Source organism: Aythya fuligula, chromosome 4 (genome assembly GCF_009819795.1).
Source record: "Aythya fuligula isolate bAytFul2 chromosome 4, bAytFul2.pri, whole genome shotgun sequence".
NCBI classification, from domain to species: Eukaryota; Metazoa; Chordata; class Aves; order Anseriformes; family Anatidae; genus Aythya; species Aythya fuligula.
Window position 1 is genome coordinate 17555748 of NC_045562.1, and position 126443 is coordinate 17682190.

The following is a 126443-nucleotide window of genomic DNA, read 5'->3' on the forward strand; positions in this document are numbered from 1 at the left end:
ATGATAGTATTTTCTTCATGGATATTTATCAAAGGAACATTTTCTGCAGGTTCTTCTCATTGCTGAAAGGAAGAACCTGAGAAACTTAAGTGGGGACCCTATAAAATCATCAGAATCCGATTTCTGTCATTCATAGGACTTCTCAATAGTGGGGTAAATGGAGGAAGAAAAAAATAAGCTGCCTTTGTCAGATTATAATTCTTCCATGGGTACACAGTCATTAAGATTTTTCTTAAATCAATACTGACAAAATAACATCAGAAACATAAAGAAGAAATCATTCTAAATGTCTATGAAAAGACAAACAATATTAAAGAACCAGGAAAAATCAGAGGGAAATCGGAGCAATTATGCTATGCTGTTTTCCTCTGACATCAAAAAAAAATGTTCCTAATAAATGTGATAGTTTACAAATGATCATAATATTCACATTTATATTCTAATTTAGCCTTGTTATTTTGCAGATTAAAAAGACTGAAACAGTAGAACGTCAGAAAGTAAGGTTTCTCTAGAAGCATGAATTCATCATCCAGTATTATGCTTAGAGATTATTATCTGATTGCATGATTCAAGGCAAAAGTTGATCTATTTGCCCTGTAAAATGAATTTTACCTGAAATCAACTAATTTAATTTGAGGCAAAACTAAGAGACAAGACCCCTATATTGGCCTCTGAAGTCCATACTGCTGGACTCATACAGCTGGAGGCTGTAGAGACATCCCACCTGATGTGTTGAGGTGGCCAGGAAAGTGACATTTGCCCCTGTAGCACCTGATCATTGAACTTTGAGGTCTTCAGTGCTGGTCCTATTTTGCTGATCCCATCTCTTAGTCTTTGAGGTGCCTTTTTATCCTTTCAAATCACCGTGACCTGTGGCCTTTTGTACTCTCTCATTCTATCCAGGCAGACCATTCAGTTTTCCTGGTGAGTCTACTCAGAGATAACTGCTCATTTTGTCCTTGCTCTGCAGCTGTCTGAACTTCAATGTTACATTATTTACCCTATGGCCTGCTAAATGTTAAATCAGCAATTCACTAAATATGCTTATGTTAAACCCATATAACTATAAGGCAGCAACCAAAGTGATGATTTAGCAGCTCAGCTAGTCTCTGTCTTGCCACTAGAAATGCTAAATATATCTGTGCTAAGTTGGCAGTTCAGTTATTGGCCCATCTCAGCTTAAGAGTTACTTTCTCTTAGCATTGATCCACAAGTTTTGCATTGATGGGGACGAAATGTCTGTAACTCTTAGATCAGGATTATAGACAAGAGCACGTAATAAATGTATATGCAGTCATTTTAATTCTTCTGAATATGAACAGAAAAAAAAAAAAAAAAAAAGGGCATCCAGCAGGAAGAGCAGGACCATTGGCAGCAATATCTGCAGGAAGACTAGCTACAAGTAACAGAGCAGGAGAAGCAAAGGGGATGGGAAGGGACTGGGAGTTCTGGGAGAAGAGAAGAGTGAGTATGCATGGATAAGTTTCCCAAAAGGCCACTTAGGAGTATATGTGGCAAATATTGAGGCCAACATATTAATTCAAGGTTTATCCTGTAAATAACCAGCAAGTCGTTTTCTAAAGTCTTTTTGAAGGGGGAAAAAAAATGGAAGGAAGAAAAAACTGAGAGTCTTAAATTTAAATAGTACAGAACTGTTTTGTCTGGTAGATTATTTAAAGCAATGACAGAGAATACATGGGAGTGAAGTCAGGAGGCAAGAAATGTTTTAAATGATGCTGGTTATCACCATATTTCACAACTCTGCTTCCATAATTAGAATTATTTTATGCTGATGCTGTATCCACAATTACTTCAGAATCTTATCTTTCCAGCGTGTCTGCATTTATTTTGCTTGCAGGATATGGACTCCAAAGGTGCAAACTTTACAGTTCAAAGTAGTCAAAATATGCTTGGATACTGTAATTATTAACAATAACTAGGTTGTTGCAACAGGCCATTTCTTAAGATGATTTAACACACCACATTGTGATATGAGCTGCCAGATCTGAAGGCGGTTAGTTCTCTATAAACTATTATGGTCTGTTTTATTAGTAGTACATTAAATCTTTTTCTTTGTTTGCCACTCTGAAAATAATGTGCCCACCAAGAAAAAAACCTGCCAAGGAATGTGGTGGGTGTATCTGGCAGGGCTTAGACAGCTGGGGGCTGCAGGGTGCTGTGTGTGAGAGGAGGCCATGCCCTACCCACTGCTGGTCCCAACATTTCCACACAGCTCTGGAACAGATGGGAAGACCCCGTTGCATGCCAAACTTCCACTAGTTGGGGAGCATGTGGTGCTGCTCAAATGGATTTAAGAAAGGGTGACGGGAAACAGGTGAGAGGAGAAAGGGAGAATGTGTAAATTGCTATGTGAAGAGAAGTGTCTGGAGAAAGGAGAAGTAGATGAAAACAAGAAGCAAGAAACAGTAGAAAGAAATCATTATGCACTGGCCCCAGTCTCCTGCACTGCCCAGTACCTAACCAAAGACATTGGGACAGACTGACTGTTACCTGTTGTGAAAAGAAGGGGAGCTGAGGGACTGTAAAGGCAAAGAAGAGGTGTTTGACTGAAGTTGAGTCCTGGGAAGGTGGAGGAAAGGTGTTTCCTTAAGTTTCCTTTTAATTGTTCATGTCTACTTTTTTCTTCAGAACTTGACTCAGTAATTAGAAGTTTACCTTAACTGGCAATAAATAAATTAAATGAAATTCCCTGAGTCAAGACAGTTTTTCCTGCAACAAGGAGTCAAGCATTTTTTTGTGGCAACACTCAATCTGTTGAGGAGAGGCAAAATGTCAGAAATAGTGAGAAATTCTGATAGCTTAGCTGGCTCCCTCTTTCTAAAGTAGACCTTTCTGCCAGAATAGCTGCATCAGCTGACTTTCTTGAGCTATTCCATCTGTGTTTTTCCATTTGCACAGGCCTGCCGTATGTTTCCCCTCCTGCTCACTTTGGCATCACATTCCCAGTGGCACTTGAACCTAATGGACAGCTTTGGAAGGTTTAAATTGCCAATATGATTGGTTCCACCATTGCCTTTACTTACACTCCGGAGTACATTATTAGTATATAAACGTCAGCAACCAGCCCATTAGGTTTTACTCAGCTAATGAACAATTATTTATTATATACCTTCTTTTCTCTACTCTCTACATCTTTATTAAATTTGCCTAAAATTGTGTATGCATTCCAAGAACTGATTTTGTAGCTCTCAAAAGGAAAAATACCAAGGCAGCAAAAATATTATAGCTGAATATACATTTTAATATTCATCTTGGTATGAAGGCAGAGTTGATTTGTCATGTTTGTTATTCCACAAGCAAGCTTACAATTTAAATTGCAACAATGATATATCTACCAACTGAAGTAATACTCACCTGAAAATAATCATCTCTTTCTACCAACTCCCACTTCTAAGCATATCTGTCATACCTTCCAGTGCAGTAAAAGTACTTAAGCCCTGGATATGACAGAATTTAAATGTAAAGCCAGTGAAGTAGGTTTGGGTGTCTCACTCCAGGGGCAGATTTAAAGTTCCTCTCTGGAACTCAAAGCTTTCCATACTTTCTTGCAGCAGTCTATTTTCTGGTTGTACTTTCTAAGCCATTGCACCTCTTTTATTCCCCAAAGAAATGACTTTTAATGCTTCTTTGTCTTCAGAGAAAAATGTTCTTTTCTCTATGAAACTGGTATCTCTTCCTTGCTGAGTCCGTATAAACTGAACTCAGCTGGAGCTAAGCATCAGCTGGTCTACCACTCATGAACACTAGGTAAAAAGAGTGAGTTTGTTAGCAGTCTTGTTTCTAGATGTTTAGTAAGATGTCATTACTTCATTTGCCTAACATTTTCTCTGCATTGCTCAAGCTTTAAATGCAATTAAAAAAAATAATAATAATAAATTAAAAAAAAAAAAAAGTACTTTAAAAATAAGAATATCTGACCAGACTGACAAAGCAGTGACGCTCTGTGTTGTATGCCCCCTTTATAAACTAAACAAGCATTTTGTTTCATCTGGTAGTCTGTATTTCGGGCAGTAGAGGGAGTCTTCTATTCAGTGCAGCCACGTTCAGTTCCATTCATTTACCTCCAAGCTTGATGTTTGAGGGATAATTGATTCAAAGGTCAAGGCCGGCACACCATAAAAAGGATATCAAGCAGAATGTTTTCTCTTTCTTTTTATTCAGGGAGGATGGAGAACTAAGATCTTTTGCCATCTAATTGTCAGTAATGTTTTCTTCCAAAAAGAAAAATGTTAATCCACCCTTATCTTTCCTCATCTCAGCATTGGTTTGCAAAGGCCTTGAATGTTTTCAACAAGAGGTAGTAAAGATTTGGCTACAGAAGACAGGATTATTTTTTTTCAGGACATGAAACAGCAAGTCTTGCAAATAATGGCAATTTCCCCCCAACTCTCTGCACTGTTGCCTCTATCTATGTACCGTTGCCATTAGTATTGAGAGAACCATTGTTCATTGTAAGAAAATATAAAAGAACATCATTATAAGTTCAGATTTCTACAGTGGCTTTCTGGAGGGGTTTTGATCAATGCAGAAGGTCTGCCTGAAAAGAGAAACATTTTCCAAGAGAATGTATTACACAGAAAGAGAATGCCCTGACACTGAAAGAAAATAAAAGGGGGGAGCAGGGGAGAGAGAGAAAAAAAAAAAGTGTACCTACCAGTAGGCTAGACAAAGGGCACAGGTCGAGGCCTTTTCTTTGAAAGCACTGATTAATGTGAGGTCCTGTTACCTGCTATAATCATCGTTTTGTTCAGAGTGAAAGGTTTCCTACATTCCTAATTTGTCTTAGGGATAGTAAAAGAGAAAAAAATGTCTACCTTGGTCTAAGGGTGAGACAGTTTCATTTTGCCTTCAGTTCAAAGTGCTGGATACAAAGGATGCAGGTTGTTGTACAAATGCTAACTGAATGATTCCCTGGAAAAGCAGCCCCCGCTGCACACATCACTCAATTATTTATCTCAATGAGAAGGGGAATTTAGATTGTTTCTTACATAAGACGTCATTGCAGCAAAGTTAGCAAGAATTGTTGAATCCTAATGGGGAAAAATCTGCATTTATATGCACATGTATACTCCCATATTAAGGAGAGACTAGATATTTGCATAAATTATGTCTCTGTAAATGATTTTTCACTGTGAAATGTAAAATGCACTGGCAATTCCTGCTTTCCTAAGAGAGTTAACCAGTGTATATGAGGGTCCTAATGCTGTTTCCACTGAATCCCATATGAGATCTCCAATTGATTAAAATTGGACTTACACGAATGTTTCAGGGGGAGGGAAGGCAGTTCAGCATCTCTCTCTAATGACAGAATAGCAGAAAGGAGCTCAGGACAGCCAGGATTCTAAGCCTTAGTTAAGTGCCTACACTGATGTAGAATAAGTAAAGGTCAAGAGCCACAGGATATAGAAAATAAATTATACCAAAAAGCTCCAGTAGCTACAGCTGTAGACAGACTAAAATCAATACTCAGATTTTGTCCATTCCAACAGCAAAAAGGTACATTTTAACTGCATCTAATACAAGTCACTGACTCTAGAGATGTGTGTCTAGAATGGCAAACTTTGGAGCAAACAATATCACCATCATGACTTTCCCCACAAGCAGCAGACATTCTGTCCCAGACCTTAGTTTGGTTCAATAAAAGCGTTATGTCACGTCGTACAACCTTGTTTCTGAAGACTCTGCCCAAAAATGGGAACACAGACTTTGCTATTGTCACATTATTTTGTCAAGCAACTAAATGCTGGAATTCAGAGATTCCATGGAGTAATTGACCTCTGTGCTGTAATGAAGCACAGAAATTACATTACTCACAAAGCATGTACACCATCTACCACCTGATGCAAGCATACATCAAAAAATATATATTTTTTCCCCAAAAAAAAATACTTTTTTAGTTTAACACTACCAGAAGAGTCAAAAAGAGATATGCTTTTGGATACAGTTCACAGGATGTGGGACGATTCATCCCTGAAATTGGTATTGCCAGGACTGGAAAATAAATTTGAAAGTCCCTTCAAAAATCTATGTCAGATAACAGGGAAAGAAATAAAATGAAAGAAAAGGAAAGAAAGAGAGAGAGAAAGAGAGAGAGAAAGAAAGGGAGAGAAAGGAAGGAAGGAAGGAAGGAAGGAAGGAAGGAAGGAAGGAAGGAAGGAAGGAAGGAAGGAAGGAAGGAAGGAAGGAAGGAAGGAAGGAAGGAAAAGAAACTTCCACCTCCATCCCTACCTATCCTAGTAAAAGCCATGAACAACATTATTAATTGGAGAGGTGTGTAACCTTTTGACTGTGAACTAGCAATCCAAGCAAATTGCAAAAGAGTCAGAGACCTGAAACAAGCAAATATGGAGCAAGTATATTTTGGAACTTTGTCTCACAGTCAACATCATGACTGTGCACTCCTTGAGCAAGTGTTTTCTAGCCATTCTGTACTTCTAACTGTGAGCAGTATTGATCACACGACAAACAAGCTCAATATTTAATAGTAATGGTAAATGTCAAAATTCACAGAGGCCAAACAGCCACCAAATACCACTGATACAAAGTACTATGCAAATTGTATTCTAGAGATAGTCCTTGTGCCTCACCTTACACATTTAAGGTACCAATTAAGGTAAGGTTGCTAACTATTATTGATTTGATAAGTCAAGTGACATACTTCTGATGTCTTATACAAAGGTTCAACTTTTCCTTTTGCCCTTTAAAACCAACCTGTAAGGTGTGGGCATCCATTCTTCAGCATGAATTGAGCTTTTAAGCTAAACTGGGATTTTAAAAAGTGTCTTTGCATTTTACGCTCAATACTTAGCCTAGCCAGAATTTGGTGCTTTGGATATTCTCAAAAAAAAATAATAAATAAATAAATAAATAAATAAATAAATAAATAAATATATTTATAACAGTGACATATAGTGAAGATTGAATGAAATTTGCCCTTTAAGTCCAATTTTACTAAACTTAGAACATTTGAGGAAATGTTCCTATGTGCCTCAGGATGAGTATTTTCATAATACTTAAGTTACATCAGTTAAAACCATTCAACAACGTTAATACGACAATGCTTTCTTTCTCTATCACTCTGTCTCTCTCTCTACGTATGTGCACATATATATACATTTAAATGTATGTCTCCAAGATTAAATATATGTGACATTTGTTCAGATATTCTGCCATTCTTCTACTTTGAAACAAACACTACAAACTTGTATGGAAGACCCCTCATGTCATGCAGATATCCCTGGTCATTTCGTTGAAAATTCACCCACACTCTGCAAGACAAGGGAAATCATTTTAGTTGTCCACAGCACAAGCTAGTTAGCAATAAACCACTTCAGGCAGTACCAGAAAGTTATGCAAAAGAGCTAAATCGGTCAGCTTACATACACCAAAGTAGCACTAAATCAGCTAACTTTTCTATTCTTCCTGTCTATGAAATGAAGAGAAATAAAAAATGAGACTGAGGAAGTGAAACAGAGATGTCCAGTGTACAAAGTGGAGATGCAAGAGATGCAGATTTTGTTGTGTTTTTGTTGTTGTTGTTGTGGTGGTGGTGGTGGTTGTGGTTGTCTTTTTCTTTGTTTTACATTTGTAATCTAATGTCAGAATATTAAAACTCAATTACTCTTTTTAAAATTAACTACAGGGTTAGAGTAAATTAGATAAAGATTGCCTATGCATTACTGATACAGATAGCAAACATGAAAGTTTATTTTATGCATCCTGTGGATTATATCCATCTTTTGTTGATTTTAAGTTCATGCATGAACTTTTCATTTGATCAAATAAAGTATTTTCTAATATGAGCTAGATGCTACCTTTAGGTAAATCAATTTAATTTATTGATTTATATTAATTTGTAGTGTACTATATGATAGGAAAACAGACATAAATCCCTTGATTTATTAGGTGTGTTGTATCCTTTACTAGCCCTGATGTAAGATATTTCCTCAAGATGTGTAGACAACTCCTGACTTTTAAGGGAAAGACACCATTCAACAAGGCAAGATTGAGTCACAAGAATGTGACTACAGCTATCTGCAAACCTAAATACCATTTTCTTTCCTTTCATTTCATTCTCACAGAAGCTTTGAAGTAAATACAAAAGGAGCCAGAACTGGGAAAATTACCCGAGGACTGAAACATTTTTGACATAAGTTGCAAATGCAGTTCAAGTCTTTTATATTTTTTCTTCGTTGTTCTAGTTTTGTTTCATCTCAGAATGTGAATGACAGTAGTGATGATGGAAAGATTGGACAGCTGGCCTCAGTTCCCCATGTTGGATACAGATAGAAACACTGCAAGATGCCCTCTTTCAGGAGCCTCAGAGGCTGTGGGCAGAAACATTTAACTATTTCTTGCTGAAGGAACTGTGCAACAGGAAAGATTCCATTTCATCCCCACTTCTTCAGCCGGTTCTGTACACTAAAAGATTTCCTCTCTAAGTGGAAAGGCTGTAATTTCAAACCCATATGCAACTAACATGCTGAATTTGCTGTGCTAGCATTAAAAATTCTCAAATCTCCTTACTGCCGTAAGGCCCAGCAAGAAGTTGCTGAGCAATCCCTACTTTGATCCATCCACCAAACACAGAAGAAAGCACGAGTTCTTCAAATACTTTTTAAATATAACCAATGTCCTATCTAGGACAATGTAGCATGAAATCTGACTTAGAAGTCAAAGTAGTTACTTATTCAAAGTATCATCCTCTGGAAGACAGTTTTTTAACTACTTCGGCCCTTCTCTATCCAACGGACGGCTGCCCCTATTAAACTACATTACTAGCCTGTGCTTTGCATTTTAAAGTTTCGATTATAATACATCATGTGTCACAAGGGGTAGGGATAAGGGATGGTACCAAGCCTGGACCCTCACATTATCTGCCTCGGTACCTTATACTTTGTAGATTGAGGTCTACAAAGCACAAGAAGCCAATTAATATTTTCCACTACTGAAAGGTCAAATCTCGGGCAGGTAACTGTAGGTACATTTTGACTTCCTCTGTGTCACTTGGAGAATAAGAACTTTCCAAAAAAAATACATCAACCATGATTTGTTATGATTCAGATACAAATGCTAGTAAGTCGTTGTGACGACTCATCATCAATCTCCCTTTTTTAATGTTGCTTCTGAAGCTGAAAGGACAGGTGCATTGTACTCAGCATCATGGTGTGATAGCAAACAAGATCCAGAGCATGTGAACAGATACTGTAAGCCACCAATGACAGACAGAAACTTAAAAGGAAATGGGATAAAAAAAAATCTTTAGTAGTTCATGGAGGCCTCTTACACAGTCGACATCTAAGAGCCAGACTCATACACTTTGATAAAATGAAGAAAGCAACCTGTATTTTTCATTTCTTCATGATGCCAACACCTGACATGGCAAACATTCTGAGATTGTGATCAGGTCTATTCTAAAGGAGAGCATTAATCATACGTCAAATTTTTTTTTCAAATATGTGTGGGTAATTAAACATATACATGGCTTGCCACTGATACTTCATCAATATGGTGTATATGCAATGTGTTCTTATTTATTTCTAATTACCATTACCCCTGTGATCTCCAAGAAACCTTTGCCCAACAACGATACAAATGCAGAAGTCTCTATAGCAGAGTAGGGACAATGGCTGACAGCAGATGGGTAAAATTCCAGACTAGAGAACTTCATTGTCCTGGGAAGGAAGAGATCTTTATCACTTGAAGAATCAGATTAGGGTAAATAGCAAGAATAAAAGCAAATAAACACCATAAGTCAGGCTCAAAGGCTGAAAGAGAATACAGGCAAAACACTGTATCTGCATGCTCTGGCATGTTAGGGCATACACCTAAGACTTTCATAAGAAGCCTAAAATTGAAGCTAAACATTGTCTTAGGAGTTGTTTACCATCTGGTCTAAAAAATAAAGCTTTTTACCTATGCTATGAATTGTGGAGGTTTTTTGATTTATTAAACTGGCAACACAATAGGTTCACTGGTGCCTGTCAAGCCACGTATCATTAAATCTACTTAGAAAGCAAGATACAGAAAAATATAGCCTTATACAGCCATATAGCAACTTATACTATAACAGAGCAGAGCCAATTCCAGTGTTCCTCTACAGTAAGTGGTCTTAATTTTTTATGTATTAAAATAGTAAGTTTTAAATTTAAATGTGTCTCTAGAGAGATCAGATATGGAATAAAAAACAATTAATGAAGGACCTTCCCTGTCATTTCTGTCTTAACCTAACACCATTACAATAGATCTTATTCATTGTGGATCTATTCCAGACAGCTGTAACTGCTCTAAATCCATAAATAATTTGTGCAGAATAAAATACTTAAATTAGACGTTATCTATCCTTGGAGATTACTATGAATAAATGGCAATTTATTTATAGAATAAATACTATGAAACCCTAATAATTTTCTCAAATATAAATATTCAGTCCATCTTTTAACGCTGCACACACATTGAAAATATTTATGTTAGCAGTCACCTTGAGCAGACTTACATTTCTCCAATTTTTGCATTGTTTTTGCAGCTAACATTTTAGTGGAGATCATTTTAGTAGAAGTCACTAAGAGTCCTGTTCTTTCACTTCTGTCTTTCAATTCAGTTCAAACTTATCTGGCAATAAATTCAACTTCTTTTTCTTTACTTCATTACTGTATACAGGTCTACTCCCCATTCCTCCTTCTATACCATATATTGTCAATTTTACAAAATTTGTGTCTGTTTGCTTTACTTGTCTGGGCTGAACTTCACTGCTTGTTATTAACAGCATCAGCATGACAAAATAAGTAAGCCATTGCTTCCCTTAGGTGTTAACAATTCATTTGATAAGGAAGAACATGCTGAATCCCTATGTTAACATGAGCAGGTGCTGAAGAAGGCTGAAATGCCTAATCATAACTGCCAGTACAGACAAAAAGAAATTAAGCAGACTATTTGCTGTGGCCAGAGGGAATCAGTTTTTCAATTCTCAGTGTATTCGTTTTTTTCCTAGTCATGCCAAAACACTATTTGTGTAGTCAGGCAGGCCATTAAAGCTAAAATACTGAAGTTGGTAACACAATAAAGTTAAGTAATTGCAGCCTGTAGTCTTTTTCTAAGTTATTTGAAAGATGAGTGCTGTAAGATAGATTTGCTTCTGGTAAGTGATATATTTTAAAGGGTTTGCCATGGAACAGATGGGCCTGGCTGGCACAAAGTTACAATAAGTGGCAGTGGCGTGTATGGTAAATAACTTCAACAGGGGCAACTCAGGGCAGTCAGATCAATTAAACAAGGCCCTGTTAAACCTTTTCAGACTCAAATTAGCATTGCTGGCACTGCCATTAGAATTTGCAGCTAAATGTCAGATCTGCTACTACTTACATGCCCAAAGCACTGAATGTGAATTTAAACATTCATGGACTTGTTCAATTAGTAGCTCTAATTTAAAAATAAGCACCTGGCCTCCAACCTCTTGCTTCAACTGGTATGGTCCAGCTCAGGAGTTGCTGTTAAGCTGACTCTACATGTCCAAAAACTAAAGCACCTTTATTATAATGGATATTCCTTATTTGAAACCTGAAGTTTACTGAATAAGAATTTACTTAAAACAGATTAGTGTATTTATCAAACAAAGTTATTAAAAAACTTTTGCTGTTACTTCCTTTTCAGCTTTTACCAGTCTCCTTTCAGTCCTTCACCAGAAGCTGGAGGCTGCTCTCTGAAGTGCCCATAGATGCGTATTCTTGCTGCTGTCCTCATGACTGTACATACCAATCAGGCAATACCTTACATCATCTCACTGATTTATCCAAAAAAAAGGTTTCAAACACCATTTAACTGCAAGTGGGAGGTGACAGGCATGAACAGCTTAAAGCAGGGAGAAGAGCAGGACTATTCATTTCAACGGCAGCCTGAAATTTTCCAGCTGAAGATGTATCTCAAGGTGCAGATATAAGTTTTACACCAAGATAAATCAAACATAAGTGCTGACCTCTAAAATTATGTCTCATGTTTTTACACTCCTGAACTATTGCTTCGTGAAACCCATTTAATAACCCCAATGAAAATCTTCTTTAGATCATAACTATCAAAAGTTTAAAAATGATTTCTCTTAAAGGTGAAATTTGAATCGTATGTTTAAAAAGACGTTTCAAAAATGTTGTGTTTATATTTGAACTACAAACAAATCAGGAAATCAATTGGGCATGCAGAGATTCCTAAAGAAAAAATCCAGTTGAGTTCATTAGTATACATCATCCCAGATTTGTCTGGATGTCAGCTATATGGCCATACAAATCAATTTTTTTTTTATTCTAAGTGTCTTATTTCCTGACAGCTGACCTTATTCACCTGTCTTCAATGCACACTGTAAGTGCTGTTGACTTACATCTGTGGAATGGGTAGATCATCTACTAACCTCTTCCCTTGGCTTGCATGCTTAATAGGAAGTTGAGCTACAATTGAGGAACAATATAAATTTACTGATTGATTGAATAAATATTGTTATCTCAGAAGAATTCCAAATATAACCTGGAAAGTTGGTCTGTTTTAAAATTCAAGCTGTGCTTCTGAAGAAAAATAAGAAGCAGATCTGGTTTTGGAAATGTGCTAGAAGGCACTATTAGGAGTACTGCACTATATGACAGGGTATGTTATATTGACTACTGATTTCCCTCTCTCTGAAGTTACATTAATTTAACTCTAGCTCCAAATCTGCAAAATGAACCTCTTACATCTTAGAACCAAAATACAAGCATTGAAGAACACAGGTCCTTTCAGTGACTTATATTGCCATACCTACATTAATATCACCTTTTTCTCACTCTGCTGATTTGTATTAGCTCTGAAAAAGAGAAACAAATCTATCTGTAATTTATTTATTAATTTCACTGTCTTGATAGGGAAGCCTGAAAATGGATGACTATATACTGGATTGAAGGAACAAGTTTTTATTTGGACCTTCCTAATAATTCCTGTATATAAGTAGTAAAATCTTTTGGCACTGGTTTACTGAATACTACCCCAAGAAATCACTGCAAAAAAGATCAAGTCTTTATGAAAGACATTTACTACTAAACCTGCTTATCATTCTTTTCCCCATTTATAATTTTCTGGCATTCTTGTGTTCATATGCATACAAGTATATCTGATAAGGAAAAAAGTATGACTTTTAAATATTTTATATTATATTATTGGCTAATTATTGAATAAGTTGTACAATAACAAGAAATGCTATTACAGAAGTAATGGAAATGAAACTTTCATGAACTTTAAATATATTCAGAGAGAGAAATCAAAGCACAGAAAATCCACTGAACAGGGAATGTACTGAGTTTTGGTGACTTCCAAAAGGATATGTGATTTTAAAGGTTTAGAAAAAAATGGAAAAAAAAAAAAAAAAAAAGACTGCAATAATATATCTTTATAATATAATAAAGTATAATGGGGCATTCTGGCACACACGTACATCAAAAAAAAAAAAAATAGAAAAGATGAATCTGGACATAAACTAATAGAAAGCATGACAAAAAATGTATCTAGCATCAGAAAATAAGTCATATTAGGAGGCCCATAAAGCAAACATTTTGCAATTCTGCATCTACAAAATCTGCCTTGGATAGAAGATAATACAATAAACATAAGCATGGTGAAGACAGCTGCACATTCACTGGAGTGAAAGCAAATAGTATGAAAAAAAAATGGAAAGGTGTGAATTGCCTCATTCATCTAATATGATAAACCTATCAGTAATCATCTAAAGCTACCATCCTGAAACCTTATATAAAGCTCAATATCATTTACAAAACTCTCCTTGCAAAAGAAAAAGCAGCCTATATATATAGGTTATATATATGTGTGTGTATATATATACATATTTATATACATATATATATCAAAGAAAAATATTTTATATATATAAATATATATATATATAAAAGAAAAATATTGTCAGTATTATTTGAACAGAATTCTAGGTTTGATTAACTCATTTTTACATCCTAAATGCTAGATAGATATCTTCCATGTGTTGGTGTTTTTTTTCCAAGCTTTCAAAGTCTTATAACTATTATAACAAAATTCTTGTCAGATAAATCTTTACAACTTATAATGAGGGAACAAGGTAAAACAAGCAGAAATCAAGCTAAATAGTACAAACACTACTCTAAAGATGTTGTTTTTTATATTTCATTTTTAAATCTCCATTTTCCCCTGTTTTTGTAAAATTGATGTAAAATGCCCAGATATGCTATAGTACGGTTACATCCATGGGCTTAAGCTTAGAACTAAATCTATCCAGAAAAAATATGTATGCTTTTTCTTACCATTCAGCAGCGTTAACTCTAGAACATTAATATGGTTTTTGCCCTTTAAGATATGTCTTAAAATAATGCTGTATAAATAAGAGCAAGATTTATAATGCCATTCATTATAAAGCTTCATCATAGCCAGTGAATACTGATGTAAGAAATGCAGGATTCCTATAAAGTTCTGGCTTTAAATCTTGGAGAGAATTATTTTATCTTCAAGGAGGTTGCAATAAATTGGCATTTTGTTCATTTCAGCACAGTAAACTTAACATTGAAGGGAATTATAAACAGCTAAATAGGGACTGAGCATACCTAATAGGTTCATTAAGTCTGAAGTGTTGAAAATTGTTATTTCAAAGAATCAACAAAAGCAAGGTTCTGAGAAGGACACTTTGCCAGTAATTGGCCAAACAAAATTATCTGACATGACAGGAAATCAGCATCTGGCAAAAAAACAACTTCTAAAGCTTTCATCAGCTGTTTTAATCAGCAAAGATTATTATTCCAGCTTTAAGAAGCTTATGTGATTTATCTTCATAGGTTTGACAAAAGAAAGTCAGCAGTCATTTTGGAGAGAGGCGCTGCTATTGTCTTCTGGGATATTTTAGACCGTCAGGAAGTAGTACAATTTACATGATATACTCTGTGTAATCCTTACGTTCCTGATTGTATAAGCTGCAATAGAAAAGCTCTATGTGATGATACCCACATACCTAAGTGTGAAATTAGACATAATGCAGGACCAGTGCTCCACATTCTTTTCACCATAATATAATTACATGTTATGGAAATGTATAAGAATCTAAGACTAAAAAGATAGTCTTAGAGAGGTTACCACCTGAGAGAGGCAACAATAAAGCCATTCTTTCTCAGTAGACCATTTATTCCTGTTTTGAAAGGGCTAAGGTAAAGAACTAATTTTTTTAAAAGCTTGTAACTTTGAAATAATTGATGGACTTTTGCTGCAAAAAAATATTAGATTATGTGAAATACATTTATCATGACAGATACAACGTTATCCACAGAAGCAACACCATTCAGGTCTGAAAGTATGATCATGTTTTTTTGACAACTGGCTCTGACAGGCACTCCTGCGTTCATCCCCCAAGGATCCTTTGAGGATGAGACAGCCTCCTCCCAAGACACCAAGGCACAACCTTGCCCCAGCTAAGTGCTTCTAATGATGGTGATAACGGACTGGTTACCACTGACTCACAGGAAGCCTTCCCTTGTATTCTCAAGGCAAACAGCAGTCTCCAGAGTAAATAATAATTTCCCAGAGATAATAGATTTCCTATAATACGCATAGTACATTTTACAAATAAAAAAGCAAGCAAAAATGAGTGAAAAGAAAGTACCCCACTTAAAGCCTGTCTCATTACCAGATTTAGAGTCCTACAATATTAATTTTGATAGCAGTGAGCTGCATGGAAAGAGCCTATATTGATTTCACAGGAGTCACGACAGCTCTCTGAGCCATCTCTTTGGGAATCTTTTTCTGAGCCATTAAAACCAGTCCAGAAATTTCCAGCAATTTAGAGGACTAATGTGTCCAAATTCATATGCAAACAACCCTAATTATTTAGGACTCCAGTCTGACGGGTGGATGTTTCAGAGAAATGCTGATATTGAACAGGACCATTTCAAGGTCTCTGTATTGGTAAGACTTTGGGGATCCTTGGTAAAACAGGCTATATCAATATAAAATATTGGAAATAAACTAATTCTAAGGTGTTTGTTGCTTTGCTTGATTGTGGTTTTTTGTATTTATTTTATTTTATTTTATTTTATTTTTATTTTATTTTATTTTATTTTTGTTGTTGTTTGTTTTGTTTGTTTGTTTTGTTGTTGGTTGATTGCTTGCTTGCTTGGTTGGTTTGGTTTGTTTTTAATGATAGAGATTTAACACCATCTGATAACCATTTTGACTTAAAATTTGTAATCATTGATTCACATAAATATTGACCCAATATCCTAGAGCACACAGAGCATGGATAAACAAACACTTTTCATCTACAAGATGGATGCCTTAGCCTTTCATATTAACCATCCTTCTGCCAAAAGCTTATTACTACATTAAATGCAGACAGAGACCACAAATGGTCTTTCATTTTTGTCATGAAAAGTCCACCACCCACACCATTTACCTAAGAAGATGTCTTTTCATGCTATGCACTTACTATTAAAAGGAGATGGAGGTAAACCTTTTAACACCTTGCCAAGAGACATGTTTATGCTGCTAAATACTGACAAGTTTCATGTCCTTTTTGTCCCTGCACATGAAACGGCATGGTAAGCAGTGGTATAAGAGTTAAAGCTGTATTAATAAATAGCAGAACTAGGAAACTGCTAAAACTAGCTAAAATTGACTTATTTTTTTCACTCTTTCTTCCATCAAATATTACACTTTCTTCATAGGTATTTCTTATGTAATCAGTTTTCCTAAAGAAGGTACTGGTTTCACACATACAAAAAAAAAAAAAAAAAAAGTTACCAGTTACTGTTTTATAAAACATTAACTTTTATGGAACTACATTTCTCTTTCTCTTAGTAGACCACAACTGTCTTTCCTGCACAGGTCTACAGGCAGAAGACTGATAATTTTATGCTCAGGACAAGATTCACAACTTCTAATGAGACAGTTTGTGAATTAACAAAGAAAGGTTAAACTCTGAAGAACCACTGTACTGCCAAGGAAAGTCACTATGGGAACACATTTATAAGAAAAGAAAAAAAAAAAAAAAAAAAAAAAAGTCTCATGGTATTTCTGTTAGCTTTCACTCCTTCCCCCATTGTTATAGAATATGTGAATATGTTTTGATAAATTTATGGAACAAAAACCAGAGACACAACTTTCAAGAACTTTTTAAAGGTATTAACCAAATGACCATGGCAAGCCATCTGGCCATTCCCCCATTCTTTGTACAGGCCTACCAATAAAAGGCAGCCTTTAGCAGTAACCTCCCTTAAGGTCCAGATCTACCACTACTGGGAACACCCCACCCTCCTTGAAAGCCTAGAAAGCAGACATCGTGCCCTGCCAGATCAAATAGCCAACTGAATGCCAGAGTAGAGGACCGCACAAAGAGCAGCCTGTCAACACCCCATCCCTTTTAAGCTGAAGTGTCTGCAGATAAAACCCCTCTGTCACTCATAACTGAGGAAACAGCACAGTAAAAATAAGAAAGCGAGTCAGACCATTGGGACTCAGGTTGTTCAAAAAAGTAACAGCAGGAACAGAAACAGCATAACTGGGGCTGCATAATACTCAGAGGATGCTCTGAAGTTTGGAGTGAACTTTTACTCCCTGCATTGACTGACTATTTGGTATCTCCAAGTCTTCTTTTCAGCTTCACTCCACACCTTTTCATCTTCTCTTACTCTACTACAACTATTTCCCTTCATTGCATATTCAGTTGTTTCCATTTATTTTACTTCATTACAACTTTATTTACTTCCTACAAAAAACAAATTTACTCCAAGCTGTTTCCTACCATCATACTTTTCCTTCTGTTCATTCATTAGCACTCTTTCTACCTGTCTCAAAATGAGTAAATCTTAATTAAGATTACAACTTCCTTCAAATTGAGATTGCCATTCCTCGTTTTACTTTTGGCAGGTGCCTGCCAGAAGAAGTATAAAAATAATGCTGGAAAAGTCATAATGAAGAATAAGGCATTATGGGCTTACAGTTAGTAACGAGCTTTATCTTCAAGTATTACAAAATTACCAGTTTAGCTCATATGTGACCAAACAGTGAGCAAGCAGAAACTCTAAAGAGTAGTCTCAAAAATGAATCATTAAATGGTCAGAAGTATTTTAAGGTGCTTGTTTCACAACCAATACATGGTAGCACGTAGTATACATTTTATCTGTCAGGGCCCTGAGTGCTCCTCCTCTCCGGGGAGGTTTGGCTGCTGTAGCTCAGGGGCTGCATACCCAAGGGCTGCCCAGTCCCATGGGCACTGGGCCATGTGTCCACACCGACAGACAGGCAGGAAACAAGAAGTGTTACAGTTCATCTCAACTTCTTCGTTTTTATAAATGCTTAGAGTGGATAATGTCAATAACGTAATGTCCTCTGTTATAGAACTCTGTTAAATCTAGCATAAAACAGAACAGAAATTGTTAATTTAAAGAATATTTGTCATAATCAATTAATGTTTTGTCACGATTTGAATATTTTTCTGAAAAATTCACTACAGCTTTAACTTCAGTTTCAAATTAAAAGTGAAAACTCCTGGGGAAATTAATAATAATAACAATAACAATAACTAGATAACTGAATAGGAATAGCCCTCAGTATTTTTAACATAAGCATTATGGTTACCATAAAGTTTGGCTGATTCATAGACAAAGAGAGAAAAACAATGGCAAACTTTCCTAGCTCTGTGGTGAATGGCAGAGGTAAAAATCAGGTGCCCTCCCTTGAACTCTCCTATTATTTCAATTTAGTGCTTTTACTGTTATGTAGTGCATAGTGGTCATTCACAATCACTTTATGTCACCTTCCACTATAACTGGCAGGAAGCTCAAAATAGATTTATGAGCTAATAATATATTTCTGTCCCCCCAGAATACTGGGCTTCCATTTAACATGAGAGTTAACATAACATAAACTTAATTCAATTAACATTTTTCCTTTTTTTTAATTACATAATGCCTAGAACTAAGTAATGCAAATGTGCTAATATGCTGTTAATGTCTGCTGTTTAACAGAAACTAACTTGCTTGAGGTAGCTGGAGATGAAAGAGTGCAAATTCACATACAAAGAGGAATATATATTTTTAGCATATTAAAACTTGAAAAGATTTCTAATATACCCCAATGTATTACACTTTGTTTTCATTACTCTCACATCTGATCTCTCACAACCATAATCATCTAGGATTACTATTAAACATGCACATGTTTTTAAAGGAGGGTAATCTTACTTCAGTTTGAAGTAGATAGGGCTAGACATTAAAGTCTGCATGAATAGTCCATTTCCTATTAAGACTCATGCAAGCTACCCGTCCTCCGAGGCTCTGATTTTGCAGCTGTCATCTTTCCCAGAGTTTGGGCAATGAAGGAATCTTTTGTTCTGCTGAAAAGTGGTGCACTGTTCCCTGCTCAGGTGCCCAGAACAAAAAGTATAAGGCAATACAATGAGCTTCTCTCCAGACTAGCTTAAAGCTTTTTTCTTTATGGAAGATTTTTCACTGAATGAAACTTTCCTTGTTCAGGCTAAGAAAAATCTCCACTTCTGTTATATTTATAATCTTGTGATACATTATAAAGACTTCAAAATATGTTGAAATGGCAATTACTCTTTAATCCAAAAATCATATTTTACAGACATGGTTATAACAGTAAATTAAATGTTTTTATTTTGCTTGAGTTTTCCCCACACTTTGTTTATTTCAACAATAAACAGCTTATGTCTAGACATTTCCAAGATGCTATTCATCTGCATTAGTTGCATTAGCAATTTATTATGGTTGCTAACCTGAAATCCTGACCCCGTGAGATTTTCTTGGTTTATTCCCCCTGAATTGCTAGGGGTATATTCTTCAAAGTTATTTTTGCCTATTTTACATACTTTTTAATATACCTAGTAACAGAAAGGGGTTTTCTCACCACCTCTAAGTCCCATTAAGTTCATGATACAAAAAGAATTACAAAGACCAAGTGATTAGCTGTGGAAGAAATTCTCTGTGAAATGCACTGTCTGGTTTTTTTTTTTATTCTCAGGTATGTATTCAGCTCTCTTCAAGATTTTGTGCAGAAGAACCCTCTAGTGAGAGGGAGAGAATTCTCTTCCCTGAGGACCAACATTCTTCATTCTCAAGGGTGAGAACATTTCAAAGCACGGGTGTAGTAGACAAATAAATGAGCTATATCAAGGCAGTGAGAACCTGTTAACTGATGCAAAAACTGACAGTGATCCTGCATTAGCATTTCTGTTTAGATCAGGAACGTACTTTCAGTGCAAATCTCCTAAACCTCCTCAATTTACATGCTTTGGTTTGTACCACAGAGTTGCCTCAGACCACACAAAATGGATCCCTCTAGATGAAACTAAAGCAGGAGATGTAAAGCAGAATAGGGGCCAGACTAGAGCTAGTCTGAAAATAAAATCTCCAAAACATGTATAGTGTGGATTATAAATCCTCAGAATAAATTGGTCTGAAAGAAATTTCCACATCTCTTCTTACTATGCATCACTTCTTGTCAATACAGACATAGTGTCAGAACAAACAGGCCTTAGTAGGCCATGGGTACTCGTAGGGCAGCAGAGGGTGTTGTACAGCATTTGGTTAATCTCAAAAGGTTGTTGAACTGGCTAAAGCCAATCCTGGAAGCAAAAACCTGTCAAAGATACACTCCAATTGTAATTAAAAGTGGCTCTTCTAAAGAAAGCTCAGGGGCTAACTACAAAGCAAAGGTCTAGGCACAAACACCTCAAAGCCCTGCCTCACCTGGGGTCTGATCATACAAGGATTGTTATGGGATGGCTGTGCTGACCTGAAACACAGCTCTCTAAAGTCTAGGGATAGATTCTGTGCTGCAGGAATGAAGGCTGAAGGAACACGGTGAGCAAATGAGAGCTCCACCCATAAAGCAAGGTATGAAGTACTCAGACTGATGCTTTGGTGTTTTGAAGTACTCAGGCTGATGCTGCCTACATTTTGCCAGAAGCAACATAAGAGAGGAACAGCTTATGGTTCAAAAGTGGCTTAGAGCTCTTTATCTCATTTCCACACTACTGAGTTCCACTTATACAATATGCTCTGAATTAAAGGATAGCATGCAAAAGCACTTATGCTATAAGTTCTGGTTAAATATAACCTACTAGTTGGGGTCCTAAATATGAAGTAGGGTTAAATAAATGATGTTTAAAAATTATATTCTGAATAAAATATTAAGCTCTTTCTTTATCAGGAGGATATGGTGAAGTGTTCTTAAAGGCTATTACATGCATTTCTTAGCTGCAGATTGAACACAAGGTCTCTTCATCACTGCTTTGCACATTTTGTACCTGAAGATGGTACAATGAATGGTGTATGAAAAGGTCATCAGATATTTAAGCCCAGAGTTTACTGCTAACAGTATTTAATATTTGATATAAGTTCATTCTGACAAGTTAGAGTGGCTGTAAAATGTGGTTACCATGAATGCACCAATGAAAGATGAATTCTGAATGTACAATAATATATTTACTGCAAAATATAGATAAAACTTGTAAAACCTCCACAATTCTGTGAAGTGAGAAATGTTTTTCATATCTGCTATATTAATTTAAAAAGCTTAGAAACTCTGTAGTTATTCAAAACCATGCTCAGGAATCCTCTGTAGTACATTTCAATAACATACAGTATCAGTGAAGAACCTAATGTTACCCTACTGTTATCTTGTACTTACAGGTATAAGCTTTTTGATTGCAGAATATCTTCTCCATCCTCTTACTGTCCTTTTCTCAAAAACTGATTACCTACCCATGCAAACCACAGCACATTTTTCCTGCTTGGACACCGTGGCTTTGCCCTGGCTTGCAAAATTGTTAGGTTTCCTCACTTTTGATGTCTGACATGCAGGTAGTCAAAAGGTTTGCTACACAAATTATTGGATTTATACTTTAACATACACAGTACTAACTAACACACGTAATTAATTTCCACATTACACAATTTAGATTGTGAATTTAGTGAGGCTTATTAAAATACTGGAAATATAGACCTGGCCAGAATCATGCATCAGATGGGTCGATGGGGAAAAAATTCTCTGCCAGCTTCACAAAATATCAGTCATCTGCTAATAGATTTTAGGAGAAAGCTTCCAGTAAGCATAGGCTTTTTTGTAATCCTACCTGATAGCGTTTCTTTTGTTAACCACCATATGAATGGATGATCAGCTGCTAATAAGAGAAATGTCTTTCCTGACTGTATTAATCTGTTACATATCTGCAAAGTGAAAAGCAGACTGGTTCTTCAGTTCAGTGCAGTTTATTCTCTATAAGTCTAGTGAATACAATGTAGAAAAACGAATTTGTCTTTCACTGATGAGAATCAGCAGACTAACATGTATGCTCTAAGGACTAAATAAATCAAGTCTGTGATGTTAGGTATGAAAGAAGTAATCTTTTTTCTTGCAGTTCTGGCTGCCACTGTGTGCAGTTTCAGGCTATGTGTAATCCAATATAATGGCCACCAGAAGGGGCATCTTTACTCCTTATTTCTGCCTCCACTTGTGTGCTCTGGCCCATTTCTTTGCATTAATGACTGTGTGGCTGGCTCTGTACAGCCAACTGATCTGACAGAAAACTACCCTACTGAAAAAAAATATATACATATAATAATAATAATTTAAAAAAAATAAAAAAGTTTGGTTTGCTGTCAGATCAGCAAACTAAACAAATTCGTCTACGAACATATGACTCCAATAATTTTTTTTGGTATTAACGGATTGCAAATTTTAAAGTTGTGGACTACTGAATTTCAGAATAAATAGTGAAGAAATATAACAAAATGTTTTTGAAACTGTCTTTACTTCAACTAGTGATGAATGCAAGATTTGCTTTTGTTCTTTGCTATGTTGCTTGTAATATCTTTTCTGAAGTAAGGCACTGTTGACTGCAATGTTTGAAAGAAAACTGTTCATCAAATCCATTAATTTTCCAATAAATTTAATGAGTGCTCAATACACACAGAAAAGTAGTTTATGTAAAGTTCACAGTTAATTGAAAAACACCACAGTTTATTGTTACAAGACTGAGAGTGGGTATCTCTGTATTTTTCCTTAAAATTTTGTATTACTCTAGTCTTTCAACAATTGAATGTTCAAAATATGGGTTCAAAATTTGCATTTGTACACTAGAGACATGTTTCCAAACAAATTTCTTAGCTTGCTTTTTATCTCTTGACAAGTTGAAAATAATTTTCAGTGCTGTACATTATTTATTCATTATTTTCATTAATATTTTAGGGAGAGTGTTGAGACATTGCCTTAAATTTAACTCATAGTCAAAGAAACTGAGGTTTGCATGCATAGTTCTGTTATTTAAATTGTTTCACTGTTGTTCTGCAAAGGTTTGAATTACACATGACTAACTTTGTTCAGGTAGACACAAATGCAAGCTTTCAGTATGAAATCAGGTATAACAGGAATGAGACAAAAAATACATTGCACATACCAAATCTATACCTGGCTTAGTTCTTTTGCAAGCATCCACATATATTTGCTTCTAAATCACTGTTTTCCAAGTTTTCCAAATTTTCCAAGGATAATTAGTACTCTTTAAGAACATTCTCAAGCAAAAGAATCAGAACTGGGGCATGCACCACACTGAATTTCTGATTTTAGCAACTTACTTTTTAAGCACATAGATTTCACACAGAAATGTATTCTTGTACAGTAACCGCTGCAAGTCACACACACACACAGTATTCATTAACAATTAAAGGACACTAATATCTGTGCAAACATTCAGCTATTTAGCTATTTATCTGCAGTGGCCAAATACACTGAAAAAGCTACTCCTGTGACAGTCTAGGCAACTGTGAGACACAGGTATATATTTATTTTAAAAAGCAAATAAATAACATGCACTGCAAACAGATTCAATGGATTCTCTTTATGAGGTACAATATGAAGGGAATTGGGCAGCAAGTCAGCCATAAAATTTGGTCCATTACACACACCACCTAAACACATTTCCATTATGGCCTGTGACTTTTTTTTCACCCCTCACACTAAAACTCAATTTTATATGATGGAGATTTTAAGTACTCTGTGCTTACATTACCAGACACTGCAATATAGTATTTGTACTTTCAAATTTTTAATAACCTTACTGCTACCTCTTTGCTCCACAATTTTTAGCTTACATCTTTTGTGCTTGGTGGAGTACTTCTTCCAGTAACATCCTTTTGTGATTCATCCTTATAGCTTAATGTGTCACTCAATGAAATGTGACAAGATGGTTACAAAACAACTGATGGTCGAGATTAATTACTTAAGAATATTAATTTCCACTGGCAAATATGCATATTTTATTATGCAAATACATTTTTTCGATTATTGTTTTTCTCTACTGAGGAAAGTTGTTTTAAAGATACTTATTTATACGCATTTAGAACTATAAAACTAAGTATCTATAAATGTTAGAACATCTGTCATAGTAGGTATATATATATAATTTTACAAATAACATGGAAAGAAAGTGACAACTTCAGCCTGCATTATTTGTTATTTTTGCCTATAAAGTTAAAAACAGGGAAAACAGACACATTTGAACATGACTGTGTATGCTCTTTGGGAATGCCACTTCCATTAGATTACTCCCACATCCTTAGAAGCTTTCAATTATAAAGAGATCTGGAAAGTTAAATATTAGTTTAATCTTGGTTTATAGAATAAAATTGTCACATTTCAGCCAACAAAAGATATAAAAATGAAAGGATTTCAGGCTATTTGTATCCTGACTACATTTTCCACTGTTATCCCGGATCATTTGTGCTAAATCTGTTGTTTGAGCATATTTCTGTTTAGAACACTGGGCAGAAGCATGTTCCACTCATTTCTGGCACAACCACATGAACATTAGCTTGTATTTTGCAATCTGCAAATGACGCTATTTGGCCTATATGCTAAAAGGTTCAGGAACATTCAGTTATACGCATCAATCTCTGTTCTATAAGAGAAAGCCTTCATACATGTATGAAAAGTTCCCTTCCCACATTCAGTACTGCGGGGACACAAGGTATTCTGACCACTTTGTCTCTTCTACTCCTTTCACTAAATCTCCTGGCTTAATCATTTACCTTATTTGATTCTTCAACTTGCATAAGCAATCACTTGTCTATGAGAAGCAGCTTACAAGAAAGGGAAATGCTGCTGAAAAACCTATCATCTGGCTAAGCTTTAGTATTTCAGACCACCTTGCAGGCTCTGTTCCTTTGAAGAGAAATATATGTAAATCTACTGAAGATTTACAATTGTCAGTGGAAGAGTTTTGAGGTTAACAAGTTTTTCTGTAACCCTATCAGCTTGTATTTTGCCTCCATTCCAAATGTTGGCAGGTAAATTTTGTGCATCTCAACAGTTTGCATGCTAGGGCTTTAGCTTAAGCTTCTGTATTTTCTAAGTGCTAACCATCCTTCTTTGATCTCTGTGAGGCTCTGTCAGGTAGAACTTCTGTTAAATCCTTGAATTTCTTTGGGCTCAGTTTGGCTTCACAGTAATAACCCCAGTAACTGTGTACACCCATCCCCTGCATTTTATTGTTTTCAGAGAAATACCTGGAGAGTTAAAGGTCAAACGGGTGTAGGTAAAAGGTAGCTGAACATATAGAATACTTCTACTGTGTAATTTAACGCTTGCCACAGACAAAATGTTTAGACTTTTTGCAAAATACAAAGATGTAAAAATAGCCTTCACTCACAAACACTTTAAAAGTTGTATCACTTTTATTACTCCAGTAATATAAAGAAGTAAATTTTGCTTCAGTTCTCTAAGCTCAGGAAAGTCTCCAGAGGAACCAACAGAGTAACTCATTATAACAGTTTGGGAATTGTCAACATAAATCTCCAACTCCATTTTTTGTGCAGTAAGTTTGCAGATGCAAGACAGCATTAAAAGTTAATGTATTAGTTTTAAAATTATGGTATACAATGCACTGTATTATTGCCATCAGACACTAACTTTCCCCTCAAGTTATACAGGGTCACCTAATTCTCTCTGTTTTTTTATGGTTTGTTTATATATATTATTGCCACATGGATAAGTATTTCTAGTTGTTTTTTTGGAATATATTTCTGCTTACCTGGAGATCTGGCATCGTGTTCCATTTCAGTAAAAATCGATGGGAGCTTTCCCAGAAAAAGGTGAAGGTGAATGGAGATGTATGCATTTCATGAGCTGATCTTTCACTTCACTAGGAAACAACTAGGGCTTATAGAACCTAACAAAAGACAAGTGATACCTGTGTTATTCCAGATCAAAAGGAATACCATTTGCATGTTGTGATTTAAGTCAGGTTTACTTTAATTTCCTTCCTGAGTAAAATTATTCATCCAACTGTGATATTTTATTGATATTTACATCAAATTTTCAAACACTTAAATGAACGTAGTCTCTATAATAGTTACAAATCAGAAAATGTTTTGCAAACTAAGGTTTTAACTGTTGAATGTAAGCATGTGTATGTCTTTATTTGTCTCTACAGACATAAAGCACAGCAGGACAAAAAATGCTGAGAATTGTAGCATCTACCCATAGTGGTCTGTCCTAGGCGAGTAAAAAAAACAGACCATGAACATCCTGCTTTTCAGCTGTGAGGACGCACCCCAGGAAAGTAGAGGCAATGGCATCTTAGTGCCTTTGCTTCTCCCAGTCCTGAGCTGTCAAACTGCCCGTTCCCTTGGGACACCTCCAGCAACGCGACATAGTGGAGATGCAGGGAATTCCTATCCATGCCCTTCACCATGACCATCAGACAGAGAGCAGCTTTCATCATCAATGCTAACACTTTTTTTTCACCTTACAGTAAAGAAAATGGCCCCTGGTGGGTCTCTTGGCTGCCATAAAGCCCCATTTGTGTTTCCCCAGCAAGCAAGCACAGCCATATGGGTTTTACAGCAGGAAGAAGACTAGAATATTGTTACGTGGCGTGGTTGATGTCACTTGATCTGACTAGCCACCACAGCACCAGGTGGCTAACTATATCACTGAAAGAAATTTCTTGTTTACTGACTCCAAAAGAGCATGGAGGCCTCTCCAGACCACACATAGCCCGTAATGCAGTAGAAAGGTCACCGAGCTTCATACAAATGTATGTCTTCATAAATGTGTGTGTGTGCACAGTTTCTCTTCTCCCAGGTACCTGAGGAGGTGGCAGAATGGTGTTATCACAAGCCCTGCCAGGGGCACAGCACAGCACAGCTGCTGCCCCAGGGCTGGGGAGCTGGGCCCATCATGGGGCCAGGCCACCATGGTAGGGCCTCACAGCCTAGGCCCATCCCAGCACCCCAACCAGGCCAGGCTGGGACAAACGAGGCAGGGCTCTGGGTTATATGTGATATATATATATTTTATTTTTTTTTCAATTAATAAGGACTTTTTATGCTGTTAATCACATGTATTTCTAAGCATCTGCCTTAGTGATCAATCTTAAACCACACTGCCCAGACCTGACATGAAAGCAGCTTTCAAGAAATTTTCATTCTGGTGAGAGAACAAACTTAATGCTTCATTTATACTGTTATGAATATTTATACAGACATTAATTATTTTTCTAATTTATCAGTGTGGCATGGTGTCATTGCATCTTTCTATGCCTGTTATTCTGTTGGGGAAATAAAGAGCTCAGTTTCTGCAAAGATATTATTAACAGAAGGCCTAGAAGCGTAGAGATTTTTCACGAGCCATCAGTTACGTCTTTTTAAAACGTGCTGCAGTTCTCTTTAAGTCCTCCAGGTGTAGCCTTTTCACAGTTCATAAGCTGTATCTGACTGACTACTGAAACCCTATGCACACTACAGTTAAAAGAACGAGGCTAACTTGCATCCAAACAGTCCCAGTGACTTCAAAAGATGTGTGGAGGGTTTGTATCAATATGGTACCTGTCTCTATATCTATAAATAAACCACTAATTTTAGAGTAAAATCCTAGGAGAAAAAAAAAAAAAAAATGCATGGTATCTTTTTTAACTTCAGAAAAAAATGATTTATCAAAGCAACCTCATCAGAATACATTAACAGAATTTACATTACTCTTCTGAATGTATTGCTCATTCTAACTTTTTTAAAGTAATAATGTAGTGGCTTTCCTAATAATATATTTAATACTAGTTTAAAAATGTAAAGAATATCGTATCAGAGAACCTCAAAATTCATCCTGATTTTGACAATCATCATCTCACAATATGTTAGGGTGATCAGAATAACCTTGTATTACAGAGAGAGGAAATGAATCATATAGGTTGAGGAACATATATTTCTCAGGTGTCCTCTAGTGTCATGTAACTGGAAGTTTGGATACCTAAATGAGAACCCTGCATACTGTTCTGTTTCTCTAATTTTATGCATATGCAGGGAGCACTTTGCTAAATCAGACATACAGACATATTAGACATACATCTTTAAACATGATTTTTTTCTAGTTAGTTCTTGAGGGGGGAGAAGTGTAAACCTCTTTTTTCTACTGAAGATGTGAATCTCTAGGTAGAAAATCTAGTATGACCACATACTAACATTTGCATTTCCCAGTTACCCTCTTGAGTTTGAATCCTGTCTCCAGTTAAACTAATATTCACTATTGGTACAGTCATAATGATCCTTTTATTCCAAGAAGTGTCATGTGGTTCTTATACTTGTTCATGAATATCAGAAAGGACTGATAATCATAATACAGACCTAATATCACCACTGCTACAAATGGAACAAAGCTGGGTAATAACCAAATTGAAGAAAAGTCCTTGGTGAAATTCTCTGTAAATAACATTCTGATTCTCATAAAGGAGACTAATCAGAGCTCACACTGCATAGATATTCATCCTCCCACACATACTTGGCTGATCACACCAAAGAACAATCATAATTTAATGTATGAGAAATTTACAAAACTATAATGGAGCAATTTTATGACTTTTCCATTGTAATATTACATCTGCAATACTGTAGCACAAAATCAGATATTGTTCTGGGAAAGTCCAGTCAGAGCTGGTAAATTACTTTGTATAAACAAACAGTAAAGAAAGTTTTATGCTTTGGGTAATTTTGTTTTGGTCTTTTTTTTTTTTTTTTTTTTTTTTTTTTAGGTGGAGTGAAATCCAAGAAGCTTGAGAAACTCTTAAATTAGAATTTTTGGGGTTTGAATTTGGTGTATTAATTTTGTAGATGTTTTACCTTCTTTCCCCTTGGGTCTGTTCTGTAGTGGCGTGTAAATGAAAACAAACCAGCAAACGTTTCTATTCTTCTAGCATGAAGAATGGCCTTGTGCTGTGCAGAAACTCTTGCAAGTGGAAAGTGGAGCTGTCTGGGAAAAGAAAGGGCCTGTATTTGAGACCTGTTTATCTGATAAAGGATAGAGAGGGCAGTTAAGAGTCAGGCAGCCATTCCCCATCAAGGAACCACAGGTTCCCTGAGGAAGATACAGGCAGCTCTGCAGCTTACCTTACAACAGCCAAGAACCAAAGGGAGTGTTTCAAGGGCCCTGATACTATTATTGATTCCTGATGGTTGCTGCTTTGCATTTTTTACAGATATTCCTACACTGTATAAACAAGCAATCAGCTTGAACCAACTGGAGCCAACAGTAGCTGTATAAAAATGAGTACTGATAACATCAAAATAGATAAAGCAACTTGTCTATTGTCTTTGTTTGCCAAAACATAACTAGAGCATACATGTAGATCTGTCTCGGTTGGGAAAGTATTGTGCTAAAAGTGATCTAAACTTCAGCATAAACGTACAGATCTACATTCTTCATCCAGGTTGAATCTTTATGTACATGCTGGGGCTGCCATTCATCCTGGAACTGTGATTGCCCAAATGTCCAGGTCAGGTGCTGTTAAGACTATTTTGCAGCTCCTGTCTGGGACAATACCTATGTTTTCTTTCATGAAATTCAGAAAGCAGGTAGTATATCTCATCTGAAGTTAGTGTGACCACTTAAAACAATGATAAACGCAGAAAACAATGTACTCAGAACTTACACCAGATGAATTTCTAGTAGAAGAGAAATCATATCTGTTGCTCTGACGTATAATGGGTAATTGTATTGCCTGTTGCTCACATCTAAGCCTGAAAACAAAACAAAACAAAACAAAAATCCGCATTTTTCTCCAATTTTCAATTCCTTTTATATAACTATATGCATATATTTTCTACAGAAGGAGGACATGCCAAAAATATTAATTCAATGAGTACACTTTCAGTTGGTTTTAGAAAAGCATAGAAAGAAAAAGTTAACTTTATTTTTTGAGAGCATTTACATTAGACTCTGTACCATGCATAGAAGTCATATACATTGATTTTAATGACCTTTTATTCTCATTATATATATAATATTCGTGCTTTTAATGAATGAATTTCATACCTGAAGAGCATGAATATAGTATACTAATGATGATACCAAGTGAAATATGATAGATGTACAGAAGAGATAGATAGGTATAAAACTCTTGTCTTGCTTGACTGAGTCAAGCAAGCAGTTAAATACTATCTCTGAGTGGCACTGGTGTCTAAACAGGTGTATTCCACTCTAGAAAGGCATCTAAACCAATTTTACTTAAGTTGATACAACCTCTGTTTAGAGACAGGGTCTAGTGTTTTTCTTCAATTATTTCAGGCTTAATAAGCTGTCTTTTTCTTAATGACCTCTGGAAACTCTACCAAGAACCAGCAGTTCCACATTATAACATCTCTGGTTTACTTAAAGCCTGAACACTGTGCAGATAGCTGCAGTAATGGCTATCTCAGCTGACCTGCCAGTAACCCCTGTTTTGACCTGAAGGAATCACCCTCTCTCTAGAGGGCAAGAAGTTATTTCAATCCATCTGCTCCAATGGAAAAGTTGTAGGTAGAAAATATTTCTAAGCCTAGCCTGTGTTTTTACAAGCTGTGTTTCCCTGAAGATTTAGTTCTGCAACTAGAAACAATCTAGGTTACCTTTCCCTTAGGAAAAAAAAAAAAAAAAAAAAAAGTAATAATTCAAGCCATCTAACTTGAAAATTTATTTTTCCAGTTGCCAGAAGTAGGGATTACTTCAACTGAGATGTTTGCTATTCTTGCCCACAGAGGCCAACTGCTTCAGCAGCTCTGGAAATCTTGCATACTACCATTTGCACTGCTATTTGCAGCATTGCAACATTCATTGTCACTATATTATTAAAAGCTGTATAAACATCTTTTTACAAAAGACAGAGGATTCCTTACTGCTCTTCCCATTTTCAACAGTGTCTTTTTAATCAAAACAAATTCATAGCCAGTCAAGACCAATAATGATATTAAGAGCTAAACAGGTACAAAAGCTACTGTAAAGTTATCATAGCATTTACAGCCTATTTCCAAAAGCGGTTATATTCCTAAGTACTTTTGTGGATCTGGCATCATTCCTTCTTCAGCAAGATGGCAAAGTCTGCCCTAAAACAAATACACTTACATGCTCTTGCTGTGACTGGATTGATTGTAGCAGGGCAAGAACTGCAAAGGGACTGTTTTCAAAGTCAGATTTGAAAGCACAAAGTCAGATTTGAGAGCACAGTGCACCTGGCCCATAAGAGTTTGGCTTCTGAGGCTCAAAGGGGCCTCGGACAAAAGACAAACACATTTAAGATAGTAGTACCTTTTCAGAGCATACCATACAATATGCTATTTCTATATTGCTGAATAGTCTCTTTTCAAAACTGTAGATTATCTGCGAAACTGTAATAAGAAAATTTGTTCCACTGTTAGACAGTTCTCAATTTTTATATTGGAATACACTAGAGAGCAGAGCATAGTATAACCCAAGATGAAACTGAGGTCTACTGCAGTATAATAAACATATTATTATCATATTTTGTCAGCACAAAATATACCTTTAGTAAATCATTTCTTACTCATTTAAGTAGCATCTTGTAAAATACATATTTAAAAAGATCATAAGAAACAATACCAGTAAATCTGTTATTACATCTCATGACAGCTAACAATACAATATTTTTAGAAAATAATGTGATTTACAAGCAATAAAGTAATATATTCATCCCATATTTTGCTGGGTAAATATGCTTGCTCTTGGGATTATTGAAAAATAACTAGTTATTAAAAATAAAGCTCATTAATATTTACTTAATAATTGTTATGATAGTATCTTGTCAAAGCATGATTGCTCTGTGGTTTTTGTTTCTTGGCATTATTCATTCGGGCAATGGGAAGGAAGGAGCAGTTAACTGGAGGTAAGGTACTTCCACAGTTAGTACACATACATACTTCTAAAGGAAGTGAATCTCTTCTGCACTAAAAACATGCTGGTTGACAAAATGTAGGACAATTAATTGACCACTTTTTTACCCCAGGAATAAAGAACTAGCACATTCATTAACCTGTGCCAAATAAATGGTTTCTCTTTTCTATAACAAGGTGAGCAAAATATCCTTGCTTTTACATGTATTAATAGAATATGACATAGGACCACTCTGTTCTTTAGATCTGTTTGGCACTGTGGTCATTAGGATAATCAATTAATTCAGGAGATGTTTTTTACATTAATACAGTAGGTTTCATTTTTAGCTTTAAATCAAGTCTGAGATTCTGTTTTTCTCCTTTACTCAGGATTCAGAGGGACTTAGGAGACCTTTTTTATTACTTCAAAAGTAGACCATCAGTGAAGTGACCATGACTTCCGTCTTTCTTGCCATTACCCTGACTCATTATTAATATAATTAATATTTCCCCATATTTCCCACTTCGTGGCTTTCAATTTTTTTCAGTGCTTTTGGCAATAATTTTAATTGACAATCTTTGTAAAGCATTTAGTAGAAGAAAAAAAAAAAAAAAAAGAAAAAAAAAAGGATAATAAAATCTTTAAATCTGTCTGGTTTTCCCCAAATCTCTGTAGTCACTAGGAAGTGCGAGGGCCTAGGCATTTTCAGATACTTTGAGAGATCTAAATTCATTTATCTTTGTTATCAAGTCAGCAACTACAGCTTGCTATTTTTCTCTCTCCAGAGACTTTTTGGAAACTTTATTCCCTTGTATCTATACTTCTGGTCCTTTTTGCACTTCAGACCTGAGCATAGTCCATGCTTTAACCTGTTCTGTTTTATAAGTGGTTCTCTACAACTAGTACATTGCTCTGTCAAGCTAACGAGAAACTAGTTCTGCTTTGTTACCACACTACAAAATCTCTGAATCACACTGCCCAAATCACATTAATCTTCATAAAAATCTTACATATAAATTTAATTAATGAATTGAAGACAGGAATTTTCATCATACCAACCTGGTGCATCACAAAGCATGTGAAATTATGTAGATGCAGTGGTACATATGTTATTTAGTGAAACAAAATTTACAAAGCAGCTTGCCCAATAAAACAAGTTATTACTTTGTTGGGTTTTTCTTCAATCTTTTGGACAAAAAATACTATCATATATAGTTTAATTTTTATAATATAAAATTATTGGTTTTGATTTCTCTTCTCCTAAGAGTTCAGTAGCAGCTTGCTACCTGCTCTTACTTGGATAAGAATTCTTCAGATAACACAACATGCCATGCCATTTCTGATTTGAATAGAACGTCAAGAGAACAAGTGGTATTTCATCCAGTGAATGTGACATTCCAGAATGCAAATGTGAACAATATGAGTAAATTTCTGCTTTGAAGTCCGTAGTAATTTCCAATAGACCTAAGCAAAGGCCACATTTCATCTTCAATGAGTTCTACAATCTGTCTCTAAATCATAGAATTATAGAATGATTTGTGTTGGAAGGGACCTCAACATCATCTAATTCCCTGTCCCCTGCCATGGGCAGGGACATCCCTTCCTAAATATCATTGTAAAATCTAAAAGTAAATAATTGAAAAGTCAGGTTAAGACAGAAGGACTTGACAACTGTGAAAATCATCAGATATTCATATATCTCAGAGGATTTCTGTTTGATGATTGGTTAATATTTAAACTGAAATAAAATAAATGTGAGCTTAACCATTACAAGAAAACAGACTAGACATGGGGAGAGAGCTTATATCACAAAAAAAAATACGCATACCTTTTAAACTAGATAATCCTATCCTCAGTCAAGGTTATCCCCTCCCATGCAGATTTTCTAATGTTTAATAAGCAATCGCTTATTAAACACCATAACTTATAAACTTAAATAAAAAAAAAAAAAAAATCAGTATGTATGTAGCATCTCTCTCACCTCCTCTTCACTTCTTTCTTACCTCTTTCTCCCTCTCCCCAGCTCTGTCCCTTCTTTCTCCTTTCAGTATGACATGTCTAATATCTATGAAGAATATAGATTTTTTTTTCTTTAGGAGAAGAATTAATGTAACCTCTCTCTCTTCTGTCTGGTATACTATCTTCATGAAATTTCATAGATCTTTTACACCTCTATCCTAGTGTTAAATTTACTCTGCAAATTGTTTTTTTTCTGTTTGAAACATACTAAGGTCTTCCAATGCTCTCAATCATATTTGCCCACATAATGCATACCTGTGTTGTGTTTGCTGTCACTTCCTTAGCAAAGCAGGTGGAAGAACAAATTGGATGATATTTGTTGATGTTATCGTTTTATGTGGATATGTAAATCTCATTGAAATGCCACAAAGAAATCCCAAGGTTTTATTGGGTGGGGTGTTTTTCATGTATAACAAAACAACTGCCAAGAATAATCTGAAGTGGTCAACCACAAAAACCACTAGTCAGATATTAACAAAGTAAAGTTAAATAACTTATGCCTCTGTCTTTGGAACTGACAATACAAGAACACAGATGCTTATTCTATGAAGTCTGAAAAATTAACACTGTAAACTTATTGTAGTGGCTTCTGCATGTATCATACACATTCTTAATCCCAATGACTGTTCCCCCGTTTTTTATTTTTTTCCTTCAGATGTTTGAGTGATTGTACTCTACCAGCAGAGATTCTTCAGAAAATTCACCAAATTCACCACTGACTTTCATAACAGAGCAGACATAACTTTAGGTGATAACAGTACCATAAGGTGATATTTAGGCACTTTGCATCATATGAATTCAGAACAACTCAAGAGTTCATCCTTGGAAAAAAGTTTGAAAGTATGATTATGAGCTTTGAAATTCACAATTGATTCTGTGTCCATAGTAATTTATGAGTTTTCAGTGTTCTTTGACCAGATGTTTTTAGCTGTGCATACAGAGCAAATGTTAAAATTAAAAGTTAAATACACAATTTCAGTTTTTTTCAAGGATGAAATACAATACAGATAGATGGTTTCTACTCTTAGAAGCATAAATTGCAGTTACACGTATAAGTTTTCATACATACATATTAGATAACTAACAGATATAGTATGTGTGAGTGAGCACGTGTGTGTGTTACAGTGAGAAGAAAATATTAACTGGGAAAATTAAATGTTATATAATTTCACAGTATTTGATAAAGAGGTCATAATGTGTTTTATAATTGCAAGCACATTGAATATATTTAGTATCTAGCTGTAGGAAATTTATAAACAGGAACTGAGTATTGATTGAAAGTTATTTGCCTTGCATTGGGTATTACTATAAAAACATAAAACTGGAAGCAGGGTCCTGTACCACTGAAGTAAATGGAAAAGTATCCGTTTCATTTGGGTCAAAATTTCATCCTACTTGAGATAAATGTCCATATTTAAGGACATAAATAGTATCTATTGGACTGAAATATATTAAAAGATTTAAAAGATATAAGAACCAGAAACTGTTATTACAACACATCACTCAGGTGTGCACAAACAAAATATTGCTTTTCAAACTACACTTCAAAGTTCCCTGTTTTCTGCCATATTGATTATTTTGGAAGTTTATTTAAAAGTCTAGGATAAAGGCAGAAACAAATTCTGTAGCTCTAGGGTCTTTTTAGCTGCTTGCTGAAGTCTTATTGTAGGGCAAATATGCTCCAGGTGCTTCTGTTCTGCTCTCTGTCTACTCTCTGTTCCCAGAATGTGACTGAAGTGAGTAGCAGCATTTAAAGTCTTTAACCTTTAGATAGTCCTAAAAGCATTCCACATCCTCCTGAACATCACATAAGCCAATGCGGTGTTACACACACTAGACCCATAGCCACATCTGATTTCCAGCATGCAGACCCTTACTTGGAGGCTTTGATAGACTGTTAGAAATGACAAGGAAAACAATATAAATGCTGCACATAGATTAGCAGATCATTATTAGCCCTTTGCACACTAAAAGCTGAAACCTCCTTGATCCTAGACTATAAAAAGCCTTCTGAAGCATTTTGAGCTTCTCTTTGATTCTTGGCCCAAGCTTTAATTTTCTCACAGTGCTGAAGCTCTGGGTTTCATTAGGGATATCATCTCAAATTCCTTTGTGCCTCTACTTGTTTGGAAGTGTTACTTCCACCCTCTTCTATGAATTCTTCTCCGTCCATGTCAAAAGTTTAATAATGATACCAAAAGGCCTCAATGTCTGTTAATTTGTTATTTTTTTTGTATCTAATGCAACTTGGTCTTATTTTTCCTTTGTAATATAACAAAATCTATCATAAAATAAGGGATTTTTTATCACATTGTTGTAGATTTCTTTCCCAGATTCTATATTTTGCTGCATTTTCAGCTGATAGGTTTAGATTTAAAGCTACTTTATACATTTTACAGACGTCCATTTGTCTTTCCAAGGATCAACTGCTTGTAGAAGATTTCAGCCAAAACAGCGCAGCCTTTTCTGAGATTGAGATTCTGGGATTTACCAGTCTTAAAAATTCTTCCACTGAGAAGCACCATATTTGTGTTTTCCAGAGCAGAAACTGAAAAATGGTTTAGGCAGTAGCCCTGATGTGACATGCACCATTCTCTGTGTCTGAAAAATTCACCTTATTGCAAGTGATTTTCAAAGACTTCCGTCTGCATGTGCTCAGTCAAGATTTCCATGATGCCACCTGTTGTGAGCACACTGGTGCCCAAAGACACAAGGAGAGAATAGGACTTCTTTATGATTACTCTAGCTAATTGCTCAATTATGTGACACAAGACCCTGGAGCTGAAAGAAAAAATATTGATTTCTCCTATCCTCAAGTGTCTTCCAGCTGGCTCCCATACAGTGGAAAAAAAAAAAAAAAAAAAAAAAAAAAAAAAAAAAAAAAGAGGAAACTACCTATCTTGAGTGCAGAAGAGTGACGAGTATGGAAAGACAGGTTGCAAGTTTGAGAGCATTTGCAGAAAGAGAAAATTGAGGAATGGGTTCCAGAGACAGGGATATACAGGGGCCATAGAAGTAAGGAAAACAGTAAGGTCTGGAGTTCAGAGAAGATTCAGAGGAGCCAGTAGGCTGGGAATGACACATATGGAGGAGGAACATGGGGGAAAACTCATGAAGTAGACAGGGCACCTAGATGGTTAATAAAAGACAGGCATGGGGAAAAAGCAAGAAAACAAAAAAAATAGGTATTTTTTTATAAACATATATTTTTATTATAAAAACAGGGAAAGGGACAAAAAAAGAAAAAAAAAAAAAGTAAGCAGTACAGAGCCAGAAAATGACAGGGAACATGCTCAGGAACAGCAGTGTAGGAAAAGAACATAGTGAACAGGATAAAAAGAAATTTTGGATAGCTATTATTCACCCTGTAAGCCAGAGGTCTCATGGAAGAAAAACTGTATGTTTTCTTCCAAATAACACAGTTATTTGACTGATGTCAAGAAAAAATGCATGCTGCACCTGTGTGCAAAAACTTAATTTAAAAAAAAAAAAATGAAAAAAATTAATTAAACAGTACTTCATGACATTCTTCATAATTAACCAAAAGTATATTCTTTCAAAATATATACAAGCAAAGTTAAGCTTTATTCATGTTGAAAATAAGAAAAAGGAGAATTTGTGTTCTCTAACCAAATCCAGAACTGGCTGTAATTCTCATCACCTTTACTAGCTTTCTTGTTTCAGTAGCATAAGGCATACTACTTCTGTGCATAAGAGACAAACTCACCATCCTAGAAACAAGCCAGGTAGCTTTCTTTCTTGTGAGGCACCTACTGGTTCAGACAACCCAACTGCTGTTATAACTCAATGAGAATATGAGTGCAGTTTTAGGACTTCCTTGTGACACAGAAGGCTGGAGCATTCAACTTCATTCTCTCAGGTTTATTCCTTTGTAAGTGTGAATGGATATACTTCTCTTGAAAGACTTTATGAACCAGGTGTAACATATGTCTGTGCTTCTGACTGTAAGCCGAACTGGACATTTGCTATGTTCCTGCAAGCAGTGTTAATTACGTACAGCCAGCTGTATGCTGTAGCTAATTTGACGGAATTGAATGATGTTTCTACATCTGAACCAAGTAAAACTTGCTTTAATACAATAGTTTTGTAGGGTATGGATTTGATATCAACGACCATGAAGCCAGTACTTTGTCAGGAAGACAGAAAATTCATTGACTGTCATAGTAGCTCATCTGAGGCTTTGGATTCTTATGGTTCCATTCTTCTTGTAAGCTGGTTCAAAATAATTTCGGGGGGGGGGGGAATTTGAAACAAATCCTTTCTGCTGCTTTCTTTTCATTAATCCTTCAGGTATCATGTAGTGGTTTTTTCCTATTTCTCCACCTCTTTCACTCTTTTTATTAATTCCTTCTGTATGACCTATAGCAATAAATTATAATATCTAAGCATCATGGCTATAGATGAAGAATTGTGGCTGTCTTTTGTAAAGCCAGAAAAGTGAGATTTCTCATTTAGAGAAATGTAGTCTGAAGCAAAGCTACACACATATGAAGAAACACACTTCTTATAGTATGTTCTTATTATCAGCCCTGTTTAACAGAAATTGCTCTTGCTTGAATTTCACATTCTTTACTGATCTTGCTTCTAGGCAATCTATACCATAATAGAAAAACACTTGACCACATTGAGTGTCCCCTTATTAACTTAAATTCAAAATGACCAAAAATAGATGAATCCAGCTCAGATTTCATATTAAATATATATATATATTTCCAGATTACTATCTACCAGATCACAGAAGATTTCAAAAATATGGGGATGTTCAAAATTTATAATCAAAGATTTTTAGAGCAGGAGGGATGGATAAAGGGCGAGGGGGTCTCATGTGGAAATATTCAGTTAGTTTATGCTTTGTATTGAGTACTTGTACAAGAAGAATTACATTCACTGTGTTTGAAAGATATATGCTTTGCTGACGTCCCGAGAACAAACTGTAGCAACCCGCTTCATTTTTTAAGCACAGTAACTGAAAGCCTTTATCTGTTTTGTTTTTTGGTGTGATTTTTTTTTTTTTTTGCATCACTAATGACATGAAATTTGCATGCAGGGTGAATAAACTTCTTGTAGAGTTTATGACTTATTTCAGAATGTCACCGAGGTAAGTGGTAGGAAAAAAAAAATAGTCTGAGAGTTAGGGGATGATAAACATACATTTTAATACCTCTAAGAGTCTTCATAAGTGTGAACATTCACCATTCTTTTAAATTTGCTATTTATTAAATCTATGCATTTTCCAATATTTTCTTGAATAAATTAGATTTATTATACTTTAAAAATGCATTATTTTTATTATTATTATACTTTAATACATTTACTTACTGTTTTCCTACACGGATAAGCTGCGTGTTGCATTAGTACCTCTTAGATCACTTCAGGGTCTGCAAAAGTTATGCCCTTATTTCCTTTTATTTTCCAGTACTGAATTTCCCATTATTTTCAAGTGCAGAATTTTCTCCATTCTTTAAACTTGGTATGCGCTTCATCTTACTTGTTTCTCAGCTTCAGCACTTCAGAAAACAATCCTAAATATATTCGATCAGATAAGTTTAACAAAATATTTTTAGATCTTTTTTTGAACAAAAGAATCTTTTTAAAAGTAGTATAGATTAGTAGTATAATAGAAATTAAAATAGTGATTGCTATCAACACCCAGATCGGGGCTACTCTAGCAATAAGGTAAAACAATACTCCCCTTTTGGCACCTGAGTTCAAGCTCAAAATTTTTCTAATGCACTTTACTGAAAGTTAATGAAGTCGTTCCGTGTCAGTCATGTTGAGACATGAAAGTGATTCAAAGCACAACATTTGCAACTTTTAGTTTAGGTTTCACAGGGCAATAAAACAGTTTGCTAATAGAGAACAATTGTTAAACTTGCCTGATTATCTGAGGAGAGGGAGGACTCCCAAATGGACTCCAAGAGCAGACATTAAGTTGGCAGCTGGTTAGCATTACCAAAATGAGTAATGAAGTACCAGTGACATCTGGGCAGGTTCTAGGCAGGCTCTGATGTATCAAGATAATTTCTCTGTTTTAAAGAGAGATCCTTTCAATGGTATTGACCTGATGATAAAATGCATCTTCACTTAAAGTGTGAAGTATAGTTATGAAAATTACAGATTACAGAACCAATTAAAAAGATTTAAACAGGGAAATGAATCATAAATAAAATTTATGCTCTTTCCATGTCCAAGCCTAGTATTTGGATGATGAGATAATGCAGTAAGCATCACAAGAAAATGACAGAAAGTCAAGTTGAACCCCTCTCAGTGTTTATGACACAGCTAAAAAAATCTTCTATATACACAGTATCTTGGTGTGATGATTTGTCAAGACTATAAAATTGGTTTCAAGTAACAAATTAATCACATTATAGATTTCCAGTAAAGTACATGACATGTTTTTCTGCTCAGTTTAGCAGCACAGAGAGGGAAATAGAGAAATGAACTTATATAGGAATGTTACTGTATTTTGCAGTAACAGCTTAAAAACACGCTTATGCCACAAATTTCTGGCCTATTATTGCCAAACATGGCAGTATTTTTGGAATGTTGTCTTTGAATACATTTAAAACAGCATTTGACAAGTTAAAAAGAAGGCAAAACTAGTTTGTGTGGAAGAGCTCCAAAACCATATGTTGTTATATTGTTACAAGCATGACATGAATATTCAAGCAGGGGAATGTACCGGGGTGCTTAAGAACAGAATACCTGGTAGCAAAATATCTTCTTGCTGATAAAATATAGGAAAGTGTAGTTACTGCGTAACACTTTGCAAAGTTGTTGGTGTATGCCTAATGTCAAAGTAAACCAGCTATCTGGAATTAAGTAAGAAAAAATAGGATTCCCTAGTCATCATAGAGATAGAATGACAACTTACCTCCAAATGTCTGGGACAGAAAGTGAATCAGTTGTTTGCTTTTCTTATTGCTATGTTACCCAGGCACACCAGATTGCTCTCCTGAAAACCCTTTTCCACCAACAAGCTGATAATTGCAAGTAAGAAAAAAAAAAAAAAAGAAAGAAAGGAAGGAAAAAAAAAAAAAAGAAATCAGTTTTCAGTTGGCTGCAAATGTTAGAGTTTGGGTTTTGATTTCTTTGTTTGCTTTGACAATTCTTATTACTTGTACTCTCTGTACTTTCTTCTTCACAACAAATAGAGCAGAAGGAGGCAGTGATAGGCTTCTGCATGTCTTAGAAGTTGCTTAGGTGGGAAAAAGAAATTACTGTGCAGGTTGTGTTGGCACTGAAGGCATACAACCTCTGCAGGTCTAAGGGAACAAGGTTTACATGTTTTTATAATTTTTTTGTATGTGTATGGGAAGGATTTTAAAGTTAGATGAGCTGTTTGTATCTTTCAATGTTTGTTCTTTAATAACATATTTAATTCAATTAAAATTATTTCTCAAAGCAGAAGTATTCTCTATTTTGCCAGCACTTCTATCAGACTTTCAGCCAATTTTAGACATATTTTTTATCAATTCAGAAATGTACTGTATGCATTAAATGTCTATACTTTGGCTGTTACATATTTTTTCTCATTATTTATCAGCAATTGCATATTTTGCATGCTGTTCTTTACCTCTTAGTATAAGGGAAGTACTACATTAATATAAACTATCAAGTTAAAAAAAACCTCCACCTCTTAGATTGACAGGCATAGCTGTGCTAGCCTTTTAAAACTTAAGACCAGCAAGGAATAAATTCTGTTTTATCCTATTCAGCCAAAACAACAAAGCAAGGGGGGTTTTCCTGCAGATTTAATGTAAAAGTCCCCAGATGACAAACACAAAGCCTAGATATCAAACAGGATGAAAATGCTGATGTTCAACACCTGCACTGTGTGAGGGCCAAGAAGTAAGCTAAAGGGTTTGCTAACCAACACACCTGCTTGAGAGTGTAGTTTTTAACCCTTTCTTCTTCCTTCTTAAATGCCTCACTTAAAATAGGAGAAGATTCTAACAGAATGATGCAATCAAACAAGATGTTAAAGCCCAGTTTTAAAGTAGAAACTACATCCTTCCTTCTTGTCCAGATCTAGCACATGAATATTTTATTATATTAAAAGGCTATTTAATCTGATAGACTTTTAGTGATACCAGAAAGGATTAATCACAGCTACAAAATTATGGAAATAAATCATATGAGTTGTGTGGAACTATTTTCTATGCCTGTCAAAATGCTTGTGTTAACATGTTATTATATCTGACCAGACATTTGCTGCTAAAAAAAATGAGCGGTCTAATCTTTCTCCCTGCTTTTCAGAGGGCTGCTGTGACATGGTTAAAGGACATCTAGCCACAGCTGATCCAAGGTATGTGCTAGGAATGTTTTTGCAGTCCATGATCACTGAGTCTTCACTCTGAAGTGCATGGGGTCTATGTGTCACAAAAGCATGAACAGGGGCCCACATTGTAGCAGTGCTTCCATACCATTATTCTTCAGTCTTTCAAAAAGCAGAATATTTGAATTTTTCTTTCTGACATAATCAATGCTAGAAATTAAAGTGACGTTATTAGGTCTTCAACCACTATTAACATAATCCACACAAGTTAATTGCCACTGTAGTTAAAAGCAGCTTGGCTGTCTGGCTGAAAACCAATGCAACTGAGTTTACATGTAATTTTAAGTTAATGTTCCCTTCTGCTTCTTCCACCATTCCATGTAGAAACCATATTCTAGTGTCTTCCATTATTGCTTGGAAAGTTCTAAATAAATTCAAAACCAATAAATTTATGTACTAGAGTAAAATGAGATAATGCATACCTGGAAGATTTGTGCTTTGTACAGCAGAAAGTGGGGTCGAGGTGGAGATTGTGGACACAACTCAGTACAGCTATGGCTGTGTAAACTGTGCATTTTACCCACATCTCAGCTACACCAGGGTATGATCACATCAATAAAGCAGCAGCAGGAGCTGTGACTTTGTCAGCACGATGATTAACAGAAATTGTTCAGTTTTAAAAATAGGTGATCCCATTTAATACCTAATACCAGGAACTTGATTTGAATGTGAGGCTTATTTGCATTTTTTTCATCTTTGCCAACATATTAAAAAAAAATCTACAGAACTACTCAGCGGGAGTTCTTAAACTCCATTCATATGACGCTTCAGTTAGCTGAAGAGCTGGCTATAATTTAAGGTAATCTATTTTTAAAGCCTGGACCCCAGAGGGGAATAAATTAAGCAATGAATAGCCCAATGATCAGTTGTCATCACTTGATATGGCACAGGAAGCAACTCAGAGAAAGCCCTAAATACAGAGTGTTTCTTAAGAGCAATTTGAGAAAGGCTGACTGTTCAGAAAAGAAGTGATATAGATGAAGAGGATCATGGGTTTCATTAGGATCTCTTTAAGAGTGTTCAAAAGTGATAGGAAATGCAGGCTGGACTCCACAGCTCGGAGGCTATGGTTGTTGTTATACGACTTAGATTTGTATATTCTTGTACTAGTTACAATAACACTAGAAGAACTTTTAGATATTTTGCAAAACCATTTTTAGCCAACTTTATGTTTCCCCTCCATCAGTGTTCATAATGCTGGGGTCTGGGAAAGTGCCTCCTGAGGCTACATTAGCTGATGGAGCTACGATGCAAGAACCTTTGAAAGGGTAGCAGACAGAAACCATGTATTTACAAGACAAGGCAGTGCAGTCAAGGAACTAAATGTTCATAGTTAAAACTCCCTCAAGGATAACTCTAGAGCAGACAGGCAGCCTAGCACATCAGGACTCAAACCAGGAACGCTGCTTGGAGTCCCCTCAAAAAGAAGGAGTTTATGAGGGCTTTAGCAGCCAACCTATTTTCAAGCAAAACATAGGCAAAGGTGGGAGTTTAAGAAATCTGGAGAGATGCTTGTAAGACAGTGGTTTCACCCCTCCTTTCTTCCAGAGTGTATTTGAGTTACTTGGTAGAAACTTCTGAAATGTTTTCAAGGTGGACAAATCAAAAAATGTTTTTCATGCTTAATGATCGCAGAGGCAAGGACATGCACAATTTTAATGTTTGTTACCTGCCCAAATTTATATAATTGTATCTGCAAACATTCAACAACATCCGTGTGGAAACAAAGAAATGGCAAACAATATTTCTTTTGGCTTGCCACCTCCTATAGCCCATCCTTCTAACCTCCATTTGAACTTTTGCAGTAGTTAAAATGGAGATTGACTCTTTAAACAGAGCTAAAAAGGGCTGACAGCATTGGAATAAAGGTTTGACCACACTAATAGGTTTTAGTGTCTGATACTTTTGATAATCTGGCCCTGGGTGTCATGGGTCTCTCTGAGTGGATTCCATCTGTCCCATAAAGTTATGCATTGAAACATAACGCAGCCCTTTGATCTTCCCTCTGCAAAGATCCTCATGTTCCATAAAATCAACAAGATGCTCTCATTCACTGAAAAGCCAGATCTCGGACTTGTTGATTGGTGAGACTCGAATACTTGTTAGCATATGTGCCTTTTCCCCCTTTGTTTATGTCAAGTTTCAGTGACCCCAACAACACTGAATATCAAAGTGTTTGTTATTACAACACAAGCAACTAACATTTTGGCCATGTTAGCTTAGTACCGAGACTGGAAAATACATGTAAATATTAATGGCTACACTCTGAAGTAAAAATACACTGTAGTGAATTAGAAGAAATATCAGTAATGCTATTTGTTTGCCTTTAGTCAGGTGTTTTAACATCTGTAGGCATTCTTCATGATGGAGTTTGTTGAACAAACAAGATGACTAATAGGGTTACTTCAGATTAGTATTGCTGTAGTAGGAAGCAGGCTAAGAGTAGGGTGTTTTTTTAATGCAAGTAGATGTTTAGAAATAATAGCAGGTTTTTGGCTTTGCTGTCAAGACTGAAAGTCCACTTGCTGCTTGTTCAGCTACACAAGATACCAGAGCTCAGACCTCCACCTACTCGTGATACACCTGAAAAGGAGCACAGGCTCCTCACCAAGTGCACATCCACAGGAACAGTCCCCAGTGCAGTAGAGATCTTTTGTGGGTGGGACTCTCAGTCCTGCACCTGGCACTGCCACCAAGCTACTTTGGAGCTCTGTAAGACTCCCAGACTCACCAGTACGGGGGAAATCCAAACAGGGCTGAATCCCAGCTGACCTGCAACAGTCCCAGAAAATGAAGTACTGTGAGCCCTGGGGGGATCCACTAATCCTGTCTCAGCATCCACACAGCAGAGCTGCAGTGTCTGAGTACTTTCATGCAGATGTAGGGTAGGATTTTCCCTTAGTGACTTATCAAGTTCATTCAAGAACTACACTGCATAGCTACAAATAGACACCAGGTGCCTCTACTCCCTATGCCTTCATCCCCAAAACTCCTTACGTGCACTACATTATGAAAACAGCATCTGGCATTGTAAACACTGTCTAGGACTATCTGACATCCAGGAAAAAATAAATCTGTTATGACATGTGAAATGAAATTTAATTTATTTTATTCTTCTTGTCTTTGGAGGAAACTTTATTAACTGCATTTTTTTAGCTCACTGTTTTATTTAAATAGCACCTGTAAGAGATGAGCTTTTTTTCCAGTCACTTAATATATAATCTGTTAATTATTAGTATAATTCTATTCATTCTATAATGCTATTTTCCTATTATTATAAATGTCATTAATACTGAAGTTGTATCCTGTATTGTACCATCTGCTTCCAAAAACATGACAAAACAGTGAAAGGTTTTCATGTAATTTACAGTTATCTCATTAGATGGCAGTGTAACATTCAAAACAGAATTTAAATAATTTTTATGGTCTTTTGATCCTTAGACCAGCTGTGAATCAATTCAGCTCCAGATAAAAGTTTGGAACTAGTTTAGCGTGTTGCCCCCAGCAGCAAGAACACTTGCAATGCTGGAGATCATTAGAGGATCATGTTTCATATATTGTAGATTTGAGTGTTAAACCGAGGTGTTTATGCCTGCTTTACAGTGCTATTTCCTACACTAAAATCTGGTTTGTACTGCTCCATAGTGCAGACTTGCTGTCTTACTTTTCAGATGATGTTCTTTTTCTAGAACTGGTAGCATATCTGCAGATTTTTTTTCTTAACTAATTCCTTTACATGTTTGTTTTTTTTTGTTTTTTTTTTTTTTTCTATAACTCTCTATCTATTAAAGAGGAAGATGGAGCATTAAAATAGAAAAACATGTCTGCATTAAGGGACACTAAAACTAAGAAAGGTAACAGTAAACAGTTGTTATGCCTAGTAGTGAAGTAAATCAAATACATTAATAAATTTCTATTTAAGCTTCATAGTCTGCTCTGTTGACAATTTTGAGTTTATCAATGTAGCCATTCCTGGAATGGATTTTTAAGACTGGCCGATGGTAATCTGCTGGTTCTGAAGAATAATCTTGTAATTCAGTGGTTGTTCTCACACTAATACTATACTATTTAATGAACCAGTAGAGTTTCAGTATTGCTAGAGGAAACTGATAGTAAGGGACCACACTAGTTCCCCTTTGGGGTCAGCTGTTCTGATAACAACAGAATATGTATTGGGAAAAAAATCATTCCCAAATAAAAAAATATTCTACATCTCTCACTGTCTTCACTGTTACTGAAGTATTGTTTTGTTTTTATTATGCTTTTCAAGGTTACAGAACTAATACTGCAGGTGCCTGATAAGAGCCAGCACCCTCTTTAATATTGTACTGTCCTTCAGTGAACAGAAGTCTCAGACAATGTGTTAAAGTGGACTGCTTTCATCTCCCAATATTCCTTGAGGGATTTCTATCTTTCAAATGGTGCCTGATGTGACAAGCATTTTAAGAAGCTTGGGTTCTTTAAAATTCCATCTATTCTTCTGGAAAGGCATGTTATCAAAATACCATGTCCTTTACTGGCATTTACCCTAAAGGCTTGGAAAGCATCTCTATGAAGGGTGGCTTTCTAAGGCTACAGTGGATGTTTCGCAAAACCCTACTTCAGGCTAGTGGTTATTTTTGCACAATATCAGAGCTGACTGGACTTTCCCATCAGTGTCAAATTAGCATGTTTTCCTCTTTTTTAATCCCCAGTGTTATACACTGGTATAAGCATAGCACAGATTTTACCCCAAGTTTGTGTCTTTTGATAGAAATGTCTTATTGGTTCCCTGTCTTGGTTTTTGCTGTATTGAAAATAGCATGATTATTCGCCTCCCTATTTTTTTCCTTTTAAACTTCATTAAGAATATAGGATTCTCTTAATTTAATTTTCTGCTTCACCTTATCTGCAAATTACTCGGTTCCAGGAAATTGGAAACCTGCAAACCAACATTATCATTGGGCTCTTGGGAACAGGAAGTCTGCACATAATGTGATGGTGTGACATAAGTCTACAATAAATAAAAGGAAAGAACACAGGCAAAACAAGAAAATAGTTACCTTGGCAATTATAATACATGTAAAAAAAAAAAAAAATACAATTTTCCAACTTTTTCCTGTGTTTTTCCATCTACATAGCACAAAACTGTTCTGGTTTGTTTTGTTTTTCTCATGATAGCTTTAATATAGCAAGCAGAAATGTAACTTTATAATGAGGTCTTTTAAAATGAAATTTGGGATTATTATTATTGTACTAACAGTAAGATATTACAGATCATGTTTTATGAGTTTTTAAGATGCATCATAGGTGGCTGGAGTTCCCAGTGCACCTGAAGCACTAATGGCTTTGCGGTATGTGTCCTATCATGCCTTTATGCCGAAGTACCTTCAGGCAAAATTTGTCTTCTCGTTGGGCACAGTCAGATATTAACTCAGATTTGAAACATAACATTATCACATCCACGTTTACTAATACATCAATGTTTCAAATTATAAAGAGAAAAAAAAAAAAGAATCTTTGAACAGAATCATTTCTGAAAGTACTAGAAAAACATTCATGTGCTAGAGACAACAAAGAGATTTAGGAAATTTTAGAAGTGTAAACTGTAAACATTAAAAACTACAGAGGTAAATCTGAGATCTAAGTACATAGCTAATATTACATTTTATCTATGAGTAAATATCACAGAACGGGACAGAAGAGATAGTACAAAGTATTTAGATTTTTGTATCATCAGTCATTGGTGACAAAAAAAAAGTTACTATCAAACTATCAAAAGTTTGATCAGTATCCCCTATGAAATAAATTCATGCTCCCCATACAGTTTGTAGAGGATGAGAAAAACACCAGTATGTTTGCCAGTAATCACCCTCATTTGACTATTTAGCTGGCAAGTAAAATAGAGAACCCTCAGGGGTATGAAAACCTGTACCACAAAAGGCCTTGGGTGCTGTAGTTCAGAGAAAATGGAAAGTGGTGTGTAATTTTACTGAACGTTTTTGAAAGAAAAAAAAAAAAAAAAAAAACTCATCTGCCTTTTAAGGACAGACAGCCAATGAGATTTGCTTCAGAGCAGACAGTTTCTGATCCTGCTTCCCAGCAATATAACCGAGGGCTAAATGCTAGTCAAGCAGTTTGATCTTGGGCTGCTGCTGCCGCCCCCAGCTGCACGCACACACACACCTTTGCTCCATGCAGAGCAGTGCACTGTCTGCATTGCGTGCCCTCTCTCCTGCACCAGCCTCATCTCTTTGCACAGGATTGCACCAGTGGTAGTGCTGCAGGCTAAGAGAGCCACTTCGGGCAAGGGGGCTGAAATGTCCCATGGAGGCAAGGCAATGGTTTCCTTGGGAGCAGCAAGAGATGCCTCTTTGCAAAAGCAGGGACAGCTGCTCAAAATCCAGAGGTGCCTCTAACACGAAGCACTACAGAATATAAGCATCTGTAGCAAAACCATCAGCAAAAAAAAAGCATAGTTTGTGCAAAGGAAAAATGGAGATGGAGCCAAATAGTCAGGGGACTTGGGGCTGGGAATTGGTCAGAATATGTAAAAACCATCCTGTTATTCTCAGTGCTCTGGACCACTGCTTAACTCTGTCTCAGGAAGAGAGAAGCAGAAATGTTAGCCAATTGCATAACTGATTAGCTAAGTATTCCTATATATTTCCAACAAACATGAAAGAAATGAGTTTCCCTGTAAGCTGCATATATCTACTTCTGCACAGTAGCATGAAAAATAAATCTTATCCCTTGTAAGTCTGTAACAAAAGACACTCATTTTTAATAATATTACACAGTTATGGATTTTATATAGAAAAGAACACCAGCCAATTTCCCTCTCTTTTTAAAGTATGTGCAGGAAAACTTGGTGGGAAAGAAAAAAAAAAAAAAGTTCAAATAAACCCAAAGATCAAAAATATCTATCTTTTGATTACATTTTCATTACAATCAGATCTCTTCTGCTGATTTGTATAGGTTACCTAGGAGAAACAATGTACAAAAGCCTGTCTTCAGATCTCTGATAGGAAATCCCCACTGCAGCCATAAATATTATATCTGCGGCAGGCAATTGGCAAGCTACCTTGATCATGATAGTCCCTGGCTGACAATCACACAAAAGTGAGACCAGAAAGTATATCTTAAATGTTTCAGCACTTGGATTTTCCTAACTACTCCTTTCAAGTTCTTTATGAACAACTTGTAAATAGATCAAAACATGCTAATTTCATCATTGCTGGCCAGCATCATAAAAGAATCATATGAAAACATATGGGCACACTCACCAACTTTTTAAGCAACCAAATCTTTCATAGGACTATTGAAGTTTCTTCATGAGATAAAAGAGCTTTGCTGTTTTGAAACAATAGTACCTCTTTTTTAGTATGAAAACATGTGAGAGTGCTATATGTCATTCATCATCTGTCACCTTTTCATTTAAAATACTGTCAAGGAGCTGCTCAAAAATACAAAGATAGCAGGGGCTAGTATACTGCAAGGCCAACGTTGGTTTCATTTTTGAACCTGAATGTAGTGTTTAATTTCCCAAAGTAACAAAGTCTAAACAAACAAACAAATAAATAAATAAATAATCAGCAATACCTGGTTATGAGATATAACTTACTGTGCTCTCTTGCAACAGGCTTTTAAGGAGTATCGATGAGCTGCAAAGGATCACCTGTCAGAGATGCTCAAGGATAGAAAATGCATCAGTAAGAGTGGCCAAAAGAAGGTGAGAGGAGGTAAGAGATTTAAGAAAAGACAGACTCACTATATGAAATCTTGCGAGTAAAGTAGATAGAATGGCTAAGGTGAACTCTGCTAATAACCTATAATTAGAAGAATTGAACTTGTCAAGGTCTATAAGTCATGAATAAACCATAAAGAAATATGTATATATTCTGTTATTCTTGTTTGCTTAGCACCATCGTCAGAACAGCTGAGAACACTCTACATAGTTAAGATTAGAAGACACATTCCTAGATAAAGGAATTTACCTCCTCATTGTGGTAAACTTCAGGAGTTAAATGAGGTTATAAGCCACAAAACCACAACCATTACACAAAGTCAGGTATCTTGGACTCAGTTTCTAGTAAGAAATCAAATGCAGTGTGGTGCTTCCAGTGGTATTTGAATACAGCCATGAGACATATTTAGAGACAGACACTTCCATTGCACCTTACAGTGTTCAGCATTCACAAAGCAAAAAACTCACTTCAGGAAACTTTATTATTATGAAATATATACACATGGCACCGTGACCTAAAAGAGAAAGTGTGAGAAACTACTATACCACACAGGGTTTGTGGTTTAGTGTTTGGCAATTCCTAGTTTAACTATGAAGGTAATTGCAAAGAATTAAGAGCATCTGCTGACCATTTTGTGACTGTTAAGTACTGGATTCTAGCTCACCATGAACAGTTTGGACAAAGCAGCCTTACTAGCTTCTTAATCAAAGAAGTATTAGACTGTAGCAAAAATAGGAATTCTTGTGCTATGAAATTCTTCCATAATAGAAATTCTTGGAAAAACAGATGTCCCTACACCAAATCATATAGGGCAGCTGAAGCAGTTTTCAAAAGAAGAAGCTACAGATCTGTCTGTTAAGAACTGCAGTTCTGAAATTTTGACAAGAGGGCCAGCAACACAGCCTAACTCTGTAGAACCACATCAGTGAGTTTCTTGAATAGGAAGAGCTATAATCTGACATTTTAAAAACGAAAACCAGCTCTAAATCATATCTGGAATATAGCAGTCCACAAGCACACACCCATATTTTAGTGTTGTGAAATTCACAAATTGTGAAAATCATCTCAGAGTGTGCAAAAGTCCTACAAATAATCCCCTTATTATCAATTTCACCTCCATTTTGTTCATGCCAAGCTCCAGCCAACTGTCTTTCATCCATATTTCTTCCAGAAAAGAAATTATATTTTCCTGCTCCAGCAAAATAGAAGACAGAATTAACATTATTGGGATATTGATAACTCAATAACTAATATTATTTCATCATCCTACCCAGAAGCTTCAACACAATCAGGGGGGTCAACTGTTAAAATCTTAGAAGTAGGCAGTTTCCTATCGCTTCTGATATCTCAGCCATGTACAGATGAAACTACTTTATGGCACGTCCACCCACCTGGAAATCCTTGGTCATGTCAATGGTACCATTTAGGAACTTGAATTAAAGATGGCTGGAAGATCTCTTGTGAATAATAAAAACATGAACCTGTTACCTGAAGGACTCAATTGCTGAAATTGTTATTTCCAGAAATAGAAGAAACACCCATAAGTAATTTGAAAAGCATGTTTTGCAAACATATGCTAATATAGATCTCTGTATACAGAAATGGCATTTGGGAGGGAAATGCAAGTTAACTTGGTGTCTATTCATACACTAAGTAAAATTCGTAAAATTCATGACTTGAAAGTAATTCATGAAAGTAGTATTATGTGGTCTGTGATATTTTAAGTGTGAAGAAATCGTGATTCATTTTTCCTATAATTACACAAAAAATGTAAACAAAGACTTAACAACAGAGAAGCTTTTCATTAACCTCATTTTCAAAAGACTGACCTTCTAATACTCTCACTCTTTTCCATATGAATTGTATTTACTGAAGATTTACTATAAAAAGAGAGCAGTACCAATTGCATTTTGGATATGGTCAAAATACAGAGAGCAACTGTCTCCACTGTTTTAATTCTGTATTTTGTCTTTCCCCTGAACTTCCAGAATGATTCTAGTATCTGATCACGTTAGAGATGAAATAGGTATTATGGCAAGCTGCCAACCAATTTCTGTTTGAAACTTAATCTCTCTCCAAATGGCAATAGAAGTAACTGTTTGACCTCTTCTCTTCTTTTTTTTTTTTAATTTCTTTAAAAAAAATCTTTTTAATATTATTTCTTCTTTTTTATTATTTTCTCTTTATTATTATTATTTCTTTTTTTTTTTCTTATTTGTGCACAACTCACCAAAACAATGTCATGGTCGAATTCATTCCACCCAAGAAGTTTTTACACCTTTCTGTTCTCTGTCTGTGAATCTCTGACTGATAAGAATCCATACAGCATAACAAAAAAAGCGTTGAGGAAAAAAAAAATAGAAAAAAAAAAGTGCTATCAAAACTTAATTAAAACTAATGTCATAATCCAAACTTTCCTAATTAACAACTTGATGGCATATAACAATTTCAGAATGTGTTCTCTCTAGCAATATAATGCCTTGTACTGGGAGAGGTACATATACATCCAGATGTACCCCAACAACTACAGCTTCATCACAACAGTTGAATATACTACTGCAAAGGAAATTGTTTTAAGAGCAATGTCTGATAAAATGCAGGTCAATACAGACATTCAGGAAGGCTGAAATTCCACCACCCTCAATTTCATGAAATGTTCCCTTCACTTTTCTACCTCATCCAAGGTAAGGACCTGGGGAAGAAGTGACTTCAGGTCCTAATCCTAGCTGGGGTTCTGCAGTGAATACTGAGAATAAACACTTCTCTAATTCTTACTCTCTTCCCCATGCAGTGGAGATGTAGTACTGTCTGATCTTGTACAGCCATTCTTATGTTCATATAACCTGAGTCTTCAAATGTCTGCACAATAAAATAAAATAAAATAAAATAAAATAAAATAAAATAAAATAAAATAAAATAAAAGCATACAATTAATTACATCAGTGAAGTTAATAGATTTCCTCACATGAAAAGCAAAAATAAATAAATAAATAAAAGCAACTGAAACGAAGATTTCTAAAAGGCCCTCTTACTGCTAGCTTCTCTCTGCAGTATGGACCAAGATGAGCAAAACTTAAGCATAATCTCAGTATTTAAGACACAGGCTTGGTCCAGTGTCTTAACCTCAGTTTAGTTCATCACTGTACAGAAAAAGGAGTAAGGAAAATGTGATGGCTTGTAGTGGTATAACTAAAACCGCAGTAGGTATGATTATATAAGCTCAAAAAAAAAAAAAAAAGAATAAATAAATAAATAAATAAAATCACACCCATAGCTGCAGTTAAAGACCTATGTTTAGGTAAAACTTTACAAAGTTACTCAAGGAAGAGTTAGCTATGAAAAATGAGTTAACAAAGCACATTAAGAAAAGGAAATAGCTAGCAACAAAAGCTATATTGAAAATACATTTGCTAAATGACTCCCTCATATCAGAAAGTAAATTCTGCAAGAACCCAGAGTGCTATCAGGGTGAATGGCCATAGCAATGATTTGAACTTTCAGACAGTCAGTGAAGCTGGCTGTCACACCTGAGCATGAAAGGTAGCACCAGTAAGCTTATGGCAGAAAACATGACGATACAGACTTGTCCAAACTTCTCCATGCACAGACGAATGGTTCAGACCAATGAGAGGACCATGTGTCTTTTAGACCAGCTGTCCACTTTTTCTAGTTATAGCAGCTCATCTAATAAAAAACACCCATTTCCAGAGGCACTTGGGTTCTCCTATATCCTAGCTAGAAGACTACCACAAAAGCTTTAATGACTGTTAAAAATTCTCAATTCAAAAACAAAATTCAAAACAAAAAGCAAAGAAATACTATGAGCAAAATGAAATGGAAAATGCACTAGTTTTCTTCAGTGGAAATACACCAGAACAGCAAAGGGAAGTTGCGACAGCTTTCCAGTGCTCTAAAGGTTTTGTACTGTCATTTGTCACCACAGTGTCTGCTGTGTTATGCTTTGTTCAAGGATTATTGGCATATATCTCATACTGGAGTGGGGCAAGCAGATGACAAGCATATTTTACTTTTCTTCTTCATCATCCATGTACTGTCTAGGTGGTTGGATCCAGCAGGTGGCTTGATTAACAGTAAACTGCTAATCCAAAGAAAAATAATTCTTTTACTGGTTTGAGTGAAACACTGAGTATGTTTGCCAGAAATGCATGGGACTGTGTCCTGTGCAGCAGCCACTGGTTTCTTACAATTTACATAGAATAAATTATTTTTTAACCTACAGAGGAAAAAAAATAGCTATTTAAAGCGTATGCTTATGTCTTTACTTACTGATCTATTACTGCTATTATGGGACTTGTTGTCACCCATAAAATCATTATTTTATGGTAAATTGAAATGCGTTACAACATTACTCTAGTAAATTGTATTAAGTGCACAGCAGATCTTCCATTGCCTGTTGCTCTGAAAATTTTAACAAAGCCTTTAACTTTAGTAAGCTACATATTGCTAGTCACAAAGTGCTGAAACATCATTTTTTTGTGTGTCTGCAGTCAACTTCTATTTGGCAGAAAGTAAAATGATTTTGTCCAGAGTCCCTCAGTAATCTATGCTCATCCACTTCTCGTTATGGACTGGAAGTCCTGGTACAGCAATGGTGTAAGCACGTGTGTTATATTCTGGAAAATGCTTTTTGTTAATAACTTGATTTGATATAAATGATGCAGGTGCAGTACTTAACCATATATGCTTTCACAAAACTGAACACAAATGAGTTATCTTGACCTGGAGCCCACCAGGAGAGCTGGCAGCAGAAAGGTGAGAGCACCTCCAGCAGCGCATACAAACTGCTGCCCTCTCCTGGTCCACCTTTCCTCCCTCCTGTCCTTTTCCCAGACCTTTTTCTTGAGGTGGTGGCATTATCCAACAACAAGCTTCAGCAGGGCTAGGGCTAAACCACACAGGGCCTGTTGTTAACCCTTGGTATTTTTATGGAGAATGGAGTCAGTCAATATTCAGAGGAATCTGTGCTTTGTAACTGACAGTCCTGAGTTAAATCAGTGTAAACCAAATTGATGTGATCTACCTGTCATATAGCTGTAACTAGCATAGAGCCCTAGCTCATCTTTGTGCTGACAGTATTCACACAAAAACTGCTGCATAAAAATTTCTCCTAAAGGAGAAGTTAAGATTAAAAAGTCATTTCCTTAGGCTCCTCTGTACTCAGTGGAGAAACAGCCTTTACTCACTTGAAGCTTTTCATTCACCAATATCAGAAACTCCTTACTCCAATACTGTTTCCCTTAAACATACTGATACATAGTTAAAACATCTTATACAGTGATGATAATCCTATGTGAAAAATTTGATGTAATGCAGAGAATTCTAGTCATTTAGTTATTTGTGTTTTAGTAAAGCCAGTACAAGTCACTTAAAAAAAAAAAATCCAGCATGATGCGATCTGAATCAAGACTGCAAGAGCTAATACTACTTGTCCTTTCAAGGTAACTATAATACACTTTTTGTAATTGTTTCATGTTTGCAATGTTACATATAATGTGCAAAGAGACACTTTAAAAATGACAGTAAACCCAATAAAGTAAAATCATTTTTAATTCCCTTTTTAAATGTGCATTTGAATTCAATACAGTTCTGTAAGGCACTCTCATAGGTCAAGAAACCAAAACATTCTTTCCAATATAAGGATGAGGCAATGGTATGTGCACACAATATAAGCTTTTTCTGTAACTGATTGACAATGAAATCTGAATATCCAGGTTTTGGATGCACTGCAATGTAATGTCATTGCTGTATCATGACACTACTCGAAGCAAATATTGGCACTGTAAATGCTCTCTCATTGGGTTTAGGGGCTTGTATTCTCTTCATATCCCAGTAAAAAATAAACTCTTTAATAAATAAATATATAAAATAAATATATGCTATCTGGAGATGTATAAATAGGTCCATCCTGAATAAAAGTTCCAGCTCCAACTATGATGCATTGACATCTAAGGTCCATCACTGAAGTGAAGACACTAACACTTCATACACAGTTCTCAGGATTTTTTCTTTTTTAAAAAACTATTTTACAGTTTATTTCTTTCTATTTCTCCCAGCTGTTATTGGATCCATATGATGTAGGTACTTTTTTGGTAACTTATGGACCCTAAGTAATCCAGATGAAATTGCCAAGTTTGTTATTTTTAAGAAAGTCACACTCCAACTTCCCTTTTGTTACTGGCTACCACAGAGTCAGCAAGTTTGAAGGAGGCTGGTCCACTCTCAGCTTTAAGGCTTTGTCTCCTAAATCCAAACACTGGAAATTAGAGGTTTGGCCATCACAAAGTAGCTTCTTCAAATCCAGTACCCATGTTCCTCATGCTGGTATCGCCATGAATAAAAGGGCAAGATCAAACAGATCTGGTGTGGTTTTCCTTCCAAGATTCCCTCCTTCCTCAGCTGTAACCCAGCACATCTTTGTACAGTTCTGGAACTCTTTCGGGATCCACAGGTCGGGGCAGGAAATGTGTGAATTTCTGGTGTCTCTTGGACCTTGCCCCATCTCTAGGAGTACCGTCTTTGTTAAGTGCTACAAAGTACCGCCGCCCCGAATCTCCATGTTTGTACACATTGGACGAGTAAGTGTTGTACCAGTTTTCCTCAAACTGTTCCCTGAAGATGCACTCAGGAGTTAGTTTCTCCTACAGAAAGAAACAAAGAAAAATAAGTCAAGCTGTTGCTAGATATCTGAACACACTTGAAAAAATGATAAAAATAAACAAAATGCCATAGGCTTTGTGCTGCCTTATGGTTCATTTGATTTTTAACAAATCAAACCCAAGAAGAATATATAGACCCAACATGGAGTTTGGCAGGCTAATTTATCCCTTTTTCATCTAAAACCTGGACATGTACATACAAAATTTTGGATTTAAACATGCCTTAGATAACTCCCTCTCTACGAAGTCATCAATAGTATAGTTTAAGTGCCAGCAGTAAGCCAGCAGGTCACCATTTCATATTTGTTCAAAGCACTGATTGTCACCCCATTTAAAGCCTTCACAATACTTCTAGGCCAAAACCCATTATGGATTCAGATGATTAATGAAGAAAGTCACAAATTATAACATGCACTTTTCTGCTTTTTTAGAGAAGGTATTAATCACTTACAGGTAAGCAATAAATCAGTCAGTCCCAGAAGCATTAGAAACAGAAGTGATGAACAACAAAATGAAGAGGCATTAACTGGAGAGACCCAATAATTTCTCTCTAAATGTTTTAAGATTTTGAAGGAGAAGAGTCTGAGACCCTAATGGTACTGGAAAAATTAAAGCTTGTATTTTGCAGCCATATGTTGAAGTTATTCAACATATACAAATCAACTGTAATGAGTACAAGCTTAATTTCATTCTTAAGCACAAGCATTCCAGAACTGGGATCTCCAGGTACTGCCAATACTTTTGCACCATTACGATTTTTCAAATAAGAGTGGTACCTAACTGTGACACATGGTATTATCCTTTTTTCCCAGCTCTTGAAAGTATGCTTTTACATTAAAAACTGGTACCTGGAAGCACCCTCTGCTGATCTGTAAAGGAGTATTATCTACATAAAATAATTCAGGATACTATATTAATAGTTGTTTACCTGTTCCATAGCTATCCTTTCAAGTTTTTTCTCCTTGCATTACATGTTTTTGATGATATACACTATGATGCATTTGCAGTATTCATGAAAAGCAAATTAGATTCTAGGCAACCTAAATGCTTTTTGAATGGCTAGTTTAATTAGCTATTTTTGTCTTTAAGAGGAATGTTTCTCTTCAGTTCTCTGCATCTAGGATAGAGAAACTTTTGCCATCAAATCTTTAGTATCCAAGGCCACACATCATACACTCTAAGAATTTATTGTTTATTCCAACAGGAAAAGATGTCAGTGTTTTAAAAGTTAAGACTGCCTCAGTTAGACACTAGAGGTGTTTGCACAGTGCTAATAAGTGAATCAAAACATCAACATGTACAAGCTGATGTGAAAGTAGTACTTACAGAGCCATAGAGTTCTCCCTTCTCGTTCATTCCAAGGTAAAGGCCACTGTCCACACCTCTGATACTGACGAGTCCCACTGCCACACTGATGAATTCAAGGATACCTGATATCCAAAGGGAAAAAAAAAAAAAAAGACAATAAGAGGTTGTTTTAAATCAACTTGTGTGATAAAAATCAATAAAAACATCCAAAATGTAGTTGAAAGCAAGTAGAAACAGTAGATATAAAAATATGGCCTACTTTTTCTGAAATTTCAAATACTGTATCGAAACATATACAACATTTTCACAGGAAAGCAGCCTGAGAAGCTCATCTAGGTATAAGAGTCCTACTTTATTTAAAGAAAGCTTTTTATATATATATAATTGCTTTGATGATTAAAGGTTTTTATTCATCACTCAGGCTAAAACCTTCAGTACTATGCAGTTGCAATCTGTAATGATTAGACGCTATTTGCCAAGCTGCCTGCTCAAACATTGGAAGATAGATTTGGATTACCTGAAAATATACTTTACTTTCACTATAGTATTATCTTAAAAAAACACTTTCATTATTAGATCGTTTGAATAGAAATCAAAGTACTGATGGGAATTTTATATAACAGAATCTACCCACAGGAAAAAAAAAAAAAAAAGTATTTGCCAGACATCTTATCTAGCCCATTGGCCCGCACCTCTTGACACAACTTGTAATCTTCAGTGCAGGCTTTTTATGTGCACGAAATATGCCGATTATTTGCTAATGCTTGGATTATAGAATTATTTATCTTACATTTGCCCAAAATGGGATCCATGTTAATAATTTAAAGTATTCGGGAGACGATGCTCTATTTGAAGCCTGCAATTTGGCAAGCATATGCCAGCTGGGTTAACCAATTGATATGCACAGGTTATAGTACATATAAAACATGAAAGAAAGGGAATGTGTGAAGCGGCTTTTTGGTAGTTGTTAACAATGTAAACAGAGCTTCAAAAGAAGCTGGTCTAGAATCATACCCAGGATTTTGCTGCACAACAGCAAAACCACAAAACAGTAAAAGAAACTCAATCTAAGGAAAGTGGTTTTAAATAGCATGTTTGGTTTTTACAGTGTCCTTTTGTCTATTTGCTGTATTTATGGTTTCTCTTTTTCATTCAGGACCAGCTTTCACTGCAAGGCAGACAGATTGTTTGGACTATCCAACAATTTCAAGTGTTTTGATTTTTAATTGAGCTTTGGCAGGTTTCTTAGTTATCTCACCAAGCAGCAAAGAGTATAAATCCTTTACAAAGAGCGATCATTAAAAACTCTATTGCATGTAAATCAAGCTAGCCTTCCAGTTCCTAAAGCACAAAGTCCCAGAAAAAGAGGTGGAGGCATTTTGTCTTTCTGGTATCATTTTCAAAGCCGCTCTTTTCAAGCCTATAATAAGCAGGTGATTCAACCCACAAAGCAACCACATCAGACAGACCTGCAGAGAGCGGTGGTAGAATAAAGGAAGAACATTTCTAAAAAGCCCAGAGAATGTTTGATCTGGGGCTAACTTTTTTTCTTCTTTTTAAGCGAAGATTTATTTCGTGTTTACACGCTGTAGGAAATCTCCCTTCTGAGAACTCTGCTGACTACCGCTCTCCTACTTCTGAAAACATCCCCGTGCTATAAAGGCAATTACGAGCCCTTCCAGCGGGCTGTTTTGGCTGTGGGGAGGGCGATAGGAAGCACTTTAATCACCTTTTTACGACTGCTAAATCAATACCCACCGCAACTCGCACGGAGCTGACAGCGGCAGGTTCGCTCGGAGGCGCAGCTCCTACTGCTGCCGCTTAGGATTCATTCACCCTGCTGTTGGGTGAAGCGTGCACACTTTGGGGCTGCCTTCCCCTCCTTTCGGGCTATCGATGGGTCCCTCCGCTCCAACTTTTTGTCCCGTTTCAAAACAAAGCACCCCACGGCGGCTGAGCCCCCCGCTTGCCACCCGCCCCTCTCAGGGGATGCTCCGCGCTCCCTGCCCCCGGTGCCCGTCTCAGGCACCTGCCCCGACCCCCCGCTGCCTCTCCCCGGCTCCTACCGAAGAGGCTGTGGTCCTGGCGGGTGCCGCGCACGCTGCCGTCGGGCAGGATCTGCAGGTGGAAGCCGGTGCGGCAGTAGAGCTGCCGCCTCCTCAGGATGCCCTGCAAGTGCGCCAGGTCCGCGGCCGCCGCCGCTGCCGCCGCTGCCGCTGCCGCCCCGCCGCCGCCCGCCCGCTCCGCCGCCGCCGCCCGCCGCTCTCCCAGCAGCGCCGGGCGCTCCCCGGCGGGCGGCAGCAAGAAGTGGGCGCCCACCGGCTGCCCCAAGCCGTCCAGGCCGCCCAGGAAGGGCCCCACGTCGGCCAGCGGAGCCATGGGGCAGCGGGGCCAGAGGGTCGCGGGCCGGCGGAGGAGCGGGCGGCGGCTGCCGGGCATGTGGGGGAGCGCGGCGGGGCCGGGCCGGGCCGAGCCGCTGCGAGCCAGGCGGCGGGGTGGCGGCGGCGCGGCCCCGCGCCGGTATATATAGCCCGCGGGCCCCCTGACATATGCTAATGGCGGCCGCGGCGGGGAGGCCGCGTTTGAAATTGTAAACCCCGAGCCCCGCGCATCGCACCTCCAGCACGGCACGGCACGGCACGGCACGGCCGGCGGGGAGCGGGGAGCGGCGGCACGGGCACGGGTAGGGCACCGGTAGGGCAGGGCAGGGCAGGGCAGGGGCGGCCCCCGGGCGGGCACGCACAGATAGAGCCGCACACACACGCGTGTATCCACATATACATATGTACATACATATATACATATGCACACACACATGTGTGCGCACATACATACAGACACATCAAACATGCATGCACATATACATGTACATATACATATACACACTTATATACACATATACACTTATATACATATATACACATACATATACACACATATACACTTATATACACATATACACACATATGCACACACCTATGTACATACATACACATGTACATGCGCACAGATATACTCATGCACAGGTGCCTTTGCTGCTGGTGGACAGTGCCCAGCCCAAGGCCAGGACCTGGGCAAGGACCAGGAATCAGGGCTAGAACTCAGACTCAGGACCTGGACCAGGACCATAATCAGGACCAGGACTGGGACCGGGATCAGGAAGAAGACTGGGACCGGAATCAAGACTAGGACCGGAATCAGGACCAGGACCGGGACCAGGACCGGGACAAGGACCAGGACTAGGACCAGGACCAGGACTGGGACCAGGACCAGGACCAGGACCAGGACCAGGATCAGGATCAGGACCAAAACCAGGACCAGAACTAGGGCCTGGACCAGGATCAGGATCAGGACCAGGACCAGAACCAGGATCAGGACCAGGACCACAACTGGAACCAGAACCGGGATTAGGACCAGAACCAGGATCAGGACCAGGACCACAACTGGAACCAGAACCGGGATTAGGACCAGAATCAGGATCAGGACCAGGATCAGGACCAGAACCGGGACCAGGATCCAAACCAGGATCAGGACCAGAACCAGGTCCGGGTCCACAGCGTGGCCCGTGTGGGAGCTGCTGGAGCATTACGTGGACAGGTGCAAGGAGAGGCAGGAGGGAAGAAGGAGAAAGGGCGTTACCTGAGGGTTAGACCTGCCCAGACACACATGAAAGAAAAAAAACACAAAGATCTGACAGCTTTGCTCCCTGTTTCTGAAACGCTAATAAAATGTACATGCATTACCCTTTCCTTTTATCACTTCAGTTACAAGGAGGGGAATTTTTAAAGAAATTGGCATAGTCAGGGAGGTGTTTTCCCCTCTGCAAATTCTCCCTCAATTTAATTTATCATTAACATGACATGAAACTGATCTATGGCGTTTGTATATCAGTCTTAAAAACATAAATGAGCAGGCACGTGGTTTGTAATAAATATTTTCAAAGCTTGCACCCATGAAGAAACAGAGCAAGAGATAGCCCATCTAGCCCATCTTCCTTGGGGTTTTGCAACGGGACCGTTACCAAAGTCTGTGAGTGCCACAAATTAATGATCATGTCATATCCCAAAAGCTCCCTGTTATCTTTTCTACGATGTATTAAAAAATGTGGGACCTTGTTGTCCTGTTGCAGCTGAGCATATGCATTTTTCAACACAAAAGCAAAATGATTCACACAGGCAAATTTATTTGTGTAACACATTAATTACTAGCAATGATAAAGCAATGGTGTATTAAAACTAAGAACTCAACTTCTGCCTTCTGTGCTGTTATTTTCTATCATATCTAATGAATTTTAGGGCTCAAACTGCATGGCTCATCTTAGTGTTCAAGATGCACAATGCAATTCCTTGCCAATGTTAAAACAAAGTTTTAAAGTATGAAACTCAAAGATCTTTTGCAGTTAACTCTCTCAGAAGTTTGAGAGAATTGCTTGGCAGTCTAAGGTTTCATTTAAACAAAAAAGTTGTAGAGAATCATGAAAGATTAGTTCTCCAGTCTTGCTCCATGGTCTTTTCAGTCACCGTCTAAATCTGGGAGATCAAATGGATTTGACTGCTTAGCTTTATTTGCTGTGGAGAGTATAGGGCTAATTAATTGGCAGGTGCTTTAAAGCAGGTAATGCTACACCTTTTCATCATTGCAGTCCTAAGTACTGCCCCTGTGTGCACCTGAATTATAAAAAGGCTGCTTTAAAGCAAGTGATTTACTGTGGAGGGATTTAAAACTGAAAAAACTAACGCTAAATACAATGATCAGATAAATCACCTCAGAAGAGAGCACGGGCAGACCTGCTCTGAAGGCAGTTACAGATAGATGTTATATTATTTTACCTTTCAGATAACAGGAGCCTGTCATGTGGTGGGACCCAAAAATCCACCATAATCGAGATTTCAAAGCACATCTGTGTAAACATTATCACATCAGTGTAAAACATCAACCAATGAGCTTTCTCTTTGAACCAAATCTACTTAATTGCAGTGCTAAATCAAAGAAATAGATCAAAGATGAATAATCTATATGGCACCTATTTCTCAAGTAGCCTGTATGCTGATTTCTCAAATATACCTGAAACGTTTGAAACACGCATCAAGCATTTTTATTGACACGACGGGTAGGTCAAGATCAAACTGTAATTAGTTCATCACAGCTGCTAAGTTGCAGGACATGCACTCGGATGGTACAGCTAAATATATAGGAGGTGTATTCTGAGCCAAAAGATGCCCCGTTACAGAAAGCGTTCCCGGGTCCCAGCAGTACTCCCCAAGTCCTACCAAGCAGAGGGCTCTTCTGCTTAGATGGCACCCAATGGAGGAGGGTTTTTCTGAAAACAATATCCTCTGCCGTCATCCACTGGAAGACCCTTATGGCTAAATCTTTCCTGTTATATAGTGGAAAAATTTTCTGTAGAGTGGAATATATAATGCCAATCTGTTCCGAGTGGAGTCTTTAATGTCTGGGCACTGAACCGGCTACACTGTTTTATAAAGTACGAGAAAAGAAACAAAAAGATAAGATTTTTTTTTGTTGTTTGCACTAGTCATGTGACAGGAAAAGATAACACTGTAGATTTTTTTATGCACCTTCTGAGACTATACCATGGGAAGTTAAATAATTTTGAAGAGTGTTTTTACAAGAGTGCATTATTGAACTTAAAGTATACAGTGCAATCTAATCAACGTTACGTATACTTCCTAAAGACTGCACTTTCAGCGTCGTTGAACAAATACATAAGTGGTCAAGTTTTTATTTCCATAGCGAGTAGCTGGGGCTTCTATAGACAATATAATTACTGTACATTGCCTAAGAATAGCATATTGTCACAGGAAAAACCTAGTGGCTATCAAGGAGAAAACAACACACCAAAATTTTTGATATGCATACATATGCATAGAGAGAGAGAGTTCTATGTATCTATCAGGTTGGTCAGAAAACCTTGTAAAACTTTGTCCTGCAATGTATTGTGCCATTATTAATTTTAGAACTCCATTACAGAAGTGCCATGCCAGCCATAAAATTGTAATCATATTATAAAATAACACTTAACAGAACAAAGGGGGCAGGTGGGTCATGAGTACACAAGAAATCAAACACTAGGTGGAACAAAAAACACTGAGTAGAACATGAAGAAATTTGTCCATCTGGAGACACTTGTGTATCATGGTCATTTCCAGATTATTCCTAGTCTGGGACCAGAAAATATGGTTGGCTGATTTCAACAAGAAGAGCAGAACAGGATGAAGCTACAGTGAGAGCCTTATGGAGTACTGCAAGTCTGAGTGAAGTAAGGTGTATTCTTATACAGGATTTACTAGGAAAAAAAAAAAAAAAAAAAAAAAAAAAAAAAAAAAAAAAAACAAGATAACTTTCAAGGCTGCATGTATAAATAGGGTCATAATCTGATGATGTAAAACCTTTAAAATGCAATATGCATGGACTTAAAATACATCCAGAACCTTTTCTTCTGAATTGCTGAAGTTACAGGTATGTATACATGTATACATACATATATATATATATGTGTAAGTATATTTATGTATAATGAAAAAAATCAGAGGAGGTAAAAGTAATGCTGAAAAAAATAATTTTCCTATAGAAATTAAGTTTTACCTTTCTGGCACCTTCATTTTTCTGTTTGTTTGTTTCTTGAGTGAAAACAGAAATTCTCAGAGCTTTTTAAGATTCATGATTTTATTGCCCATGTGTTTGTAGGTAAACTCTCATATAAGTGGAGTGGGATAGAGAAGTCACACAGTGAGCTACCTAGGTAGCGAGGAACCTTTACATCCAGTTACATCCACAGAGAACGGACCTTTTCCATATATATCAGCGTCCAAATATCTTGCTTGACAACTTTCATATTAGCTCTCTAAGCGGATCACTAAATAAAAAGCACATAGATTTAGATGGTTTCTGAACCTGCGCACATAGGATTATGTGCACAGACAGGTTACAGTTTTTGACTTACTGCACAAATAAATTGTGCTCTTGTTCTTAAGCAAACACTTCACCAGGGAAGTTCTAACATACCCAGACATAAGTAGTTACAGATGTGTATTGTTTTTTCTGAAGTGAAAAAATAAATAAATAAATAAATAAATAAAAATAATAATAATAACAAAGATTAGCCTAAAGGTGTTATTGAAAAGTCATTAAATTGTGGCTAATCAATTTCAGGGAAACAATGTGATCAGGGGGATAACTCATGGTTCTTGTCTACAGTTTTAAGCAACTGATCAGGCATTCAGCAAACAGGTCTACTTTGGGACACTACACTGACCAAAAGATTTCTTTTTCAGTAAAATGGAAAAAGCAAGACTATTTCTAAAAGGTAATTCCATTGCTGAATGATGTCTCCTAATAAGGCACCTAGAACTGAAGAGATCCAAGAGCCACATTCTACAAAACTTTCCAAATTGAATGCTTAGTCATGCAACTGCTGAAAAAATACTTGAGTAGACAACTTGGTAGACAACTATATTGCCTTGACACCTGAATACTGTCCTTGTATCATTTAGTACAGAAATGTAGCTCAGATTTGGAGACAAGCCTTTCACTCTGTAAACATACATATACTTACAAACAAAGCAGTAGACATTAAAAAAATATTTACTTTTTAATACATGAAAGTAATGTAAACTGGCTAATGAATTGGCTTACAGTATTCTAAAATATCAAAAGAAATGCAGTGACTATCATTCACCCCAGATACCAGCTTTTCCAGACCTCTCTTGGTGGTAAATCAACGTTGGACATACATACATTTGTACAAACTGTCAGGTTGCCTGTTGTCAAATAGAGACATAATTCTCCCTTGATGGAATATGGTAACCACTGAACATTTTCTTAGAAATTGAAAATGCATAAATGCCTTAAACATACTAAAGTGTTTATTTATGCATTTTCTGAATTACAATTACGTAACAGATTCACATCTTGTTCATAGTAAAATACAAACCCAGCAAAAATTTAGAAAAAAAAAAATATAAATAAAAACTGAAACTTGGGAAGAGCATACTTATAACAATTAAAGGACAAAAAAATTGAGGCTACACTTGACCATTGCAAAGAATGCCATAAGGTGTGCTGTGACTTGAAATGGATGGTCAGACCAGATGATCTTGGAGGTCTTTTCCAATCTTAATGATTCTATGATTCTATGTATACAGCTTATGGAAATTTCAATGCAGTGCAGGAGGCAATTCAGGCTGTACCATGGAGAATGATGCATCATGAAATGCTTTACAAGGTCATGGCCCATCAAATCCAAGTAGGGACAAAAGCACGTTCTTATTATTAAGAACTGTTCTTTAATACTCGGTTATGCTGGGGGCTGACATGGCTGCAGATATGGCAAGTGTTTGTGGTTTCCTTTGGGGGCTGATGAGGAGGCCTCAAAACACGAAGTTACAAAGGGTAGGAGAAACTCAAGTCTGAGGTCACTTTGAGAGGATCAGTATAAATGCTTGAAAGGTTGTGGGAGAATCTCACTTTTCTGAAGAGAACCTGAGGTATAGAGAGAGTTATTGGAGGAAGAGGTCAGATAGACATGGGGAGGGCAGAAATTTCTAGCCTACTGGTATTTAGGGAATTAAGTAATTAAATTGGGTCCCAACTAAACAACATAGTAAACACTCAAAGAAAAGGAACATTACATGGTTCAGTCAATGTTAAATGACAGCACTGCTCTTTGATGGTTAGTTGCTTAGCTCCCTGCTTCACATTTCACTTGCAGAAACTGTTCCTCTTGTAACCAAGTGCCTCCTATGGACACTTTACAGCACAGTTTCAAAAAATTATGGAATGCCAGCTTCCAATAAATTTGAAAAACAATGACTTGATACACTAAGTACATCACAGGCAACACTGTTTAATTCCAGTTTTTCTGAAACAAGCTTCACATTTTTAGTTTCAGCAGGCTGCAGATTTTTGTGTAGCTGGTACACCCCCAAGAGTTTCCAATGTTTTAAATGTATCTGGACATTGGTAGGTTTTAAGGGACTGATGGACTCACAGCAGTCTTTATTTTAGTAAGGATAACTAAGGTCAGTGCATATTTTTGACTCAGCAGTAAAAGTGAACAATTTTGATGCTCGTCACCTCTAGACAACTTCATGCTTATGACACAAATGAGGTATAGTTGGAAGCTTTTTCTTCTCTGAAGCTAGTGCTTCCAGGTTTCTGCAAATACATATTGCTAGGTCATGAAGGAAGACCTCAGAAGCATAATGCCAAAAAAAAAAAAAAAAAGTAGGCTGTGGAGCATTGCTACCCGGTCAAGAAAAGGGATTGTCCTGCTCTGCTCTTGTGCAGTCTCACCTTGAGCACTGTGTAGTTTTGGGCACCACAATGCACATTAAACTATTACAGATTTGTATAAACACAAAGGACATTAAATTATTAGAGTGTCCAAAGGAAGGCTACGAAGATGGTGAAGGGTCTAGAGGACAAGACATATGAGGAACGGCTGAGGTCCTTCGGTTTGTTCAGCCCCAAGCAGAGCCGGCTGAGGGGAGGCCTCGTGGCGGCCTGCTGCTCCCTCACGAGGGGAGCGGAGGGGCAGGCGCTGAGCTCTGCTCTCTGGGGACAGCGACAGGACCCGAGGGAACGGCATGGAGCTGGGACAGGGGAGGGTCAGGATGGGGGTTAGGGAAAGGTTCTGCACCCAGAGGGTGGATGGGCGCTGGGACAGGCTGCCCAGGGCAGTGGTCACAGCACTCTGGTGCTGGAGTTCAAGAAGCATTTCGACACTGCTGTCAGACACACGGTCTGACTTTTGGGTTCTCGTGAGTCCCTTCCAGCAGGAGATATTCTGTGATTCCATGACTCTACACCACAACGCCCACGAATAAGCTCAGTCCCTACTCAGGGCGGTTTCCACGCCACCCTGCCGCTTCGCCCTAAGCAGCCCGGCTCTGTGCTCGCAGCCCACCACGGGCACAAACCCCTGCGGCTGCCCGGGGCCGCCCCTCGGCACCCCTCGCTATGAGCACAGCGCTCGGACTGCCAGGGGCGCCCGGTACCGGCGGGGGGGGCGGCGGGGCGGTGTCGTGCCGCTTCCCCACCCCTTCCCCGCTTCTCGCGAGCTTTCCCCTTCTCCTTCTCCCCCTCGGGGGCTCCGTGCGCCCGTCAGCGGGGCGGAGCCGCGGCCATGGCAGCCCTGCGCACCCTCCTGCGGTGGCGCCGCCGCTTGTGCCCCGCGCCCGGCGCCCAGCCCGGCCGGCGGTTGTGGGCAGGCGGCGGGGCCGGGACGAGGCGGGGGCGGCGGGAGCTGGGCTGGGCGGCGGCGGCAGCGGCGGCTGGAGCGGCTGTCGCCGGCTACGCGGGGCACCGGCTGTCCGAGCGGCGGCGGGAGCCCCCCCGGGAGCCGGCAGCCGCCGAGGCGGGCGGAGCCCGGGCGCTGCTCCCCATCCCGGTGGCGGCCGCCGCCAAGGAGACGGTAGGTTGGGAGCCGGGCCGCTGCAGGAGCCCGTCCCGGGGCGAAGGGGATGGAGGAGAGGGGGATGGATAGGGCGGGGGGCTGCCCTGCCCTGCCCTGCCCTGCCCTGCCTCCCCCGGGGGTGCCCGCTGGGCACAGCCAGCGCCTGGAGACTCCCGCTTTAAACGGTCTTCGGAGCTCTTAATCACCTTCTAATTTTTTCCTTTTATAAGACATTGTTCTGTAAGGGGAACCGCTGCTGGTAGCTCAAAAGCTGCGATTTGTCCTCCGCGAGAGGTTTGCGCAGAACTTCGGTGCTTGCCGCAGGTGCGGTGGCTGGCCGGCCACGGGTGGCAAGGAGGAGTTGGCATCCCCTTGGAAACTGAAGTTTCCCCCCCATAGGGAGAAAATCCTGCGGGGTGCTGTGCTTAGCATATGGTGGTGATGTCTGGCTGTCTGTTTTTTTCGTTCAAAGTTACAGGCTTGTTAAAATGGCAAGAGCTGTGGTTAGGTGGTTTGGCAGGCTGATGGCTTCTGAGGCTGAAAATCAGCGGTGCAAGTGGTCCGCTTTCTTTACATCGAGTTTAACTTATAATATGTGCGGGCATGGGTTCTGCCTTTTTGCAGTGGAGGCCTTAGGCTCAGTTATGAACACTGGTAGCAGTTTTGCCTTCGTTATTAGCTAAAAAGCAGTCTCTATAGGCAACGTCATGTATGAAGGGAAAGGGAGTCAGATGCTGTTGATTCCTCATCTACTCATTATCTTGAGTGTGGTACCAGGGCACAGAGGACCTAAGAAACTCTTTCAGCCTTCTATGCCATTTTGATTGGACAGACCTTTACATCATTTGACCCATCCACTCTTAATTCTGTGACTTCTTTTGAAGGAAATATGACTGCTGCAACCTTGAAAAATCAGTACATTTAGGGTGACTTAAAATGATGAATTTTTTACATGCATAACTTCCAAAGTGTTGAGGTTGCAAAGTGTAGAGCTTAGATGTCAGAAATCCGGTTAGATTTGAACCAATATAAGATAACATGTGAAATAAAATGTGTCTGCTTTCTATACGCAGAATATTTTTGAATGCTGTAGGGTCGAACACCAGGGAGGGAAAAAAAAAAAAAGAAAAAAAAAAAAATGAACGTGCTTATTTTTGTGTGCCTGTGTGAAAAGAGGTTGCAATTATTTTGGGTTTCAATTGGGTTAACAACAAAATCTGAAGGAGTAAGTTGGAATGTGTCCACTCAGCTTGTGTAGCCAGACTAAATGCTCAGTGACTGATATGTTGGCTTTGTGTTCCATCTTTTATTTTGAATGAGAGTTCTCGTTGATTTCAAGTAGCAGATCTTAGTGGTCAGCATTCGGGGGACAAAACATCCTTTCAATTCTGCCCCCCTTACCCATCCTCTCAAAATGAGGATCAAATAGGTGTGAAAGTTTTGATTTGAATTAATGTATTCTTATGCTTTATCTATCATTGGCTGTTGCCCTGCAGAAGGGTTTGTGTGGCAGCACAGGAATGCCATAGTTTGATACTGGGTCTAGCTGCTCAGCTACCAAGACTAGTTTGACCGTGAGCTCTGTCAGTGATCTGTGCGCCATTTATGATTGCCCTCAAGAGTTGTGCCTGCTCTTTCATTACAGGTTTCTAAAATACCTCTGTGAATAAAATACCGTGAATGTTGTTCCTCGTATTGTGCGATGGTAGTGTGTTGTTGATAAGCTTCCTTCCAGCAGGATTCCCTTCCCAGATGCTTCTTACTTGGATCGTTTGAAGTGGGAGGCAGCTGGTGTCTCTGCTCTTGCTTCCTGGTGCTATAGTGAGCTACAGTAGCTGCTAGAAGGAATTGCACTGCATGATTTTTGCCTTATCTCTGGGGCTTCACGTAGCAGATGGAAATGAGTATTCCATCCAACAAAATGAGTATTTTTGGATGAAGGTTTTTGTACGCTCACAACTTACTTATTAGAACAACCCTTCAAAAGAACAGTCCTGACATCAAAGTGGTCACCGCTTGCAAAACCTGTAATCCTGTCCTCAAAACGTGGAATTGATGGAGATTCCTAACAAATTTCAAACATTCTAGTGTATGCAACACAAAGTCCATCTCTTCCCATGTATTGGTTCCATTCAACAAATACCTGAAATATTAATTGACAATAGAAAAAATAGTTAGCAGTTAATGCGCTATCAACTTGTAACTGAAGACAGTATCACAATGTTTTCAAATATTAAAGTACTTAAATATTAAAAATGGTCAAGAGAATTCAAGATAGGTATGGATGAGGCAGTCATAGCTCGTCCTTAATTCCCACGTTTTATTTCCTGAGGTGGCTTTTTGTGGAGGTGTAATGGGCAGAACAGCCTTGTTTCATCTAGGCAGCTCCAGTAGGCGGCAGAATAGGTTTCTGGTCCCGCTAGATACTGAAGAAGATGTCTGTGTTTTGTTGTGTTTTTTTTTAAGACCTACTTTATTGTGACTTTCCAAGAACAATTTGCAGGCCAACTGCTTCCAGGTAACATTCACATGGCCTGTGAGAGTTTTGCTTGGTCCTGGTAGTATCGCCACAGGTTGTTTTTCTTCAGGTTCTACCGCTGAGTGCAAATAATGCTTGGGAGTAGTAGAGGAACATTTAGGAATATGATAGTATCATATCCACCTTGGTAATTAGTTGCTTTGTCCTGCTCCTGGTGTCTAGTATTCACTGGTATGGAACCAGTCTTAAGAGAGTTTTGGGATTGCCGGCCTAACACTGATGATTATGTGGATGTTGATGGGGGTACTTCCCCATTCCTGGCTGGTTCAGAAATGAGGTGCATCATTTGAGAGTAACTGAAAAAAATCTGAGGTTCCTGGAGAAAGAGAGTGTCAGAATGGGCTGCAGATCTTTCTGTGCTATGAAATGCTTACAGAATGAAACCTGGTGAGAAACAGATTTGTGAATTTATGTACAGCCACATAAGAAGTTGCTCTTTGCTAGAAGTCAGATTAATTCTGATACGTGTCACCAACATGGGGCAAATTATGTGGCAAACTGTTTTGCTGTTGAATTTGTTAGCAAAGCCTTCCACTTAATTTCCAGGTCACTTCCATGTAGTGTTTCAGAATCAAGTAAAATTCTGCACCCAGGCCTGCTGGTATCATGCCTGAAGGCTTTGGTAAGGACTGGGAGAGCTCCTTTGCGGGTCTAGGAGATGCTTATGCAGAACAGGAAACTCCTTGAGACAACAGTTTTTTTGGTATAGATTCTCTGTACTGACAACTGAGAATGGTACTAACCCCAAAAGAGCCCTGATCCTGAGATTTCAAACAACGTTCTGTTCATGAAGTATTTACCTTGTCAGGACAGCCGCATATCATGCTTTTTCAGCACAGTATAGCAGTGCTAGTCTTCCAGTTCCTTGCTTCCATATTCATTACTTCCAGTGTCATTTCTTCAGCTTATTAAATTTTTCTTGGAAATACGAATGATGACATATTTAGCACCCCAAAGAGATCTCTTCTGTAATTGCATTGTCATTGTGTAAAGGTAGTGAACTCCAGGTCCTTATGTTCAGATGTTTTTATGAAGAGCTGCTGAGAATCACTTCCTTCAGAGGTGACTTGGGAATTAAAAGAGAAGTTGAGGGGAGACAGACACAGAGCATTTACTTATCGTGTTTCTTGAAGGCATGCTCCTTTCCAGGAAAAGGAAGCTGCATGCTTGGGATGTTTCTAGCGTTTTTTTTTCCTTCTACCTCAGCAGTACCATGAAACTCTCTCTTTCTCCTTGTGAAAATACTCAAAAGGTCAAGTTTATTTGTAGCAGCACATTTCTGAGTGGATTACATCATATATTTCCAACTCTGTGAAATGAAGAAGAGTTTAACTCCAAAAAGTAAGGCAAATGCCCCTAGAGAGTAGGCTCTTCTGCCTGCTCAGAAAGGATGCTGCTTGAAGAGATGCATAAAGGATCGTTTTCACAAGGATCACTTGTAGTTAACCTTTTTCCATATGCCTTGTGCATTTCACGTGGGTCAGTTGCCAAATGTAGGAAAGTGGTTTGTTCGTTGGCTGATAGCATCTGATGCTCTTCACCGTGTAATCACCCTGTGAGGGATAGCGCTTGCCTGCCAGCTGTAGCAGAGCCTTGTTGAAGGAAAAGGAACATTTTCCTCTCAGCATTACTTCTGTGTTCCTCAGGATGTTAAAAAGGGATGACACATGCTTGGGATAGACAGATCCAGCATGTTTCAGTCTCGCATGCGGCAAAGCATATGGACATGTATAGCAGGGTATACATGCAGACTGAATCTTCTGGAAGAACTGCTAGAGTTCAAGTAATCTGCCTGTCAAACTTATGTAAGACGGACTGTTGGAGAATATGTCAGTGTAATATTTATTTTGGAGGATTTCTGGAGTAGCTGTGCTTATAGATAAACATTGCTACCCCAAGAATTTCCTGTAACAGAATTATATTTGAACAGGACCCTTTTTACAGCATTTTAAACACATTCCAGCTTCCTATGCTTGTAAATATTTTAATATAATAATGTCCTTATCTCAGAGAAAAGGGATCAACTAACAAAATTGTTGGCTGTTCTACATCTAAGTAGCTGCTAGAAATATAACTTCACTAAGCATCAAAACAATTTTGTCTACTTTGGGATTTTCCCCACACTGGGAACTTGACGTTTAACCTTTTGGCCACCCAGCATGAAAACAAAATTGTGCTACTTTTATCTACATGGGAGCATATTAAATAAGCCTGAAGTCAAATATAAGTGAAGGAAGTAAGGAGCAGCATTGCTTTGAAAACCTTTTTATTTTAATAATTTGCACAGATTCTCATTGATGGAAGACAGATTACTTTGCAAGCAAAAATTCAAAGAAACTCACTCACTTGAAATAAATTAAAGATTAAACTACTGTAACATAACGTATTTTTGACTGCAAGCGAAAGGTACTTTTAGTAGCAAATGTTGGCTTCTTTAGTTAAAATAGTATCACCTTTGTGTCAGTTGGGAAAAGCAAAAGAACACTGATTTGACTTGGAACACAACAAACGTGTGTCTTTTATGATACCGTTGGAGCCATTCACTTCGTATACATGTACACACAGCGGGTATGTTTTTTCGTGTTTTGTAAAATACTTTGCATTAGCTTAGATATTCTTAGGATCTGAAAGTTGAAGTGTTGCTATGGGTTTTGATAATAGATTCTTTTGGATTACGTTTACTTGTAGGCACCAAGTTTTCTAATTTTCAAATAAAAATCCTGTCTCTGGCATTTAAGCTCGTCTCTATGGGAAAAAATAGATCTTTGGCCAGAGAATAAAACTTCGTAATTACTGACTTAACGTTCTGTGACTAACACTTGGCAAAGGACATTTCTTCTCTGTTTTATAAGAGGAAGGGTAGTGACTTCATGCTTTATCCTCTGCACCTTACTTCCACTGACCCTGATCATTACCATTTATTGATATTTTCACATAATTTGAGGTCAGAACTATTGCAATGTTTTAATTACCTTGATGTCACTGTGTGAGTTTGTGTCCTGCGTCAGGCCATTTTATGGCAGTGTAGAGTTACTGCATGGATTTCACTATAACCATCGAGGTTAATTCACATTATACCAAATTCAGACATCATATCAGTGAGGTAAGAGAGCCAGTAAGACAAAATATATGGGACTAGAAATGGTAATGAAACATGCCTTAAGGCAGTTGGAGTAATATGTGGAAATCTTTGGTGAGAGCACTGGACATCTGAGGCTGTTTGGCTTGGCTGTTCTGGCAGACACAGTATGTGAGCTATGAATACAAAATGGGAGTGAATTTGGGACAGTAATTTTGCTTGATAGAAAGCCTAGATTTCCTCCAGTTAAGTTTTTGCTGTGATTTAAGGGAGAAAATACAGAGTGGTATCACTCTAAAAGAGATGCTGCATGAAATGTATTCAGAGCTGATTGACTTAAAAGTGCTGAGCGACCTTAACGAAGATGCACTGGAGTTAGAAAGGGGAAGGGCAAAAGGATGAGAGGCACAAACTATTTACAACTCTTGGTGCTTAGGTTCCTGTGGGAACAGGGAGAAGATAAGACATGGTTTGTGAGAGCTGCTGAGCCTCAGTCTCCCCCCTTTACGTCTACTTGATCAGTTGTGAGATGGAAGGTTATGGCCATCACCTGGGTTCTTGGTGTCAGCCACCTTTTATCCAGCAAGTTCAGTGAAGTAGATTGGTATACATGTAAAGATAAACAGGAACTTACCTGCTACACTTAAAATTAAGATAATACTGCTGCCAGGAGGTTCATGACATTCTGCTCGAAGGGAATTACCATGTCCAGTTTTCAAAAGAACCATAACACGATGCAAGATCATTGTAGTTTGTAGGTAGGATTGCCCAGAGGATTAGTAAACAGAAGCATAAAAAAAATCTCCCCTCTTTCGTTTGTCAAAGGGATGTACTTTCATGAAAGGTTTTTTTTTTTTTGAAGATTGTTCGTAATTACAGAGAGATTTAGTCTGGATAAGCTCATGAAACTTCAAATAGAAATTGGGATCTTACCGAATGCTGTTCACTCCCTCACTAACAGTACCTTTCCTGAGGTATTCAGTATCTACTCTGTCTCATTCCTGTGTCCACAGGATTTGATACTAGTGCTATTACGACAAGATTGCCTAACCTGGGTGAAAATAAAAAATAAATCAATTGAGAGCAAATCATGGTGTCACGAAAATTCTCATACTTGCCCTACTGGATTATAATCTGCTAAAGTTGGGGAGAATATATTGAGGAGGCATTGTGATTACAGGTTGAGAATTCCTTAAGTGAATGCCTGTAAAGGTATGGGTTGAGATAACGTTTTAGGATGTCTTGACTTTTTAATTAACGTATTAAGTAGTTTCTAACAATTACAGATTCTATGCAAGTAAGTTTCATGAATTAATAAGCAGTAATAGAAGAAGGAAAGCTTTCAACAGGAAATCAGGGAAAAAAAAATATTATTCCCATGGATGGTTTTACTTGGCAGTTTACTAATGCTTGTGCCTAGAGTCTTCTGCAGCCAAACCCTGCCTAGACACTTGGACACTTGATAGGTGAGTCCCGTGATCTGACACAGTAAGTTAAACCCTGTATACAGGGCTTTGTTTGAGTTCATGTTAAATCAATAGCATAAACAGCTTGTTCTGATTCTTTCAGGTGAAACCACAAAGTTCATAATAAAGTGGTATTTATATTCCTTAGACTAAAATTCTGCTTAAACCTGTAATTTCCCCACCATGCTAACCTGAAGTAGGTGCAGGTTTCTGCAGGAAGGGGTGAAACTGTCTTTTCCATAAGCTACAGATTCCTGTAGCCTAGGTTTTGGAACAAATACTGTGCTTTGGGGATAGATCCAGGATTTTGTCTGGCTAAGAAATAACACCATGAAAACAAAAAAAAATTCAGATCAGTGCCCTTATCCAGTTTGACACTTAGCAAATAGAGCATTTAAGTGCCAGACCAAGGGTATGCAGGGTATTGAGAGGTATGGCTCTTAATGGTGGCCAGCAGTATTTCTATTGGATTACAATGACTTTTAGCCAGACTGTAAAATACTGGCATTGCTATTTAGCCAGAGGGAAAATGTAGATTGGTGAAAGTGAAGCGGAAACTAAGATTTTGGAGACCAGAGTACTGGCATGAATTAAGTCTAAGCGAGTCTTAAAAATTCCATGTTTGCAGTATGTTGTTTTATATTAGTGTAGGGTACTTAAGGTAATGCTAAGATATGCCTGAGATTTTTGCAAATGCTTTTTTAAGTGTCTTGAGGGAAATACTAAGCAGCAGTACCTGAGATGGTGTGAGTTTCCTGAGAACAAAGAAACTCAACATGCTCTCCAAATCTGAACAGTCAAGGTGCGATGGTATTTCTTGAATGATGTATTACCTACAGATTCTTCTGATTATGCATGATCGATTATGATTGATTACAATTGATTACACATACTGCGCATGTAATATGGCCTTGAAACAGTTTCTTTCCTGAAAGTTGACTTTGCAGAGGTACTGCTATATTACTCATGCTTACAACCTGTGTTTATTCAAAAGCATGTTTGTAATAGTGATAAAATAACAGATGTATCAAAAAAAAAGATAGATTATTAAACTTCAAATACAAAGACAATCAGTTATGTCACTACAAGCTCTACCAAAACAATTGTGTTGTGTAAATCCCACATGAAGGCATAGCTTGAATGCCACTGGACTGTAGAAGGATCACTAAGACTATATTCAAACAGCAATAGCACATAAATATTTTTGCTTGAATATGGATTTGTCAGAAGAGAATTCTTTTTTTTCTTTTTTTTCCACTCCTCCAGGGAGACCTTAGAGGCTTTCCAGTACCTAGAAGGGGCCTACAAGAAAGCTGGGAAGGGACTCCTTGTCAGGGGGTGTAGTGATAGGGCAAAGGGTAACAGCTTTAAACTAAAAGAGATTTGGATTAGATAAAAGGAAGAAATTCTTTATCCAGAGGGTAAACCTTCTAAAATGTGTAATTTTTTTACCCAGAGGGTGGTGAGGCACTGGCACAGGTTGCCCGGAGAAGCTGTGGAAGCCCCATCCGTGGAAGTGCTCAAGGCCAGGCTGGATGGGGCTTTGGGCAGCCTGGTGTGGTGGGAGGTATCCCTGCCCATGGCAGGGGGGTGAAACTGGATGGTCTTTAAGGTCCCTTCCAAACCAATCCTGTGATTATATGAGTGTGTCATTCTAAAGAGAGTTTGTAGGTCTAGTTGTCAGAATATTTTTTATTGGTCACATTTAACTGAGTAATCATTTGAAAAAGATAAAACGTGGAAGACTGATTCTCAATCAGAAGTATAGAATACTTGTATGTAGAGCAGTCTACTAACAATTAAATGAATGTATAAGCATTTCTATTACAATTAATTTCTGTGACAGTTTTTTTTGCCATTGAAACTAAATTTGATTCCCTTTTCCTTTTCCCCCCATAGATGCAATAATTTCAGAGCGACTAGAGACAGTCCAGAAAGAGAACTGTGTACTCAGTGGTCTTTTTCCTTCTAGAAGGCAGGTTAAAATGTCCAAGGTGAAATATCCAAGTACTAAGACTTATATATGTGAAATGGATTTAGGTGTATCCTTTCTTTTCCTTTTATGAAGCAGTTTGGATTTTATCTTTTTCATCTCTGAAAACATGTTCAAGAAACATGCAGTTTCTTCAAGCTATTGATTCCATGGAGGAGTTTGCCTGGCTTTGAGATTAAAAAAAGTTTTCAGTTAGTAGTAGTATATTTTCTGTTTGAAGCTTTGACAGTATAAAATAAAGATACAACAATTTAGAATATTTACAGCTTTGTACTACTAAGTTTAAAAACAGTGGGATGGTGAACATAACAGAATTGGCCAATATCTATAAACCTCTCATGGGTTTGTATGAACTCCATGCCATATAATACTTCTGTAGCTCTGGAGAAGTAATTCTGCTCTTATTCTGTTCCCTGAGTATGGTAGCTTTGATTGCAGTAGATACTTGAAATAGCAATAATCATAGAAGGTTTACACATTTTAGAAGGTTTACACGTTTACTTTTTGTAAATGGTGTTATGGAGGTGTTTTGCCTATTACTGTCAACAGCTGCATTCTACATGAAGAAGCAATTAAAAAAAAGAAGTATTCAATTTTCTTCTGGAAATGCCAGAAAACTGAAATAATTTTAACAGAGTCATTTAAAGTCTGACTGCTCAAGTTACACTGACTTCTTTATTTAAAATTGCCCTCCTTTCTCTGATGCATGAACCTATGTCCTCTCTCCCCCACCCCAAGCGTGAGTAGTGTCAGCAATTTCAGTGCATGAAGATTTATTGCTAAAACTGTAGAAGACTGAAAATTACAGCAGTAAAAATCTTAATTTCAACTCTAACTGTACAGAAATATTTGGTTGGATTTGACTTTATGAATTATCACTTTTACATTTACAGTTTCTTTGTAGCGAATGGCAGTGGCAATTGTAAAACAATACTTTTTGTACGTTAAAATTATTTCCTTTTGTCTTTGAAGGTTACAGAAAGCAGATCAGACCTTGAAGATTTACACCTTTATGCAACACCTCGGGAGCAACGGTTTCGTAGGTTTGCCAGTTTAGAATTTGAAGGACAGCTGTATATGACTCCCTATGACTTCATTCAGGCTGTCACAAACGATGAACCCAAATGTAAGCGGGATTTTTATGCTGATAAAATTACTTGAGAAATGATGGTGGTTTATGTTATTTTTCCTTTTAGTTTTGGTTACTACTTTTGTTTCTGATTGTGGTGAAACGATGCTGAACCTTCCAGAATTTTATTTTTAATGGTATCCAAATGCATGCAGACAGCGTCCTGATTTCTACTAGATTGTAAACATCTGTATACATTTTTTTTGATTCCTGTAGAAAACATTAGATAAACATTCTTACCCTACAGGTCACACACAGCTTAATGGGCATGAAAGATAAATTCACGTTTACCTTTTGCATTGACACAGTTACAGTTCTGGTTTCTTTCCAAGCAGACCAGTACTGCTGGAAGACTCTTACCTCCTTCTCTGTGTACTTTCTGTGTAAATAGTCAGGCAAGAATCCAGTATTCTAAATAATTTAGGATAGCATTGGTTTGCAATCTCTGCAATCTTAAGTTGTCATCTGGTATCATTTTTGTTGGGGAGAGGGGTTGATTTTTGTTGTTTGGTTCGTTTTGCTCTACAGAGATTCTATAAGCATGTCATGGTTTTCTAAATAACATACTTTGAGCAGGAATTTCAGTCCTTCGGGGAATCTACTTTCTACACTTTCTAGCACTGCGTGTTAATTAAATTGATGAAAAATAAAGTAACAACTTAATTTCACTTTTTCTATTTTTTTTTGCTTTAATTATCAAAGAGTGACCAAACAGTAAGTGAATGTTACAATCCATTGCCGCTCCAATATGACTTCCTGGCCCTCACGTTTGCAGGGCATTGGTAGCAGCACACAACTGAGAAATGAGAATATCTCTGCTCAGATGTAACATGTATAATATCTTACCATAGACTTCAGGAAGAAAGATCTATACCACAGAGCTAACACAGAGAGAGTCAAAAGCAGGTGAAACAGTCGAGGACTGCTTAAAGCTCTCTGCAGATTTTTCCCCATTGTTATGTTAACTGTAATGAAACCAAGAGGAAGGAATCCAGCAATGGCACATCCATGATCAAAACTGTAATCTCATAACAGTGAAGACAGAAGTAGTGAAAACTTGCAAAACTTTGAAGCACTTAGCAGGAAGCAAATCTTCATTCCCTTTTTTGCTCTCCATTTGAAACAGAGAAAACAGATTCCTTATCGCAAAAAAAAAATATATATATATATAATTACACATCAGCACGTTGGATCTACTTTCTTTACCCAGATCTCCAGGTCCTTTTTTTTTTTTTTTTTTTTTTTGTCACTCGGGGAGTGGGTTTCAATAGCTTTTCCCAGGGCAGTGTATCCCATAGCATAGCCATGTATGTCTATGGAGTATTTGTGTCATTTGCGGGGCATCAGTTAAATAATACACTTTGTTTTAAATTCATTTTACAATGTTTTGACTAGTCTGCCTACACTGCATATGTGGTACACCTGTAAGACTTTTCCATGTTAATTAAATTTAGGTTTCTTCCTCCCTCACTGCAAGCATTCAGATGTTTAAAAAATAAAAGTGTTAAGCTTACAAGGATATTCTGTTCATCTCACGTCAAAAGAGAAGAGATCAGGAACTCAAACAATGAAGAACCCTTCTGGGTTGAGTGTAAAAAAAAATCTTGCTTGTGTCAAAATCCTTCCCATGTATCCAGTTGATCTCAGAGACTAAAGGCAAAACTAACCTTCATGCCTTTAAGTTTTATACGCTAGTTTTATAGATTACATGACTAAGATAATTATTTTAAGGGATGGTGTAGGAGGCTGCAACTAAGTAGAAGTGGATGACTTCATTATGGTGGAAGTCATCTAGGATATTTAGGCAGAACGAGGCTGACTTCTTGGACAGAAGGCTGACAAATAGGAAGTAATAAATGAAGTAAATGATATGTACTTACTACCATTTCCAGCCTCTGATCTCTGAATGTTTAGTTTCAAACTTTATACTGCTTTGTCAGTTTGCACATCTTAATTATCTGTCTCCTTATGCTCTCCTAAAGGAAGTAAATAAAGTATTTTTCTGAATAATATAATAATACCTGCTAGAAGTATTTTGTAATTTTGGATCATTTTAGTTTTGTTTGAAACTATAAATAGCAGGGTCCGTGCAGGCCAACATACCACAGTGTCTATATTTTGCATAAAAGAACATATGCTTAATTTTTTTTTTTTATGGATGAAGACTAGAAAGGTCTTGAATATTGTTAGAAAGCAAAACCGCCCTTTGAAGAGTAATAATAGTAGCTCTTTGTGTCTGCTTTATGGAAAAGCTAATGATACTAGACCTGAATGAGATTTTTTGATGGAGTGAATGCGTCTATTGTGATTGATTTACTTTGGAAATCTTGTAAACCCTACAAAAGTCAAGAGGGTGTTCACTTCCTTTTTTTGATTAAACACTAACTAATATGGTAAGAGTATATTTTTCTTTTATAAAATGTAACTTTTGACTGCAGGCAGCTGGAGTCAAATATGAAATAAATGGTATAATTAACTTTCTACTGCTGCCTTTAAGGTGAAGGCTTTCATTTGGGAAAATATATCTTAATAGTCATGCTTGATAAATTTTTACCATCTGCATATGTGTTTATATGTTCAGAAAGTCAATGAAAAGAAGAGGAAATACTTTGTTTTGCTAAAAAGCTCTTGATAACTATAAAAACTTCAGCTTAATACTGAGCTGTAAGAAGTATGTATATAGACAGAAAACTTAACTTGTCTAGAAGCATAAATCTATATATAACATGAGAAATTATCTGGCTGGAAAGCTAGATATAATTATTTCCCATTTTTTGTGGTAGGCATAAACATACAGCAATTTATGTGGTAAAGGTGGTTGTTTTGTTTTAGTATTTTGAGACAAAGCTTTAATTGACATTAAATAATTAAGCTGAAAAGTACATGAAAAAATTGGATCATGTTATGATGTTGCATGATATAATCCCACCATGTTTGCAGTGGGATTTGCAGACACGTTTAGTGCTATTGCTGAGGTGTAGAACTAAAATTTCAGTCAGTGTCACACCACAAACCAGTAAGAGACCATAGTAGCTTTTGTGTCCTGGTTTTTATTTAATGAAGCATGGACACCACCATGAGAAGGGGTTTTCTAGTACCAGAGGGTGTTTTGCTTTATAAAAATTAGTCTTTACTAACCAAGAAGATAAGTATTTGACCACATAATCGATTTCTTGTACCTTTGTAAATTCTGATATTTGTAGCACTTTATCTTAATACTGAATGTGTGCAAAGGTTTGTCTTGAGAGGTTGGTGATGAACATCAAGTTCTGAATTCTTAGGTGGTTGTAGACAACCGTTGTCAAATGCCAGTATCATCTGCTTCTGGATTCTTTCACTTTAAGGCTTCAGGAAGAAAGCATCTGTTCAGTCTTATTCATTATGAGTTTTCAGGTTTAATGAGCAATTTCAGTTCTGAACTCTTCAGCTTTGTTAAAATTACTTACAAAAAATTAGCTCAACAGAGGCTCTAAAAGGGAGCATGAATCTGATCACAGAATCACCTAGGTTGGAAGAGACCTCCAAGATCACCTAGTCCAACCTCTGACCTAACACTAACAAGTCCTCTACTAAACCCTATCCCTAAGCTCTACATCTAAATGTCTTTTAAAGACCTCCAGGGATGGTGACTCAACCACTTCCCTGGGCAGCCCATTCCAATGCCTATCAAGCCTTTCAGTAAAGAAGTTCTTCCTAAGTAAAGAAGAACCTTGGAATGGCTAAAAGGAGTCCTAGCTTCTGATGTTGTTTCAAGGACTTTTTTTTTTTTTTTCTATTTCTATGTATTTGCTTTAAAATATGTGGCTAGTGAACTGAAGCAGGGGCCAGAATCTAGGAATCTAAGTTAGGAGTCTAGGTATGTATTAAACTACTTTTTTCTATTAATAAGATAAAGAGATTTTTTTTGAGCCAGGCTGAGGACTTATCTCATTAATAAAGTAGGGAAAATATTTCTTGTTTGGCTAGAAAATAGGGATTGTGGATGTAGTATAATTTTAATGACACCATATTAACATAACTAAATTTGGTACGTTCATAACTTTGTCTTTTGTTGCAGGTGCTAAAAAGTGGCGATCCCTGTCAAAGCAGGTGGGTAGTAGTTCCTACACTGGAATAACTCCTATAACCATACCTTTTGCTACAACTGCCTTTTTTCATGATGTAAACTTGGTGTTGCAGAAGAAAGGTTTTTCATCCTTATAAAAAAAAAAAATGCACAAATTTTAATTTCTTCTTTTTTGTCACTTCAGACTGATTTGAATCCAGAATCTCAAACATACTTGAGCAGCTGTGCCTGTTACGTTTGGTTTAGTGACTTTCTCAAACCTCTGTCAGTTCCTTCCTCAGCCCATGTCTGAGTTTTAGTGTCGGAGTGTAACAGCTGCATGAAATACTCATGCCACTCTAGCGTTTGCTGAAGTGCCTCTCACATTTTAGTTTTTTTGTATTTGTACAACTGCAAGAAGGCTGTTTCAGTGTCCGTGTATTGAGAATAAAGTACATTTGTATTCATGGGTGAAGTTTGCTTTAGTTTAGGTTGAGTATTTTAAAAGAACAATTGCCTAGAGCTTGTATCAAAACCTCACTGAAATCCAGGGGGGACTCATCTTTGACTTCAGTGAACATGTGCAACAGTGAGTAATTTCAGCAACGATATGTATGTTATATGTATCTCTCCAATTCTGCAAACACTTAGTATTCATGCAGATTTTTTCTTGGATGAGCAATTCTTGTATTAATCATGTATGCAAAATTTATGTATGTGTTTAAGTAATTACAAAGTCATTGTGATAAACTGAAGTTAAAGTAAGTGGTAGATTTGCATGGAGTTCCTTTCTCGTCTTTTATGTTGATTTCCTAGCATTTACTCATAATCAGAGAACATCTTCATTCAAATATCTAAATATATTCTTCAGTATTTTTCAAATCTTATTTTTTAGGAATTGAATCAGATCCTTATGGAGACGCCACCAGTTTGGAAAGGATCATCCAAACTTTTCCGTAATCTTAATGAGAAAGGTGAGGGATAAGAATTCATTTTCCTGAACCAAATAGTCATATGTATTAAGTTATTGTGACTGAAGTAAATTACTACTTAACTTAGTACTTAAATCTTTCAGAAAATGTAATCAAGTTTAAAAAAATAAATAAATAAAAATTGTTGCTTTCTACATTTTAAAGAATATAGAAGTTCCCTTTAGTCTCTACAGTGTTTTAATTCTGACATCTTCCAGCTAATATTCTTAAGTGAACGGGTAATCTAGTATATTTATATATTTATATTTACACATATGTTTATAATATACTAAATATATATGTATATACATATATATATATATGTATATACATATATATATATAAACATACGTGTATATATTTAGTATATTAGGTGGTAATTTTAGTATGTAAACTGACGTTTGACTGTTTCACATTCAGTTTCTTCCAATCATCTGTAGAACTGTTGTCAGTTCGGAAAATAGAACTTATATGGAATGTTCTAAAAAAATACGCAAAATGTCTTTAAGACATCACTGAAGACAGTGATGGTCCCTGATATAATTGAATAAATGTTTTCTTCACAACAGAAAGAGTTTCAGAAATGCTGTCTATCCCTTTAAAACGAGCTGACCAAGCTCTTTTTGAACCTTTAGAACTTTATTAGTAAAGGAAGAGCCATGGTCCAGGTCTCCCCCCACCTTTTTTTTTTTCCTCTTTAATATTCTGTATCACTTGGGGAAAAAAAAAAAAAAAAAAAAAAAGAGAGAGAGGAAAAAAAAGAAACTGTTAACTCATGTACCAAAATGAAAAAAATACTTATGGTAAATAACCCCCATATTCTTTTGTTTATTTTCAGAATAGTAAAGGACTGATGGAACTTTAAAATATTTCTAAAAAAAGCAGCCGCAAGCAATTGCTATAAAATAAAGACACTTTCTGGATCTTTAAATAATCATGCTAACAACAAAACTCAAAACAAATATGTGCACTTATTTGATGAGTCTAATTTAACTACAGCTTAAATTTATTAAACGAGTAAGTAAGCCACTATTTTTAGAGGAGTGTCACAAGCTTAAATCTCTAGTGTGTTCTAGAGATTCCAATCTCTTGAATCTTGAATTGTAAACTGCATTTAGATTTTTTTGCCCTGAGCTTGCAGTCAGTACTCCAGGGAGAAGCAGAAACTGGCACGTTTTTGCATTGTATTTCCTTGTTCTAGGCTGACAGTTGTATAGTCAGAACAGCTGACTATTCACCTTCATAATCTGTTAAATCAGTACCTTATCAGTTTAAAAAAAAAAAAAAAAAGTATCTAGATATTGCTTACTAAGTCTAATAATAATAAGGTGTCTCCAAAACAGGCGGTCTTGATTCAACAATATTTTACTCCAGTCTTCTGTTAGTGAAATTCTACAGAATCTGATAGAAGTAAGAGGATTCAAAACTGGTGTAATAAACTGGTAACGTTGGTAATAAACTTTAGCATTTATATAGCTTTTTGGCACGCTTTACAAAACAAGTGAATTCTGCTACCCCATTTTATAGATAATATTAGATGGAGGGAATGGGAATAGAATTCAAGTCTCCTTCATTCTCATTTATATGATATGAACACTTCAAGATTATTTTACTCATATTCTTTAAAACATGCACATTTTAGTATGAAGGAAGTACCAAAGGCCTATGTCAATATATTTTGCCATAGATTAATTTAAACTACACAGATTTACGCCAGCCATCCTCAGGTCTTAGTTTTTTGTGTTTTACCCTCAAGTGACCTCCACCTCTTCTTTCTGATCTTGGAATAAGCTTTTCTTTCAATTAATTGAAATTACAGAGCCTCTCTCCCATAACGCTCAGAGCAGTCAACCAGAACTATCTGTCTACAGCTACAATATACCAGCACAAACAAAAGGAGAGAATGCTTTCAAGGCCTTTTATATTGCTGTCTTCATACCTGTGGTGGACTGTTTGACAATTGCACTTCCTTCCTCCATTCTACAACAAAGAAGGTGTCATCAAACAAACAAAAATTCATTTTTTACATTTATTGACGGGCTATTAAAGAATGTTTTACATTACTGAATGAGAACCTTTGAGGTATCTGATTTCTTGATAGCTGCTTGTCCAAACAGACTCAAGTAGGCATTTGTAAAAGAATTTCTGCAAGGTGCTGTATAAATTCAAGCCACACGTTGATTCACATCTTTGTGTTACTGGAGAATGCAGCTGAAGAAGTATCTAAGTTGATTTTTACGACTGTTCTTAAAAGCAGGGAATCTTCACTGCAAAGCTGGAAAAATGACAGTCTTCATGAATATTATTTCAGGACAGAACTAATATGGAACTTTTTGTGCTATAAGTATTAATAAAAAATGCTGAAGTTTCTTAGTTTGGCAGCACTGGAAGTGCTGATGTTAAATCTGTTCAATAATTGTGAAATCTGTATGGATAATATAGTGTTCAAGTTTGAATTATATAGGTGTTTCAGCGAAAAAAATCACATGACCGTTTACATAGTTCATCATATATTCAGTTGAGTTAGACTTTAGAAGATACTTAAACGTCCAAAGGTGTGACTGTTTTTTTAAAAAGCGCTTATGAACTTCACCTAGACAGAAATAAAGGAGACAGACAGTAACTTTTGAAAATCACAGCAGTTAGACATCTCTGCTATCAGGCATCTAAATACTTTTTTTGTTGTTTGTTAAGCTTTTGAAATAGTCTAATATTGTGGACTGGCTTAAGATTTTGGGTTTTATAAAACAGACAGAATCAATTGGTTAGAAATCAGGAACCAGTTTTGGTAGCTCAACCTTGAAGACGACTAGAGCTAAAGTCCTTTGGTAGAATTGCAGGTTACTGTTGCCAGTTCTTAGTGCATTGAGGGATGCTCTTCTTCATTTGCGCTGTATGCATTCTGTAAGGTTATCTTTTTACCCCAGAAATAGAGAAATGGAAGTACAGCTTATCAAACATACCATTTGGATATTGACTTCAGCTCTAACTTAAATTTTGCCTTCTTTATTTCTGAAGAGGAAAGGTAATGCCATATCATGCTGTGATTACCTTTTGACATCTGACAAAAGATTAAAAGCTTGAAATGTATTCCTTACAGGTCTTTTGAATGTAGAAGATGACAGTACAGGTTCCCTTAATAGGCTTTGAAAATATTTAACAAAAAGCTACACATTCATTTAATAAGAGTTTTAATATAAAATTCAGGTGATTATTATGAAAGTGTGCATATAAAGACAATTTGAAATCCCAAACTATGCTTTTGTAAGTAATACAAGGCCAAGTTTTCAATTAGCATATGACATGCACTTAGCATATGTTAAAGTCAAGAACTATTTTCAAACGTTATCTATCAGGAGGAAGCGCTATTAAAGTTCTCATATTAAACGTTCTCCTGCTGTTAAAGACTGTTGTCATGTATTATTGGTGAGATTTTCAGAGAGCTAAATAGCTTCTAAAAATCTAACCAGCTTCTGTTTAATGAGCTATTCTCTACTGTTTATTTTATTTGCATTATTTATTTATTTATTTGCATTATCTATCTCCTAAAATAGTCAACAGCAAAAAAAAAAAAAAAACAAACAAACATAGATCCATATTTTAGTCAAATGAATCAATGGCTAGCTTGAACACAGTCACATGCAAACAAATATGAATAGGCATATGTATGAAAATGTTCCTCCTTATGCATAGATTTAATGTTTTTGAGTTTAAGATTTGGATCCAAAGTAAAATTAATATGGCATCATTTTTTCTGTTGTTTTCAGGTGTGATATCTTACACAGAATATTTATTTCTCTTATGTATTTTAACAAGTAAGTATTTTGGGAAAAGAAAAAATCCTTCTTTACAAATTCTTAAGTTCCAAATATATTGCTATATATTGGGATTTTTTTGTCCTCTCCTGCATATCCCAATATTGAAAAAAATGTATCAGGCATCTTTATATCCATTTGAACCTGCCTTGTCCTACAGAATCTTGTGTTATGCTTTAAGTGATTTATTCTCTAGAAACATCTTTCACTGGGTGTTGAAAACGCTGAGGCACTTCAGCTAAAGCCCAGTAAAGATCTTAAACTTGCTTTGTTCTTTGAAATTCCTATACAATTTCTAGTTGAATTTACTGAATGTACTGAATTCACTGGTCATAAAGGACATTGAATATAGGGAGAAGAATATATATTATGTACATTGTTACTGTTTTGTTTTCCTTCTTAGTGCATAAAAGATAACATCAGTGGGATACTGATATCAGTAACATGCTTCATTTTAGAAAATCTGTCAAACTGAAGTAAATGTTTATTTATATAAGAAAACGCTAACAAAATCAAATACTTATTCTTCTACCACCTGTGAAAACAAAGTAGAAGAACTTATAGCTCGAGTAAACTAAGCCTGATGCCAACTGATATTTTAAGAGCTGCTTTTTGGGAAGGATCAACGTGTTTTGTCTTTCCTTTGTATACAATTAAAGCATTTCTATTGGATTCATTAGATTTTTATTCAGATATTATTTGGATACTTCCTGTGAAACAGACAGAGTGGGAACTTTACCCCAAACCCGTACTTAAATGCTGCATCAGTGGATATCCTTCCATCATCTCTTTATCTGGACTAACCTCTGGCCATAATTCATATTGCAAGGCAGTGAATTATCACCATAATGTTGCCCAAAGACTTCACTTACAGTTGCCTTCAAAGTCAATGTGTTTCCGAACTGATGTAAAATTCTAACCTGATCTCAAATTTCAATGACTGTAAGCATGTAAACAAGAAAATTTTTCCTCTTTCTATATGTCATTCATTTTGACCAGGAGTTGCATCCTGTACTTTTTTTTTTTTTTTTTTTTGCAAAGCTTTTTAAAGTGTCTTGAGAATACTGTTTTCATAAACTTATTTTCTACAATTTTATTAAATAAAATGGACTCTAATATGAACTAACACTATTTTAACCGCTGAAGCAACCTCTACTGAAATGCATTTTTCTTGAGTATTTTGTGATTTATTTCTACTGTATATTTCCTTAATCATTTGTGAGCGTACCTTATGTTTTCATAATATGGACAATACTATTATATTGATGTTATGATTTGCATTTACTATGTTCACAAATATGCTAATTCAAATTAGCTGAGGATATGGCTTTTATAAAAGACACCAAATAATTTCTTAGAATTTTGTGTTTGTTTTTTTTTCTGAGCAAATTAAGACATGATTGTTGTAATTTTTTGGCAGAGCCGCATGCGGGTTTTAGAATTGCTTTCAACATGTTTGATACTGATGGCAATGAGATGGTGGACAAAAAGGAATTCTTAGTGGTATGTATATTTTCAATCTTTCAATGTTTTTATGTAATCTTGAAATTCACTTTTTGTCTAGATTGAGACTTAAGACGATGTCAGCGGTCATGAGAACGTGAGGCATTCTCCACTGACTGGAGTGGTTTATTTGCCTTATTTAATGTAAACAGTAAATGTAATGTAAATAGTAGCTTTTTATTACAGTACATGTATATGTTGTGTATAATGGTTTTTGAAGCTTAATTCCAGTTTCTATTCTGGATCTTTATAATTAGACTGTTGAAGTAATATTGCTATGTCAGTGATCAGTAGAATTATATATTTAAAAACACAATGAAAAGGAAAGGCATACTTCCCATGTTCTGTTTCTGAATTATTTCCAACTCAAGCTATAAGGCTCAATTCAAATAACCTATGCTAACCTAAAGAAAATTGAAACTTGAAGGAAACTGTCCTCAACACACTGCACTTCCTTCAATTCCCTTTTTCAAGGAGGTGATGCACAGAGTGAGAAATGAAGAGGACGTTTTCTGTTGGCCTACCTCCATCAGAACAGGTTTCTTTTGTTTGGGAAGCTGCTGTCACATGCATATTTTGACATGCTAAACATTTTTTCTATTATAATATTAAATGTACATTTCCTTCTATTTGCTGATTGCAATAGTCATCTCCTCCAGGAAAAATAAAAAACAAAAATGCTCCAAACATTGAAGCAATTTTCTGGGAGAAGGGAAGGTTGTCTTTCATGATTCCCCAGACCAGCTAGTGGAATAGACTGTTAAAATAATAAAAGAAGGTCATGCATTACAAGAGCTAGGATGGGAGATAAAATTGTAGCAGGAAACATTGCCTTTCAGAAACTTATGGTAAAAATAGGATTGAATACATACATAAAGGAGGGAAACAAGTGCAACACTTAGGGATGGATATTACATCTTTCTTTCTAAGTGTGCTTTTATAGTCCTTTTCACATCTTGTTTTTTATTTCTTCTCTGTCATGGTTACTGATAGCCATTAAAAATTACTCTTTACTCTTTTCCTGTTACCAGACTTAGTGGATAGAAGGAATGAGACTTTTCAAACATCAGATACGCTGTTCTCCACCTATCATATTTAACAAATTTGTATAGATGACCCTAACTCTTCTGGATTAGTGTCAGTGGCCCTTCAAAAAAAAAAAAAAATAGATCAAAACCCATACATCAGAATGTTAGATCTAAAGTAAGAAAAACTAAAATACGCAGGAAGGTAGATAAATGGTGTCTGTGTAAATAAAAGTAAATATGAGAGTAAAAGTTTATTCAGTGATACCAGAGTTATTCTCTGATAGACACAGCTGCAGACTATGTATCTGACATCCGTACTCACTTTGCATGGGTGTGGATCATCTCCTCTGTTGTTGGAAGCAGAAAACTGTAAACATAGACATTTGAACTACATCCAACATTTGCAAAATACTTTTTTCATTGATTATGGAGAGCTAATTGGAAGCAAAGTTAATACTTTTCAGATTTACAGAAAACAGTCTTTCTAGAGAATGATGTAGGGATCACGTGTTACAGTTCCCAAAAAAAAAGAGTACATGTAGTGAAGAGTTGCAAAATACTTAGTTCTTCTGATAACAGCTTTGGTGGTTTTGTCAACTAATTCATCAGGTGTTTGTGCATTTCCCTCTGGTTATATCATAAGGGTGAGGTCAAAGAACAGAAGGATTGTATTCCCTTGTTACAGGAGATCTTGGTTTTGCTCCTTTCAACAATCTCATTATCCTGTTTTGAACAATGTTGCTATGAAGGTACTCCCAGATCCTTTCACATTCACTTTTCTACTCACTGGTATCCTATAGCACTCTTTCTGAACAAAAGATCCATTTCCAGAAGTTTAGCAAGCGCTTTAATGGTGAATGCAACAGAATCCTACCCTCTTTGCTTCAGTGGAAGGGGAAATACATCCAAAGATGCACTACCTTTTTTTCCCCCAGATTTTTTTTTTTGGGGGGGAGGCAGGAGGGGACAGGTGTGTGTGTGTGTTCAATTACTGCCACTCTTCTCTCCTACTTGATGGCTTGTCATTTCAGTTTTCACAAAACATTTTCTTTCTACTTCTATCTCTTTATTTACCTTTCTCCTTTCCACAACTCTGGGTTTGCAAGCTGCTTAATACTCTAGGCCATCAAGCTAAATGCCCTCTCATCACTCTTTCCTTGTCAGCATAGGTTACAGTAGTTTGTGCCTGTAAATTTACAAATATATTTGAAAAGATAGAACTAGATCTGTAAATTAATCCTGTACTTAAAAGTAGGTACAATGACACACAATATTCTGGTCTGTATTTGCGCTATAGACAGTTCCAGAAGACAGTAGTTAATTTTGGAAATTCATAAAATGTTACTTAAAAAAGCATTGGTTGTTTGCTCTCTAACACTGCATTCATTTTTTTCATTGCTGTCATACCACAGCAGCAGAGTTTGCTGATCCCATTGTCTTTTATTCTCCGAAATATGTTATTCTGATTAAATTTGGAAAATTTTCGTGCAAACTATGTCACACACACATTATCAGTATCGGGTTTTTACCAGACTTCTGGTAGGTAAAATCCAGTCTTTGGAACCACTGTTTGTATACCATGACATTTGGTTCTAAAAATACCATATACTGGATAGGACAAATTTGTCAGCTACAGTGTGTGTTGTTTATTTTATTTTTGGCCCATTTTGAGTTAACATATGCTACAAGGGGCAGTATGATACTTTCAGATCGATTTTTGAAAAGCTGAAGTTCACTGGTAGATGGCATCACAATAGCATCATAATACTGCTCTGTCTGCTGTGAAGAATAATGTCATTTTTCTTTTTCTAATTATTTGGGAATATTGTAAGTATTGCAATAATAAAATTATTTAAAGTATATTGATACTTACAAAGAGAATTGCAGACCATTTCATAACATGAAGACATTGCGATTTCTAAAAATAAATGTGTAAGAATCTCTGTATGTTTTAAATGCTGTGTTTGAAGTTGTCTCAGAAGTCATGTCTAAAGCTCTTAACATAAATAAATTTGGGAAGGAGGTGTTTTACAAAAGTCAAAAGTATTCTTTGAACATACTTGAAAAAACAAAGATACTTGATAAATTACTCTTGAGTAGTAGTAGAATGTTTTGCCCCCACCAGGTGTTTCCACCCCATGCTTGTGCCAGCAGGAATAAGAACTGATCTAGCTACCTAACATGAAAAAAGATTGATCCAGCTGACTGCATAGCTATACAACTGTACTAAATAGTACCTGACAACAAAGGATGTGCTTAGAGGAGTTGGAAAAGACTGGAAACTCCCACTTGTAAGCCAGTACAGACCTAGGCTGACTAAAACATAAAGCTAAATAGGATGTTCTGAGTATTGTGCTCCCAGAGTTACTAGCTTTATTTTGTGGGAAAACAAATAAACAACTTCTTCCTTTCTGTGTTATGCTTAAGGTGACAGAAGGTTCATGAAGGCATGAATATAAACAAAAAAAACATCATTGGAACATTGATATTTTACTGAAGAACAAATATAAACAAAAAACATAATTGGAACTGAAGAACTATGTTTTAATAGTGCATGCAGTGTTACTCACAGTTATTGTTAGAATGGATTGTTATGCATGTGAAATGACCCAAAAGCAAAATAAGAACAAAATGATTTGTTTTGTAGCTACAAGAGATTTTCAGGAAAAAAAATGAGAAGAGAGAACGAAAGGGAGACGAAGAAAAACGTGCAATGCTGGTAAGTAAAATCAGAATAGTTGCAGCTGGTAGTCCAGCATTAATTTTCTTTAATGCAATTCAAAAATTGAATTTGCAATTCAATTTTTTTTGAATTGCAAATTTTTTTTTTTTTGCAATTGCAATTCAAAAATTGAACAAAGTTGTGTGTGTATGTGTATTGTGTTCGCTAATGACTTTCAATTTGTTTTGAAACAATAATTTTTTATCGTTAAAAGACTACGTATAATTTTAAGTATATACAAAGAAAAACAGTTACTGCAGTTATTGGACAAAACACTTAAGTGGTTTATATAAAAGAAAAAATAGTATTTAAATATTGTATTACGTGCATTGATTCCACTTGGAATCTTTAAGGAAACTGAATAGTAATGAGGCAGTACCATTCAGTCACTTAAAAGTGAGGCATCTCAGTAGCAAAACCAAACTGTACTCCTGCTCTTATAACTTACAAAAAAATGTTAAATGTAGACATGCTGATGTTAATACTTGTTATTAATGTAGCAGTTTTAATATAACTGATGAAATTTGATAAGTGAACAGTTTTTATATTCTTTTCTTATTAAATACTGCTTATGATCAGCGCAAAACATCTTCAGTTGTTTATATTATATGAATAGATTTTTGTGGAACATTAAATACTTAATTTAATGTAAAATTTGTGTTTATTACATGCATGAGAAAAGTAAGTCAGAAATAGACTAGTGTGGGTTGTCTGGAGGATGGCAGCACTACCAGGAATTATACTGGTAATTTACTGGTAATATACTAGTATACTAATATACTACAGTATATATAATTATACTGGTAATATACTGGTAATTACTACTGGAATTTTACTGGTGGACAAGTAAAAATCAGGTACAAGTGTCTGTCAAGCCCATGGCAGAACAAATGTGTTCTTTTGTGATTTGCACATATTTATGGAAATAATTCTTCATTATAAGAAACATTTTGACATATCTATGCAGCTTGTCATGGTACCCAGAATCCTTTTCAGACCATTGATTCAGGATCTCAGGATTTTGTCCCTGAAACTGTATAAAATTTGAATTCCAAGAATTAATACTTTTTAAATCTTATCTGAGTATATAAAGGGATCTTTTCTTCCCACACTGAGAAGAACTATCCTTATTAGTTTTGAAAACTGTAGGTCGATTGTTGAATCTCTCACACACTGTTTATGCTGAAAAAGGAAACTTGCACCCAAAAGAAGAGTTTTTTGAAAAAAACTACAAAATGGAACTTTCCTCCTGATATTAATCTCTTCAACTTTGTACTTCTCTTAAGAAAATTTAATGAATGAAAATAAAGCAAACCATTTTCTATTCACTGTCACCTTAAAATAAAACTAAATCTAATATTATATAAAATAAATCTTAACCTATTCTGTTGTCTTTATTTTTTTTCCTTCTTTTGTCTTCATTCTGACGTGATACTTGGCTTGGCCCGTTTTTGCTGTATGTCAGCGTCTTCAACTTTATGGATATCATACCTCTACTAACAGTGTATGTACTCTAAGTATTCTTAATTCATGCAGTCTTCACCAGCAAGGTGAAATAATATGCGATAAGAGTATTTTTTATATTTATATTTTTCATCAAGTCAATTACTTCTGCTAATCAGTAAAAATGTGATGGTTGCTTACTTCCATGAAAAGTTGCATGTGCTCATTGCAAGCATTCAGAAACAGACCAGACTACCAGAATGAAAAGTTGTTCTCACTGTTTATGTAAAATGAAGGAATTAGTATTTTTTTTTTAGAAGGACAAAATAGATCTTAAAAAACAGTAGAGCCATCTTGTTAATTAACCTAGGCACATTAAGCCTGAGTCTGTCTTGCCTCCTTGTGTATAATGTGATGTAATAACAAAAGTTATATGAAACCTTCACCTTTGTCATCTACCCCCTACTATGCTGTCAAAAAAAAAAAGAAAAAAAAAAAAGGAGGAAATAAAAAAAAAAGAGCCTTTGTGCTTCACATACAGAACAAACAAGAACTTTTAGTGATGAACTAGAATAGGATCTTGCAGAAAAAGAAAAGCCTTCATTATGTAGGTGACTGTAAACTTACTTTTGATCATTTTAGAAGAGTAAGAGATGAAACTGACAAGAGAGAAAAAGAATGTTCGGGTTTTTTGAATGTATTCACCAGGATTGTAGTGGCCTTTTCAGTTTTTCCCTTAATGTCCTGGGGAGTAGAAGATACTTGAGACTTGAGAACTACAGCCCTAAAATGTCTGAGATAGTGCAAAAGTACCGTGTTGGGCCCTTTTCTTCGCCTCATCCTTAAAAACAGATGTGTTTTTTTTTGAGAAGTGTCAGGGTCTATAAGCCATAAGGTGCATGCCATGCAGCTTTAAGTGGTTTAAATATTTTTGTATTTTCATTTCTGTAGGTTAATTCTTTTAAGTCATGATCTGGTGCATACTGCAATTGTGTGTTAAGACTAGCTCAGCATGTATTGCATGAGTGCTTTTACTAGCCAAATGCCAACTGAAATGTAATAATTGTCATAAGATGCATGTAAGGAAAATAAAATCTGCATGCCCGAAAGTACTAATTCCATTAGCTAAAGTAAGAGAATAAATTCAGTGAGTACTTTATATTGATATATTAAGAATTGTATGCATAAAAGAATGAGGTGTTCTAACACATGGCCTAGTAAATATCAAAGGGATATAAGTAAGTGTTAGAGGGAAACTCTAACTCTATGGCATCATAAGGACCTAATCCTGTACACGCTGAAGTAAAACAATTTCTTTAAATTTAGCAATTTAGGAGTTCTGAGAATGTATGAGAATAATGTGGATATGAACAGCATATGGACTGTTACTCTACCATAAGAGAAAGATAAAACCAGATTTTTTCAAAAAGGAAATAAGTGTAGTATATATTAAATAAGTCTGTAATTCCTAGTAACTTGTCACATTTCTTTGGCGACAATTCACAGGAGCTGAATTGAATTGGATAGAGAAGAAAGTACATAATAGAAGTTCTAGAAACATTAGACAAGTTAAAGTATTTTAGATTATTTAGTACCTTCCAGCAAGTATTTTGCAATGTTCTGCAGCCAACACCATACATGTATATTAAATATCTTAATGTATTTTTATTGGTTCTATTTTTATAACATTACATATTGACTCAGTGTTGAAATATTGCTTTGGTAGTATTAAGAGCATTATTTGTAAAAAAATGTAAATTACAGAAATCATAGACAGATTCATTTATTTATATATGTGAAATACAGCTGAGGCAAATTAATATATGACAGTCCCATGTGCACTGAGCTCCACTGCATTGGTAAGAGCTCTTAGATAATACCTTCACTCATGTAATGGTATCACTGGTAGAAATATTACAAGTGTAATAAAGACCTGTTACGTACTGACGAATGTTAAAGGAAAACGGAAAAGGAAAGATTGGATATCATACTATATTTCAGCTATCTAAAGAGTTTTGTATATTAGTATTTCTGTTTTTGGCATAATGTGAAATACATATACACAGTAACCTTTCAACTTGTTGAAAGTCAACTATTACTATAAACCGTATTCTTCATGGTAATGGTGTGTTACACATTGCACAGCATTCTGATCAGTAAATTGTCTAATACATGTAGAACAACATGTGCTGATACAAAGAAAAAAAAATCTTATTTAGAAGATTAAATTCTTTCTGTGTTTTTGACTTGCATGCCCATATGGACATTAGAGTAGGGAGTCCTGAAAATGGGAGACCTACTTAAGATTAGTTGGAGAAAAGAGGTAAATTCATGTAGTTACAACAACCCTAACCAAATTCAGATTAGCCTTCTGCTGTCTCCAGGATCATGTCCCCTAGATTCTTTGGGGGAAGAAAAAAAAAAAAAGCATAGATCTTTCAAGACTAATTGCAAGATAAAGGAATGCTTATAAAAAGGGAGGATTTTTCAGGCAACCAAAAATAATGCAGATCATTTCAGAGCAAAAAGGGAAGCATATTTTCCTTGGAGAAATTAAACACCCTGTTTTTCATTTATATAAGGTAAGTTTGTTCTTCATATTTGCCTAGTGTTTTCTTGATATGTATGTCGGTTAAAGTTAGGTTTGTTAGGCTTGATTTTTACTTTTCCTTATTGCTACAAGAATGTCATCCTTGTGATTGGACGAAATTAATACAGCGATTTGAATGGTGCCTTTTATATTTGGATCAGTAAGAAAATAAATTTCTTATTGTTAGACGGAAAATTAATATATTTGGCAAAACAAGATTGTGAGGAAAAACCTACAGCAAAATACAAAGTTTAGATGGCCGTTTTCACATGTACTTTTAGAAAAAAAAATCACTCTGCTTTCCCTAGCTTGCATACTTAGGGTAGATGGAGTCTGGTGATACTTTCAGCACAGCCACATTGTAAGTAAAAATCAAATAGCCATAATGGACCAGTATTGGTTTTACAAAGTGTCATATAACTGGGTAGAGATTTCACTGTGTAGAAGCAAAAGAATCAAGCCTTGTTTCTGAGGATCAATTAGGAAAGATTTTAACGTCTGTAATATGTTGTTTTATTGTGCTTCTTGAAACTTCTGCAGGTTCTTAAAACAGAAGGAGAGGACCTTGTCCCCAGAAGCTACTGGGATACTTTGAGACGTAGCACAAGTCAAGCACTCTTTTCAGACCTTGCAGAGGTATAAGACAACCTCTGTCTCTGGTCCATAAACACATCGTTATTTTATCTATTTCTGTTATGATTGTTCTCATATTTCATGCATTTTGTTCCTTTTCCTTCTTTTACTTTCTTTAAATCTGAATGTTCTCAGATGAAATGGATTTGATTCCATGCAGTGCAACAACTCAAAGTTTTCATTTCCAAGTAAAAGCAAAGTTACTTTTTGAAAGAGTTGGAAAATCAAGTCCTCTTCAGTCTTTATTGTAGGAAGCATTTTCTAACATTAACAGTGACACTATTTCACAGTTAGAGAAGGTTCAGGAAACCTTTGTCATTTAGATTTGGTCCAGTGATGTGACTACTTAAATGAGAGTTAAGCCCCTTAAGGATTTAATCCCTAGGTCCTTAATGTACTTTTTATGCATGTTATTGAAGCTTATCTTCACAAAAACAGTATCACACAGTTATTGGATTGAAAAAGGAATATTTTAAGGTAACGAAAACACTTGTCAATCTTACTGAATATTACAAAATCATTATGGAGGACTAGCAATATCCCTGAGCTGTCAAATTTCCTTAGTTCTTTATATTCTAGTCAGATTCTTACTTCATGATCTACTTTCAAATACTTGAATAAGACATTTGTACTGATTGCTTAAGAGGGTCAGAAAACTACATTATTTAGGCTTTCCTGTGCCCCATATAGAGAAATTGATTGCTTTTCTAGGAGTTGTGGCATTAGGAGTTGTGGCAACTCCTTGCTGATTCTCTCATGTTATGCTTCGTAAGCAGGATCATAATGAGAAAGAACATAGAACTGAAACAGACCTACCAAGTAAAATAGCCTTTTTCTTTGCTTCATAAACAATGTATGCTCCATATTAAAAGTAATTGGTATTTTGTCCATGCTATTCCTCTTCAGAAGCTATTCTATAACCTGAGGAGTTGGATGGACTCCTTCCAGTTTCCAAGCTAAATTTACTCATAGTTCCTTTAGTCTGTTGCCCTTTAATTTTAGGAGGGCCTTTTCACGTTTTGTTATTCTTTTACTCATGTTTGTGTCTATAAAAACAGTCATAGCCCTCAGTTTTCATTATTGCAGGCTGAACAAAACATGGTCATTGATTATTCTCTTAAGGTAGAATCTGCATTTCCCAGGTATCAAATACAGTTTCTTTGTACCTCTAACAGCTTGAATTGATCTGCTTTTGCAAAAATCTTCATGTAGTGTTACAAAACTGAGTTTTAGGCCAATATTTATAGTAATAATTCATAGTAATAATATAGTAATAGTAATCTTTCAGTGTAGTACAGATGGATCAAAAAAGTTTCATCTATTATATATGGAAATAGGTTTGGTCATTTAATTTTCTCTGATGTAAAATAGAACATTCACTTTAAAACAAATAATAAACTAATTTTAAGTGACTAAAGCTTATGTTTTTACCCTTAAGAGAGAGAACTTATATAGTCCAATGCAGAAGGAGTTTTTCATTGCCTGTAATTCTGTGGAGAAGCATACGGGGTTGAGTTTCTGGGGTGAGGTTTTTAGGGATTGATTTTTTTGTTTGCTTGTTCATTTGGTGAGGCTAGCCAAATGGGAATTGTGAAAAGACTTACAGATTTTATTTTTTAAATGGTTCTTTAGGTATGGGTGAATGCAACCTAAGTCTAATGTTTTGAATTTTTTTGCAAGATGAAAGGCTGTAATTTAGCATTTGATATCTTTTCAGTGTACTTGAGGGAAATTGTTTGAATGTACTTGGGGATTTAATTGCTTACAAGACATAAGAAATCAGGGTATCTGTGTTTCAGTATATTGTGTCCTGTAGTGGAGGATAACAATATTAAAAGACAAAAAGTGATTACTTTTCTGAATTAATTTGCTCACTGACTTAACTGAAGGGTACGAAATACCTCTCTCATATATATACGCTACATCATCTTATTTCTCCCTGGAGAAGAATATGAGAATAAAGAGGAAGCTAGAGCACATGAAATATAATCTTGAGAATCCTGAAGTATACTCAATTATAGAAATGTTTCCCTCTTACTTCTCTAGCTCTTGGGTGTTAAAAGGAAAGATTCTGTGTTTTTATTGCATCATGTTTTTCCTAGTTTTTGATTCATAAATACTATTAATGAATAGTGTTAGTTTCCTCATTTAGAGATTAGAATAGAATAGAATAGAATAGTTTCCTCATTTAGAGTTTCTCCATTATTATAAATACATGATCTCTTCAGTTAGGAAATAAAGTCACATTTAAAGGATTCTGAGTGCTGCTTGCAGGTTTGTATAAGCTGATCTTTCCAGATTTCTGTACTTAAAATAAATCCTATATGTTTATAATCTCTCATGGTGACAAATTACTAATATTATAAGTCATCTTCTAAATACTTGCTAGGTTTCTGTACTGTATATTCTATTTTGTACTCTAAGAGTGGAGACGGTAGGCATACTTTCATAAAAATATGGTGTTGCTGATTGTCCGTCCAAGGCAAACTATTAGCAGAGACTACTGCCTCCCACCGTTTGCTTTTAAATAAGATGTTGTCTTTGTAAGAAAATGGGAGCTTGGACAGAAGTTTCTCCCTAGGCAGGTGCACAAGAAAGCTACATATGTTTTTGAATTTCAAATGTTGTCAGATGTACATAAGAACAGAAGGACATTACCATGGTGGAATACTATGGCTTATTTAAGACCCTTATTTTAGTGAATCATTTTTCTAGCTCTTCAGTATATGAAGAGTCTCCTTGTAAAAGAGGTAAAATCAGTGCACATGCATTAACAGTTATGGGTAATGAATATTTATATAGTTTAAAAAAAAAAATGTTGCACATACTTAGAAGTCTTCCTGTAACAAATGGTCAAAATGAATTGTTTCTACTCTTCTCATGCCTTAGAAGTTGATAGTTATTTATTAAGGAAAAAGTCTTTGCAGGGACCACGTACTCTGGAGATGATTAATATTCTTAAGAGAATAAATGAAAATAATATCCCTCCATGGAATTTTGTTTTGTTTGTTGTTGTTGTTGTTTTTTACGATTCTGTTGTTTTCAATCTCTTTTGACAAGAAAATGTGATCTGTTGTCATCTGCTACTTATAACACAGAATCAAATAATGTACACCTTGTTGATTGTTTCTGGAATACGGTTCCATACTTATTAATTATGAAATATAAAATAAGATTATATGAAGTAACTACTTTTAATATCTTTGTAGTTGCTTAGTAGAAAGGAGAGGAAATTGTATGCAGAGGGTGTTATTCTTATGATTTACCTCAACTGACTAGATCATTTTTTTCTCAAGAGCTTCTGTTTTTTATTCTTTTTTTCCACCTTTATCATATTAGATTAGATTGTTCACTGTATTCAACCATTATATTAGATTGTTGTTCAGAGTGTTTTCTACTAAATGCAATTAACAGCCGAAAGTTCATCTGCATGAAAATTGTGTGACAAAATTAACTTTAATTTTAATACTAACATCTTTTTAATACTGTGAACGTAAAACATACAAACTTGTTTGATAGAAAGGCCTATTGTGTTGATAGTCATTCCCAGATTATACTTCTGTAACTGATCCAATAATGGCCTTTAATTTTTTTTTATTCTAATATTTAAGCGTGCTGATGATACTACAAGTTCACTGTCAGATACGACGCTGCTTGTACACTTTTTTGGCAAGAAAGGAAAAGCTGAACTGAACTTTGAAGATTTTTATAGGTGAGTCTCTATTTTATGACTTGTTTGTAAAGAAATATTTATATGTTATAATTAATGTTTATTACATTACTATACATATACATTATATACATAAATGCATAAATTATATGGGATACAAATGTTATTTTTCCTCAGCACTACACATACGAAGAGCAAAATAAAACAATTAACAAAATAAAACAGATATATGGTTTGATTTTGGGGCTGATCCTGTGTGGAGCCAGAAGTTGGTCTCAGTGCGGGTCCCTTCCAATTCAGGATATGCTATAATTCTATAATAAAAAGCCATGTGCTATAGCAATAAATATTGCTTCATATTTATGCTTCAGATTTATGGACAACCTACAAACTGAAGTTCTAGAGATAGAATTCCTTTCCTATTCTAATGGGATGAACACCATCAGTGAGGAAGACTTTGCCCATATTCTTTTGAGATATACAAATGTGGAAAATACATCAAGTTACCTGGAAAACATGCGCTGTAGGATTCCTGAAGAAAAGGTAACTGTTTAGCTAGGACAGCAGTGGGCCACAACACCAAGTCCTAGTGTCATCAAGGTGAAAACACCCTTGCTGGACTGAAGTTTTGAGATGCTGTCTCAGATCTCATCTGCACCAGGAATTTATTCTGATAATAATCTGTGCATCTTCCATTTTTCAGATTTCTTCTTCAATACAAAGTAGAAGAGTAAATAACATCAAATTATTTGTATTCATTATGTGATTTAATTAATAATATTTTTGAAGCTTTATATTACATTCAAGTTCACCTTAAGCAACAAAAAACATAAGACTTGAAAAAACAATTTTCTAGCAATGAGATTTTAAAAAACGTTTTTTTCTGACTTCTCTTTTTCATTGGATTCAAATCTAGCTGTATTAAAACTATAAAATTTTAATAATGGGTCACATATATAATTATTGATGGGTGTGTGGTTCTTTTTGATGGCTGGGGAATGGAAAGGGAAGGCAGGGCTGTCTCTGTTGTACCAGATTAGGTGTAAGAGGAAGCAGTATGGGTGGGATCAGAGTTTCTATTCACTGACCCTTCCTGAGTTGCCAGTCTAGCTGTTGAGGAGTTCAGTTCTAAGTACTCTGTAAAAGGTCTGCATAGCTTTTAATATATAAAGCCAAGACAATGCAACAAAAATTGTATGAAGCTCTTTTTTTCATGGTTCCCAGATGTTTTTTGTTTAACTGAAACTACTACAAATATCAGCTTCCAAGGAAAGTCTATGAATTTTAACAGAATTTGTGCACTAATATAACAGTTTTATTTGCTGTATTAAAATATAATCTGCCCAAAGGAAACTGAACTTTTTAATTTATTTTACATAGAAAGGTATTCCTATTCTAGCAAATGAGAGGCAGGCATTAATTCAGTCCTGCCTCAATTCAAAGTGTCTGTTTAAGATTTCTTTCACAAATGATTTAGAGGTAAATTATCAGCACTTTGCATGTGTAGAGGGAAGTAGAATACCACAAGAAAAGAAAAAAAAAGTATGTTCTTTTAACAACTTAGCACCTTCACAGAAGAAATTTGAATTCTGATCAAAATTTAAAAGGTTGTTTGTGTTTTTTGTTGTTGTTGTTTGTTTGTTTGTTTTTATTAAAGTTGAACAAGCCCTGTAATGTAAAACGTAGAGTATCAACTGAAGAGATTTACATGGTTAAATCTGGATATGTAAAACCCTCAACTTAAAGTATAGAGCTTACATTAGATCATAACGTGACTATGAATTCAGTGTATTTTTGCACACACACATAGAATTAATAGTAGTTTGCAGATTTTGAGTAGTAGACATATTCTGATACTTATGCAAACCTGAACTTCTATTCTCAGTATCTGCTGCCATATCATAAAAATCCTCCTGGAATTTTTAAGAGTGCCTTAAGTTGTGGAACAGCATTTTTGACTGTATTTTGAGTGTGAAGTACTGTCCATTGCAGTGGCAAATAGGAAAAACATCTTACATTCTTCTGGTGGCTACAATTCTTTGCTTCACTAACTTCAGTGGAAACTGTTGTTTATTTCAATGAATGTAGTATCTACTATTAAATGAAGTAGACATATGTAATGGCAAGGTTTGTTTATTCACTTGTCACCACTACTGATAATTCTAATGGTACTAATACACATATTCTTTTATTTATTAGGGTATCACATTTGATGAGTTTAGATCATTTTTCCAGTTCTTGAACAATCTAGAGGACTTTACAATTGCAATGCAAATGTATAATTTTGCAAGTCGTTCCATAGGTCAGGGTAAGTATTATTAAAAAGTCAGATAATTATTGCATTTGTTGACAAAGATACTGAACTGTTGACAAAAAGAGAGAGGAAATTGTTCTATGAGTCCTAGTTTTTAGTTTTAGCATCTAAGGTAAAATGCTAAAAAGGCTAGAAATCTAGCTTTGAAAGGGGAAGTCTCAATTATCATAAGAGATATGATAAAGCTTTACAAAATCATGTGAGTGGTAGATAAGCAGAATGCAGAAGAGCTTATCACCAAATCCTGCAATACAAGAGTTAAGAGGCACTTGATGACACTAGTGAGAGATCAGCCTAAAGCAAACAAAAGCAATTATTTACACAGTGGGTCTGTGAACTCACTGCTGTGAAGTTCATAGAAGGAAACAGTATCAGGAGGTTCAAAGAGGAATTAGACATATTTTTGAACAAATCAGTAAGTGGGCACTAAAAGAGCACATACCAGCTGAAATGCTTAACACGACAGTTGAGATGCTTGGTGAGTGCAAGATGAACAGTCATGTGAAGATGTCAAACTTGTGTGCTCACTCCAAGTAGCATCTCAGTGTGTCTAACACGTTAGCACCAGTGTAGTCCTACCTTATGTGGCCTTACTAAAGGAATATATGGTTTTCTCTGTGCTCTATATTCCAAGTTCTGTTTTTGTAAATTAAGTAGATATCACCAGTATAAATGTAACGTAAGGTGAATTACAATAAAATTTTCTGATTTTGCTACATATAGTATACTACATGTGTGCTGTTGTATTTCATGCAAAATAAAGGATATCATATGTATTATTACCATTTGAGAACTACCTATTTTAGACCTGTGAAATTAAGTTCTACTTTTCATGTTTTATTATTCTTGAGTGCTTAAGTGTGAAAGCTTATTTTAAAAGTTTACTTGATTTTCCTAATCCCAAGTTTCTCAAGTTTAAATTTCTGTGTTTATTTTTCTTCTGCTCTTTTCTTTATGTAGATGAATTCAAGCGTGCTGTGTATGTAGCCACAGGTGTGAAGCTTTCACCACATTTGGTGAACACAGTGTTCAAGATTTTTGATGTCGACAGAGATGACCAATTGAGTTACAAAGAATTTATCGGCATTATGAAAGATAGACTTAATCGAGGGTTTAGGGTAAGGATTTTAATTTTTGTAATTACCTTAATTGACTTCACTACTTACTTACTTTGTGATCTGAAGCATCAATATGTTGCAAACCAAATGTTTGTATGTTTAAACATATGTTAGAGAAATCCTGAAGCAGTCAAACAAATCAGATCGGAGATGATCAATCCACTGCATACTGTATTTTTTTCTGTATCATTCAACTGATTGATTAGCATCAGGAGTTTTAACAAGGGTATTAATTACACCTGGGTTTTTTTCAGGAAAGAGAGTTTGTCTCTCTAACTTGGGCAGTTTAGTTAAAGGTCCATCAGCTGTTTTAAAACATTTAAAATACCAAGTGTTGACAATGAGCGTTGGAAAGAGTTGCAGCATATGATAGTTTAAATTTTCAAATAAAGAATTAGTGAAGTTACACTGAACAAACACTATATTTTGCTTCAAAGTTGCTTTTGATAATTTAAACCTGTAGCTAACATATTAAATTACAAGAAGCTAGAGGGCAGGAAATTACTTGCAGAAAATTTTCCTAGGGAACAAGCTTGTAAATCACACATAGAACTTTGTCCTTTAGGTGAATGTATAGGCCTTACTGCCCTCTTCAGGTTCAGTGTAGTATAATACACTGTAGCAATTGTAAAGTAGCAGAAAAAAATTAAATTAGAGTATGATCAATAACAGTTGTATTGTTTTCTTCATATAACAGGTGTTAACATTTTCAACCAAGTGTAAAATTCTGTTTTTACCTACAACCTAATCCCTTAGGCATAAATTCTGAACTTTAACCTCTCTGCAAGGAGTGTATAATGGTTTCTAAATTCACATTTTGGTATATTATTTCTGTAATGTAATTTTAGTCATTTTTAATTAGGTTTCTAAATGCAATTTTAGAACTTTCTGTGATGTTGGGTCTAATAGGTTACTTGTTATTTTTGTAATATGACCTAATGTAAAAGTGTGGATAACAACCACTACATTTGTGATGAGCTTATTTTCTTGTTGGTCCTCAAATCCTTTATGGTGTGGGAATGATGACTGTTTCATAACCGTTTCAAGATGTTCAGCTATATGTTTTAATTGTTTACTAAATGTAAATGTGCAGTGTATGTTAATTTAACCAGAGCACAGTCTGCTTACTAAGCAATTCTTGTAAGTGTTTTACATGTTTCTATTTCACAAAATGCATGACAGAAATCACATATAATTCTTGAGTGTCATCCAGCACTATTTAAACTTATGCATGTGCCTTTCTTTTGCTGAGACCACTTGAAAATGTTCTAGTAGACACTATAAAAACTATGAGGGATAGGCAATGATGTTTAGACAAATAGCACCTTCATTCATAAATGTTGAGTCTAGTTTTAATTAGATATTGGTATCTCCTGGATTGTGTAGAAGATCATGATTTGGTCCTATAGCTCAGTGACCAAAAATACTATATATATATATATATACTTACATGCAGATTTGATAGATTATTCAGGGGAAAAAAGAAAAAGAAAAAAACCTTTCTTTTCACTGGTCAGTAGTACTCCAAGACAGCTACAGTACCTAACTTGTTGGTTAACCACTTCAAGAAAGGTTTTGTAAGCATCACACAAATCTGATTTTTCTGGGTGTGTGGATAGTGGTCTACGATGTGAAAACTCTGCACAAATCCTCCTTTTAAGTTTAGTAACATCTCCTTCCCCCGTATTGTTTTGGAAGGGGAACAAGAAGAAACATAAGAACCTACTGTCCAGAACCGATTGGTGGAAAGTGTTATGGAGTGCTTCCTATTGTTTGTACATTTAAAGTTGTACACTATTTAGTGTGATCAGACCAAGTAAAAATTTACTTTTTAGCTCCTACACTGTTGTAGGCTCAAACATTGTCTTGTGCTAAATCAAAACTAACAAGTCACTAATCTTTTCTTTGTTAATAACTATGTTTTGAAACTATATGAAGATTTGGTCAGTTCATTGTACAGATCAAAGAACATTATAGCTTCCGCTTATGTAGTAGTTTGTAGCTCCGTGGAAATCCTTGCCTTGTCAAATTTTAACCTGTGTTATCAAGTGTAAATGCCTGATTTTAATATTCAGTATCTTACAATTAATGCCTGCCCAAGTCAGTGTAGTTCCTGATTATCATTCTAAAAACATCTCAAAATAGCAGATTAAAACAGACCTATAATGTGAAGTGTGATTTCACAGTTAGCAATTTCTACTTAGTAATTCTACTTTTTTTTAAAGTAGCTTTATGAAAACGTTTGCCCAGAAGAATCTTGAGCATATTACAAATCTTGTTACTAGAACCAAGTATTACAAAAAAAAAGGGCATTCGTAATTATATAATGCAACTAAAGTAAAGGCACTTAAAGCAAGAGCAAAGAGTTACTCAAGTGTGATGAAACTGGAATTCTGAAAGGTCTGTGTCCTATTTGTCCTATTTAAAAACTGAGCCATAAATTTTTGAACTTGATGTCAGGTGCTACCCCTTATAGAAACATTATAAATGTTCATTTTAACATGTATTTGAAGTATGGTTTTGAGAAAACAAAATCTTAAAGAGTTTATCAAATGAAATTTCTCTCTTTTTGGAACACAGTATCATAATCTGAGACTTTTTATGGTTTTACTATTTTGAAGCACACTAGTATATAATCTGCCATCAAGTGGTCAGTTAGAGTATTGCCATAAACTTAAAATGAAAAGCTTCTTTTCTGATTGCTGTTTGGTTTAAAAGTTATTTCCTTTTTTTTTTTTTTTTGTTTAAAAATATCCAAGTAGATTCCCCTTCCTTTATAAATTAAATTTTTAAACTGAAAGATTCAGTCCTTGATGACTAAATGATAAAGGTTTTACCTAACAAATACAATACTGTATCTTCTAGCTATTCGTCACTTAAAGCCATTTTTTTTTTGTATTTTCATGATACTGTTGTCTTATGCTTAACTGGCTGCCTTCACATGTTGTCTGCATCTGCGCACTTCTCCATCTTCTGCTCCACAGGGCTACAAACCTATACAGAGGTATACTACTTTCAAATCCTGCGTGAGGAAGGAACTCTATAGCAGATAAATTACGGTATGTGTTAGCTGCCCAGTCTGAGTGTGCTGGCATGCTTGCAGGAATGGCTGAATGTTAAACTGTCACTGCGTTGTTTCCCATTTCAGAACTCAGGAGTTAAGTTATCTGATTGTAAGCAATGTAGTAGCTCCAAACGTCATGTTGTGTTTTTGACTGAAGTGGTAGGATTTTATTCTGGAGTTGGCAATAACTAATTCATGCTGTCAATGTTTTGTAAGCCAATTGCAACTTTGTGCTATGTTTGGAATAGGGAAAACCATTCTTTCCTAGTTTCTGTTACTGTTTTCTGTCTGTCCTGTGATCATCTTTTCAGTAATTTCTCAGGTACGTAGAGCTAATAAATATTTACCAAGCAAATTTTTCTCTCTGAGGGCCAATAAGTAACTTGATTCTTCTTTGATTTATACAGTTGCTTTTGAAAACAAAAATGTGGTTTGGGCACAATTTATTCTACATCAGAAGTGTTCAAAAATAGGCACTGTGACCGCACATGACCACCATGGCTGTTTCTGTGTATCCACCACATGAATATTCATTCTTACAATTAAATTGTATTGTGAAGTGTAAAAAATGCAGTTTAAATATTCTGGAGACATATTGCAAAACCACTCTGGACACAGCAGAAATGTTTGTTTGAATCTTAAACTCCCTTGCATTAGGCAAGAGTTTGCTCCTTTGCAATTGATGGTTTTGGTGCCAGCACCTTTTTCCTGTTTATGTTTATAGGCTTTGCAGCAGTTGCTAATGAAGAACATTAGCAGCAGCTAATATAGGTCCCAGATTTATTATTTTGCAATGGGGAGGAACAAAGAGATGTACCAAACAAAACCCCATAGCCAGTGGTGTGTGAGTGAACCAGTGGAGTAGCCAATGCATCTCACGTGCTTTTGACTCGGATGTTTTGACTATGGCTCCCCCAATGTTTTAAATTCTGAGGAATAATATTAAGCTGAGATTTCTCATCTAATTGATCTTTAAAGATCAATTGAAGATATCAAGAAGACATGTCTGGATGTCTCAGGTTTAAATATTTCTTCCCTAACTTTTAAACAGGCAGGAAAGCAAACAATATAGGTTCATTCATTAGGATTTCCTTGGATCCTGTTTATCAGAGGTGGTGGCTGGCTTCCAGCACAGTGGAAAATCAAGTCTTTAAGAATGAGAGGTGTGGTCCATTTACTTGTACTGGTAGCCCACCAGCTCACCAGTCCCTCAGATGTTTTTCTTTTGTAGATGCCTGTGCAAGATAGGGAAGGGAGAGAGAATAATACTTAAACTACTGACACATCCCCATGGCATGTGTCCCAAGCTGTCGTCTTTAGTACTTTTTGTACTTTTTTCTTTTTCCAATGAAGCGTCACATCTTTTGAGAAGGATGCTTTTTTGAAATGCAGTATTACTATTACTAGCTAGCTTGGGGCATATCCAGGTTTGTGCAGCTGATTTGTCTTCACAGAAGAACATGAGTTCCATTTCATCTGCATACACGATACTGTTACATTAGAATAATAATAACCATAGGATTATTTCTTTATTATTTTGATTAATTGTTAACATATAGTTAGTATAACCTAAATATTGAAACATTTTACTAGTACGTAAGGAACAAAAAAGGAGAATTGATCTTAACAAAGTGTCAGTTTTCTCCAGTTTCTCTATTATAGCTATAATGTAGCTATATTATGTAGCTATAAATAGCTAATGAAATACTTGGATTACTAAAATGTTGGTTTAGCTCAACAATCACGTAAGAGGAAATTTGTAGCTTCAGGTAAAATGAGTGTAACTTAATCTCTTTTAAACTTTGACTCTTTCAGAATTTCTTTTCTTATTTTCCCATATCTTTAAATATCATGCTGTGTCTTTTTGTCCCCACTAATTCTGCCATTGATTAGGTTGTTTTTGTTGTTGTTGTTGTTTGTTGTTGTTTTTTTTGTTTGTTTGTTTGTTTGTTTTTACATTTTACATTACCAGGTACAATCTGCATTGTAATTGCACAAGTGTTGTTTAAACTCTGAACTTGTCAAGATAGCGAGCTGCTGTTACAGGACATAGGCAAAACATTATACATTCACGATGCTTTCCTGATACCTTCAGTATGTGGTTATGTGGCTGACTGGAGCAAAATGAAGTGACACAAAAGAATCCAATGTCTAATCATCATGCCTAATAAAATCAGTTTAGTGGCAAAAACAGAGACTGTGATAAATGCATCAAGTTTACATACCTAGACATCTTGACAGAGTCTGAATTCAGACAATAAATTGAGTGTTAAGATAGAGTAAACTCTAAGAAGAAAACATATATTAACATATACAGATATTTGCACACGTACACGGTGGAGATATATAAAGGGAGATTTTATCTGTATTTTGTCTGTATAAAGTCACTCTAAAGGGAAATTTTTGAAGTTGAATAATGGAATAATGGAATAAATGGAATAATGAGTAAGAGTACACACTGGGAGACAGCACGGAGAAAACAAAGTCATTCCATGTGCAGTTCCATGATCACAGGCAGCCTCATGATAGTAGTGTAGAGATGCTGGTTAATTTAGCCTGCTCTTGCCACCTGGAACTCCTGAGTGATGGAATACTTCTGGTATCAAAAGCTTGCTTGTGTAGGACTATATCAGATGCACATTCCTTGTGCAGTGAAGAATGTGGTATAAGCCTCATACGTGTAAAATTCCTTCTTCCCTACAGACATGTTGGTCAGCCACTGCTCATCACTTGAGTAACTGCTCCTTGTCTCTTGTGGTAGATTACGTTAACATCTAGTTGTTAGCTCTTCTGAGCTCCTTTTGTGTAAAATGTTACATAGCTTATAATTTGATGTTATAAGTATGTCTTAAAGATAGTTACAAACTTTTGTGATGGAAACTTTAGTCAAAATATTTAAGAAGTGGTTTAGAGTTAGCTACTGGGGAGAAAGTAAATTTGTCTTTGCTATGCAGTGTGAGGTGAAAGTGAACGAAAAAGAATTATTTTCTATTTTGTTTTTAAATGGAAAAGAGAATGAAGACTGATTCGTTGGGGATTTGAAATTGTAAAGTTTCAATTGTTAATTAAATTCCAGTCTGATGTACAATTTCTGATGTACAGAATGGAACAAAACGCAGAACACAAATTATGCGAAGTACAAAAATCTGCTGCAACCGCATCCCAAGATTAGATACAGTGTGGTTTCACTGAATTTTACTTTGTTCCAAATGTAAATGTAAAGATTATTGTGCTTCGATATACTTTCTGCGGTAAACTTAGAACTCTGATGAAAAAAATGCAGATTTTTGGCATACTTACCACTGATTATACCACAGTTTGAACTGGCACCCTGAAATGGGATAAACAGTTCATTGTGCTGAACTGTGCATCTCTCTAAATTGCACAAATGCCATTTGCTTCACAGCGTAAAGAATGTTATACCCTTATAATAAACAATGAAAACCTGTCCTTGGGGATTAATTATACAAGCTCCCTGTGATCTAAAGAGCTGACAATGTTGTTGGAGAGCTTGTCTTTCTACATTGTTCTTGCTGCAGGGCACAGAACCTGGCTTGGCATCAGCAGGTGTACTGATTTGTATGTACTGTAGGGAGAACAGGAAAAAAAACTTTACTAAAGAATGGATGAGTAGAGTTGAGAGGAGGACTGTACTTTAAACGTGTTAAGAAAAGGCTATCCATTAAATTTTTAACAAAACCTTTCCAGAGTTAATTAGAATCACAGCATCACAGAATGGTTTGGATAGGAAGGGACTTTAAAGCCCACCCAGTTCCAACCCCCTGCCGTGGGCAGGGACACCTCCCACAGCCCCTTCCAGCCTGGCCTGGAGCACCTCCAGGGATGGGGCATCCACAGCTCCTCTGGGCAACTCGTGCCAGTGCCTCACTGCCATATAGTAAAGAATTTCCTCCTTACATCCTTACATCTAATCTTCTTTTAGTTTAAAACCATTATTCTTTCTCCTATCACTGCAGTCCCTGGCAAAGAGTCCCTCTCCATCTTTCTTTTCATTTCTGAAGCAGGATGCTAGAGGCCAACTACATCAGGAATTCTAATCCATTCAAACATGCTGTTTGATAAACTGTTTCTGTATTCAGTAACTGTAATAGGTATTTAAGCTGTTAATTCTGATTGTATTGACTTTTACAGTATTGGCATAAATACTCTGTCACAATTGTAAAACTAGAAATGGAGATGTATATCCCAATGATTTATTCAATACCTTAAGATTTTTGAATTACAAAAACTGTTTGTTAGATTATCTGAATTTTGTGGGGTTTTACATTTTCTAATTAAGTGTTTTTTTTTGGTTTTTTTTAGGAAGTAATAGTAGGTAAAACAGAAATGGGAATGGTTGGGGAAGGAAATTTCATTTTGAGAAAGATGTGAAAGACTTAAGCATGAATTTAGAACCTCCGTTTTATTCATACTTCAAAAATAAATTACTATCTTCGGTCTTCTGGTTTGTCATGTAGTTAATACTTCAAAAGCTGTTAGTTTCCATACTTTACTAATATACAATAGTTGAATACCTTTATCAGAAGAGAGAACTTCTAAAAATAAAAAATAAAAACAGAAGTAGCCTGGTGCTAAACTCATCTCCAAAGCAGAAGTAAGAAGTGTGGGATAGCCACACCTTAGTCACTTTGACTTCTGTAACTGCCAGTTACATTTGTAGACTTGGTACTAAAAACCCTTAGTAGACCTGAGTAGACCCTTAAAAACTTCTCTGGATACAGTGGGAGGAAAATATTCCACTGGAATAGGAAGATATCAGAAAGCAATGTGACAAGATGTTTCTTCTGTAAGTTTAGTACACTGAGAGTAGATACAACAAAAATGTATACATTTAGAAGTAGGTGAACAGTTCGTGTAGTTTAGCATTTCTCTTACAGATTTTCATGAACATTTCTCTGAATCTGTTTAATAAAATAAAAAGTAAATGCATATCTTAAAGCACCAGTTAATCAACTGAATGTGCTTTTGTTAAATAATGCAATGCATTGTACAAGTAATGTATTTTTAAATAAAATTGACCATAAATTACATATTAATATAAGTATTATTTCTAATATTTCATTTAAAGTCTGGGATATATACTGCTGTGGATTGGATTGTTTTCTGAGTATTTACAACTTCTGCATAATACTTTATGATTTTAATTATACACCACGAGTAATAAGAATAGTAATAACGATATTTGGGAATATAGGTTTCATTCTGTAATGGGTGGTATTGTGCGATGGCATGATATTTTTCACAACTTCAGTTAGATAACCAAAACAAGCAGTCTCTCACCTTGACTCTGTAACCATTTTCCTGTAGATGCTGAGGGATTACAATTGAAAATTACTTGAAAATGCTTCTGACTCATCAACAGTTGTTCCTCCCTTAGCTTCTTTCCCCAGTTGCTATCCTGCTCTGTCTTTGTGTACACACTATCAAAACAGGCTTGTGAAATTAGGTATAGTGGAAGAAATAAGGATGCCTGCAAACAGCATACAGGCTATTTAGTCTCCCAGGACAGGCTTTGGCCATTATTCCTCTCCATTCAATGGGCACTTGAGCTACAATGCAGTTTAGGTTTAAGGTAACCTAGTATAAAGAAGCTTTCATATCATCTACCTTTTGTTGTATTTGGCTTTTGTTAATCCCTCAGTTTCATGAACATGAATAGCTATGTTCATGCTAGAGGTGAACTTTTTTGGTGCAGTGTCAACATGAAGAAGGAAGAAACAAAACTATATAGAGAGTAGGAGACACATCTGAATGAATAGGAATAGTCCTTTACTACAGCTTTTAATATAAATAGGCTTTGGTTGAATGCTGTGTGCTGTGAGGTGAGGATGTTTTCTGAAATCTTACCCTACCTAAAAGTTTATAACCCTCATTTTAGGTACTTTTGAGCCATAAAAGTATTTGATCTTTCATTATTTTAATATTAAATCATATATCTGGTTTGTATGAGTCTGAGTAAAATTTAATGTAGTATCAGAGCAAAAAACATCTTTTTTCAGTTCTGTTTTCACTTTTCACAGGAGAGTCCGAAGTCTGGTTGGAAGGAATATTATTCTTGCGTGATGACTGTAACCAGTGAACATCTCAGAGATCTATGGAAGCAATTTCGGAGACGAGATATGCTAAGATAAAGAAAGAAATAAGGATTATGTGCACTGGCTAGAATTATATTTATTCCTATAAATTCTGGATGAAGAACAAGCTAACCCGGGTGAATTGTGAATCTTCAGCTGTGTTAGAAAACAGAGGACAACTTTTCCACTAAAAGTACTGGTTATGAACCCTTACAACCAGTTTTCAGTGTGTATTTATTTAAATGACAAACTATCCTCTGATTGGCAGAAGTCTTTTTTTTTTTTTTTTAAAGATCACGTTTTGAATATTTGTCATTATTTTGAGATATGTTTGTCACGTAAAGGAAAACAAAAAAGAAGGATTACACCTGGGTAAGCAAACGTTTTGGCAACGAACAGAAACTGCCCGTATCAACTTAGACTGTGAATTTGCTTTCAGAAGAACACTACTAAATGTTTGCGCTGAATTGGAAATGAGAGTGTGTTATGTAGCATAACAATTACATACGAGTTGAATGTACAAATTAAACTCTTAGAAGCTATAACAAAGCAGTTATTTTGAAAATGGTAATAATATTATGGTCATAATGTGAAAGATAGGTATTTACCTGAGAGAGGTACTGTATGGACTATAATGTTGAGATTCTCTAAGTCTTACTATTATTTTTATTAATTTATCTTTTAAAAAATTATATTGATTTTAACATATCTTAGAAGCAATATGCTGAAGGAAAGTCAAAATATTCAAATTCATGTTAAGTAACACTTCATAATATTTATTCTAAACTGTATTTCCATATGTATAAATTCACTTATAATAGAGTAAAATTTCATGTGTTCTTGTGAATAGTGCACTTTTATATGAAGTAAGACATGGTATTGAGTAGAAATTGTTGTCATCTAATTTGCTACTCTGGAATGCAGCATCTGGAAAATGGTTAAATAACTTGTGTTTGTGTCAAACTAAAAAGCAAAAGAAAACACAAATGCATGCAGCAGCTCAGAGTAATGCTCAGTTATATTATTTGATTATTATGCATCAAATATTAGACATAAATTGGGTTTTAATAAGGTGATGGAGACTACAGACAGTCAGTAGCCACCATGACCTTTTATGTCCTGTATGTTTAGGTGTTACTGAAACAGTCATAGGGACATTGTTATATTTGTTTTTTCTGTTCTCTATTTTTTTTCTTTGCAATTCAGTAGCAGTGTTTTTTCTTACACCCTTTCAAAATGATTATTATGTGGTGTGAATTAGGTCTAAAGAAACATGAACACAATTTTTATATCATACTTGAAAAGGTTCACTGGATCCTAACTAAATCTGTATATGTTTAGGAACAGTCTGTGCCTTGAAAGATTTCTATCTGGATAGACACACTTTAAAACTAATGTCAACAAATTAATGTTACCAGAAAGGCAAGTATTTTGTTTGGTTGACAAGACAAAACCAAAATAATGGTTTTAAATCTTCTATTACTCCGAGTACTTGTAAGCAAACATTTCAAAATTATGTTTAGTGCATGTTGTTTGAATACCATCTTAACATTGCATGCAAGTGGAAAAGATGTATAGCATCTGTGGAAGAACACCTAAGTTCATGAATACTTAATTTATCATAAGAATTATCTCTATTTAAAAATCATAACAAAATGAAAAGCAGGCTGTTTTTTAAGAAATTCCACTTCGAAGATTAAAAAAAAAAAAAAAAAAAAAAAGCTAATTAGAATGTCTCTTTAGGTGTGGTTTTAATCTAAGAAAGAGCCAGTTCAGAAAGCTTTTGGAAGATGCTATTTTAATTCATGATAAATACTTACCAAATTTCCAACTTGACATGCTTAAACCACTGACAACAAAAATCAAAAAAGATTTGTATAGAGGTTCTTGAACTGACACAACAGAACATGGATAAGCTGCAGTCCCCGTGTGATCATTTAGGGAATCATTGGTATTCAATGTATCATCTTGGTACGCAGAACTGTCTCACTGCTTCTTGTCAGTGTATGTGAAACCCAATTTGTTACTTCAGCAATGAAGGACAAAAAATGGGAAGAAAGGATAGGGAGTTATTGAAGGAGTTCCCCTCCTTCATCTTCAGTCCCTGCTGCCTGCTCACAGTGGTCCTCGCCGTGGAGAAGGCAGCAGCACCATCATCATTTGGCTCCTCCACTACCCTAGGCAATAGTGCACTTTGCTTTTAAGGCTGGCTAGAGACAATTTTATCATTTTTCTATATATATTTCCTAACTGTAGGCACTTAATATAAAATAGAATGTGAAAATGTCAGATTAGTTTTTAAGAGTATTTTTCTTGTGTTTAATAATAATTTATGTAATGTAGAATATGAAGATACGCATATAATATCTTTGTTTATTTCAAAATAAATGCACTTGAAACTTATTTCCTTTGCAGTATATATCATTCTTCTGTTATTGATCTTTATTTTGTGTAACATGGGTGTGCAAGTACTTTGCATTAGAACATCTCTTCATCACAAGGCAGTTGAAAACAAAGTATTAAGGGACATGCCATCTGCTGTGGGGGCACCCCTCAGATAGGCAGCAGTCAGTGTGCTCAATAAAAGCTTATTCAAAATCCTCCAAATTCCTGTCAGACAAGAAAATGTATATGCTGCAACTAAATAAAAGTTGAGAAACTGAAGGCTTTGATGTTTTTAATCCAGCTCTCGGTCTCTTCCATGAATTAAGAAGACTGTAACAATGCAAAAAGTTATTTAGTGGATGCTAGGAACTACTCGCTGAGGCCCTGTGCAGCTGTAAATTCTGATAAAATGGTAGCTGCTAAACCCCACAGCTTTGTGCTGCTAGCTTCTGTCTGAGCTCTGATGAATTCCTCCTTCCCAGCAGAATATCCTGTACAGCATTAGCTGCTCCCTGCTAATCTTCTGATGGCTAAAGTCACACTGGCAGATTCTCTCTGTGCACATTTTGACAGTAACTTGGTTCCAATTACGTTCACTACAAATTTATGCACTTTCTTCTAAAGTTATCAGGCTGAAGAAGAAGAAATATGAGCTAATGGTGACTAACACCATATTGTTGGTCATACTGCCTGCTTTTTTTTTTTTTTACTTGGTTGCCTCTTTTCCTAAATATCAGGATAAGAATGCATTCAAACAAAATGAGAATAAAACAATAGAGGAATGTTACACTTTGCTTTGATTCAACATTGCATTATCGTCTCAAAGTAATGAGCCATTGTGCTCTCTTGTCCCTCTGGGGACACGTTTGAAACAGTTTCTGGCAAAAGAAATACAGGCTAATACTTGCAGATTGAGAAAAATCAGACCAAAATCTGACTATTCCAAAAATCAATCTGAAAAAAAGAATATAGCAGTATCAAGTCTGAACGCCCCTTAAAATCAAGCCAAAGCTAATCCATTTTCTTATATGTGTGAGGTCTGAATGTTCAATACTTTTTCCCAATATATGAACATTCATGAAAGCATTTGTTTGGCATCCTGAACCTGTCAGCAGATGGTGCCCTTGGATATATTAAGTTCTTCTTACACACAAAAAGACTATTAAATACATGGAGCATGCTTTAATCTTGAATGAGTAACGTTAATTTATACCAGTACCTTGACTTACAAATTCTTCCTACAGGAGAACATCACTAGAAAACAACTAGAAAAATTCCATAAGAATATTAGTATCCAGTTGAAAAATTGTAATATAAAATACCTAATCTGTATGTATAAATATGCGTATGAACTGCAACTTATTAAACTTTCAAGTTTTAGTAATAAGCTGCTATTCATTTATTCATATAAGGAAACAAGTTATTACTCCTGGTTGCTTTTTTTTTTTTTCCAGAAAGTAGACAGAGCTGAGTTACCTACTTATACATCCACTTTAGTTTAAAAAATAATTGAAATTAATATCACTGCAGAAGAACTTTACCTGCTCCTGTTTCATTGCAAACTTTTAATTTACAGTTTCCTTCTTAGATTGATAATCCTTCTCCTTTTTAAACAGCTATAGCTATTAGCCATGCTTTTTTAATAACTGATTTTACCAGTAAGCAGTTTAGGTGATATGCCTGAGGTTGTATTTTCTGGTTGGAAAGAATGAAGTCATTTCATTCTAATCTTGAATTAGAAGCTACAACCTCAATTCAAGAGAGGTAATGCTGTAAGGAGGAAAAAAATAAAAATAAAAAAATCAGGTATTCAAATCTCTGCAGTCTTATACTGAGCCACATATGCTCTTTAACAAATGCACACAGAGAATTGCACAATGTCCAGAAATACTGCAAACCATTTAAAATCAGCAAACAAACTACACTGCATAACAGGTCAGCCCTGAGTGATGAATGTGTTTGGGGGAATAAACAACACATTGAAAAAATTACTGCTGAAAGTGACAGAAGAGTGGGTGGATAATAAGCCTAAATACAGCTTTGAACAACATCCCTGAGGGCAGACTCTGCAAATACAGTATTATATCAGTCTGGAACAGCAATCAGGAAATCACCAGGAAAGATTTCATTACTTGAAAACTAGCTAAATGAGCCTCTCCCGTGGAGAGCCAGGCAAATTTCCACACGCTGGAAAGTGAAAAAGAACATAAATAAAGCTTACAGCAACAGTTAGGTTTGGTATGCAAACAGTTGTAATTTATTAAGTACCTAGATAGGGTGAAGGAGGAGCAAGAGGGTGAATACCTGTGGGCCAGTGGTTCAATTAAAACATGTCCTATGGCTAGAATAGTTAAGACAGGAGTAGCTATCAAGTGGCTTTTCTTATGCAGCTGAAAACCACAAATGGCAGATGGTACTTGAGTCCAGCTGGGATGCAACATGCATTTTCTAATTGGTTTCTTAGGAAGGAAACATTGCAGAGAGATTTCTTCTTCCATGTGCAGCAAGCGCGCTCCATCTCCCAAACACTGGAGAGAAGCAAGCAGCACATTGCCTGTTGTGAAGGTCAAAGAACATCGCTGCAGAGCCACTGGTTTGTCTAATTAGCAATGTGTGTCAGCTTGTCTGGGTGTCCTGTGTTGATGCAGATTCCTGCTTCTACCTTTTTGTCTGTGTATTGCACTGGTGTGAAGGCAAATAGTTATCCTCCTGTCCTGTTGTCCCTCCTTCTCTTCCTGTTCCACTTCATGTGTGGGACAATTGGTGATGGAGAAATTATTCCATCATAGTGGATTGGTTACACAAAGGAGAAGATGTTCATAGTCTATTAGCCATAAAGATTCTCTGAAAGAAGTACGTATAAGAGTATTTTTCATGTGTGTTTATCTAGCACTCACTGTATTCTGTATATACCTAGTTCAGGAGGTTTTAATTGACCAAATAAACATTATTTTTCTAAAATACTGTACTTAAAATTAAATTAAAACTATTATGAGACTGTAGGAAGAATAACGCTTTATCACTTTCAAATGATTTTAGCATTCAGTAAATCTGTGATGTTAAAAGGAGCTCATGATATGAAGTCTTGTTATTTCACACTCAGTTGTTGTAATGGTAGTCCTAAGAGTTCAGGGAAATTTTATAGCTGAAATGTAATGAGCTAGTACACATGTTGTATTTCCAGCTACTTATTGTAACTCATGAGTGGGCTGTAAATGTGAACATCTATGGCCAGCCTTAGATATTAAATCCTCAGGAAACTAAATGAATGCTGAATTCCCAATCTAAGCCTGACAAATGCTCTCTTACTGCAGTAATCTGGTATTTAAATCACATGTACATTAACAAGAACACTGTCAATTTACATAAATGTTGTTCTTCAAGTTATTTTCTTTTGTGGCTCATCTTGCTTTTTTTTATTATTATTATTGTTTTGAAATTTTATGACCATTCATACTGGTACAAAACTGAGCTCTGAAGAGGCTTTTTATGCCAAATTATCAATAATAGATTGTTTCTCTCTGCCATATATTAAACATTCTCCTTCTATTTTGCTGCTTTTACTTTACAAGGTTGATTATAAGAAACTGCTTAGCACATCTTAAAATACATTCAGGATGCCAGTGTAATTTCATTAGATGTCTACGTATTATATGTATCTCCTATGGTTTGTTCCATCTGGATGACTTGCTAAGATCAGAAGTCCTAGTACATTTTGTCACTTTCCAAATGCACCACAGTGCTCTGAACTGCCATCCATACACAGTGGACATTGTAGAAATGCAATAATTTGCATATCAGGGAACTCTTCATTATCAGCAACAACTGTGATGTAATTCTTCATCTAAAGGTGGTGCTCTCAATGAAATTGAGCCCCCCCAAACTTGCACAGGAGTATCTTCCATATTTTTTACTGCATGCTAGGACATAAAGATGACTAGTGTTGAACCAGAATGACCATGATTTTGGACCTCTAGAAAACACTGCATTACAATAATAGCTATGTTAATAATTATACTAAACAGTGAAGTCCCAATTTTTGTAGAATCTGAGCAGCAAGAGGAGAATGGTACTGGCCATTAAAAAAGAAAGCCAGACTACAGAAGTCCATTTCCGTGAAGGGGCAATACAATTCCTCTATTCCTCTAACCAGAAATTGTATGATGTAATTTGAGGTCTTTGTAACCCTTCATCTTTTTGTTCCCACATCTCTGGCAACCTGCCACCTCTTTATATAAATAGTTTTGTATAACTACTATTATCATAAAGAATTAATTACTATGTTACATAGTGTTCTCCTTTTCGCATCGTTCCCTGGCATCTGTTTTTGTCTGTCCTGTATCCTTGAAGGCATTCTAAAATGGTTTAAAGGAGAATTCTAATGTCATGAGAACTGTTTTCCTAGCATACATACAGCAGCATGGCAGGCGCTGTCTGAACACTTAAGGAGCTGTAAGGAAACATAAGCCAAGGCAATAATGTTCCTTTTTCCTGTACCCTTCATAAACACGAGGGGACAAAGAGTTGGATATTGTAACATTAAAAAATAGGCCAAACATGCAATGTATGTATGGTGACTGGTAAAATAACACATACTATTTATATAATAGTAATAGTATTAAGAAGCTTTCCATAGACACCCAGGTACAACACAAAATATTATTCCTACTTATGTATACAGTTTCCAGTAGCTATTCCCTAGAAAAACTCAAAACACCAGGTGCTTTTTCTGAGAGAGGTCCCTCTGACTTACTTCCAAGTATGTATCTGAAAAGACATCAGCAGGATTAAATTGCTATGATAGGGAATACCTATCATAGAGGCTCATTTAGCTAGTTTTCAAGTAATGAAATCCTTCCAACTTCAGGTGCCAGCCAAGCTGAGATGACAGCCAGATCTGGGGACCAGCCCACCTTCAGGACTGCCCTGTGTCATATGGAGCAGCACAGTTCTCACACAACCCCTTTTCCCGCCCCTTTGTTTTTTATTCGCAACTCATTTACACATGCCTTTTATTGTGTCCCCCCCCCCCCCCCCCCCCCCCAGCTTTCCCTCCTTTTCTCTCCCATCCTCTGCAGCATCGCATTGGCAAAACCACAGGATGACACAGGCAGTCTTCCCACTCTGTCATCTTCCTTTCACAGAAGGACACTTTCCTCAATACCTCAGACGCTGCTTTCTACTGGTGGCGAGGAAGATCGATTCTCCCAGTACATGGACCTCTTCCAGAACTTTCTCCACAGCCGAGACACGCAGGCCTGTAGGGAAGAGGAGAGGCTTTCTTCGTACTGCTTTTGACCCACGTGCTGTGAGAATGGATTTCTTTTATGAACAGCACAGTCTCGTGACTTCCGCTTAGTGAAAGTCACGAGAATGCCACCAGTATCTCTCCCAATCCGTTTCTACTTACTGCAAGGCATAATTTGAGTTCACTTTAAGGCACCTTTTTCACACTGCCTGATGTTCAGCCCTAACAAATAGTTGAGAACATTCCTGGAAGGCAGGCTTACCTGTAAGCACTGGAGCTTCTGAGTCGGTGGGGTTTTATTCTTATTTACTATTGCTATTCTTATGTTTTTAAGGGCTGGAAAGGGAGCTTAGAATCCACATAACTAGTTTCACTGAGAACAGACAAGGTGAAGGAAGTACTCCAACTCCTCTACATTAAAGAACTGTAGAACCCAGGAACACTTACCTGCCAGCTTCCGAACCTGAGTCGCTTCCACACTGCTTCACAGGGAAGTCGCACCACCAGGGTTCTGCTGCACTGAGAAGGCACCGCCAACATAGCTAGCTCATAGAGTCACTAAAACTATTTCACAGAGTTGGTTAAGAACATGAAACAAAAGCAGCCTACTGGGGAACACTGAGCCCACCACCACGACAGCAGAAAAGCACCCTAGACAACCTGAGCCTCAAACTCCCCCTGAGAAGGCAATTACCCACAGCTCCTCAAGCTTCCTTTATAGCAAAGGACAAATGACCCACACCTGCCAGGTTTCACTTCACAAGGGTGGAGCCAAGAGACCTTGTGGAATAGGCTCCTCTACCTGGCTTCAGTCTTTTAAAGTCAATTGCTCCTTATCACTAATAGAAATAACCTGACAAGGGGCTTAGTGGTTAGAGATGACCTAACGAATTAACTACAAAAGGTGCACAAGGGTCATATTTCTGTTAGTCATTCTGTCAGGAAAATTAGTACAGAGCCTGTTAAAATAAATAAATAAATAGATAGGTAGACAGATAGAGAAATCAAAGAAAACAAATAAAATGACCTTAAAGGCAAAGTTGCTATCACAGATTTTCATCTGTCTAGTCACGACAGATAAAGAATATAGCAATCAGAATTACTTTTCTTGGCATTAATGTTATTTAAGTCTGCTTTTCTGAGATGTCTTCCTTATGCAGGACTTTTCAAAATCTAGCCCCGTGACCTCCGACTACACTATTTACTTCCGCTGCGTATAAGCTATCACGTATAAATCCTCATGTATAAATCCGGATCCTCACTCACTATTCAGGTCAAAGACTGGGCTGAAGGTCTGGGCTTTGATTTGGTTACATGCCCACATTGCTGTTTCCTGGCAGGTCATGGGAAGAAGATTGGCTGGCTTGGGGGAGCTTCCGTACACGTGGCTTTTAGGCTGCGGCCAAAGTGTTCCCCTAGATCTGGAAGTCTGAAGAGGGTTGCAGTCTCCAAGCTCAGATACAACCCCATGTTAGTCTGGCGCAACTGATTTTTGTGTTCCTTGCACTGGCTCTTCCTTCACCTCCTCTTCAGAGGCAAGGACACGCATCTCTTTTGTGCTCCTTCGTTAGTAAACAAACCAGGATAGATTAAAGCCTCTTTCTTCAAGTCAGTAAGCTACTGGGCTACAGAGATGGCGAAGGGCCTAGAGGGGAAGACGTATGAGGAGCGGCTGAGGTCACTGGGCCTGTTCAGCCTGGAAACGAGGTGGCTGAGGGGAGACCGCGTCGCAGTCTACAGCTTCCTCGCGAGGGGGAGTGGACGGGCAGGTACCGATCCATTCTCTTCAGTCCCCAGTGATAGGACCCACGGGAATGGTGTCAACCTGCGGCAGGGGAGGCTTAGGCTAGACATCAGGAAGAGGTTCTTCACTGAGAGGGTTGTCGCACACTGGAACAGGCTCCCCGGGCAAGCAGTCACTGCACCAAGCCTGTCGGCATTTAAGAAGCATTTGGACTGTGTACTTAGTCACGTGGTCTGAACTTTTGGGTAGACCTGTGTGGTGCCAGGAGTTGGACTCAATGATCCAGTTTTGGGCCCCTCGCTACAAGAAGGACATTGAGGTGCTTGAGCGGGTCCAGAGAAGGGCGACGAAGCTGGTGAGGGGCCTGGAGAACAAGTCCTACGAGGAGCGGCTGAGGGAGCTGGGCTTGTTCAGCCTGGAGAAAAGGAGGCTCAGGGGTGACCTTATTGGTCTTTACAGATACCTTAAAGGAGGCTGTAGTGAGGTGGGGGTTGGTCTGTTCTCCCACGTGCCTGGTGACAGGACGAGGGGGAATGGGCTTAAGTTGCACCAGGGGAGTTTTGGGCTGGATGTTAGGAAGAACTTCTTTACCAAAAGGGTTGTTAGACATTGGAACAGGCTGCCCAGGGAAGTGGTAGAGTCACCATCCCTGGAGGTCTTTAAAAGACGTTTAGATGTAGAGCTTAGGGATATGGTTTAGTGGGGACTGTTAGCGTTAGGTCAGAGGTTGGACTCGATGATCTTGAGGTCTCTTCCAACCTAGAAATTCTGTGATTCTGTGATCCTTAGGGGACCATTCCAACTCGGGATAATCTATGATTCTATACCCGCCTTTGGTTTCAGTGAGAATTCAGGCCCTGAAAACAACCAAAGTTTCTTCTGGATGGTGTTTTTTCTGAATAGGATAACTTAATTTCCCTTTTGAAGACTTACAAGGATGTAGTAACAAAAGCAAAGGCAGAAAACAGCACCTGAGGCACAGGCTACTTTTCAGCCTGCGGCAGACTATAGGTATTGTTATAAATGACTGAGTCCCAAATAGGGTTACAATCAAGGTTTACAGTTTATTAAAGGAATAGAGGTAAGCAAACAGCGCTGGGTGCGCCGCGAGTCTCTGCTCCACCAAGATGCACACCAGTTACATCAGGCGGCTCGTTTTTATTCCCCTAGGCTAATACATATTCATCACCACTTTTGGAAAAGGCAGGGTTCTTATCATTAGTTTCCCGGCACCCGAACCATCCCATGTATCAGCATATGTATCAGTCTCTGGCAGTCTCTCGGGGGGTCACTCATACTGAAGGCTCGTAGTTTTCCTCCCAGGCTTCGTCCTTCGGTCGTTCTTCAGCTCCCCCCCCCCCCCCCATTCCCCCTTATTTAGTGGTCTCTGGGCCACATGTCAGAAAGTTGGGTCTCATGCAAGAGTCAGCAGTTAGCTCAAAAAACTCCCCCCTATTCTCTCATCTCCCAGATCCCAGTCTCAAGGTTTACCCTTCAAACCCTCTATCGACATGAACTGCTAGACCATTCTTTTGCAACATACAAGAACTATATACTAACTACTCTGTTTCTCTTGGACTTGTGGTTATTTATACAAGAGGATGTAAGACAGAAAGTCACATTTCATTATGAGGCCCTAGCATTGTTCCATATTGACACGAATCAGATGAACATATTTCACAGGATGATATTATCATTTCAGACAAATATAATCTACGTAGCGTGAAGTGTTCCGGCATGCTTACACTCTGCCAAGGGCCCAAAAATGGGACCTTCATTTTAAGACTGCATGGAAAAGAAAACAAAAACAACAACACAGAAGGAACTTTTCCTTCACCTAAATTTTATTATTATTTTGCAACTCCTGCAGGTGTCCACAAGAAATTTTGCCCCACCCTCTCCCCCCCAAAAAACAAACAAACAAACAAATACATTGTGGCACAGAGGCATAATTTGTTCAAATTAAAAAGTAATGATTTCTTAGGACATTTCACCCAATACGTAATATTTAGGAAAATACCTTCGTTTCTTTTAGCTTTTGCCAGTAAAGCATGGAGTATGCCTTCAAGCAGTGGTAACTTTGCTCCTCATTCTTTTAAGATCTGTTTCGAATAACCATGGATATTTTCATTGAACAGACTCAAGTCAATTCCTTTAAATGTTCTAGTAAAATTTTGGCCTCAGCAATGACTTACCTATTTAATTACAGTAAAATCAGTTAAGTGAAGTAAAATGGTTTTATTGTCTATGTCATGTTGGTTTTGGTCCCTTTCATCTTATTTTATGAAATACAGTATGTAAGAATACCAAATCTAGTTTTTCTGTACCTTTCGCTACCTCTGCATTTTCAATGTAATTTGTTCCCTCCCTTTTCATGTTTTAGATTTCCCCATTGCAATTTATATCAATGTATATCAAACTCTAGGAGTTATTTTAAGCAAATTCCATACCATAACTCCGTGACACAGAACACTTTCATAAATTATTATATTCCCGTCTTTCCATGGCATGATATTTTGTTCTTTTATAATATCTGTACAGGGACGAGATGGTTTCACTGAGCCATTCACAGTGATACACAAGTCTTTCTCTTGAATTGGTAAAGATAACTTCCTGCCTTGACATATTTTATAGTTGTATGGTTCCCTCTCACTATGTAATTCTGCATTGCTCAGTCACCCAGTCTACCAAGGGTAACTCAAATTCCTCAGCCTCATCGCGTAACAATGAGGAGGACGTGTTTTGCATTATAAAAATACCACAGCTATATGGCCAATAAAGTTTAATAACAACTCATTTTCATATTATGGAGCCTGGCAGCATACCTATGCTGTTTTTGTCATATTTTATCTTTTTTTTTTTTTTTTTTTTTTTTTTTTTCTGTCTCACAGCCTTGTTTCTAATCTAATCAATGGCAGCACTGTTGTGATCACTTTGCTGCAGGCATGGTCTCCTATGTGGGACATCATACGAACCTTTTTTCCAAATCTGAACACATTTTATTCAGCCACCTCTTTTCCACCTACTGCATTGCCAGTGCTCTGGGAGATTCCAGCAAATTGCAGAAATGTGTCGCACCATTCTCAGCATTTCTAATTCTGGCATGGATATTTCAGCCACAA

General features: G+C 36.5%; 2 protein-coding genes across 2 annotated transcripts; one reads left to right on the forward strand and one right to left on the reverse strand.

Moving 5' to 3' along the window:
• Positions 1-56738: 56738 nt before the first annotated feature.
• On the reverse strand, positions 56739-60695 carry FGF20 (fibroblast growth factor 20). Its single transcript, XM_032187328.1, has 3 exons — positions 60377-60695; positions 58329-58432; positions 56739-56984 (listed from the first exon to the last, which is right to left on the reverse strand). The coding sequence occupies exons 1-3, from the start codon at positions 60687-60689 to the stop codon at positions 56739-56741; spliced, it is 663 nt and encodes a 220-aa protein (XP_032043219.1). The 5' UTR covers positions 60690-60695.
• A 7900-nt stretch (positions 60696-68595) lies between these two features.
• On the forward strand, positions 68596-114219 carry MICU3 (mitochondrial calcium uptake family member 3; the record flags this gene model as incomplete). Its single annotated transcript, XM_032186226.1, has 15 exons — positions 68596-68745; positions 78777-78930; positions 82991-83022; positions 83874-83952; positions 87717-87764; positions 89185-89267; positions 92943-93014; positions 94483-94521; positions 97591-97686; positions 101295-101395; positions 101725-101896; positions 103553-103661; positions 104628-104785; positions 107770-107844; positions 113891-114219. Coding segments are annotated over 14 exons (1362 nt in total), but the record flags the coding sequence as incomplete, so codon positions are not given.
• Positions 114220-126443: the final 12224 nt, after the last annotated feature.

Bases quoted from the DNA above. Each gene is read 5' to 3' on its own strand.
- FGF20 (XM_032187328.1), bottom strand. From the start codon at position 60,689: ATGGCTCCGCTGGCCGACGTGGGGCCCTTCCTGGGCGGCCTGGACGGC. The intron at 58,433-60,376 runs GTAGGAGCCGGG...TTTGGATATCAG, and splicing joins CCAGGACCACAGCCTCTTCG to GTATCCTTGAATTCATCAGT. The intron at 56,985-58,328 runs GTAAGTACTACT...TTCTTTCTGTAG, and splicing joins AGGGAGAACTCTATGGCTCT to GAGAAACTAACTCCTGAGTG.